Raw genomic sequence first — 135,651 nt, 5'->3', positions numbered from 1 at the left:
CGATCAGTGCTATAAACATGCACTAATTACAGTATAAATGTGACTGGCATTGAAGGGGTTAACACTAGGGGGCGAGGAAGGGGTTAAATATGTTTCCTATAAAGTGTTCTAACTGTAGGTGGAGGGGGGGGGTGACTGGGGGGGGGTGACCGATCTGTGTCTCTATGTACAAGAGACACAGATCGGTCTCCTCTCCAGAGACAGGACGCTGTCTCTGTGTAAAACGGCAATGAGAGATGATCTCATATGTTTACATATGAGATCATCTCTCATTGGCCGCACAGATCGCATCGCAAACGGCCACTCTGATTGGCCGTTCGCGGCGATCTGTAATTGGCTGTGTCCAAGGGACACGGCCAACACAGATTTTCCCCGCTGCGCGCTCTGGAGCGCGCGCGGGGACCGCCCAAAGGGGCGGACGTCAATTGACGTCCACTTGGATTTTGGGATCCGCGCTGTAGCCGTCAATTGACTATAGCGCGGGTCCCAAGTAGTTAAAAAGCTTTTTGCACATATGTTATGACTTTGCACTTTATATCCATATTTATATATATATTTATATTAATTCAGATCTGTTTGTTGGTAAACTAGTTGCACACAGTATCACGTATATATCTCATATGTTTAACAGAATGAAATTTTGATATTTATTTAGTCACATGCTTGTGAGATTTTTTACTGTTATTTATTTACTTATTTAAATCTTGTTTGGTGGCACAGTAGTTGCACTTAGCATTACGCAATAGTACACGCTTGTGACAGCTGGATATTGCAATTTATTTACTTATTTATTTATTTGTATAGTTATTTATTGTGTTTTATCACGCATATCACTGCACTGGATTCAGCACTTTATTGTATTAGATTTAATTTACCATTTTGTGTCATCGCGTATTTAGACCAGCGCAGTAACCACATTCTTCTGCTTTCACTCATAAACCTTTTTGGAGGTTTACACAGTACCGCAGCAGGTCAATATAATATAACCTGTTTTTTGCAACGGTGACAATCACATATATTTTTGACGTTTAACATGGGAGTCTATGGAAGGGGTGCCCAGCTTTGAAAAATCGATGCTCCCCGGCCGTAGGTCCCCCAGACCACAAACTTTGCACACTTGTAGAGGACGAGTGGGGCTACATGTGTGCCAAGTCCTGGGTCCCCAATGTCCAGGAGATCAGGCGCAAACAGGTGACATGAGTATAAGCTGAGGGGGGCATTTTCAGCACAAAAAAAGTGCTGAAAAACTCGCAGATTGCAGGCGTGTGCTATGTACAGGGTGCAGATTCCAGGTGTGTGCTATGTACAGGGTGCAGATTCCAGGTGTGTGCTATGTACAGGGTGCAGATTCCAGGTGTGTGCTATGTACAGGGTGCAGATTAAAGGCGTGTGCTATGTACAGGGTGCAGATTCCAGGAGTGTGCTATGTACAGGGTACATATTCCAGGCATGTGAATTGTGTAATGTACAGGGTGCAGAATGCAGGCGTGTGCTATGTACAGGGTGCAGATTCCAGGAGTGTGCTATGTACAGGGTGCAGATTACAGGCGTGTGCTATGTACAGGGTGTAGATTCCAGGCTTGTACTATGTACAGGGTGCAGATTCCAGGCGTGTACTATGTACAGGGTGCAGATTCCAGGAGTGTGCTATGTACAGGGTGCAGATTCCAGGAGTGTGCTATGTACAGGGTGCAGATTCCAGGCATGTGCTATGTACAGGGTGCAGATTCCAGGCTTGTGCTATGTACAGGGTGCAGATTCCAGGCATGTGCTATGTACAGGGTGCAGATTCCAGGCGTGTGCTATGTACAAGGTGCAGATTTCAGGCGTGTGCTATGTACAGGGTGCAGAGTCCAGGCGTGTGTTATGTACAGGGTGCAGATTCCAGGTGTGTGCTATGTACAGGGTGTAGATTCCAGGCGTGTACTATGTACAGGGTGCAGAATGCAGGCGTGTGCTATGTACAGGATGCAGATTCCAGGCTTGTGCTATGTACAGGGTGCAGATTCCAGCCGAGTGCTATGTACAAGGTGCAGATTTCAGGCATGTACAACCCATGCGCACGACTATGGCGGACACTTTGTTGATCCCTGATTTCAGGGGGGGCGCATGCCCCCCCTTGCCCCTACCTGCAGACGCCCATGTCCCAGAAGCAGACATTCCTCCATTTATGACCAGCTTTAGACAGTTGCCAATGAAACAGGTGTCCTCATTTAAAGATTTCCGCTTTAATACTGTCCTGGTGACAACTGTACATTTTTGGATTTCTGTCCCAGTAGCAATGCTCTCCAGGACAAATACAGAGGGTGAATCTCACAGCAAGGGCACAATGGCCATAAAAACCTCATGGAGATTTTAACTCTTCGGGCCAGATTCAGAAAGAATCGCCTATCTTTAGGCGGGCGTAGCGTATCTCAGATACACTACGCCGCCGTAACTTAGAGCGCCAGGTCCCGTATTCAGAAAGAACTTGCGCTCTAAGTTACGGCGGCGTAGTGTAAACTAGGCTGGTAGTGGGCGTGTTGTATGTAAATGATTCGTGACCCCGCGTAAATGACGTGCTTTACGAACTGCGCACGCGCGCATGCTCAGTATCATGTCGAATTTTCTCCGTAAATTACGCCCGCTCAATACTTAGTCAATGTGAACGTAACCTACGCCCAGCCCCATTCACGGACAACTTACGCAAACGACGTAAAACGTGTAAAATTCGGCGCTGTTCCGACGTCCATACTTAACATTGGCTGCGCCTCATATAGCAAGGGTAACTTTACGTCGGTCAGACGCCTTACGTAAACGACGTATATTGATACGCCGGGCGCAACTACATTCGTGAATCGGCGTATCTTACTCATTTGCATATTTTTTAATGGGAACGCGGCATGCGTCCAGCGTAACTATGCGCCCACGATACGCCGGCGTAGGCAAGGTACGTCGGACGGCTGAAGCCATGTTTTCAGGCGTATCTAGCTTTGTCAATCGGCGTAAAGATGCGACGGCGCACATTTGAAATTACGGCGGCGTATCTGGAGATACAGCGCCGTATCTCCTTTCTGAATCTGGCCCTTCATTCCAATCTAAGAAAAAAGGTTTTGGCTTCTGATTGATATTAGCGATGGACGAATGTGGCTTTCAGGCGGGGTCACCTTTCCCGCTTTCTAGGGAACGGTGGGATGATGTTCCTGGCAAACATTAAGCTACAACATTCAAAATGTAATACAAACTGAAAGATGAATTCATCCACTAACGTGAAGCAACATGTCGGGGCAAATATTAACCACCTGTGCCCACCCAGGAACTATGCCAACCAGCCTATGGGCTCAAACTTTCACATTCCAAATTGAAGTTGAAAGGACATGTTTGTAAATCAGCGTGTTCCTTCTCGTAGCCGGGAGCGGATCTTTTAGAAGCTGGAAATTTCCACAATCTCGCACAGTTGTCTGTAACTAAATAAAATTGTCTTCCTTGGTAAAGACCCATAAACAGGAATCCTTTGGTTATGCCAGGGGCTGACCTCCAAATACTTTTGATATATTGCTTTGGTTGGTAAGGACAACTTCTGTGTGGACTTCAATAGCAGTAAGATCAGACTACACAGACTGAAGATGACCTAAAGAGGAAGGCAGGGCCATCTTAATGCAAGGGCACTCCTGGGCACTGCCCAGGGGCCCCCAGGTACATGGGTGGCCCCACAATAATCTTGCATTACGTCATACTTGCCAACTGTCCCGATTTTGCTGGGACAGTCATGCTTTTTACTAAACTGTCCCGATGTGGTCGTGTCCCAGAACCTATACTGTGCCCTCCTGATCCCAGTGTTGTGTCCTCCTGATCCCAGTGTTGTGCCCTCCTGATCCCAGTGTTGTGCCCTGCTGATCCCATTGTTGTGCCCTCCTGATCCCAGTGTTATGCCCTCATGATTCCAGTGTTGTGCCCTCCTGATCCCACTGTTGTGCCCTCCTGATCCCAGTGTTCTGCCCTCCTGATCCCAGTGTTGTGCCCTCCTGATCCCAGTGTTGTGTCCTCCTGATCCCAGTGTTGTGCCCTCCTGATCCCAGTGTTGTGCCCTCCTGATCCCAGTGTTGTGCCCTCCTGATTCCAGTGCTGTGCCCTCCTGATTCCAGTGTTGTGCCCTCCTGATCCCAGTGTTGTGCCCTCCTGATTCCAGTGTTGTGCCCTCCTGATTCCAGTGTTGTGCCCTCCTGATCCCAGTGTTGTGCCCTCCTGATTCCAGTGTTGTGCCCTCCTGATTCCAGTGTTGTGCCCTCCTGATTCCAGTGTTGTGCCCTCCTGATTCCAGTGTTGTGCCCTCCTGATTCCAGTGTTGTGCCCTCCTGATCCCATTGTTGTGCCCTCCTGATCCCAGTGTTGTGCCATGCTGATCCCAGTGTTGTGCCCTCTTGATCCCATTGTTGTGCCCTCCTGATCCCAGTGTTGTGCCCTCCTGATTCCAGTGTTGTGCCCTCCTGATCCCAGTGTTGTGCCCTCATGATTCCAGTGTTGTGCCCTCCTGATCACAGTGTTGTGCCCTCCTGATCACAGTGTTGTGCCCTCCTGATTCCAGTGTTGTGCCCTCATGATTCCAGTGTTGTGCCCTCCTGATTCCAGTGTTGTGCCCTCCTGATTCCAGTGTTGTGCCCTCCTGATCCCATTGTTGTGCCCTCCTGATCCCAGTGTTGTGCCATGCTGATCCCAGTGTTGTGCCCTCTTGATCCCATTGTTGTGCCCTCCTGATCCCAGTGTTGTGCCCTCCTGATTCCAGTGTTGTGCCCTCCTGATTTCAGTGTTGTGCCCTCATGATTTCAGTGTTGTGCCCTCCTGATCACAGTGTTGTGCCCTCCTGATCACAGTGTTGTGCCCTCCTGATTCCAGTGTTGTGCCCTCATGATTCCAGTGTTGTGCCCTCCTGATCCCAATGTTGTGCCCTCCTGATTCCAGTGTTGTGCCCTCCTGATTCCAGTGTTGTGCCCTCCTGATTCCAGTGTTGTGACCTCCTGATCCTAGTGTTGTGCCCTCCTTATTCCAGTGTTGTGCCCTCCTGATTCCAGTGTTGTGCCCTCCTGATTCCAGTGTTGTGCCCTCCTGATCCTAGTGTTGTGCCCTCCTGATTCCAGTGTTGTGCCCTCCTGATTCCAGTGTTGTGCCCTCCTGATTCCAGTGTTGTGCCCTCCTGACCCCCCCCCCCCTCCCCTGTACTGTTCCCTTCTGCATCCCCCCCCTGTACTGTGCCCTTTGTGTTGACTAGTCTTTGATTTATGGAATTTTTTCCTTTTTGTAAAATCTATTTTATTGAACGTACTAATGAATACATGTTTAATTTTATCAACTATTTACACTTTATTTCTTGAAAGTAGGTGTGTTGATTGGGGAAAGCTAGTGGGGCCCCAGGGCATTCATTTGCCCAGGGGCCCATGATGCTATTAAGACGGCCCTGGAGGATAGGGCAAACCATCGCTCTTTCTCTCTCCTCCCAGATGCAGGACTGACTGGCTTAGTCAGTTATACACAGGGTGCTCCAAAGCATGCAGCCAGTGCTGGGTTTTCTCATTAGATAGCAGATATTTGTATTTAAACTGTATATTTCCCTGTTTGCCTGACGTTCAGCTTCAAAGTAGGTACTGTACGGGTTCGTAGATTTTTTTTTTTTTTAATAGCTTCCAATACTTCCTCTGAGCTAGTTACTGTTGCTAAACTGCTGATTAATGTCACCTTATCTTCTGTGTCATCTGGATACCAACAATAGGAAATAGATACAATGAACCACACTTCCTATTATTCATGTAGATATTTTTAGATGTTCTGTACAGACAATTGGGGTTCCAGTCCCTTTTTATTGTAAACAGCCATAATGTCTTACATTACAGACAGGCATTAAAAATAGCAACTGTTGGAAAAAAATAAATATTTAGAGCTAATTTATACATTCCTATTCCATTCCCATGTGGGAAGCACCCCTGCCTTGCAGGACCGGGGTCCTTGGTTCAAGTATGGGTCAGGACACAAGCTGCATGGAGTTTGCATGTTCTTCCTGTACTTGTGTGGGTTTCCTTCCGCACTCCAAAGACATGCTCTTAGGTTAGATGGCTCCTGTCTAAATTAAGTTGACCAGATTTTTAAAATGAAATCCGGGGACATATTTTTTTTTTTTTACTAGTAATGGTGACAATCAGCGACTCTCTGCCCGTTGCGGCCGCCGCCCGCCTCACAGCCTGTCAAGTCTCACTCTTCGGCCCCTCAGCTACTACTGGGTGGGGTGCGGAGGAAGATCCCTCCACCAGGGAAGGAAAGGAGATAGGCAGGCAAGCGGCTGGCCGGGACTTGAGCCAAGGCAGAAGAACATGCAAGTGGAGCTGAATGGGCATACACCCGAAACTGGAGAAATATTCCCTCCACTCCGACCAGCACATGATCATCATAAAGGGGCACAGATAATGGAAAAAAATACACCCCCCTAAGCTAGTAGGAGCGGCAGAGTGCTTTTGTTAAATTTCTAATTCTGTAATAAAATGTATATATTTTTTATATTCCCATCTTGCCTCCAAAATCTCACCATCAATTACCGTTTTTTTCGAGTAACTGTTCTTTTTTGTCTTATTGGCTGCTATGGCTACATTTTGCACTTATCTTATTGCTTCCCTGTTTAATGACCTCATATGAGTATTGTGTTGTCCACTAAAACTGAATTCTCCAGCCTAAGCTGTATGTCTCAGTACAATTTTTTATTCTCTCTTAGTCATCTTCAACACTTGGTTTAACCACTTAAGGACCACCTCCTGCACATATACGTCGGCTGAATGGCACGGCTGGGCACATCAACGTATATGTACATTGATCTTTAAGCCCAGCCGTGGGCCGCGGGCGCGCTCCCGCAACCTGGTCCGAAGCTCCGGGACCGCGGGACCCGCGGACCCGATCGCCGCTGGAATCCCGCGATCGGTCCCTGGAGCTGAAGAACGGGGAGAGCTGTGTGTAAACGCAGCTTCCCCGTTCTTCACTGTGGCGGTGTCATCGATCGTGTGATTTTTTTTTATAGGGATTCACAATCAATGACGTCACACCTACAGCCACACCCCCCTACAGTTGTAAACACACATTAGGTGACACATAACCCCTTCAGCGCCCCCTGTGGTTAACTCCCAAACTACAACTGTCATTTCCACAGTAGACAATGCATTTTAAATGCATTTTTTGCTGTAAAAATTACAATGGTCCCAAAAATGTGTCAAAATTGTCCGAAGTGTCCGCCATAATGTCACAGTCATGAAAAAAATCGCTGATCGCCGCCAGTAGTAGTAAAAAAAAAAAAATTGATAAAAATGCAATAAAACTATCCCCTATTTTGTAAACGCTATACATTTTGCGCAAACCAACCGATAAACGCTTATTGCGATTTTTTTTACCAAAAATAGGTAGAAGAATACGTATCGGCCTAAACTGAGGAAAAATATTTTTTTTTATATATTTTTGGGGCATAATTATTATAGCAAAAAGTAAGAAATATTGCATTTTTTTCAAAATTGTCGCTCTATTTTTGTTTATAGCGCAAAAAATAAAAACCGCAGAGGTGATCAAATACCACCAAAAGAAAGCTCTATTTGTGGGAAAAATGTTGTTTGGGAGCCACGTCGCACGACCGCGCAATTGTCAGTTAAAGGGACCCAGTCCCGATTTGCAAAAAGGGGCCTCGTCCTTTAGCTGCATTTTGGTCCGGGTCTTAAGCGGTTAAAAGAAGCATAATGTGATCATTTTTTTTAATTGCAGTTATACTCACATAAATGGTATACTGAGATCTGTGATGATTAGATCTAAATGCCGTGACCTGTTTTATTGTCGCAGTGAATCAGATGTTTTAACTAATGAAAGGATCTGCCTTTCATAATCCTCCCTGAACAACCATGAATGGAAAGTTACCTCTAAAAGTTTTATAAGAAATGTGTCCACACTTGTTAAATCTTTTTATCTTGCCCTTCCTCTGATGGCTTTTGTGGTAGACCAAAGACTAACAAATTCGTTATTTCTTTTGGCTGCATTTCCATCAAAATTTAAAATAAAGAGGATGACTTACTTTAATCTTGATTTAGTCACGTGTAGCCCAAGGTGGCGCCGTATAGCTTGGCATGTATTGCTATTAAAGGTAGGGCCATTTCACTGCTTTTTTATTCCATTTGATATAGTTTGATTTGGGCCCCTTTCACACTTGTGCGACTTCAAAGTCGTGTGACTTTGTCGCGACTTTGCGGCCACGATTTTGCCGCAATTTTGGATCAGTACTACTTTGCCACAACTTTGGCATTAACTAGGGTTGTCCCGATACCATTTTTTTAAGACCGAGTACAAGTACCGATACATTGTTTTTTTTAAGGCCGAAACCGATTACCGATACTTGTTTTTTAATCTCATGTGACAGTGTACAATTTTTTTTCCTTACAATGTTTTAAGGGCGTGTGGACAGTGTCAGTGTGTTTTTTATTTTTTATTATTTTTTACAATCATTTTTTTATTATTTATTGCAACTCTTTTTTTTTTTATCAGCCCTGTTGGGGGGCTTTGGTGAGATATCAGGGGTTATAACAGACCCCTGACATCTCCCCTTTGAGGCAGAGAAAGGCACTAAGGGCACAGATTCCCCAGTCCCTTTTTCAGCAGCCTCAGAGAAAAAAAAGAATGGAGAGAAGACAGCGGCTCCTCTCCATTTATAAACTGAAACATTGTAAACACAGTTTACGATGTTTTAGTTGTGTGAATGGACAGAGTCAGTGATCACTGACTCCGTACATTCGGAAAAGGTAGGAGCCGACTTTACCGGCTCCTACCTCCGCTCTCCATCCTGACAGATCGAGGGGAACAGCAGCCTGGTGGGGGAGAAGAGAGGGGGACACGGAGCAGAAGAGAGGGGGACACGGAGCAGAAGAGGGGGACACGGATCAGAAGAGGGGGGGACACGGAGCAGAAGAGAGGGGGACACGGAGCAGAAGAGAGGGGGACACGGAGCAGAAGAGAGTAGGACACGGAGCAGAAGAGGGGGACACGGAGCAGAAGAGGGGGACACGGAGCAGAAGAGGGGGACACGGATCAGAAGAGAGGGGGACACGGATAAGAAGAGAGGGGGACACGGATCAGAAGAGAGGGGGACACGGATCAGAAGAGAGGGGGACACGGATCAGCATGGAGGGGGACAGCAGCAGAACGGAGGGGGACTGGAGGAGGATGCAGGGACAATCAGCGGTGATCGTGTGTGGGAGTTACATGCACCGATCACTGCTGATTTCACTAAAGCAGCTGAAAGCCGGGGGTGGGGAGTGGAGAAACTCTCCCACCGCACTGATCACCCTGACTGCCCAAGTATCGGGTGAAGCATCGGAGCATTTGCCCAGAGTACAAGTACTCGGGCAAATGCTTGCTATCGGTACCGATACAGATACTAGTATCGGTATCGGGACAACCCTAGCATTAACCAATGAAAACATATGTAGTGGCCTGCTACTTTCTGGCCGGCGCTACTTTAAATTTAAGGGGTAGTCTGAGGGTTAGTTGACACAGACTGTATGCTTTTTTCAAAATTTGGGCCTCTGTTCCAGCCATGGCTGTACTGTGAGTGACCACTATTGGTGTCTGTGGTGTTGTTATCACTCCAGGCCAAGGGTGGCAGCAGTCAGGTCAAGGTGTTTTGGGTGTTCCCCTTCGACAGCCAATCAGAGAGAGTTGATCGTCCCGCTGTGCATGCTGGGGGAGAGTACTTAAGGAACAGACGTCATTAGCCCTGGGTCGTCGTCGACCATCCTGGCCGGGGGTGCGTGTTCAAGTGTTCCTGGTTCTGGGTCCACGTTGGTCCGAAACTGTGATCTACCAAGTAGGCCTGGTAGTCAGATTGGGTCTACGTTTGCAGAGTGGTCCTGTGCTGTCCGTCCCGAGGGAGGAAGCCACTCGATGAAGAACCTGTCTTGTGGACATTGAACTTTTTCCTAACTCTCATCTGATACCCTAGACGGCAAAGGATTAGAGGTAACATCCTGCCCAAAACAAACCAGCAGCTCCTTCAGGGGTAGTTCTACACATACATGGTGTGCGGTAATTCCTTTTCCTGCCATAGATGTTTCCAGTTCCTGTTTGTTTCCTGGTTGTTGTAGTGTGGTGTGTTGTGACAGAAAATGTTTGCTACTCAATACGGTAGTTCTCAAAAAATTAGCATATTGTGATAAAGTTCATTATTTTCTGTAATGTACTGATAAACATTAGACTTTCATATATTTTAGATTCATTACACACAACTGAAGTAGTTCAAGCCTTTTTATTGTTTTAATATTGATGATTTTGGCATACAGCTCATGAAAACCCAAAATTCCTATCTCAAAAAATTAGCATATCATGAAAAGGTTCTCTAAACGGGCTCTTAACCTAATCATCTGAATCAACTAATTAACTCTAAACACCTGCAAAAGATTCCTGAGGCTTTTAAAAACTCCCAGCCTGGTTCATTACTCCAAACTGCAATCATGGGTAAGACTGCCGACCTGACTGCTGTCCAGAAGGCCATCATTGACACCCTCAAGCAAGAGGGTAAGACACAGAAAGAAATTTCTGAACGAATAGGCTGTTCCCAGAGTGCTGTATCAAGGCACCTCAGTGGGAAGTCTGTGGGAAGGAAAAAGTGTGGCAGAAAACGCTGCACAACGAGAAGAGGTGACCGGACCCTGAGGAAGATTGTGGAGAAGGACTGATTCCAGACCTTGGGGGACCTGCGGAAGCAGTGGACTGAGTCTGGAGTAGAAACATCCAGAGCCACCGTGTACAGGCGTGTGCAGGAAATGGGCTACAGGTGCCGCATTCCCCAGGTCAAGCCACTTTTGAACCAGAAACAGCGGCAGAAGCGCCTGACCTGGGCTACAGAGAAGCAACACTGGACTGTTGCTCAGTGGTCCAAAGTACTTTTTTCGGATGAAAGCAAATTTTGCATGTCATTCGGTAATCAAGGTGCCAGAGTCTGGTGGAAAACTGGGGAGAGGGAAATGCCAAAATGCCTGAAGTCCAGTGTCAAGTACCCACAGTCAGTGATGGTCTAGGGTGCCATGTCAGCTGCTGGTGTTGGTCCACTGTGTTTTTATCAAGGGCAGGGTGAAGGCAGCTAGCTATCAGGAGATTTTGGAGCACTTCATGCTTCCATCTGCTGAAAAGCTTTATGGAGATGAAGATTTCATTTTTCAGCACGGCCTGGCACCTGCTCACAGTGCCAAAACCACTGGTAAATGGTTTACTGACCATGGTATTACTGTGCTCAATTGGCCTGCCAACTCTCCTGACCTGAACCCCATAGAGAATCTGTGGGATATTGGGAAGAGAAAGTTGAGAGACGCTAGACCCAACACTCTGGATGAGCTTAAGGCCGCTACCGAAGCATCCTGGGCCTCCATAACACCTCAGCAGTGCCACAGGCTGATTGCCTCCATGCCACGCTGCATTGAAGCAGTAATTTCTGCAAAAGGATTCCCGACCAATTATTGAGTGCATAACTGAACATAATTATTTGAAGGTTGACTTTTTTTTTTATTAAAAACACTTTTCTTTTATTGGTCGGATGAAATATGCAAATTTTTTGAGAATTTTGGGTTTTCATGAGCTGTATGCCAAAATCATCAATATTAAAAAAAATTAAAAAGGCTTGAACTACTTCAGTTGTGTGTAATGAATCTAAAATATATGAAAGTCTAATGTTTATCAGTACATTACAGAAAATAATGAACTTCATCACAATATGCTAATTTTTTGAGAACCACCTGTATATTGCCACAGCAGTTGTCATTGCTGCTGCAGCAGTAGCAGTCAGGGATGGACTGGGACAAAAATTTGGCCCTGGACTTCATCCATACCAGCCCACTTTTGTTTTTGCAAACACACACAAAAACAGTATATAAACTATACGCAATTGCGCAAAAAAAACATAAGTAAAACCCCCTGCCCCAACCTCTCACAAATAAAGAAATAAAATTGGCACTGTGTAGCGCTCCTCTTACCTTCACTGGGTACTGTAGCTGTGACTGGCTCCTGAGTCCTCTGTGGGTGGGTGGGTGGCTGGCTGGCTCCTGTTGGTGGCTGGCAGGCGCCCTGCTGTGGCTGGTTGGCTCCCTGGTGTGGGTGAGTCACCATGGGTGGCTGGCTGGCATCCTGCTGTGGAAGGTCACTGTGGCCGGTTGGCTTCTGTGAGTGGCTGGTTGACACCCTGTTGTGACTGTCTGGTTTCCTGGTGTGGGTGGGTCACCGTGGGTGGCTGGCTGGCACCCTGGCTCTGCTGTGGGTGGGTCACTATGGGTGGCTGTAACCCTGGCCCTGCTGTGGGTGGGTCGCCGTGAGTAGCTTGCTTCTGTGGGTGGCTGCTTGGCTCCCTGCTGTGGACCAGTGGGTGAGTAGCTGGCATGGTGCACTCTGCTATTGGTGGCTAGCCTGGCTCTCTGCTTTGGGTCAGTGGGTGGCTGGAATGGTGCACCCTGCTGTGGCTGACAGAGAGGGGGACTGACAGAGAGGGGTGGGCGGACAGAGAGGGGGGCTGACAGAGAGAGGTGGGCTAACAGAGGGGGGTGGGCTGACAGAGAAGGGGTGGGCTGACAGAGAGGGGGGCTGACAGAGAGGGGGGGCTGACAGAGAAGGGGTGGGCTGATGGGGGGACTGACAGAGGGTGGGCTGACAGAGGGGGGGGTGGGCTGACAGAGATGGGGTGGGCTGACAGGGGGGCTGACAGAGGAAGAGGGGGACAGAGAGGGGTGGGCTAACAGAGGGGGGTGGGCTGACAGAGAAGGGGTAGGCTTACAGAGGGTGACAGAGGGGGGACTGATAGAGGGGGGGTGGGCTGACAGAGATGGGGTGGGCTGACAGGGGGGCTGACAGAGGAAGAGGGGGGACAGAGAGGGGTGGGCTGACAGAGAAGGAGTAGGCTTACAGAGGGGGGCTGACAGAGGGTGACAGAGAGGGGGCTGACAGAGGGGGGACTGACAGGGGTGGGCTGACAGAGAAGAGGTGGGCTGACAGAGGGAGAGGGGGGACAGAGATGGGGCTTTCAGAGAGGGGTGGGCTGACAGAGAATGGGGGCTGACAGAGGAGGGCGGCAGAAAGGGGGGCTGATAGAGGGGGGACTGACAGAGGCGGTGGGCTGACAGAGATGGGGTGGGCTGACAGAGGAAGAGGGGGGACAGAGAGGGGTGGACTAACAGAGGGGGGTGGGCTGACAGAGAAGGGGTAGGCTTACAGAGGGGGGCTGACAGAGGGTGACAGAGAGGGGGCTGACAGAGGGGGGACTGACAGGGGTGGGCTGACAGAGAAGAGGTGGGGTGACAGAGGGAGAGGGGGGACAGAGATGGGGCTTTCAGAGAGGGGTGGGCTGACAGAGAATGGGGGCTGACAGAGGAGGGCGGCAGAAAGGGGGGCTGATAGAGGGGGGGACTGACAGAGGCGGTGGGCTGACAGAGATGGGGTGGGCTGACAGGGGGGCTGACAGAGGAAGAGGGGGGACAGAGAGGGGTGGGCTAACAGAGGGGGGTGGGCTGACAGAGAATGGGTAGGCTTACAGAGGGGGGCTGACAGAGGGTGACAGAGAGGGGGCTGACAGAGGGGGGACTGACAGGGGTGGGCTGACAGAGAAGAGGTGGGCTGACAGAGGGAGAGGGGGGACAGAGATGGGGCTTTCAGAGAGGGGTGGGCTGACAGAGAATGGGGGCTGACAGAGGAGGGCGGCAGAAAGGGGGGCTGATAGAGGGGGGACTGACAGAGGCGGTGGGCTGACAGAGGGGGGCTGACAGAGGGGGGCTGACCAAGGGGGCAGGGCTGACAGAGGGGGGCTGACCAAGGGGGCAGGGCTGACAGAGGGGGGCTGACAGGGGGGGGGGCTGACCAAGGGGGCAGGGCTGACAGAGGGGGGCTGACCAAGGGGGCAGGGCTGACAGAGGGGGGCTGACCAAGGGGGCAGGGCTGACAGAGGGGGGGCTGACCAAGGGGGCAGGGCTGCCAGGGGTGGGCTTACCAAGGGGGCAGGGCTGACAGAGGGGGGCTGACAGAGGGGGGGGCTGACCAAGGGGGCAGGGCTGCCAGGGGTGGGCTTACCAAGGGGGCAGGGCTGACAGAGGGGGGGCCTCCAAGGGGGCAGGGCTGACAGAGGGGGGCTGACAGAGGGGGGGCTGACCAAGGGGGCAGGGCTGCCAGGGGTGGGCTTACCAAGGGGGCAGGGCTGACAGAGGGGGGGCTGACCAAGGGGGCAGGGCTGACAGAGGGGGGCTGACCAAGGGGGCAGGGCTGACCAAGGGGGCAGGGCTGACAGAGGAGGTAGATGAGAGAGACCTCGGAAAATACACAGCGCACCAGGCAGAGAGGCGGAACTCCGGCAGCAAATGGTCACGATCACCACCAAAGACCAGCCCCGCACACACCATGTCACACCATGTCGACACTTCTCTCCTCCTAAATTTACAGCTCTGCCCCCGTCCTAGCGGCGTGACGTCACTCGCGGCCGTAGGCGGGAGGGGATTACTATGGGAGGAGGCGGCCTCCTCCCATAGTAATCCCCTCCTGCCTACGGCCGCGAGTGACGTCACGCCGCTAGGACGGGGGCAGGGCTGTAAATTTAGGAGGAGAGAAGTGTCGAGTGATGATGGCTATTGGCTGGCGCAGCCGCCGGGTGCAGGAGCATTAGCATAAATGTGACGAGGCGAGAGAGAGACACTGACAGTGACAGGCGGCCCACTGAGCCATCGGCCCACCGGGAAACTCCCGGTAGTCCCGATGGCCAGTCCATCCCTGGTAGCAGTGCATGAGGAAGAAGAGGAGGAGAAGCGGAGGACAAGGCCATCTCTTTTTTTGGGCTGTTTGGAGCACATTGTTGCTGAGGTAATAACCAGGAAGTGAATGTGTGCTAGAAAAATGTGCTTGGAAAGGGCTACTATGTTGAAAGGATTGGGTGGGACAAGGGTCAAAAAGCTGCTTGTGCTTACAAAGTTGTACTGAAATCGTACTGAAATCGTGTCTATATTATTCAGGTACGATTTGCATGCTACTTGAGGGTTTAACATTGAGGTCTATAGAAATCAACTCGCATGGAAGTTAGACCAAAGTAGTGCAGGGTCTACTTTGAAGTCGGCATGACTTAAAGTCGTGCCAATATGAATGGCAGTCATTGAAAATCATGGAGAATTACTTGTCATGCGATTTTGCAGTCCAAAATCATGGGACAAGTCGTATAAGTGTGAAAGGGGACTTAAAGTGGAGGTTCACCCTAAAAACGATTTTTTAACATTAGAGCCAGCATAGTAAGGGCATACTGTATACTTTTGGCAGGTTTTTTTTTTTTTTTTCTCCGTACCTATCCCTGCCTCAGGGTTCGGATGACTGCGGGACTGGGTGTTCCTATCCTTCGGTTTGATGATTGACGGCTTGTGAAACAGGTGACCTATCGCACAAGGCGCGTCACCAGATTTCCGGAAATAGCCGAGCTGCGAGCCGACTGCGCAGGCGCCGTATAGTGCCGACTTGCAGCTCGGCTATTTCCCGACATCTGGTGACGCGCGTTGTGCGACAGGTCACCTGTTACACAAGCCATCAATCATCCAACGGAAGGATAGGAACGCCCAGTCCCGCAGTCATCAGAACCCGGAAGCCCTGGACAAAAGCAGAATATAAAGGTATGTACAGAGAAGAAAAAAAAACGCCGAAAGTAAATGCCCTTACCATGCTGGCTCTAATGTGTGTAATATTAAAAAAATTTTTTTTGGGTGAACCCCCGCTTTAAGGCCCATACACATGATTGGACTTTTTGACAACAAATGTCCGACGGACCTGTTTGATTCGGGAATCCAACCGTGTGTATGCTCCACCGGACAATTGTTTTTGCTTTTTCTTCGGACAAATGTTCGCTGTGAATTACGGCTGCAACTAACGATCATTTTCATTATTGTTTTGATTAATCAATTAATCGGATACAGGCCTTAAAAAAAAAATAGCATTTTTTATTTTTTCTTGGGACAATTTGTTGTTGGGCAAAATACAAAACACAAATTGTTGCAAAAACACATTCCATGCTTTTCTGCAGCTTCTCCATTAAAACATATTGAACCAAAAAAAAACAGTCATATGATGACATATGACGTCCAGCAGGATAACAGCCACTGCGTTCTCGTGGGGGCGCGTATTGCGGCAATCGGTGGTGCGGTGTGTCAGTCTGACTCACCGCTACAACGATCTCGGTAAACAGCCTCCGACAGAGGCTCTTTATCACGTGATCAGCCATAATGTCAGGAAGGGCATGCCAACATCCAGGATGGCGGCCGTAGAAGACGGCCTGTGACTTCTGTTCCTGTTAGAGCACCTCTAGTGTGCATGCGCACGCCGTGCCCCCCATGACGGCCTGGGCGCCAGACAGGTCATTTAAACTGGGTCAGTACCCAGACTCAGGTGCTGTCCGTTCTACAGCGTGTGTGTATCCTGACCTTAGTATCTGATTCCTGTTCCTGTTATCTGACCCGGGTTGTCCCTGACGCTCCTGCTTTCCACCTGCACCTGATCCGGCTTGTTTGACATTGCACCTGCCCGCTCCTCCGGCTACCTCACTGCCAGCCCAATACTGACCCGGCCTGTACTTTGACTCCGCTCCAGCCTACGCTTCTGTTCCTGACCCGGCCTGCCTGCACCTGCTATCTCTCCAGCCCTTCCGAGTCCTGTTGAGCATTGGTCCATCCGCAGCTTCATCTGCTCTCCTGTCTGTGGTGTTCCTGCATCAAGCCAGTTCCTGCTATCCGCTGACTGCTGCTCCTGGTCTTCTTCTGTACCAGTGTTCCTCCACAGTCTCTTCAGGGGTTCCAGTCCAGCAACATTATCAGCGATCCTGCCAGGCACTCGTGCGACTCTGCACTCTTACACCTCCTGTCTGCTCTACCAGGGGTCTGGAGTCAGAGCTGTAAGAGAGGCCATCTTCTGTGTGATGGAGGTTACTAAAATGAATATTTTTGTGTTATGTTACTTTTCTCCTGAGCTACTCAAATGTTGGCTTTCTTTTATTTCTTGATCTATATATATATATATATATATATAGAGAGAGAGAGTTATAATACATATGTATGTATGGGTATATGTTACAATACTGTTATTATCTTTAAAAGAAGCTATGACAGATTATAATGTTTTAAGGTTGCAAGTACGTCTCAGCTTGAAGTGAAGACAGAGAGAACTAATAATAGCAAACAGCTGTCATCCTCCCCCTTCTTCCACCGAAGAACCAAATATGGCTCTGAGTGAATGAAGCCCCTGTGGACTTGGGTGAAGGACCCTGTGCTCTGAGAGTGCCTTGTGGCAAGAAGAACATGTAACAGGAGGAACCACCATATATGGACTGACCTATCAAATGTGCTCATGTGAATGATGTCATGTTATCTTTAAAAAGCCAATAAAAGTCTCGCCTCCTTCTCTTGGACGCTGGAACACAGAAAGAAGCAGTTTGTTCCTCAGCTCTCTGTATGCTTTCATAATTTGGGTCAACGGCAGAATGGGTTATGCCCTGAGGTTGTGTCAGGGGTTTAATCTTTATCATCTGCATATCAGACTCTACCGCCAGGTACGTGACACATGTCCAATCATGGCTGATCAGAATGTAAACAGGAAGAGCTGTTGATCGGCTTTTCCTCACTTGCGTCTAACAGACGCTAGTAGAGGAGAGTGTTGGTATGTATGATGTCGCGCTATGGAATTTTTATACTAACAGGAGATATATATATATATATATATATATATATATATATATATATATATATATCGTGCCAAGGGAAATAAAATAAAACTGCAGCCTCTACATGTTACTGCCACCTTAGTGAAGTAAAATTGTATGAGAAAAAGAAATGGTAGATGTGGCACTATTCTATTAAATTCCCATGAATAACCTCAAATGGCACATTTAAATGTAAATATAAAAATAAAAATATTTGCATTTGTGCTAGTGCAGCTTGTGCAATAGTGCAATATGTCAAATATCACAGTGAATGATCAATTTGTGCAATATAAAAAAAGTGCATATTTAGTGCTTGTGCAATCAGTTGTAAACAACTTGTGTAATCACATAAAAGTCCATGTTGGCAGGTAAAAATAAATCCAGAATTTTCCCACACGTGCTCAATGGTTTAATGCGTGCTTGGTGCCCAGTGAAAGTAAAGTTTTTTTCTTTCAGTAGGTGGTTACTGCAATCCGTTCCCCTGCAAAGCCCGCACTCACCGGATTTTCCACCCCCTCTTGGGGTATGAAGCCTTCGCAGTGTATGCCACTGTGTAGCACTCTGGCGATCAAAACGTCCCTTGTGCTGCTGGTGTTTTTTCAGTATGGCTCATGTACAGGAGAAAAAGCCACAGATAGTGTCTTATCGTTTTAAAAGATGTTTATTGATAAAACCTAAAAATAGGTACTCACAATTTGGCAAGTTAAAAAGGCATTAATGCTGGCAGGAAGTTCAGATGACGTCAGCAGACGAAACCGGTAGAGCTGAGATAGCCACAATACTTCCTGTATCCAGACCCACAGATTTTTTCTTTATTATTATTAATATTATTCTTTCATTTTATTGCAGCTTTTGACAAAGGGGAGTGAGCCCTTAGGAAAAAGGTGGACCTTGACTTGATAGACGCACTTTTAGTTCATGGTCATGTTAATGTTAGGAAGTAAGGGTAGGGGAGGTTAGTTTAAGGCCTCGTACACACGATAGGTTAAATAGAGGACAACGTTCTGACAACCAATCGTGTGAGCCCCATAGGTTATTTACCCATCGGTTAAAAAAAAGCAATCTTGCTTTAAATTTAACCGATGGATTCCTAACCGATGGGAAAAAAACGATCGTTAGTAGGCACAACCATCGGTTAAAAATCCACGCATGCTCAGAATCATGTCGACGCATGCTTGGAAGCATTGAACATCGTTTTTTTCAGCACGCCGTTGTGTTTTACGTCACCGCGTTTTGACACGATCGTATTTTTAACCGATGGTGTGTAGGCGTGAAGGACCATCAGTCAGCTTCATCAGTTAACCAATGAAAACGGTCCATCTGTCCGTTCTCTTCAGATGGACTGATCGTGTGTACGAGGCCTAACACAGAACTCCAAGTAGCTCCCAGGAGACATTGCGGCATCGAGGAAGTGACGGAATACTCGCACACTACCCGATGAATCCATATACAGGAAGCGGCCAGTAACATAAAGGCTTACTAAGGTACGGTGGATCTAAAAAAAAACATGCAGTTTAGTAATTATGCATATGAGCGTATCATTTTTTATTTATTTTTTGGTGGGAGAGTGGATCTTGGGTGGGAGTTCCCACACTTTTTCCCCAGGACTTGATCCCTGCATAGGACACACCCCTTGCCACACCCCCTTTTAAGGAGAATTGTACAAAAAACTTGTTAAACCCACAAGTGCTTTTTTTTTTACCACTACTATTCTTTTATATTGGCTTTTGGAATTTAGAAATGCAGCAATTTAGAAATCAGATGAAAGGTTTAGCGCTGGAAAACACTTTTTGATAGATAAAAAGTGGATTTTATATACAACTATATAGATCAGACCAAAATGAGGGACAAATGAGGAGGAATGAGGGACAGAGGGACATTGCTCCAAATCAGGGACAGTCCCTCGAAATCAGGGACAGTTGGGAGCTATGCTCTCCCTACTCTAGGCCAGGAGTCTCCAAACTATGGGCCTCCAGCTGTTGAGGAACTATGAGTTCTATTGTGAGGCATCTGCCTCTGGGAGCCATGTTTGTGACAGTCAAAGTCTTGCATTGCCTCATGGGACTTTCAGTTCCTCAACAGCTGGAGAGCCGTAGTTTGGAGTTCCATGCTCTATGTCAGTGATGGCGAACATTGGCACCCCAGATGTTTTGGAACTACATTTCCCATGATGCTCAACTGCACTACAGAGTACATGAGCATCATGGGAAATGTAGTTCCAAAACATCTGGCGTGCCAAGGTTCGCCATCACTGCTCTAGGTCATACAGTGAACGGACATTTGAGCGTGGTAACAATAACATATTTAATTTCAGGTTTTCAAAGCATTATTGTGAATGCAACGTGCTTGAGATCTCACAACAACATTGATTAGTTCTTTATTGAATTAAAAAAATGTGCAAAGAAGCAATTACATTTTATTTTCTACAAATAATCATGCTAAGTTTTCAGTGTTGTCCATGAGCTAAATATATGTACAGCATTAACTTCAGAAATATAAAACAAATTTAGTAAGCATTAGATAATTGGCTCGGGTCCTTCACACTGGATATACTAAAAAGGCATCATGTGATTGGTCACTTTTCAGACTGGACAAGTCATACTGAGCTGATCAATATTCAGCCTGGAATGAGCTGATTTACACACTTGGCAATTGGGGCGCTAATTATTGGGAGGCTTGAGTCTCCAGAACTGATTCATCTGCTGAAGCATACCTCCCAACCATCCCGGATTTCGCGGGATCCTCCCACAATTTAAAGTGTGTCCCGGGGTCCCGCGGACTAGACTAGAGTCCCGGAAAATAGGGCCCCCGGGCACGACATTTGATGGGGCGACATTCCGTGCCTCCATGTTTGTTTTGGTTTCCCGCCGCCATGTTTGAGTCCGGTGCCCTGTGATTGGGCGTATGGTTGTCTTGTGCGGCGTGGGGCTGGCCTGTCAGCGATCGTCTAGAAGTCCCGCCTCCGCACATGACTGCTACACGCCCAATCACAGTACGACGGTACAGTGCAGTCATACACCGAGGAGCGGGCTGCAGCAGGCGGATGGAGCAGACGGGGAGTCGGGACAGAGCGGTATTTGCACAGGTAGAAGAACTCCCCCCCGCTGAGCAACTTTGATCCCCCGCTCAACAACTTTAACTTTGATCCCCGGCCCCCCCCCCCCCCCGCTCAACAAGATGTCCCGCATTGGATTTTTTAAATGTTGGGAGGTATGCTGAATGCTATTCGCCCCCCTCGGAAAAACTTACAGGACAGGTAGAGAACAGACGAAGCTCATAATATAACCAGGGGCGGACTGACAACTCATGGGGCCCCTGGGCAATAGAAGAATATGGGGCCCCCGGGCAATAGAAGAATATGGGGCCCCCGGGCTTACACGCCAGGAGGCAGTGCAGAGGCGGGGCAGCTAAAATCTCTGGATTTTCACATCAAAAGCATGTCAGTTTCGGACATATCAGGGACAGATATAAAAAAAAACACAGATTTTTTACATACTGTCCCTGGTTTTACTGAGCCTGGCAACCCTGATGGGGCCCCCTAGTGGCATGGGGCCCTCGGGCAGTGCCCGAGCGACTCAATGGTCAGTCGGCCCCTGAATATAACCCATTAAAGGACCGCTACAGAGGAAAAAATTGTATTCTGGCATGTGGGCAATACCAGTAATGATAGTATTCAGCATATGAATTATTCTTTCTATTTCACATTTATATTTTCTCAGTGTTGTCACCCCGTTAAAAGGAATTGGAAAATACTGGATTGGCAAGATTAACAGGTAATAGGGTGACCAAGAAAAAAAAACTGCTGCCCTATGGTGACTTTTTTTGGAATTAACAGACCGGAAGAAAACATTATGGCCTGGATTCACATACAGCGGCACATAGTTATACCGGCGTAGCGTATCGAATATACGCTACGCCAACGTAGCGCAGAGCGGCGAGCACAGTATTCACAAAGCACTCGCTCCCAACGTTGCGTAACGTAAATTTGTTGGCGTAAGCCCGCCTAATTCAAAGTAGGTGGGCGTGATCCATTTAAATGAAGCGTGACCCCATGCAAATGATGGGCCGAACGAACGGCGTATGCGCCGCCCCGTGGACGCATCCCAGTGTGCATGCTCAGAATCACGTCAGAAATACTCCTTAAGATATGTCGAATCACTACCTACGCCCATCCCTATTCACGTACTACTACGTAAACGACGTAAAATACGACAGCTGTTCCCTGGTCCATACCTTAACATGACTTACCCCTGCTTTATGAGGCTTAACTTTACGCTGGATGTACGACTTATGTAAACCGCGTATATAAATGCGCCGGGCGCAAGTACGTTTGTGAATCGGTGTATCTTCCTCATTTGCATATTCGATTCAAAAATCAATGGAAGCGCCCCTTGCGGCCAGCGTAAATATGCTGACATCTCTATGCATCTCTATGGAGCGTCGGATGTCAGACGTATGGGGATACGTCCCCATCCGTCCATGGCGGATCGGATGAGATCTGATGAAAACGGACATGCTGTCTGTTTTCATCAGATCGCTCCATAGGAAACAGCGGCGCCCGACAATCCCCTCCCCGCTCAGTGAGCAGAGAGGAGCTTGTCATCCGCCAGCTCAGCGGAGATCAACGGACTGATCTCCCGCTGAGCTGGCGGGAGCAGGAAGACTCCGTAGTAATGGAGTCCGCCTCGTGTAGAAGGGGCCTTACAGTATATATAATAGCATCCCAATTTTCGGAGGCTTTTGAAATGTTTTTACATTCATTTGTGAATGTCGTTATTTTTTTTTTCAAATAATTGGATGCACATTTTCTTTACCTGATCTTTAATGGGATGTAACGGTCACTACATGTGTGTAAAATTAGACTTTAGTATAAGTGCTGCATGCAACCAAAAGTCTTCTTATCAATGGTTTTGTATTAATTGTTGTCATAGTTTTGGCAAAGTCCTGATAAAGTCTCACAGATACCCTCTATATCACAGCCATTCTCAACCAGGGTTGTGTGGAACCCTAGGGTTCCCCCAAAGGATTCTAGGGGTTCATTGAACTGGGACTGATTGACCTCCCATTTGATGGTGCCTGCATAGTTCCAAAACCAACACTACTTGTCAAAACCAGTGGCATGACCCAATTATCTTTTTGTGGCATTCTAACCTCCATCGTAAAAGTTGTGTTTCTTCCTATTGCGACATTTCCCCATTGACTCCCAATTGGTGGGTTTTGAAAGGGGCTCATGAAGACCTGACTTTTTTTTTTTTTTTAGGGGTTCCTCTGAAGTGAAAAGGTTGAGAAAGGCTGCTCTATATGCTGTCAGTGAAAAAATAGGCACAATATGGCTATCGCAGCCACCCAGACCAGGACATATGTATTGTGTCTCCATGATGATCCGCTGTTTCGGACAATAACAGAAGATCCTCGAAAAGCAGCTTTTCCTCCGGACTTCTTCATGCTCTCTGAAGCACAACCAGCCACACTGATTGGGGATCCTGCAATAGAATGTACACAGGTTGGACGTTAATGTCATTGGCAAAGCTAGAGGAGAGGCAAAGGCTGAACTTCTCCTAGACCAGTGATGGTGAACTTTGGCACCCCAGATGTTTTGGAACTACATTTCCCATGATGCTCAACTACACTGTAGAGTGCATGAGCATCATGGGAAATGTAGTTCCAAAACATCTGGGGTGCCAAGGTTCGCCATCACTGTCCTAAACCATTACTTATAGGGTTGCCTTTTCTAATGTGAAGAAGGTATCTCAAGTAAACACAATACAGTTACTTATAGCAGCCAATGGGTTTCCCATCCACAGAATTATTTTTTCTAACACATCAAGGTAGAAGAATTGCAAAGATCTCACATACAGTAACTGGTTATGAGTTATCTTTACCCTTTGACTCTATTATTTGGGTAAGAGAAGTACATGCAGTAAAACCTTGGATTGCGAGCATAATTTGTTCCGGAAACATGCTCAGGGTAGCCATCCCAAATTTTGGGGCCCCTTACAGGTGGAATGCAAAAAATAAATAAATGAAAAGAAAAAATAAAATGGGAGGGGGGCCTCTAAGGGGCCCTGGGGACCATCGGGCCCCTTACAGGTGTAATGCAAAAAAAAAACGAGAGGGGGCTAGCCGGGTCCCTGGGGACCATCGGGCCCCTTACAGATGTAATGCCTGTACCCCCCTGATGGCTGCCCTGAACATGCTTGTAATCCAAAGCACTCGTATATCAAAATGAATTTCCCCATAACAAATAATGGAAACACAGATGATTCGTTCCACAACCATTTATTCATAAGTCCTTCAGTTTATAGTTCATATAAAAAGATTATAGCGATGTGATAGGTTGTGTAACCATAAAATGTCCATCCACAAACGGTAGCCTCTACAAGGAGATTAGAAGCAAAATCTATCGTGAGCTACTGAGTATAGAAGAGAAGAGAGGCGCCTCTAAGTGTAGCAATATGGTTACATTTAATGAAGGTACAACTCACATGGTTGATGATTAAAAGAGGCACATCTAAGTATGGAGGCATCCAGGGTAAAGATGTCCACATAGACCGTCCTCCGCACCACCGGCTCTTACCGTTCTCAGTCTGCGAGGGTGACCGGGAAAACGACCCTGAAGTAGAGCGATCTGAAAGCGAGGCTTGAATCGCTCATGGAGCGCAGCGTGGAAGGGATAACATCGATGGCGGTGAGGAGGACGGTCTATGTGGACAGCTTTACCCCGGATGCCTGCATACTTGGATGTGCCTCTTTTAATCATCAACCATGGGAGTTTCTAAATGTTGTACCTTCATTAAAGGTAACCATATTGCTACACTTAGAGGCACCTCTCTTCTCTTTTATACTCAGTGGTGACATGACGCTACTTTAGGGTGACCACGTGTCCTGGATTGCCCGGGACAGTCCCGCATTTTGCAGGTCTGTCCCGGGCACATTCATTCCGGGACAATACAGTGTCCCGGAATGAAACTGACACAGCCACCCCCCAGGCCTATCTGATGCCCCCAAAAAAGGCCGCCACATCACTGCTTTACTCACTGACAGTACTTGTCCTGGCCGGGAATGCCTGGAGGAGCACAATCCCGCCCCCTGTTTGTGATTGGAGAAATCATAAATCCCGCCTCTTGTGTCCAATCACTGTGCTGTGATTCGTTACAGCACAAGCAGACTTTTGGGAAAGGAGGGTGTCCCTGAATGGTAGGGAAAGGGAGTCACCGCTCCAGATGTGTATGCTAAGCAATCAAGAACCTCTCAGGAAACCAAGGGTGCGGCAATGCACAAGGCAATAAAGTGGAAACTTCGGAAGGATGGACAGCCGCACTCCAAAAAAACTCTTGAGTTGTCTTTATTGTAAAATCAATGATAAAATGCACAACAAAAGGCAGAAAAAAATGGGGAATACAGCCTACGTGTTTCACACTGGATCAGTGCTTAATCAGTGCCATGATTAAGCACTGATCCAGTGTGAAACGCGTAGGCTGTATTCACCATTTTTTCCGGCTTTTTGTAGTGCATTTTATCATTGATTTTACAATAAAGACAACTCAAGAGTTTTTGTCCCTGAATGGTAGTTTGGAAATGTGGTCACCCTACCTGCTGATGGTCCTCACTTCTAAATAAGTACACATTAAGCAAGCCTGTTAATTATACTGTACAAAAGTCATATTAATTTCCCTCAAGTTAGACAATTATCAAGATGTATGAACAACCAGTAAGAGGTAGTTAAATGTGATGCAATCCTGTCTACTGTTCTTCTGAAGTTGCTGAATCACAGCAGCTAAAAAACATATTTCTTCATGTATTTCCTGTGAAACCTAACTTTGACGGGTGTTGTTATGACTAGCACAGTAGTCAAAAAAATTTTAAACCCTGTCTAGGTCGGTGACTCAAAGCGATGAAGCCAAAGCATCAGTAATGGAAGCCTACATGTTGCTCTCAAGACAGGTCTCCTATAAGTATATAATACAAATTAAATAATTAGCTTTTGTGGGAGAGCCACAAATCATGTATAATGGGAGTATTTCTCTGTACGGGAGCGAGGTTTGGCTCTTTCAGCCATGTACAGCCGGCCCATACAGCACAAGTCAACTGGCTGAAAGCCATAGTTGTATGGGTATATAGATATCCCATCGTTAATGACCCTCTTTCGACCATGTGCAAGTGGCCTTGGAAGGACCGTTTTCATCGGTCAAAACCGATCGTGTGTAGGCCCTATAGGTTATTTAACCATAGGTTAAAAAAAAGCCAACTTGCTTTAAATTTAACCGATGGATTCCTAACCGATAGGTCAAAACCGATCGTTAGTAGGCACAACCATCGGTTAAAAATCCACGCATGCTCAGAATCAAGTCGACGCATTCTTGGAAGCATTGAACTTTGTTTTTTCAGCACATCGTTGTGTTTTATGGTTACATTTAATGAAGGTACAACATTTAGCAACTTATTGCTACACTAAGGCCGCATACACACGGTCGGACAAAACCGATGAGAATGATCCGACGGACCGTTTTCATCGGTTCACCGCTGAAGTGGCCTGATGTGTGTACACACCATCGTTCCAAAAACCGTTCGGGTCAAGAGAACGCGGTGACGTCAAACACACGACGTGCTGAATAAAACGAATTTCAATGCTTCCAAGCATGTGTCGACTTGATTCTGAGCATGCGCGGGTTTTGAACCGATGCTTTTCTGTACTAACCATCGGTTTGGACCAATCGGGCAGCGGTCCATCGGTTCGGTTTTGAAGCATGTTTTAAAATTTTGGACCGAAGGAAAACAGACCGATGGGCTATACACACCGTCGGTTTGGACCGATGAAACTGAACCTCGGTCCATTCTGATCAGTTTTGTCCGACCGTGTGTACGGGGCCTTAGAGGTGCCTCTAATCTCTTTTATACCCTGTAAAAAAATGCTTTGATATACAAATGCTTTGGATTACAAGCATGTTTCTGGAACGAATTATGCTCCCAAACCAAGGCTTTACTGTATCTTAAAAGGACTTACTATCACAGCCTAAGCCTCGTACACGCGATCAGTCCATGAGAACGGTCTGAAGGACCGGTTAACCGATGAAGCTGACTGATGGTCCGTCGAGCCCACACACCATCGGTTAAATAACCGATCGTGTCAGAATGCGGTGACGTAAAACACAACGACGTGCTGAAAAAAACAAAATTTTCAATGCTTCCAAGCATGCGTCAACTTGATTTTGAGCATGCATGGATTTTAAACTGATGGTTAAATTTAAAGCAAGTTGGCTTTTTTTTTTTACCGATGGTTAATATACCTATGGGGCCACACACGATCGGTTTTGACCGATGAAAAAGGTCCATCAGACCGTTGTCCTCTGGTTAACCTATCGTGTGTATGAGGCCTGAGTGTATATTCTCTGCACAATTCTGCCGCCACTTCAATGTGAACTCTTTAGGAGTTGTGCCATCCCGGTCAATCAAAAAGGTCCAAGACTCCAAATATGGAAGAAGATCAGGCAAAAATGGAAGTGCTGACACCAGAGTGACTAGAGGGAGGGACTATGATAGTTGCATCAATGAAGAAGGGCCCTTTAGTAGCTATGTGTCCCATAATGTGAAAATTTCCTCAGCACACATTCATATTATATCACAAGCTCTCCAGAGGATTTAACATTTTGAAGGAGTTTAGCTGTACTTTAAAAACTTAAGTTCCAATTTAAGTAGAGCTTTTTGATGCACGAGACCGATGATCATTTATAAAGAAAATGATCTACTAGGCTGTCTCCAGTCAAGTATTTTAAAAGATTAGGAGTTTAACCTGCTTAAGTATAGCATGGGAACCAAAAGCTCACAATTCAAGAACCCAAAGCCGTCACCATCCCATGGAAGAGATATTGCACTTTCTGTTCTCAGTCCAAACAGTCTTGCTTTAGTGGGAAAGTAAAATACAGTATCAGATGATGTAATTAGGGTTTTGTTCTAACCTGTCCATTGTGGTATTATAATAGTTATCTCGAGACTTTAGCCACAATGGAGCTGCTTTTGCCATTAGCTGAACGTGCAAAGTCTCCATATAATGGAAGTATTCTGCTTTTTGTAAATGGCTTCATTATATCGCACTGCTCTCAATGTTTTACATCACTTGAGGTATTGTTATGTACACATAGTGCTTGATGTTAAATCATGCTTTGACATTTAGAGGTTATTGCAAAACACATAAAGGAAAAATGAAATCCCTCTGGTATAAGATACTGGGCAAGGTTTACCTTGAAAACTTTATTCTATCAGATCCACCATTTTTTTAAACTTTAACTAACATGAAAATGCTAAATTTGGGTGGTACATCATGGGATGTCACTATATGCCTTACATAACGACTGTAAGTACCGTATTTGCCGGTGTTTAAGACGACCCCCTATTTTTCCAGGAAAATGTTTTGGTTTTGGGATATACTCGCCGTATAAGACTACCCCCTTCTTACTAGTCTTTCTGAAAGCTGAGGGGTAGCCGGAAAACAACCACTGACAGGAACAACTGCTGACAGAAACATTTTTTTTCAAATCTCACCTTGCCATTACATTACATTACATGCCTCCACTGTGACATTACATTACATGCCTCCACTGTGACATTACATTACATTACATGCCTCCACTGTGCCATTACATTACATGCCTCCACTGTGCCATCACTTTCCCCCACTGTGCCATCACTTTCCCCCACTGTGCCATCACTTTCCCCCACTGTGCCGGCCAAGACGATCTCCCTACCTTATTTCGTTGCAGGTTCTGGCTTCTAGGCTGCGGGCATCCATGATTTAAAAGCCGCGCCTCCTCCTCAGACATTTCCGTGATAGGCGGAACACAAATTTTCCCAGCAGTGCCTCTGTTCAGTGTTCCGCCTAACACGGATGTCCGCTCGTCCGAGGATGAGAAGGCATCCGTGATTGGCGGAACACTGAACAGAGGCCCTGCTGGGAAAATTTGTGTTCCGCCTATCACGGAACTGTCTGAGGAGAAGGCGCGGCTTTTAAATCATGGATGCCCGCAGCCCGACGGAGACTGTCACCGGCGTATAAGACGACCCCTGACTTTGGATGCATTTTTTTGCATCCAAAAAGTCGTCCTCTACGCCGGAAAATACGGTAAATACACTATATAATCAACAGTTTATGGACACCTGACCGTCACACCTGTATGAGTTTTTGAACGTCCAATTCCAAAACCATAGGCATTAATTTGAAGTTGGCCCCCAACATTGTTGCCAGAAAAGCCACCACTCTTCTAAGAAAAGGAAGGCTTGTTAAATAAGATTTGAGTATTTCTGTGGGAATTTGTGCCTATTTGGCTAAAACAGAATTTATGAGGTATTGAGGAGGACCTGACTGAAGACCTCATTAATCCAATTCATCCCAAAGATGTCCAGTAGGGTTGAGGTCAGGTCATTTCGGTTCCTCCACACAAAACTGGTCATAGTATGTCTTTATAGAGATGGGTTGACTTGATTCGCAACTTCATCTCTATGTACAGCTCCCACGATCTGTTTTGTTCTTGTCTTTGAAACTAGATTTTATCTTTTTGTAAATTTAAATAAAATTTCTTACTTTTGATAAATAAAAAACATCTGGTTTCTATTCTGGCACCGCGATAATCCCCTACCCTCCTAATCCCGTCTTTAAAGAGATGTTGTTAGAGAAATTAGATGCAATTTTATAATCATTTATGCCTACTTGCAAAAGATTGCTTAAAAGTAGTTTTGTTTCATGTAACCCACAGAGTTTTTTCTTTTTTTTTTTTTCGATTTATTGAAGTGCATATAAATCACAGAGAGAACAGTTTCGTTTTCTGGAAATGTATGTAATCAGAAAACTTGATTAATTTCTTGTACTGCATATAAATCACAAGAAACAGTTTAGTTTTTGGAAAAATACGTAATCACAGCTAGATTCAGTTTTATCTCAGTTTGTAAGACTGAGCGCGCATACTTATAAGACATGAAAATAAAGGTCGAGCCCAGACACACATGTCAACCAATCATGTCCAGGGGAGGTGGCTAAGTCTAGGTTTGTAAAGGTATATTAATGCAAGTTTTTCATTTGCCAGTCAAACAAGTCCAGATAGGCGTCCAAAAGGCTGACTGTCTGTATATGCAGCCCATATTGCATGGGCTACAGGTGGTCAGAACCAGTGGGCAATTATCTGTTCAGATAGGTGTCTATCAGGCTGACTGTCGGTATATACAGCCCTATTGCACGGGTTACAGGCGGTTAGAACCAGTAGGCAATTATCTGTTCTTTTGTTGAATCTTGTCTCCTCATACGAGTCAAATAAATAACAATTCTTAACTTTTTTTTTTTTTTTTTAAAGTGTATTTTGTGCGTGTACTCGAGAGAGGAGCCGGACTGCAGGAGTTGGGAGTAGGCAGGCCTCCCCCAGAGGCATCCTGCCACCTTTCTCCATGGCCTGGGTGGCAATGGCGGGTGCCCATAGCCCACCCTACCTGCTCCGCTTTGAAGCCCAACGGAGCAGAGGGACTCCCTATAAGGGAGTGAGAGGATCTAGCCCGCTCAACCAGCCCCGTTAGTCCTTCGCCTCTCTTTTTTAGAGACCGCGTGGTCAAAGTGCGTGCATGTTAACCCAATTTCGAGTGCGTGTAAGTGTGGTGGTTTTTGTGGGAGGGGGGGTGGGCGTACTAAGCGCAGGCTTTACCTCGCATAGCACACCCACCAGGAGCCGGGCTGAGACCACCAAACTCAATTCACATTCACCGGGATCCAAACCCCTAGCTGCCGAGGTGAATGGCTTGTCAGCGCAGTGCCAATCGCGTTGAGCCACCGTAGCTCTCTTATAAAAATTCTTAACTTGATCCTGAGTGCGGTTTTAGGCGAATTTCCCTCACAGATGTTGGATGGGAAGACCTGGCTTCTTCCAATTCATGCCAAAAATGTTTCATAGAGTTTAGGTCAGGGCTCTGTGCAGGACACTCCTCCCCATTAAACTGGATAAACCATGTCTATGAAGATGTTAGATGAGAAAACCTGGCTTGTTTCAATTCACCCTAAAGGTGTTCAGTAGGGTTGAGGTTGGTGCTCTGTACAGGATATCCAACTTTTTCCCACCAAACTGGATAACCCATGCCTTTATGGAGATGTTGAATTAGAAAACCTGGCTCAATACAATTCATCCAGAAGGGGTTCAGTAGGGTTGAGGTTGGGGCTCTGTGCAGGACACTTGAAGTTCTCCACACCAAACTCATCAAACCATGTCCTTATGGAGCTGGCTTTGTACATAGGGACACAGTCTTGCTAGAACAGAAACTGGTTTTCCTCGAAAGTTTACAAGACTGGAATAGCACAATTGTCTAAAATGTCTTTGTATTCAGAATCAGGAACCAAATGAGTGTCTCAAAAGAATTTAAAGAGTTAAGGTGAGTCACAGTTAAAGAGTTCTTGCTTTCCTGGTTAAAAAGAGGTGTATTAGCTGTTAAGTTTCTCAAAACAAAATACCTAGATCCACCCTTACTTCCATTGTAAATTTCATTACAATGCCAGCAATCTTCTTTTCTATTCTGTTCTATTAACCGGTAAAGAATGTTCTTTGTTAAAACACAAGGCTTTGTTCCATTGAACACTGATCATTTGAGACCTGCTATTCCAATGTTATTCCTTTGAAGTGAACCTGCCCAGATTTAGAAGATTTCTCATGCCTCGTACACACGACCGGTTTTCACGGCAGGAAAACTGCCATGACAGGAAAAACAGCCGTGTGTATGCTAAATTGCAGTTTTCCCAGCAGAAAAACCGCCGGGAATCCCGGCAGGAAAAAAGAGAACATGTTCTCTATTTTCCCGCCGGGACTCCCGGCGTTTTTTTTCTCTACAGTTTTTTCGCTCAGCAGTGCCGATGGAGCATACTCACGGCCGGGATTCCCGACCAAAGCTCTCATGGCAGTTTTCCTGTCGGGAAAGACATGCTGGTAGGTTAATTGGATCCTGTCTAAAAAAAATGGCCCAGTATATATGTGTGTACAACTGTGTGTCCCAAGAGATGTCGAGATCCTACGGGTAAATGACCGCACCAGCCAGGAAGACACTGGCTGCAAAAAGCGCCTAGAGATGATTCAGTTCGCATGTGTAGCACTATACAAGTCATTCACTCACTCAAATCCAGCCGTGTGTAGGGCGATAAAGCTACCGTGCAGGTTCTCGGTTTTCCCGGCGGACTTTTTACCACGGGGAAAACCAATCATGTTTACAAGGCATCAGAAGGCACATGCGCATGGAAGGTATAGAGAGAGCTGTGTTCCCTACCACTTATAGTAGAACTAAAGAATTTTTTTTTCATTTTGGTTAGAGCAAGGGGAGGTTATAACCCATGTCAGTTTATTTTTGTTGCCATCTGTGTCCCATTGGGGGGGATTTCCTTTTACGTCCTTTCCATAGCCAAAACAGGAAGTAAGAGGAAATCTAAGTAAGGGACTCCCTGGTTGTTACCAGAACTAGTGTCCACATTGGAAGATGAACACTTTATCCTCATAGTAGTAGTGTAGTGACAACCCAACATTTGGGATTTTCTCTCATTTTCACACCCTAACGGGGACACAGATAGCAATAAAAACGTGACAGGTGTCCTAACCCATCGACACTCCGTCCAAAACGAAAGCCCATCAATTTAAAGGTGTATGCACATACTCTTGGTTATAAAGTATAAATAGACAAATGGCCAATAAATAGATACGAACAAAGGTAGATAGATAGATAGATAGATAGATAGATAGATAGATAGATAGATAGATAGATAGATTACTCATCTATCTATCTATCTATCTATCTATCTATCTATCTATCTATCTATCTATCTATCTATCTATCTATCAGCATTAGGCCAATTATGTGCAAGTGGAGATTTCCATAGATAGACAGATAGATAGGATGAGAGGGAAATAAAAGATAACATAAAAGATAGAAAGACAGATTGATTGATAGATAGATATGACAAGAAGAAAGGGAATTATATATAAAGAAACACAATAACTATATAGATATGAATGGATGGATAGGTGGATGAATGAAGTATTATATTATACATGTTATGTCCTGACTCCTGAGCATTAATTGTTTTTAATTATTTTGGAACAGAAAAACTAGAGGAAATGCTTCATCTTTGGGTGTTTCCAAATTCTGCTTTAATACCCTGCCAGACGTTTAGTGAGATGTTCTTAAGATGTTGTGTCAACGTCCTTCAACTTATTAAAAATCAGTACATTTTTTTGGACACAACAAAAAGGCAAAGTCAATAAACTATGTCTATGCCTCGAAATGGAATGTCCACCCTTCCTTTGAGACATCAACAGGACCTGCACCATGTATACAGACAGTTCCTCTTTCACATTGTTTAAAAATGTAAATTTTAATTGGAAGAAAACATAAGAGCTTAAAGTGATAGTAAATACTAAATTTTTAAGATAAAATAACAAACATGTTATACTTACCTTCTCTGTGCACAGAGCACCCTCAACCCTCCTCTTCTCCGGTCTCCGCCGGTGCTCCCCCCCCCCCGCCAAGTGCCCCCATGGCTAGCAGCTTGCTATAGGGGCACTCTTACGGGCTTCCTCCTGAGCCCCACTTTGTGTGATCGTTGACACACAGAGCACAGCTCAACCTCACCCCCCTCCTTCTTCACTGTCTGTGATTTACAGCAGCAGGAGCCAATGGCTGCTCCCGTGCACATCACTGGATCGAGATCCAGCTCTGGTAGGCATTATGCCTCGTACACACAACCGGTTTTCCTATGCTCATTTTTCTCGGCTCGCCGTGGTGTTCTACCTCACCGCGTTTTGGACGGTCGGAATTTGGTCTGACAGTGTGTATGCAAGACAGCTTGAACGGAATTCCGATGGAAAATTCCATCGGATTTTACCCCATTGGAAATTCCGATCGTGTGTACAGGCAGGGCTGGACTGGGACAGAAATTTGGCCCTGGACTTCATCCAGACTGGCCCACTTTGACAGGTCTCTTCCATGGTGGCCGGACAACTCCCGCACCCCGCCGGCCACCCAAGCCCCCTCTCCCCCTTCACTAGCCACTAGCCGTTCTACTTTATTAGAGTAGAACGGCTAGTACTGGTACTCTTATAGGCAGTACCAGTGGGGAAGTTAGATATTATTTCACCCGGGCCAAAGAATCAGTTCGGTGCCCCCCCTTATGGGACAAGAGTAGGCAGAAGTGAGAAACTCCCAGGCCATAGCTGTTGAGTCAGCTGTCTGTCCCCTCCCCCCATGCTCCTCTGTTGTCCCCCCTGCTCCTCTGGTCCTCTCTCTGCTTATTTGTTCCCCCCAGGTGAGCGCTGCGGGGAGGGAGAGACAGAGGAGCAGAGGGGGGCAGCAGTCCGCTGTCACTGAAGCCAGCCCACTGAGCCATCGGCCCACCGGGAAACTCCCTGTAGTCCCAATGGCCAGTCCATCCCTGATTACAGGGCATAAGACTAAAACTAAATTGAAATTTGATGCCAAAGTTAACACTGTGAACAGGGGAGCTGAGAAAACAGCAGCTTCTTTGGGGGTGAGTGCTACATGCGGTATGTTAATATGAGGTAGGGACCTTAGATTGTAAGCTCCTTGGGGCAGGGGTTGTTGTACTTTATATACAGTATATAAAGAGCAGTGTAAATTGTTGTCACGATATAGATGCCTGTAATAATAAAAAATATCACGCTAATGCTATTGACATAAGGTGAAAGCTCATCAATGTAAAAACCTGACAAAGGTTCTAAACCTTCTTTACTGTATCCAAACTAAAAAAGTTTTGGCTTGTCAGGCACTTTAAAGTGGAAGTAAACCCGCCTATCGTTTTTCAGCCAAGGGAGCTGCCATCTTGGCATCTGTTTAATCCACAACTGCCATGATGCTGCACATGTGATCAGTTATGACACCAGCCATTGGGTGATTTTACCATTTGGTTGAGAGCACAACCAATGGGAGTGTTACATTCGAGGCACGTGCCGGAAATGCAACTGTTTTTTGAAACTTAAATGGATGGGTTTACTTCCACAAGAAAGCCATAGGGCCAGATTCACAGAATAAGTACGCCGGAGTATCTGCTGATACTCCGGCGTACTTTCAAATTTGCCGCGTCGTATCTTTATTTGTAATTCACAAACAAAGATACGACGGCATTTGGCTAAGATCCGACAGGCGTATGGCTTCGTACGCCTTCGGATCTTAGGATGCAATACTTTGGCGGCCGCTGGGTGGAGATCGTGTTGTTTTCCGCGTCGGGTATGCTAATTAGCTGTTTACGGCGATCCACGATTGTACGCTCGTTTGTCGCATTCTCTTACGTCGTCGCTAGTCGGCTTTTCGCGTCGCAAAGTTACGGCTGCTATTTAGGTGGTGTAACAATAGACAGCCCATGTTAAAGTATGGGCGCCGTTCCCGCGTCGAATTTCAAATAGTTTTTTTTTTTTGCGTAAGTCGTCCGGGAATACGAAAGTACGTTATGCACGTCGCCGTTCAAAACCTTACGTCGGTGCGACGTCATTTCACGCAAAGCCCGGCGGGAAATTTCAAAACGGAGCATGCGCAGTACGTCCGGCGCGGGAACGCGCCTAATTTAAATGGTCCCCACCCCATTTGAATTAGGCGGGCTTGCGCCGGACGGCTTTACGCTACGCCGCCGCAAGTTTACACGCAAGTGCTTTGTGAATCAAGCACTTACGATGAAAACTTGCGGCGGAGTAACGTAAAGGACATGTTACGCCGCCGTAATTTTTCGTGAATCTGGCCCTTAGTTCTTCTAAGTAATGAACCATGCACTTTTTTTTTCTAATGCTGCGTATACACGATCAGGCTTTTGCCCGGCCAAATCTCTTTGGAATTCCATCGGAGAAAAATAGAGCATGTTCTATATCTAAACTCCGATGGAATTCACTGGAATTTCAGATGAAAAAACTCAGATAGGGCTACACACGATCGGAATATCCGATGGAAAAAGTCCGTCTGACTTTTTCCTTCGGAAATTCCGATCGTGTGTACGAGGCATAACTCTCATCTTGTAATGGTGTCTTGGAAACTCCAACAAAACGCTCTACCTGCCATAGTTCCCGAAAATGTTCTCTACTCTGTTTTTTGTCAACCTGTGGGTTTTGGGTGGGCTCATCCTTTAAGAAAGTACCATAGCTCTGCTCTTATACTCTTCTCTCTTCTCTCTTCTCTTCCCTCTCTTTTCTTTCTTCTTCCCTCCTTAACTCTGGAGCCCACTAGTGACTCCGACTGACATACTAATCAGATGTTAGGCTTATTGATCATTTTAGTCACAACACACAGGTAGTCCTTATGGACGAGGGCAAGTTTGCACCCCGCCACATTGGCGCTACCGTAACCGATAGATAAGCTGATATAGCGGATTACAGTAAGCAAAGATATTGAGCACTCCCTGTTTTAATGTTAATGTGCCTTCTTTCTATATTGTCTTTATTTGCTTCCTGTTTTGGATGACTGTAAGTTATGTACCGTATTTTCCGGCGTATAAGACGACTTTTTGCATCTAAAATCATGCCCCAAAAGTCGGGGGTCGTCTTATACGCCGGGTACCTGTCTGTCAGACGGTGGCCATTCATTATTCAAAAGCCGCGCCTCCTCCTCAGACTGTTCCGTGATAGGCGGAACACTAATTTTCCCAGCAGAGCCTCTGTTCAGTGTTCCGCCTATCACGGATGCCTTCTCATCCTCGGCCTCGGACGAGAGGACATCCGTGATAGGCAGAACACTGAACAGAGGCTCTGCTGGGAAAATTAGTGTTCCGGCGCGGCTTTTGAATAATGGACGCCCGCAGCCTGAGAAAGGAAGATCGTTGAGGCAGGCATACTGGCACAGTGAGACAGGCATACTGGCACAGTAAGGCAGGCATACTGGCACAGTGAGGCAGACATACTGGCACAGTGAGGCAGGCATACTGGCACAGTGAGGCAGGCATACTGGCACAGTGAGGCAGGCATACTGGCACAGTGAGGCAGGCATAATGGCACAGTGAGGCATGTATAATGGCACAGTGGGGCATGTATAATGGCACAGTGAGGGGTCGTCTTATACGGTGAGTATATCCCAAAACCAGCATTTTAGCTGGAAAATTATGGGGCCGTCTTATACGCCGGCAAATACGGTATGCACAAACTTTTGATCAATAAAATTGTTATTGGAAAAAATAGAAAGTACCATATCCAGGCAACTAGAATTTTCAGAAGACTACAGCAAATAAAACCTACATATGTCTCACAATGCAGATTTATTATTAACTCATAAGAGAAAACATCTCACCTCCATCCCTCTGTGCCAAATAATGGACACAGTGCGTCTCATCTCCGGTGCAGTTAATGGGTGTTTTTGTAGAACAAGAGTGAGAACCTCTTGAAAAACAGGATTCACAGGTCACCCCGTTAAATTTTGATTCCAGTATGTTCCCTGACAAAAAAAAAGAGGAAAGTTGAAGAATAATTCATGTTTCCTATGTACTTTCTTTTATTTATTTTCTTTTATACGGAACCGATGCTATACTCAGAAAAAAAGTCAAGAGTCACCATACTGACGTAAAAGGTTTTGTGGTAGGTTATGGTAGTAGCAAGAAATATCCAGTTAAATTATTTTTATTTGTTGACTATTCCTCTCATCGGGGAGCAGCGATCAGTGACGTGTCACTCGTAGCCACGCCCCCTAAGAGTTAGAATCACTCACCTTGGACACACTTAAAGCGGAGTTCCACCCAAAAATGGAACTTCCGCTTAATCCACTCCTCGCCCCCTTACATGCCACATTTGGCATGTAATTTTTTTGGGGAGGGAGTGGGGGCTTCAGGAGGAGTGGGACTTCCTGTCCCACTTCCTCCTTCAACCGAGGGGCTGCAAAGGTGAATAACCTAATCGCCTTTTGGCAGCCCCTTCCTGTAGGCGATCGCCTCAGACACATGACAGGTCCCAGGCGATCGCCTGTCCAATCGGATGGCGCAGCGCCGCTTGCGCATGCGCAGTGGCTGCCCGGCCGTGAAGCCGAAAGCTGTCACGGCCGGGTGCCCACAGTTGCAGTGGAGGCGCCGGCGGTGAAGGGGGGGACCGGAACGAAGCTCCCAGCGGCACGTCGCTGGACCGGGGAACAGGTGAGTGCATGTTTATTAAAAGCCAGCAGCTACACTTTTTGTAGCTGCTGACTTTTAATAAACATAAAAAAAAAGCCTGGAACACCCCTTTAACCCCTTCCTAGCCCCCTACTGGTTAACCCCTTCACTGCCAGTCACATTTATACAGTAATAAGTGCATATTTATAGAACTGATCGATGTATAAATGTGAATGGTCCCAAAATAGCGCCAAAAGTGTACGATGTGTCCGCCATAATGTCGCAGTCATGATAAAATTCGCAGATTGCTGCCATAACAAGTAGAAAAAAAAATTATAATAAAAATGCTGTAAAACTACCCCCTATTTTGTAGACGATTTTGTGCAAACCAATTAATTACACGCTTATTTCGATTTTTTTTTTTTTTTTTTTTTACCAAAAATATGTAGAAGAATACGTATCGGCCTAAACTGTAGGAAAAAAATGTTTTTTTGGGGATTTTTGTTATAGCAAAGAGTAAAAAATATTGGATTTTTTTCAAAATTGTCGCTCTATTTTTGTTTATAGCGCAAAAAATAAAAACCGCAGAGGTGATCAAATACCACCAAAAGAAAGCTCTATTTGTGGGGGAAAAGGACGCCAATTTTGTTCGGGAGCCACGTCGCACGACCGCGCAATTGTCAGTTAAAGCGACGCAGTGCCGAATCGCAAAATGTATCCTGATCATTTGGTAGCCAAATGGGCCGGGGGGCTTAAGTGGTTACTGGGGCTTGGCGTTTGCCTTTAAACTGAATTGGTGCGTTTGGAGAGGATCCGACTTTTAGTTTACGAAAAAAACTGTTCACACAAAAAATTCCATATTTGGACCGAAATCCAAACATGAAAATGTGTTTCTAATTTGGCTCCAATGAAAAAGATTGATTTCCCAGCCAGAGACATATTTTATGAGTTAGATATGAATATGTGTGGTACAGAGAAGATGTTTATAGACAATCAGTTACACCCGAGATTGTTAGGAATAGGGTTGTCCAGATACCGATACCAGTATCGGTATCGGGACCAATACCAAGTATTTGCGTGAGTACTCGTACTCGCGCAAATACCCCCGATACCTAAATAGAATACTTCCCCCCCGCCGCATCGCGCCGCCGCATCGAAAGCCGCCGCATCGAAAGCCGCCGCATTGGTTAAACGGCGTGCGGGAACATCACAACTTTCATTTGAATAGCTGTAGTGTTCCCGCGCGTATAGACACTCCCCCTTGCTCGGGATTGGATGGGTGATCGTGATCTGTCCAATGCCGAGCAAGGGGGAGTGTCTATACGCGCGGGCAAAACAGCTATTCAAATGAATGCTGTAATTTTCTCCATGCGGCGGCTTGGAATGGGAGAAATGGCTGGAGGGACATGGCTGCATATGTGAGGGACATGGCTAGAGGGACATGGCTGCATATGTGAGGTACATGGCTAGAGGGACATGGCTAGAGGGACATGGCTGCATATGTGAGGGACATGGCTAGAGGGACATGGCTGCATATGTGAGGGACATGGCTAGAGGGACATGGCTGCATATGTGAGGGACATGGCTAGAGGGACATGGCTGCATATGTGAGGGACATGGCTAGAGGGACATGGCTGCATATGTGAGGGACATGGCTAGAGGGACATGGCTGCATATGTGGGGGACATGGCTGGGGGGACATGGCTGCATATGTGGGGGACATGGCTGCATTTGGGGACACATTTAAAAAAAGTATCGGTATTCGGTATCGGCGACTACTTGAAAAAAAGTATCGGTACTTGTACTCGGTCCTAAAAAAGTGGTATCGGGACAACCCTAGTTAGGAATAAGTGTAAACTAGCAAAAGTGAATACTTAAGGGGTTGTAAAGGTTTGTTTTTTATTTTCTAAATAGGATCCTAAGGACCGCTCACTGTATATATACGTCATTTTTTTAAAGATGGATATCTCGGTAACGGCAGCAGCCGCTGCCACAACCAAGATATCCATCTTTTCAGTGAGCAGTCCTTTTACCACTTAAGATCCGGACCAAAATGCAGGTAAAGGAACCGGCCAGTTTTTGCGATTCGGCACTGCGTCGCTTTAACTGACAATTGCGCGGTCGTGCGGCGTGGCTCCCAAACAAAATTGGCGTCCTTTTTTTCCCACAAATAGAGCTTTCTTTTGGTGGTATTTGATCACCTCTACGGTTTTTATTTTTTGCGCTATAAACAAAAATATAGCGACATTTTTGAAAAGAAATGCAATGTTTTTTACTTTTTGCTATAATAAATATCCCCCAAAAATATATAAAAAAAACATTTTTTTTCCCTCAGTTTAGGCCGATACGTATTCTTCTACCTATTTTTGAAAAAAATCGCAATAAGCGTTTATTGATTGGTTTGCGCAAAATTGATAGCGTTTACAAAATAGGGGATAGTTTTATTGCATTTTTATAAAGAAAAAATGTTTTAGTACTACTGGCGGCGATCAGCGATTTTTTTCATGACTGCGACATTATGGCGGACACATCGGACAATTTTGACACATTTTTGGGACCATTGTCATTTTCACAGCAAAAAATGCTATAAAAATGCATTGTTTACTGTGAAAAAATGACAATTGCAGTTTGGGAGTTAACCACTAGGGGGCGCTGAAGGGGTTAAGTGTGACCTCATATGTGTTTCTAACTGGGGCGGGGCTGGACGTGTGACATCATTGATTGTGTCTCCCTATAAAAGGGAACACACGATCAATGACAGCGCCACAGTGAAGAACGGGGAAGGTGTGTTTACACACGCCTCTCCCCGTTCTTCAGCTCTGGGGACCAATTGCGGGACTCCAGCGGCGATCGGGTCCGCGGGTCCCGCGGCCGCGGTCACGGAGCTTTGGACCGGGTCGCTTCCGCCCATGCTTCTTAAAGGCATATTTTATTGTTGTCATTTTTTCCAAATGACAAATTTTATTTTTTGCATTTTAGTCTAAATATGAGATGTGAGGTCTTTTTGACCCCAGATCTCATATTTAAGAGGACCTGTCATGCTTTTTTCTTTTTTCTGTTACAAGGGATGTTTACATTCCTTGTAATAGGAATAAAAGTGACCCATTTTATTTTTTTGTGTAAAAATTTATAAAATAAATACATAAGAAAATTATTATTATTTTTTTTAAAGCACCCCGTCTCGACGAGCTCGCACGCAGAAGCGAACGCATAAATGAGTAGCGCCCGCATATGAAAACGGTGTTCAAACCACACATGTGAGCTATCACCGCGATCATTAGAACGAGAGCAAAAATTCTAGCACTAGACCTCCTCTGTTACTCAAAAGATGCAACCTATAGATCTTTTTAAACGTCGCCTATGAAAATTTTTAAGGGTAAAAGTTTCACGCCATTCCACGAGCGGGCGCAATTTTGAAGCGTGACATGTTGGGTATCATTTTACTCGGCGTAACCTTATCTTTCACAATATAAAAAAAAATTGGGCTAACTTTACTGTTGTCTTATTTTTTTATTAAAAAAAGTGATTTTTTTCCAAAAAAAGTGTGCTTGTAAGACCGCTGCGCAAATACAGTGTGACAAAACGTATTGCCATGACCGCCATTTTATTCTTTAGGGTGTTAGAAAAAATATATATATAATGTTTGGGGTTTTTAGGTAATTTTCTAGCAAAAAAAAAAAAACTGTTTTAATCTTGTAAACACCAAATCTGAAAAAACAGGCAAGGTCCTTAAGTGGTTAAGCTAGTGCATTGTTGGTTCACTTACCTTTTCCTTTCATTTCCCTTCTAAATGTTTTTATTCTTTGTCTGAATTTCTCACTTCCTGTTTATCCTCAGTAAGCTTGCCCCCATCATCTGGCTGGGGGTTTGTCAGCCAGAACAGCTTACTGAGGAGGAACAGGAAGTGAGAGATTCAGACAAAGAATAAAAACATTTACAAAGGAAATTGAAGGAAAAGGTAAGAGAACAAACAATGCACTAGCTTAACCACTTGCCGACCTCCTCATGTAAATATACGTCAGCAGAATGGCATGTACAGGCACATGCACGTACCTATACATCCTCTGCTTGACGTGGGTCGGGGGTCCGATCCCGGTACATGCGGCGGTCGGTAAGCCTCGGGGAGCGATCCGGGACGACGGATTATAGCCGCCCCGTCGCGATCGCTCCCCGGAGCTGAAGAACGGGGAGAGCCGTATGTAAACACGGCTTTCCCCTTGCTTCACTATGGCGGTGCATCGATCGAGTGATCCCTTTTATTAGGGAGACTCTATCGATGATGTCAGTCCTACAGCCACACCCCCCTACAGTTGTAAACACACACAAAGTGAACACTAAATGTTACAGCGCCCCCTGTGTTTAACTCCCAAACTGCAACTGTCATTTTCACAATAAAGAATGCAATTTAAATGCATTTTCTGCTGTGAAAATGACAATGGTCCCAAAAATGTGTCAAAATTGTCCGATGTGTCCGCCATAATGTCGCAGTCACGAAAAAAATCGCGTATCGCCGGCATTAGTAGTAAAAAAAATTTTTTTTATAAAAATGCAATAAAACTATCCCCTATTTTGTAAACGCTATAAATTTTGCACAAACCAACCGATAAACGCTTATTGCGATTTTTTTTACCAAAAATAGGTAGAAGAATACGTATCGGCCTAAACTGAGGAAAATATATTTTTTTATATATTTTTGGGGGATATTTATTATAGCAAAAAGTAAAAAATATTGAATTTTTTTCAAAATTGTCGCTCTATTTTTGTTTATAGCGCAAAAAATAAAAACCGCAGAGGTGATCAAATACCACCAAAAGAAAGCTCTATTTGTGGGGGAAAAAGGACGCCAATTTTGTTTGGGAGCCACGTCGCACGACCGCGCAATTGTCAGTTAAAGCAACGTAGTACCGAATCGCAAAAAGTGCTCTGGTCTTTGGGCAGCAATATGGTTAAGTGGTTAAAGAAACCTATTTAGAAAAAAATAAAAAATAAAACGAACCTTTACAACCCCTTTGAATGCAAATACAGAATGAAGGATGCATTGAGACTTTAGATATATATACCTCCAACAATAGAATATACAGACACCAAAGGATTTAAATAAAATGATGTAGCTTTATTGTAACACCTTTAAAATATGCAGGTTTAAGAACCTTAAAAGCTCAATAATTTCAATATGAAGTCCATGTCTGGAAACAATATAGAGCTTTAAATTAATGTTAATGGGTCCCAAGGGATCACCAGCTAAAGTTCAACGTGTTTCGCAGGGTCCCCCCCGCTTCCTCAGGACCATGGGTCTCAATTAAATGAACATTAATTCGTTGTGCTATGATCATATAGAATGTGGAAAGATATATCCAAACTAGTCCTACCGTCCCAACCGCCAATCAGATATGGAGTTACGATACAAAAACACAGCTCCTGCTGCATATGTTGCACATAGATGTTATAGATTAGGGGCTAGATTCAGCATTGATTTACGCCGGCGTATCTATAGATACGCCGCGTAAATTCAAAGCTGCGCCGGCGTAACTTCTTTCTGTATTCAGAAAGCAAGATACGCCGAAATTAGGCTAAGATGCGACTGATGTAAGTCTCATACGCCGTCGTATCTTAGGGTGCATAGTTATGCTGGCTGCTAGGTGGCGCTTCCGTCGTTTTCGGCGTAGAATATGCAAATGACCTAGATACGCCGATTCACAAACGTACGTGCGCCCGGCGGAATTGTTTTACGTCGTTTGCGTAAGGCTTTTCCGGCGTAACGTTGCTCCTGCTTCTATGAGGCGTACGCAATGTTAAGAATGGACGTCGTTCCCGCGTCAAATTTTGAATTTTTTACGTCGTTTGCGTAAGTCGTTCGCGAATAGGGCTGGACGTAATTTACGTTCACGTCGAAACCAATACGTCCTTGCAGCGTACTTTGGAGCAATGCACACTGGGATATGTACACGGACGGCGCATGCGCCGTTCGTAAAAAACGTCAATCATGTCGGGTCACCATCCATTGACATAAAACACGCCCCCCTCATACTCATTTGAATTAGGCGCGCTTACGCCAGCCCCATTTAAGCTACGCTGCCGTAACTTAGGAGGCAAGTGCTTTGTGAATACAGCACTTGCCTCTCTGATTTATGGCGGCGTAGCGTAAATACGATACGCTACGACGCCGTAACAATGAGCCCGGCTACCTGAATCTAGCCCTGTGTATCTTCAATACTGCCAAAATGTGGTAAAGTATGCACAACCACACAACAAATGTCTGACACAGACCCATGCCACCTGGCGCATGGATGGAGGATAGCGTCCAGCTGTAAATGCAAATACTATCAGGTTCTATGCACTCAGTCATTGCACATTACAGCTGTACAGGGGCCCCGCAGATCAAGGCATTCTGTACCTCGGGGGAGGGGTCACTGATGGATAGAACACATAGCATGCATTAAAATAAACACAGCTGCTCAAATGAGATGTTTGCAAGATTTTAACATTTATAAAATAATAAAAGTCATATAAATTGTATCTAGAGAACGACTTACAGGTGATAGTGTCGTTGTTGCAGAAATCCTTATCGCAGCATTTTCTTGTCACTCTTACTTTGAAGTCTTTGGCGTTTAAGGTAGCCGGGTGTGTGCAGTCATAGGAGCTGGCACAAGACTTTTCCAGCTCGGCACTTTTGTAAGTGTCTGCAAAAAACAACACAAACTGTTAAAGTGGAACTATAAGCCCATTATGAAGTGGTCCCACCATCCCTGTGCCGAGTTCCCAGGTCTGTACACCTGCTGTGCCCATTATGAGGGGTCCCACCATCCCTGCACTGAGTTCCCAGGTCTGTACACCTGCTGTGCCCATTATGAGGGGTCCCACTATCCCTGCACTGAGTTCCCAGGTCTGAACACCTGGTGTGCCCATTATGAGGAGTCCCACCATCCCTGCACTGAGTTCCCAGGTCTGAACACCTGGTGTGCCCATTATGAGGGGTCCCATCATCCCTGCTCTGAGTTCCCAGGTCTGTACACCTGGTGTGCCCATTATGAGGGGTCCCAGCATCCCTGCACTGAGTTCTCAGGTCTGTACACCTGCTGAGACCATTTTGAGGGGTTCCCACCATCCCTGTGTTAAGTTCCCAGGTCTGTACACCTGCTGAGCCCATTATGAGGAATCCCACCATCCCTACACTGAGTTCCCAGGTCTGTACACCTGGTGTGCCCATTATGAGGGATCCCACCATCCCTGCACTGAGTTCCCAGGTCTGAACACCTGGTGTGCCCATTATGAGGGGTCCCATCATCCCTGCTCTGAGTTCCCAGGACTGTACACCTGCTGTGCCCATTATGAGGTGGTCTCACTATCCCTGTGCTGAGTTCCCAGGTCTGTATACCTGCTGTGCCAATTATGTTGTGGTCCCACCATCCCTGCATTGAGTTTCCGGGTCTGTACACCTGCTGTGCCCATTAAGAGGGATCCCACTTTCCCTGTGCTACGTTTTTGGGTCTGCACACCTGTTGTGCCCGCTATGTGGCCTTCTCACCATCCCTGTGTTAAATTCTCAGGTGCCCATTAGGAGAGTTTTCCACCATCCCTGTGCTAAGTTCTTGGGTCTGCATACTTGCTGTGTCCATTATTGGGGGGTGTGGGAGAGGAGTTTCACCATCCATGTGGGTCTGCACACCCGCTGTGCTCATTACGAGGGGTTCCCACCATCTATCTGCTGAGTTCCCAGGTCTGCATACCTGTTGTGCCCACTTTGAGGAGTTTCCACCACCCCTGTGCTAAGTTCTTGGTTATGCACACCAGCTGTGTTCATTATTCACCATCACCCTAGGGGTTTTTTCTATATGGAGAATGTAACAGGAAGAGCAGGGGCACACAAAGGTGCACAGGAGCGCCCACAACTTCCAGTTGAACAGGAACAGAGTTGGGAACTATGGCAGGGAGATCTCACTTTTGGAGTATTTAAGACATATAAGAAGTCATGGACTGGATGTGCAAGGAGTAAAGGGCCAGATTCACGTAGCCCGGACGCAACTTAACTTTTCCGATTTAAGTTACACCGCCGCAATTTTTCCAAGTAAGTGCCCGATCCACAAAGCACTTACCTGGAAATTTGCGGCGGTGTATCCTAAATCCGGCCGGCGCAAGGCGGGCCAATTCAAATGGGGCGAGTCCCATTTAAATTAGGCGCGCTCCCGCGCCGGACGTACTGCGCATGCTCCCGACGCAAATTTCCTGACGTGCTTTGCGCGAAGTTATGATGCGCCAAGGTTTTGTGAATCGCGACGGGTAAAAAAAAGTTGCGTCGGGAAAAAAAGAGTTGCGCCGGGAAATTTAAAAAAAAATAAAAAATTGGACAGCGACGCGGGAAAGACGGGTACACTTTTACATGGTGTACTAACTTTACACTTTGTAAAAGGTACCCTATCTTTGCGAAAGGCAAACTAACACTTACGGCGACTTAACGAAGGGAAAAAGCTTTGTGGATCTCCGTAAGTGCTAATTTGCATACCTGACGCTGGTTTACGACGAGAACTCCCCCCAGCGGCGGCCGCGGTACTGCATCCCAAGATCCGACAGTGTAAAACTATTACACCTGTCGGATCTTCTGCCTATCTATGCGTAACTGATACTGTGGATCAGTCGCATAGATAGAAACAGGGATACGACGGCGTATCAGCAGATACGCCGTCGTATCCCTTTTGTGGATCTGGCCCAAAGTGCCTAAAACAAAGTGTAAAATACAGATTTTGTTTTAATCAGACTCGTGTATAATTAAAAATCCGATGCTTTTTAAGGGTCCCCCTTTTTTGGGGCTTGGAACTGTCGAACTGGTTAAGGCTTGATGGGCATTATCTTTTAGGGCCCATCCAACTTAATCAGTCCAGTACATGCTTCATTTAGCAGTACCAAGCCCTGATGAATGGAGATCCTCTGAGCCTTCGAAATCTGTTGGACTTTTATAATACCAGAATCTGAAGTTTAAATCTGGACTTTTTACGTTCTGCTTTTGGCGCTTTCCTCCTTGTAGTCCCTACACGAGCAAAGGGCCAACCTTGTGCCACCACTCTTGGGAGAGCTGCATAAGGAGGATCATTCTAAAGTCTCATACACACGATCGGACGTCCAACTGACTTTTACGTGGATTTTCCTCCGAAAGGGCGTTGTCCGTGAACTTGGTATGCATACACACGGCAGGACTTTTTCAGCCAACATACACTAACGTAGTAATGTAATAGACATACTACGTGATTTTTCTGCTCTTTACCGCCACCCTTTGGGCAACTTCTGCTATTGTTGTCTGATCTGTAGCATTGGTTCTGAGCATATGTGTTTGTACTTTGGACTTTAGTCCGATGGACTTGTGTACACACGATAGAACTTTGCACCATCACACATTTGTTGCCGGAACGTTTGTCCGTTCACACAGTGAACATTTGTCCAATGAAAAAGCAAAATAATTTGTCCGATGGAGTGTACACACGGCCGGATTGTTTGCAAAAACAGGTCTGTCGGAGGTTTGTTGTCAAAAAGTCAGATCATGTGTATGGGCCTTAACTCTACTATTCCTCTACACTGCTTCAGACCCGATGAAGAACATCTACTGGTTGAAGAGATCCATCACTCCACACCTTTCCCCTACCCTACGATATAAGAAGCTGACTCACCCTGCCAGGCCCAACCTATTACTAACATTTCCCAATTTGGTGGACTAATGCTTTAAGGCCTTGTACACACGATAGGATAGCCAGAGGACAACGGTCTGAAGGAGCGTTGTCTTAGGTTAACCGATGAAGCTGACTGATGGTCCGTCGTGCCTACACACCATCAGTTAAAAAAACGATCGCGTCAGAACACGGTGACGTAAAACACAACGACGTGCTGAAAAAAACAAAGTTCAATGCTTCCAAGCATGCGTCGACTTGATTCAGAGCATGCGCGGGTTTTTAACCGATGGTTTTGCGTACTAACGATAGGTTTTGACCTATCGGTTATTCGTCCATCGGTTAAATTTTAAAGCAAGTTCTCATTTTTTTGACCGAAGGTTAAAGAACCTATGGGGCCTACAAACGATCGGTTTAGATTGATGAAAACGGTCCTTCAGACCGTTCTCCTCTGGCGATCCTATCATGTGTACGAGGCCTAAGTCTGAGGGATAGAGCTGTCCTATCATGACTTTTACCTCCTGCGTTTTTTCTTTTATACTAAGACAATCCCATCTCCCACTCTACTATTCCTCTACACTGCTTCAGACCTGATGAAGAACATCTACTGGTTGAAGAGATCCATCACTCCACACCTTTCCCCTACCCTATGATATAAGAATCCGACTCACCCTGCCAGGCCCAACCTATTACTAACATTTCACAATTTGGTGGACTAATCCTTTAAGTCTGAGGGATAGAGCTGTCCTATTATGACTTTTACCTCCTCCGTTTTTTTTTTATACTAAGACAATCCCATCTCCCACTCTACTATTCCTCTACACTGCTTCAGACCTGATGAAGAACATCTACTGGTTGAAGAGATCCATCACTCCACACCTTTCCCCTACCCTATGATATAAGAATCCGACTCACCCTGCCAGGCCCAACCTATTACTAACATTTCACAATTTGGTGGACTAATCCTTTAAGTCTGAGGGATAGAGCTGTCCTATTATGACTTTTACCTCCTCCGTTTTTTTTTTTATACTAAGACAATCCCATCTCCCACTCTATTATTCCTCTACACTGCTTCAGACCTGATGAAGAACATCTACTGGTTGAAGAGATCCATCACTTCACACCTTTCCCCTACCCTACGATATAAGAATCTGACTCACCCTGCTAGGCCCAACCTATTATTGACATTTCACAATTTGGTGGACTAATCCTTTAAGTCTGAGGGATAGAGCTGTCCTATCATGACTTTTACCTCCTCCATTTTTCTTTTTTATACGGAGACAATCCCAACTCCCACTTAATAAAAGAATGAATTACTTTCACCGTCAGTCATCGACATCTCTGTGAGAGTCACAATACATCGGTCCTGGTCAGATTTGCAGGTCTCGTAGTGGCCGCTACAGGTGTTGGAATTTATTCCGAAACACACTTCACACTCCAGGGCGAAACCTGCGAGGACACAGAACAACTTCAATCAAATATTTTTTCAACAAGAAGTTCTATCTTGTGGTATGACATGAAGGCAAGATAAACAGACATGAATTTATTGCAGAACTACAGGCTAGACATAAAAATGTGAAATAAAAATGTCTAATGTGAAAGCTATTTATGGCCATTTTTTTTAATTCATTTTGGACGCAGTGTTTGAAGAAAGAAAGAAAAAAAGAAAAGAAAAACCTTGTGAAGCTGCCACTGGGGTCGTCATCCTAGTTCTAGTCTCAAAATATAATGCAAAGTTTCTCAGCCTTTTTTTTCCATTGCACCCTTTGGTATAATGATGTCCTCAGTCGCCCCGGTTCATCTCAGAGTCTTCAATCCCCCCCCTTTGACATCAGAGTCCTCAGTCCCTTCCCCTTTCACATCAGAGTCCTCTATCCCCTCTTTCACATCAGAGTACTCAGTCATCCAATCCGCCCCTTTCACATCAGAGTCCTTAGTTCACCAGTCCACCCCCTTCCCCTTCCTTTTCACAAGAGAAACCTCAACCCCCACCTCACCTTTTACATAGTAAGTCAGGTTGAAAAAAGACACAAGCCCATCCAGTTCGACCATAAAGTAAATAAAATAAAAAATATCGTATAATCCAACATACCCAATTCTATACCCACAGTTGATCCAGAGGAAGGCGAAAAACCCCAGCAGAGCATGATCCAATTTTCTACAGCAGGGGAAAAAATTCCTTCCTGATCCCCCGAGAGGCAATCGGATTTCCCCCGGATCAACTTTACCTATAAATGTTAGTACCCAGTTATATTATGTACACCTAGGAAAGTATCCAGACCTTTCCACCTCTGCAGGGAGTCTATTCCACATTTTCACAGCTCTTACTGTGAAGAAACCTTTCCGTATTTGGAGATAAAATCTTTTTTCCTCTAGACATAAAGAGTGCCCCCTTGTCCTCTGTAATGACCGTGAACAACTCGCCACCAAGTTCACTATATGGACCTCATATATTTGTACATGTTGACTGTATCCCCCCTTATTCTCCTCAAGAGAGAATAGATTCATTTCCTCTAATCTTTTCTCATAGCTGAGCTCCTCCATGCCTCTTATCAGTTTGGTTGCTCTTCGCTGCCCTTTCTCCAGTTCCCCGATATCCTTTTTGAGAACTGGTGCCCAAAACTGAGCTGCATATTCCAGATGAGGTCTTACTAATGATTCAGGGCCAGATTCACAAGGGAGATACGACGGAGTATCTCAGATACTCCGTCGTATCTCTCAGAGTATCTATGCGACTGATTCATAGATAGCCCTAAGATCTGACAGGTGTAATTGTTTTACACTGTCGGATCTTAGGATGCAATACCGCGGCCGCCGCTGGGGGGAGTTTGCGTCGTAAACCAGCGTCGGGTATGCAAATTAGGAGTTTTAGGAGTTTTTTTCTTGGTTACCCTTTCAATTGGTGGCGGACAGGGACACAGATGGCGTATACAGATGGACAGAGTGGTAAAATCCCCAATGTTTGTGAACAACAAAATAGTTTTTTTTTTTTAAAAGTGAATTTTTTCTCAGTTTAAGCCTATATATATTCTTCTACTTATTTTTGGTAATAAAAATATGCGTATATTGATAAGTTTGAGCAAAAGTTATAGCGTCTACAAAATAGGAGATAGATTTATAGAATTGTTATTATTATAATTTTTTACTAGTAATGGCGGCGATCTGCAATTTTTATTGGGACTGCGACATTATGGTGGACACATCGGACACTTTTCACACATTTTTGGGACCATTGTCATTTATACAGCGACCAGTGCTATAAAAATGTCACTGGCAGAGATGGGGTTAACACTAGGGGGCGATCAAGGGGTCAATTGTTTTTCCGTAGTGTGTGTTCTAACTGAGGGGTGGCTGGGACTGACTAGAGGAAATTACAGATTGTGGGTTCCTAGCTATTAGGAACTCACGATCTGCATTTCCTCACTGAACAGAACAGGGATGTGTGTGTTTACACACACACGTCCCTGTTCTGCCTCTCGTGCCTCGCGGGCGGCGGTCATCACAAGCGCTGGTCACGAGCATTGGCATCCCCGCGATGCAGCGGACGTACGCGCGCCTGCTAGCCCGCTTAAAGCGACCGACGTACAGCTACGAGGGTTCGTGCAGTGGAGCCAGCCTGCCGCAGTATAACTGCGGTGGCTGGTCCGTAAGCGGTTAAAGTAATGCAGTGCTGAATAGCAAACAATGGCCTGGTCAAGGGGTTAAATAATGTAGCCAAAAAACTTTCTTCGGTACCTAAAAAGTCCAAAATATATTTTGCTGCCGAAAATTACATTGAGAGCCATCTCACCTCCTCTTCCCTCTGTTTTCTCTCCTCTCTCCATCCGTGACATGACAGGGGGGAACTCCGGAAATTAAAGTGAAAGTGTCCTCTCCTCTCAGCCGCAATGCCGCCCCTGCACCCACTGCCGCCCCGAGGCCTGGCCTTGTTGGCCTTGTCTGGAATGCGGCCCTGCTTGCACTACTATCTCATCTTCTGGAATCTTTACCCTTTAAATTGCTACCAAGTAAACAGAGGCGAGTACTGTATTTCACACCCCATTTTAAATTCTTGGAAGAGGCCCAAGGTTGACTTAAATCAGGTAAAGGTATCCTAAGACTCCGGATTTTCATTCCAAAATAAATATACTTAATCCAGACAATCTGGATAGGATCGGTTTTTGTGGCTTTTTCAAACATTGTTTCAAAAGTGTATACAAAACAAGAACCTCCAGGGAAAAAGACGAGAGCCGTCACACACGGAACTCAGAGGATGAATGGTAATCCTAGTTATATTATGTTTTAGGTGACACATGTAGATACCATTCATAGCCAAACGCAATGTTCCTTTAAACAGGTTTTGACATCCCATACCTCTGTGTTATTTGTTGGATCCAGATGGAGCTTGTTGAGATTGGTAGTTCAGCTGCATCTGGTGAGAAATAGCTTGACTACAACGTGTGTACAGTAGAAGACAGAGCTTTATTGAATGTTGACCCTAAGTCTACATGAGTCACGCCATGAAGTATCATAAGAAATGTATCTTTTATCAGCAGAAAGCCCTCCTTGTGTTCCCGCCCAGTGACCGTGCCTAGGCCGAGATGATCGGTCTTAGCTAGAGTAAGCATTTCCTCAGCCTCCTTCCTATCACTGAAACTGTACTCAGGAATCTGGACTCTGTCTGAATGTCCCCAGTGATGACATCTATGTGAGACGAAATGTACGTTGTGAGGTTGACGCGCTGACGTCATCGCTAGTGGACGGGCGTCTGCATGCTGCCTGGCTTTTATATATTTTCTATGGCCATGCTTTTATCCTTCTTCCTGTAAGTGCATAGTTTATTTTTAATAAACCTCTATGTTTTACTGTATCACACCTTTGTAAAAGCACTAAAGTAAAAAAGCCTCGGAGTTATCTTTGACTCAGACATGTCTTTGGACGCACAAATAGGATTGGTGGTCAGTGGTTCCCCAGATTAAGACACGTGACTGTGTCGTAACGCGTAGGGATTGGCCGTGGACAGACGTACACCTGGAGTGACGTAAGCAGGCGCTGAGGACGCCGCTGGCTGTTTTTTTCCTTAAATAAACGTCCTCCTGCTTTTTACATACTACACCATTGGAGGCTCTGTTTTCTCTCTCATCCCTCTCCCCTGAAACAGAGTTTCTATTAGGGATTGATCGAGGAGGTGTGCATTAGCACCATAGAGAGAAGGCTGTGGACAGCTGGAGAGGTTGGAGAAGCACCAGTGGAGTGTGACAGGTGGAACAAAATTTTTTGGCTGCAAGGAGTTGGAGGATGCAAGGAGATCGTGGATGCTTTTGACACTTGGTATTGAGGTGAGAGTTCTGGGAGCCCATTTACAGTACGGATGTGATCAAATCTTTCATTGCTACCTACATACATCTCTCATAGTGGACATTCAGCCCCATTTCTGTTCTCTCCTTTGACCGTTTTTACTGCAATTTAATATACGGGACACTTACCACCATTTATTTAATTCTTTATTGATCAACTTGCTTATGTTTTTTGATTGATCATCACCCATCACTTTTTGTCTGATGGTGTTTAGTTTTTGCGCAAAACCCTTCTTTTAACAGCGGATCTCATATATCTTCTCCGCTTGCTGTGGAGACTCATCCCCTTCATCCCGGAAGAAGACACAGCAGTAGTAGTTGGAACACTAATCAATTCCAGACTCGACTACGCAAATTCCCTTTACCTAGGACTACCCAAATACCAGATTTCTCGTTTACAAGTCGTCCAGAACATGGCTGCCAGACTGATAACGGGTAAAAAACCATGGGAACCAATCTCCCTGGTTATGAGGACCCTCCACTGGCTAGCCATAAAGGATCGGGTGACATTCAAGACCCTCTGCCTCACCCACAAATGCACACAAGGAAACGCGCCACAATACTTATGCAAGAAAATAAAACACTACACCCAAAATCAGGCCCTCCGATCAACTAATCAGAACCTCCTCCACATCCCCAAGTTTCTCTACATATCTAAAGGAGAACGAAGATTCGCAGTCCAAGGACCACAGTTATGGAACGCTCTACGTACAGACATTCGGATGGAAGAAAACCATCGGACCTTCAGAAAAAAACCCATCTATTCTGAAGCATGGCTAGACAACTACATTGGATATAGCGCCTTGAGGCGATTTAGTTTGCATTTGTAGCACTATACAAGTGTATGACCTCGGCTTGCCTTCTGACCTGTTCCAGTCACGTAGGGAGGGCTACCACGGAAGTAGTAGATGAGGTGGACTGGCAGGAAACCCAGGGGCGGAGTCAGGAGCCAAGCCGGTAGTCATACACAGGAAGCAGGAAGTGACTGGAACAGGTCAGAAGGCAAGCCGAGGTCATACACTGGATCCAGCAGACAGGAACAGGACAAGGATAAGCCGAGAGACAAGCCAGGGGTCTTGCACGGAGAAGTCCGGTCAGGCAAGCCGGGTCGTCAACAGGAATACAAGGAGAACAGGAACAAGAACTCAGGATCACATCGAGGGCTGAAGATCATGCAGCAGTTGGTGACTGCTGCAACAAGCTTTAAATAGGGCACTGACGCCAGGAGTCCCGTTTGCATTGCGTGCGCAGTAAAGAACAATGTATTTATGGTGTTGTTGCCCGTATGCGCGCGCATGCGCCTTGTGCTTGTATGCGCGGGCATTGTGCTCGTATGCGCGGGCACTGTGCTCGTAGGTCCGTGCAAGACAGGTCTGCCAGTTCTTCCACGGTTGGTTCTCTGACAAGGGGTCAGGAGTAAGCAATGCAAAGAGTGCAGGGGTCAGGTGCAAGTAGCATGTATAGAGCAGGGGTCAGGAGTGCATAACTTATGCAGGTATTTGCTTTTTAAATGGCAACTGCATAGTTAAGGTTGGACCATTGACTTCCTCGCCGAGCATGTTAACAAGGAAACTTGTTTGCTAGACCCTTCAAAATGGGAACTGTTCCCAGCAAAAAGGGATGAATGGTAACCATAAGAAAACAGGTTTCCACAGGTGTTAGGTCCTCTAACTACAGTTGAACCTCGGATTATGAGCATAATCTGTTCCAGGAGAATGCTCGTAATCCAAAGTACTCACATATCAAAGTGAGTTTCCCCATAGAAGTCAATGGAAACAAAAATAATTTGTTCCGCATTGACTTCAAAGGCATGCAATACCGCAAGTGGCCAAAGGCAGGGGGGTGCCAGAGAGCCTCGGAAACAGCTGGAAAGGCCCAAGGACACCTCGACTGACCTTGGCTAACCTCGGAAAGGCTCGGGAACGTAGTATTTCCAAGTCTTTCCGAATGGCTACGATCGGCGCCGTTCGGCCCTGCCACCCCCCCACCTCAGGCCAAACGCAGTACTGCACACCGCTTTGACCTGAATCCTGCTCGTTTTGCGAGACAACACTCGCAAACCGAGTTAGGATTTTTCAAAATACATTGCGAAACGCTCGTTAACCGCGTTACTCGCGATCCAAGGTTCCACTGTATTCTGCTTTATTACTTTGGGTACATGGCAGGAATCCTCAAGGTCAGAAAAGTAACATTGGTGTGTGTCCCCTGCAGTTTTCCTTTTGCATGCTTGGTATCAGCATAAGTACATCACTTATTAAAAATGACTTAAGACTTAACTCACAAAGCTTTAAAAATAAGTCATCGCCAACTTATATATTTGCGGGTAAAAGCACAGAAATATTAAGTATTTTACATACTGTACTTACTTGCAGTGTTTTTTCCGTTCCATAAATAATTTTTATTAGCTTGCAATATGTATTTTGATATATTGCAAACTGTGCAATATATTAGATTGTTAGGTAGATTCAGGTACGGGCGCGCAAATGTAAGGCGGCGTAGCCTAGCGTGTTTACGCTACGCCGCTTTAAGTAAGAGAGGCAAGTACTGTATTCTCAAAGTACTTGCCTCCTTACTTAGGGCGGCGTAGCGTAAATGCGGCAGGCGCAAGGGCAGCTAAGTCAAATGTGTTGGAGGGGGGCGTGTTTAATGGTAATAAGGCTTGACCTCACGTTTTTGATGTTTTTTTGCTACTGCGCATGCGCCGGGCGCCTACATTTCCCAGTGTGCATTGCGGCTAAGTACGCCGTACGGGCCTATTGATTTAGACGTGGGCGTAAACGACGTAAATCCGGATTCGCGGACGACTTACGCAAACGACGTAAAAAATTTGAATCTCGCGGCGGGAAGGGCGGCCATACTTTAACATAGGTGGAATAGGTGGAATAACTTTAGGCCTGCTAAAGCCTTACGTAAACGGCGTAAATCGACTGCGGCGACCGGGCGTACGTTCGTGAATCGGCGTATCACCTCATTTACATATTCTACGCCGACCGCAATGGAAGCGCCACCTAGCGGCCATCCGAAAAATTGCAACCTAAGATAGGACGGCGCAAGCCGTCGTATCTTAGATATGTTTAAGCGTATCTCTGTTTGAGCATACGCTTAAACATAGGTCGGCGTAGATTCTGAGTTAGGCCGACTTATCTACTGATAAGCCGGCCTAACTCTTACTGAATCTACCTATGTGTATACAAATTAAATTGGATCACTTCCCTAAGGCTATATAGCAAAACAACATGACTTCAGCATGTGTTGCTATAATCAGTGGCAGTTACCAAATGCTGTATAGCAAAACAGGGTGACTTCACCCAGCTATACAACATTGGAGAACTGCCATTGATTTTTATTGGTCCTATATTTGTTGACACAATCTGGAATAATATGCAATTAGAGTAAAGTACCTGTGCTTAGGGCCAAGGATTAAACATAAAACTTTTCACTTAAACTCACCAAGTTGCTCCCTGTGTTTTGGACATTAGGGCCCCGGATTCACAAAGCACTTACGCCGACGTATCTCGAGATACGCCGCGTAAGTGCTTGACCTTACGTTTTTGATGTTTTTTTTTACTGCGCATGTGCCGGGCGCCTACATTTCCCAGTGTGCATTGCGGCTAAGTACGCCGCACGGGCCTATTGATTTTGACGTGGACGTAAACGACGTAAATCCCGATTCGTGGACGACTTACGCAAACGACGTAAAAATTTCGAATTTCGGCGCGGGAACGGCGGCCATACTTAACATTACTATTCCATGTAGGGCTAAGCTCTAACTTTAGGCGGCCTATCTCTAACGTAAACGGCGTAAAAGTACTGCGTCGGCCGGGCGTACGTTTGTGAATCGGCGTATCTACTCATTTACATATTCTACGCCGACCGCAATGGAAGCGCCACCTAGCGGCCATCCAAAATATTGCAATCTAAGATAGGACGACGCAAGCCGTCGTATCTTAGATATGTTTAAGCGTATCTCTGTTTGAGCATACACTTAAACATAGGTCGGCGTAGATTCTGAGTTAGGTCGGCTTATCTACTAATAAGTCGGCCTAACTCTTACTGAATCTACCTATTTGTACGGAATTCTGCATTTTGTCATCTCTTTTCACACTGGACCTATTAAAAAGCTCTTATCCGGCCTAAACCAAAGCACTGAAATCAGGACATTCAAGTCAAGCTAAATTTACTTGCAACTGTCATTACCACATCTTTGTCTTTCACACAAACGTAATGTCGGAAAGTAACAACACAGAAACGGAAATGTGTGTTAAATTAATCTATTCTAAGGGCTCTTTCACACGTCCGTTCAGTTTTTCAGATCAGTTTTTTTTTCATCAGTTGATCCGTTTTTCCATCAGTTTTTCGTCAGTTTTTCATCAGTTTTTCATCAGTTTTTCATCAGTTTTTCCATCAGTTTTTGCATCAGTTTTTCCATCCGTTTTTTCATCCATTTTTTTTTGGGGGCTTTTTACATAGAAAAACGGATGTTAGCGGAACAGATGATAAACGGATCATCCGTTAACGTCCGTTTTTTGTCCGTTCCGTTTTTTAGACGGAAGAAAAATAGGGTTTTCTTCCGTCCAAAAAAACGGAACTGAACGCAGACGGATGCTAACGGACGTTAGCGGATGCTCATCCGCTAACGGACGCTAGCCCATAGGGAAGCATTGCGGTCCGTTAACGGACGTCCAAAAAACGGACGAACGGAACGGACGTGTGAAAGAGCCCGGCATTTCACTTTCTAAGCAAAGGCAAAGAGGAAACAGTGGCCCAGATTCAGCATAGCTTGTGCTTTATTTGCGCGGGCACAGGGCAACGATTTTGCCCTGCGCCCGCGCAAATATTTTGCGCTGCCCTCGATTCACGGAGAAGTAGCTCCGTGAACTGCGAGGGCGCGCCGGCAAATTTGCCCGGAGTAAGCGCGCGGGAATCATTTAAATTAGGCGCGCTCCCGCGCCGAGCGTACAGCGCATGCTCCGTCGGGAAACTTTCCCGACGTGCATTGCGGCAAATGACGTCGCAAGGACGTCATTTGCTTCAAAGTGAACGTGAATGGCGTCCAGCACCATTCGCGAATCACTTACGCAAACGCCGTGAAATTCAAATTTCACGGCGCGGGAGCGGCGGATATACTTTAGCATTGGCTGCCCCTACTATTAGAAGGGGCAGCCTTGCGCTAAAAGTAGCCGTACGGAAACTCCGTACCTGGCTTGCGCGGGGCCCGCGCAAGCTTGTGAATCAGTGGTAGTATGCAATTTGCATACTACACGCTGATACACAATGGGAGCGCCCCCTAGCGGCCCCCGCAAAAATGCAGCCTAAAATCTGCGAGGCATAAGAGCCTTATGCCGCGCAGATTTTAGGCTGCAGCCGGTGTAACGAGGTTCCTGAATCAGGAGCACTCGTTACACCGGAGCAAGTCAGCAATTGCGCCGTGTAACCTATGGTTACACGGGCGCAATTGCTTTCTGAATCTGGGCCAAAGGCTTTTTGTGCTATGAGTCAGGATTCTATTACAGCAGCTAATGATGGTGGGACATGTACCACAAAAACCACAAAAACCACAGGGGGAGATTTGTATGCTCTATTTGTGCATAGTAGCCAATCCTGTTCCATGTTTTATTGTCAAAGCTTATTTTAAGTTAGAAGCTGATTAGTTGCTTTGCACAGGTGCACCAGAATCTGGCCCAGATTTTTTTTTAGCCGCTAGGTGTCGCCTCCGTCGTTTTCCCAGTCGAGTATGCAAATTAGCTAGATACGCGAATTCCCGAACGTACGCGCGGTCGACGCAGTGAAGTTACGACGTTTACGTTTGGTTTGCGCGGCGTAAAGTTGCAACCAATGTTGAGTATGGCCGTCGTTCCCGCGTCGAAATTTTAAAATTTACGCCGTTTGCGTAAGTCGTCCGTAAATGGGGCTGGACGCCCATTTACGTTCAAGTCGAAACCAATGACGTCCTTGAGACGTCATTTGGAGCAATGCACCCTGGGATATTTTCCGGAACAACGCATGCGCAGTACGTTCGGTGCGGGAACGCGCTTAATTTAAATGCTCCACGCCCCCTACCCGGCTAATTTGAATTAGGCGGGCTTGCGCCGGGTGATTTACGCTACGCCGCCGCAACTTTACAGGCAAGTTCTTTGTGAATAAAGCCCTTGTCTGTAAAACTTGCGGCGGCGTAACGTAAATCAGATACGTTACGCCCGCCGAGTTTTACGCCAATCTACGAGAATCTGGATTCAAGTTGGATTCAAAATGGCGCTATGGTCACCACCCATCTTGAAACGTTTCCCCCCTCACATATACTAATGTGCCACAAACAGGAAGTTAATATCACCAACCATTCCCATTTTATTAAGGTTGTATCCATATAAATGGCCCACCCTGTATAGTTGTTTTCATACAAAATGTGAAGCTGTGATTTGGAATGTTCTAGCACGATGAGCTACAGGCAGTTATTGCTAAACCTTTCTTTGTAACCCTTCCAATAGATGGATCCAACCTTAGACATCAGAATTAATGTCCTGTTCCTGCCAGATATGTACTTGTAAGCAGCCAAGGTACTGTAGCAGATGTAAGGTTTTAGTAAAAACAAAGATAGCTGATTTTTTGGAAATTAATGGCCAGATTCAGAGAGAGTTACGCCGGCGTATCAGTAGATACGCCGACGTAACTTAACTCGGAATCTGCACCGTCGTAAATTTAAGTGTATTCTCAAACTGAGATACACTTAAACCTAGCAAAGATACGACAGCCTGCGCCGTCGTATCTTAGGGTGCAATATTTAGGCTGGCCGCTAGGTGGCGCTTCCGTTGAGTTCGGCGTAGAATATGTAAATGACTAGATACGCCTATTCACGAAAGTACGTGCGCCCGTCGCAGTAAAGATATGCCGTTTACGTAAGGCGTTTTCAGGCGTAAAGTTATTCCATCAAATAGCTGGACTAGTCAATGTTAAGTATGGCCGTCGTCCCGCGTCGAAATTTGAAAATTTTACGTCGTTTGCGTAAGTCGTCCGTGAATAGGGCTGGACGTAATTTCCGTTCACTTTGAAACCAATATGTCCTTGCGGCGTACTTTGGAGCAATGCACACTGGGATATGTACACGGACGGCGCATGCGCCGTTCGTAAAAAAACGTCAATCACGTTGGGTCACCCTCCATTAACATAAAACACGCCCCCTCATTCTAATTTGAATTAGGGGCGCTTACGCCGGCTCCATTTACGCTACACCGCCGTAAGTTAGGAGGCAAGTGCTTTGTGAATACAGTACTTGCCTCTCTGACTTACGACGGCGTAGCGTAAATAGGATACGCTGCGCCGCCGTAACAATGCACGCCCCTACCTGAATCCGGCCCTAAGAGTAAAACCTGAGAAACGTTTTTGCACTGTTAGCTGGTCACAAAAATACAAATTTTGGTGGATTGAAAACAATGGGTACCAATAATGTTGTCTCTAAAGTCGAAGAAGGGATATGCAGCTCACATTTTGCACACTGTATTGTAAAATGACGGCCGCAAGGTGGCTTTGCCATCCTGGGCGGCTGTCATATGACGTCCTCGGGCCTCCCAGCCGCTAGGGGGCTTGCGCACGCCCGCCATGTCACTCGGGTGCCGATGCGCGTGTCTGGCGGCCGCAAAGTCCGCCAGGCACCCGCGATCGGCAGTTACACAGCCAAGGACGTGAATCTCTGCGTGTAAACACAGAGATCCACGTCCTGTCAGGAAGAGGAGACCGATGGTGTGTCCCTTGTATATAGGGACACCGATCGGTCACCTCCCTCCACAGTTAGAATCACTCCCTAGGACACACCTTGATTGCCCCCTAGTGTTAACCCCTTCCCTGCCAGTCCCATTTACACAGTAATCAATACATTTTTATAGCACTGATCGCTGTATAAATGTGAATGGTCCCAAAAATGTCAAAAGTGTCCCATGTGTCCGTCGCAATGTCGCAGTCACAATAAAAATCGCAGAGCGCCGCCATTACTAAAAATAAAAATAAAAATGCCATAAAACTATCCCCTATTTTGTAGACGCTATAACTTTTGCGCAAACCAATCAATAAACGCTTATTGCGATTTTTTTACCAAAAATATGTAGAAGAATACGTATCGGCCTAAACTCCCAAGGGGGCTACCTTGCAGGCATGCTTCTGAGTCATACACTCGGCGTTTCCGAACCTTTCCGACATTTGCCGAGGTCAGCTGACGTGTCCTTTGGGCCTTTCCGGACGTTTCCTTGGCTCTCCGGTGCCGCCCCCCCCACCTCTGGCCGCATGCGGTATTGCATCCTATTGAAGTCAATGAAGAACAAATTATTTTCGTTTTCATTGACTTCAATGGGGAAACTGGCTTTGATATGCAAGTTTATTGGATTACGAGCATTCTCCTGGAACGGATTATGCTCGTAATCCGAGGTTCAACTGTATAACATCGATGTAATAAAGTTAAAACGGACAGCGAGCTGTTAAAATTTAGTTCTTCCCTAGGCAATGATATTTCACTCAATTTGCTGGCATTCCCTTAAATTCAAACCCAGGGCTCATGGACTGGCATTGCTCCAGAACAAACAAATTATACTCACATGCATATCTTGTTGCTTCTTTATTTGTTCGTTTTTTTTTTTCTTTAGAACTTGAATGTTTGCTTCTCGATCCAAAGTTCTGTAACCAACTGTTTAAGTATGTCTTTAAAAGGACCATGATTTTTTTGGGTGTGGCAACGGAAAGGTGCAAGACTTTGTGGGTGTGGTTTAAAAGTGGGGGGGGGTGGTCAGTAGAGTGTCCCCAGATTTGATTTTTAAAATCTGGCACCCTTACTGTAGTAATAGCAACTGCAACAGTGATTGTCCGCTTCCCCAGCTTCCCATCAGGTAGGAGATACTTACAATGTACCAAAATGAAGATCATACCTGGAGTTGAGATTTAAAGAGGAAGTAAACCGGAAAAAAAATGTCCTTAAAAAAAAAAACCTGCAAGAAAAAGGCGTAATGAGCTAGTATGCATAGCATACTAGCTCATTATGTGGACCTTACCTGAGATCCAAGCCTCTGAAGCACCCCTCGTTCCCCTCCGCTATGTCCCCTCAGAGCGTCTTCCTTGTATCGCCACTCCGGCGCTGTGACTGGCCGGAGGGGCATTGACGTCACTCTTGCGCATGTGCGGGAATATGCTATTAACCCACATGATCTCATTCACAAAAATGGCACGCTCAGTGCGCCCTTCGCCGTTGTCTATGGCGCACATGCTTTTCAGTGTTTTTCAGTGGTGCAGTGTTTTCAGCAAAAATCTCCTTAATCGTGTAGGTTAGGGAGACATTTCTTGCACCTACAGGTAAGCCTTAAAGGGGTTGTACAGGAATTTTTTTTCCCTAAATATCTTCCTTTCCCTTAGTGCAGTCCTCCTTCACTTACCTCATCCTTCCATTTTGCTTTTAAATGTCCTTATTTCTTCTGAGAAATCCTCACTTCCTGTTCTTCTGTCTGTAACTCAACACTAGGGATGAGCTTCGTATTCGAGTCGAACTCATGTTCGACTCGAACATCGTATGTTCGATCGTTCGTCGAATTACAAAGGTTTTGGGCCGTTCGCGACAAATTCGAGTTACGTTTCACAGCCCATAATTCACTGCGGCATCGCAGTACATTGCTGGCTGATGATTGGCCAAGCATGCACTATGACCCGCATGCTTGGCCAATCACAGCTTGCAAAAAACGGAGAGCCATAATTGGCCAAAGCCAGGGTGGCTTTGGCCAATTATGGCTCAGGGGGTTTAGTACACGCCCCGCACTATAAAAGGCCGCCTACAGGTCGGCCTTGTGTAGTGTGTTGCGGTGGTTAAGAGAGGACAGAGAGAGAGACAGAGAGAGAGAGAGAGAGTCATTTTTTGTAGGTAGATAGAGCAGGCAGGCTAGTCAGTTAATGTTACAGTGTGTAGAGGATATATATACATCCCAGGTGTTGTACATATATTTATACACTGTATAGTTTAGCTAGATCAGTTCTTCCTAATTTTCTGGCAGGCAGGTGATTGTGCTAGCTGCAGTATTCTTACGTGGTGTATTGCCTGTGTCCTCTGCAATTTGCACCAAAAGCTACATGGTGTGTACTGCCTGTGTCCTCTGCAGTTTGCACCAAAGGCTACGTGGTGTGTGTACTGCCTGTGTCCTCTGCAGTGTGCACCTAAAGCTACGTGGTGTGTACTGCCCGTGTGCCCTGTAGTTTGCACCTAAAGCTACGTGGTGTGTACTGCCGTGTCCTCTGCAGTGTGCACCTAAAGCTACGTGATGTGTGTACTGTCTGTGCCTGTGCTATTTTTTCTCAATGATTTTTATCCATATTGCAGGGACCAGACATTACATTAAAGCCGCAAGCAGTTTTAAATTACTTTTTTCTTATAGTAATCTCATTTTGTGCAGGGACAGTTCTAAACACGTGCCACTTCACAGGCATACTATAGACACCCAGCAGGTACGATATTTAAAGGAATTTTTCATTTTTTTATTTTTTTATTTAAGCATCATTAAAATCACTGCTCCAGAAAAAAAGACAGTTTTTAAAACTTTTTTTCCATTGATACATGTTCCCTGGGGCAAGACCCGGGTCCTCAAAGAGGTTTTACGGCAATAACTTGCATATTAGGCTTTAAAATGAGCACTTTTGAATTCGAACGTTCGAGTCCCATAGACGTCAATGGGGTTCTAAATGTTCGCGCGAACGTTCGGTCCATTCGAAGGTTCTGGTGTGAACCGAACGGGGGGGGTGTTCGGCACATCCCTACTCAACACCGTAATGCAAGACTTTCTCCCTGGTGTGGAGAAAGCCTCTTCAGGGGGGAGGGGGCAAGCAGGAGTGTCAGGACGCCCACTAACACACAGCTCCTTTCTCTATCTGCAAAGTAGAGAGTGTCCTGACTTGCCTGCTTGCCCCCTCAAGAGGCTTTCTCCACACCAGGGAGAAAGCCTTGCATTACTGTGTGGAGTTACAGACAGAAGAACAGGAAGTGAGGATTTCTCAGAAGAAATAAGGACATTTAAAAGCAAAATGGAAGGATGAGGTAAGTGGAGGAGGACTGCACTAAGGTAAAGGAAGCTATTTAGGGAAAAAAATTCATTTACAACCCCTTTAATCTAGGCTTACCCGTAGGTGCAAGTTGTGTGGTTGGGTTTACAACCGCTTTAAGCTTTCATTATTGCATAATTTGCATACATAGTAAACAGGTTTAGCATGACCTAAAACCCTGAATATTGAAAGTAGAGAAACTGTGCTAAGCGTTTTGTCTGTGCGGTGTCATAGCCACGTGCGGCACACCCCTCTGGAGCTTGTTGGGCTTCCCCTCCCGATGTTGTTACAGTTCTGAGTGTGGCAGCTGGAAAATTCATTTCAGATGTGTCTACAATGTGCAGGGAAGTCTCTGGGATGCCAGAACTTCGTCATCGTGGAAAGCTCTGCGCAGCTACAGGAGTTCGGTCACGTAGTACTAACATCTACGAGGGGAGGCCATTAAGTCCTAACCCTCACCATGATCTAGATATGCTAGGGATCTGAAATGTTGTAGGTTTATAGATGGATATCTTAGTAATATGCATTTTTTTTTTTTTTTTTTTTTTGTAGGTTGTGGTGAATTACCTCATCCTTCCGTTTTGCTTTTAAATGTCCTTATTTCTTCTGAGAAATCCTCACTTCCTGTTCTTCTGTCTGTAACTCCACACAGTAATGCAAGGCTTTCTCCCTGGTGTGGAGAACGCCTCTTGATGGGGGAGGGGGCGAGCAGGCAAGTCAGGACACTCTCTACTTTGGGCGTCCTGACACTCCTGCTCGCCCCCTCCCCCCTCAAGAGGCTCCACACCAGGGAGAAAGCCTTGCATTACTGTGTGGAGTTACAGACAGAAGAACAGGAAGTGAGGATTTCTCAGAAGAAATAAGGACATTTAAAAGTAAAATGGAAGGATGAGGTAAGTGAAGGAGGACTGCACTAAGGAAAAGGAAGATATTTAGGAAAAAAATAATTGTACCTTTACATCCCCTTTAAAACTGAAAAAAAGTGTATTTTTTTCCTCAAAAATACCATGTGACATAGCAAAATTGCAAACTCCACCAATTTATTCTCTAGGGCCTCTGCTTTAAAAAAATAAAAAAAAAGCGCGTGTCATTCAAATGATGATAAGGGGGGCGTGTTTTATTTAAATTAAGGTTGACCCCGCGTATGCGCCGTTCGTGAAAGAATCCCAGTGCGCATGCTCGAAATTCCAACGCAAATCGCCATTGCTTTCGACGTGAACGTAAATTACGTCCAGCCCTATTCGCGAACGACTTACGCAAACGGCGTAAAAAATTAAAAAATCGAAGCGGGAACGACGTCCATACTTAACATTGCGTGCGCCTCATAGAAGCAGGAGCAACGTTACGCCGAAAAAACCTTTACGCAAACGACGTAAAAAACTACCGCCGGGCGCACGTACGTTTGTGAATCGGCGTAACTAGGTAATTTGCATAGTCTACGCCGAAAACGACGGAAGCGCCACCTAGCGGCCAGCGTGAGAATCCACCCTAAGATACGACGGCGTAAGAGACTTACGCCACTCGGATCTTAGGCTAATGTCGGCGTATCTTGCTTTATGAGTACAGAAAGAAGATACGCCGGCGCAGCTTTGAATTTACGCGGCGTATCTATGGATACGCCAGCGTAAATCAATGCTGAATCTAGCCCATAGATATCTATCTATCTATCTATCTATCTATCTATCTATCTATCTATCTATCTATCTATCTATCTATCTATGTATATATATATATATATATTTTTTTTTAAAGCAGAGGCCCTAGAGAATAAATTGGTGAAGTTTGCAATTTCACAGGGTATTTTTGAGAAAAAAATACACTTTTTTCAGTTTTAATTTTTATTTTTTTTTGCTAGAAAATTGCTTAGAACCCCCAAACATCAAATATATATATATATGATGTGTGTGTGTATATATATATATATATATATATATATATATATATATATATATATATATATATATATATATATATATTAGTGCTGTCAAGCGATTAAAATTTCTAATCGCGATTAATCGCATTAATGTCATAGTTAACTCACGATTAATCGCGCGATTAAGGAGGTTCACCCTTTAAAACATTTTTTTTTTGTTTTCTTTTTTATTTTTATTTTTTTATAATATTAAATTGTGTTTTTTTTTTTTTTACATTTTGATCACTTTTATTGCTGTCACAAGGAATGTAAATATCCCTTGTGACAGTAATAGGTGGTGACAGGTACTCTTTATGGAGGGATCGGGGGTCTAAAAGACCTCCGAGCCCTCCTTTGCACTTCAAAGTATTCAGATCGCCGAAAACGGCGATTCTGAATACTGTGTACTTTTTTAAATCCGGCGCCATTGGCAGCCGAGAAACCCGGAAGTGACGTCATGACGCCGCTTCCGTGATTTCAATGCGGAGACTGAATCAAAGCCGTTTACGGCTTAGTGTCAGTCTCCGCCTGAACACAGAAGGCGCCGGATGGAGGATCGGGTCTCCCGGTGGGACGGGAGGCCCGGTCAGAGCGGCGAAAGGCGGCGGGAGGGGGGGGTGTCCCCTCCCGCTCCTCCGGCATAACAACCGAGCGGCTTTTAGCCGCATCGGTTGTTATGTTTGGATAGCCGATCGCCCACTCTAAACAACGGTACCGGGATGATGCCTGCGGCTGCAGGCGTCATCCCGGTATAACCCCCGAACGCCGCCTCGTTAATCGCGCGATAAAAATTTTTACGGCGTTAACATGGGTTTGCGTTAACGCCGTTAATAACGCGTTTAACTGACAGCACTAATATATATATATATATATATATATATATATATATGTATATATATATATATATATATATAGATAGCTAGATAGATATAGATAGATATAGATATATATATATATATCTATCTATATCTAGATACACACATCATATATATATATTTGATGTTTGATGTTTGGGGGTTCTAAGTAATTTTCTAGCAAAAAAATAAAAAAAATTAAAACTGAAAAAAGTGTATTTTTTTCTCAAAAATACCCTGTGAAATTGCAAACTTCACCAATTTATTCTCTAGGGCCTCTGCTTTAAAAAATAAATATATATATATATATATATATATATATATATATATATATATATATATATATATATATATATATATATATATATATGATGTTTGGGGGTTCTAAGTAATTTTCTAGCAAAAAAAATTGTACGGAGATATTATGGAAAAGTCGACCTCATCCCAACTTAAAGGGTTTTTAGGACCAAAACATTATTATTTTTTTGGATAGAATAAGGAAGGGTTACATCATCTGTCACAATGTATCGCCGCCTGTCGCATTAACCTGCCTGGCGGTATTCCCGAGTCTGACTCGGGGTTAGATTTTCCTGCTACGATCGGTAACCCTGAGTCAGACTCGGGCTTGCCTCGCTAGATCCACAGGCACTTTTTACTTACCTTGTCCCTGGATCCAGCGATGCCACCGCGCTGTGTGAGTGAGCGGGACCTCGCTCGATTCACACAGTGCCTCTGTGTGCCGCCGATCTCCGTTCCCTGCGACGTTACGACGCACGGGGACGGAGAACGGCGCCAAATTCAAAAACGTAAACAAACACATTACATACAGTATACTGTAATCTTATAGATTACAGTACTGTATGTAAAAAATACACACCTCCCTTGTCCCTAGTGGTCTGCCCAGTGTCCTACATGTTCTTTTATATAATAAAAACTATTCTTTCTGACTGCAAACTGTAGATTGTCCATAGCAACCAAAAGTGTCCCTTTATGTCAAAAATAGTTTTAGATCAGCTAAAAAACAGCGATAATAAATTATAATCACTTGCAGAATTGTGCGATAGCGATTTGTGGGGAAATTCGTCATAAAAAAAAAAAAATAATGACAGCAACAATTCTGCAACTGAGCAAATTTCAGTGATTTTAATTTGATTACATTATTGAATAATTTTTATTATAATTATATTATTATTTGTTATAATTATTTATAATTATTTATTATATTATAATTTATAATTTTGTTTTTAAAAAAATGTCATACCCGGGATGCCTATTAGACCCTTGTTTGGTCAGATTTAAGTGAGTTATTCCTAAGAATTACAGGCCTACAGTATAAAACGCCAAATTTCCTTGCAAATAATGGTACCGCTTTCAGCATGTTTTTTCTGAAAGAATCATACCGCCAGGGAGGTTAATGGGATTGATATCATAAATACAGTTGTAACATTTGACTTTCATATAAGCAATCCTGTAATGATTGTATAGAAGGTTTACATAGCTCCACATGTATTTATGTGATATTGTTTATCTCTTGGATGGAAGTGCCAAAGCCGTTTATATAAAGGACACATAGTGCTTCTATGTATGTAACTCTGTAATTACAGACTTCCTCCTGGCTTCCTTCCAGATTTCTGCCCAAAAAGGTTCCTCTGACGGCCGACCGGCTGGCAAATACCAAGGATGGAAATATCTCACAGATACAATTCAAAAACCACTTCAACCAATGTTCAACAAGTGCTTGTAGGAAGTGGTAAAAAAGGAAATGATACTTATAAAGAGCAATTAATAGCATTTTATAGAGATGGAGAAAAAGGCTTTTAACGTTTTTTTTAAAACAAAGTTAAAGAAACCTGGTCATCAGACTGTTCATGCCAACAAAATACTGCTATAAAATTATATGTGCATTTAATTTTTTTTTTATTACCTATAGAAGCAAATGATCCAAACGCAATATTCCCCGCGGACACACTCCTGAAAATGGCTATTAACCCCTTAAGGACCGAGCCTCTTTTTCAGATTTTCAGTGTTGTTTAAAAGTTAAAAACAAGTTTTTATTTTATTTTGTATTGAATAGCATTTAATCTGCAAAGGAAATAGCCTGAGAACATTCGATTTTTTTCCCCATTCTCACCAAACAAATTAACATGCAGTTGTGATGGATGAACAGCTATGTGAATATTCTTATACCTACACCCATAAAAGGTAATGCTTTAGGCTCTAGTTATATTACAAATGGTAATTTTTGGTTTGGTCTCTGTTGGTTAGTGCAGGAAAACTGCGCCGATATTTAATTTGCTGTATCTTCTAAGATATTGGGGGTTATTTACTAAAGGCAAATCCACTTTGCACTACAAGTGCAAAGTGCTTTTTGAAATTGCACTGAAAGTACACTTGGAAGTGAAGTCGCTGTAAATCTGAGGGGAAGATCTGAAAGGAGGGGAAGCTCTGCTGATTTTATCATCCAATCATGTGCAAGCTAAAATGCTGTTTTTTATTTTTCTTGCATGTCCCCCTCGGATCTACAGCGACTGCATTTTCAAGTGCACTTTGCATTTGTAGTTTGCACTTGTAGTGCAAAGTGGATTTGCCTTTAGTAAATAACCCCCATTGCACAATATTTTTTATTTCACTTACTTTATGGTTGAATTAGATGGACTTGTGTCTGTTTCAACCTAACTATGTAACTACCGTATATACTCGAGTATAAGCCGAGTTTTTCAGCACATTTTTTTGTGCTGAAAATGCCCCCCTCGGCTTATACTCGAGTCACCTTTTTGCGCCTGATCCCCCAGACTTTGGTGAGGCGGTGCCAGCCGTAGGTCCCCTGGACCCCACACTTGGAACACATGTAGCCACACTCTTCCTCTCCAAGTGTTTAACGTTTGTTGTCCGGGGGACCTACCGCCGGGGAGCACCGTTTTTTCAAATCCGGGCACCCTTTCCATGGACTCCCATGTTAAATGGTAATTTCTCCGGTGAATTTGGGGACCCGGTAACAGCCAGTCGTAGGTCCCCTGGACCCGGAACTTGGCACACATGTAGCCCCATTTCTCCTCTACAAGTGTGCAAAGTTTGTTGTCTGGGGGACCTACGGCTGGGGAGCACCGATTTTTCAAATCCGGGCACCCCTTCCATAGACTCCCATGTTAAACGTCAGTCTAGTCATGGGCACAGTGAGGCATGCAGATGGACACCCTAGGCTTATACTCGACTCAATAAGTTTTCCCAGTTTTTTGTGTTAAACTTAGGTGCTTCGGCTTATATTTTCGGGTCGGCTTATACTCGAGTATATACAGTATGTAACTTCTGTAAGTTTTCTAAAAGAGTCATTATGCAATGTTACCAGTGTTAATTTTGGCAACAAATTTAAATTTAGTTTTAGTCTTATGCCGCGTACACACAGTCGGATTTTCCGATGGAAATTGCGACAGACTTAGAAAAATAACATGTTCTCTATTTTTCCAACGGAAAAAAATCCTATTGGAAAATCCATTCGTCTGTATGGAATTCCGACGGGAAAAAAAAACACGCGTGCTCGAAAAAAATTTGACGCATGCTCTAAAGCATTGAACTTAATTTTTCTCGGCTCGGCGTAGTGTTGTACATCACTGCGTTCTTGACGGTCGGAATTCGGTGTGACTGTGTGTATGCAAGCCAAGCTTGAGCGGAATTCCGTCGGAAAAAACAACGGAAAAAACAACGGAAAAACAACGGAAATCCGTCCGTGTGTACGCGGCATTAGTCTTAGGACTTAAATGGCATTTTAGTTTTAGTCCCATTGTAGTCTTTTGACTAAAATGGCATTTTAATTTTATGCGTATTTTAGTCATCTCAATTGTTTTAGTCGACTAAAATAGTATTCATTTAGTCAACTAAAATGAGAGAGAGGAAGAGAGATGAGAGAGAGAGAGGGGGGAATGAGAGGGGAATGGAGATGAGAGAGAAAGAGGAAGAAAGATGAGAGAAAGAAGAAGAGATATAACAGAGAGAGAGAAAAAAAAAAGAGACAGACAGAGAGAGAGAGAGAGAGAGAGAGAGAGAGAGAGGGGGAGAGAGAGAGGGGGGGAAGAGAGGGGGAGAGGGGGAGAGAGGGGGAGAGAGAGAGAGAGAGAGAGAGAGAGAGAGAGGGAGAGAGAGAGAGAGAGAGAGGGAGAGAGAGATGGAGAGATGAGAGAGAGAGGGGAATACAGATGAGAGAGAGAGAGAGAGAGAGAGAGAGGGGAATAGAGATGAGAGAGAGGGGGGAATAGAGATGAGAGAGAGAGAGAGAGAGAGAGAGAGAGAGAGAGGGGAATAGAGATGAGAGAGAGAGAGGGGGGAATAGAGATAAGAGAGAGAGAGAGAGAGGGGGGGGGAATAGAGATGAGAGAGAAAGAGGAAGAAAGATGAGATAGAGAAGAAGAGAGAGAGAGAAAAAAAAGAGAGAGGGGGGGGAAGAGAAATGAGAGGGGCATTTTTCTCATCATGAAAAACGGTCCTGTATACGCGGCATTAGTCTTTTGACTAAAGTGTTATTTTAGTTTTAGTCCCATTGTAGTCTTTTGACTAAAATGGCATTTTTATTTTAGTCGTATTTTAGTCATCTCAATTGTTTTAGTCGTATTTTAGTCAACTAAAAGAGTATTCATAAAAGTTTTAGTCGATGAAATTAAAACTGAATGTTAATCCCACCAAGTCTTGTTAGTTCGAAGAATAAAGCAAACACAAGGATTGCCAATCATTACCTGCTGAAAGAAGAGCGGAGCAGATAACGATGAGGAACATTGCTGAGCCTTGGGTTAGGACTCGGAGATATGTGCTTGTCAGCAGATGAAGGGTCCTGATTTGACTTCCAGAGATCCTCAGACTAAAATTTCCATATGTCAGCCAGTTTCCCCGTCTCCCTGACCTTGTGTGAGCTTTCCAGTCCTGTGCCTTGTGGATGAGGCTGGTCCTTGAGGTTGTAGATGGTCCCGGTGACTCTAGATGACCCAACACCCCCAGTGGTGCCTCCAGGCTGTTGGTCTTGGGTGACTAAATGAATGTCAGACCGTGCAGGTAGCTCATTCTAAAAACAGGTGTGTCGAGTCGGCTCTCCCTCCCAAGTCAGACAGTTTTTAAAATGTAAATATGATTCACAGAGTAAAAAAATCAAGTTAAAAAAGTTAAGCTCAAGCCGTAATTTGGTGTCCCGAAATTGGAGATGACACTTGTCTGGTCTATGACCATTGAGGAGCGAGGAGCGAGGAAGCCTTGAGTAGTAGTTGAGGGCTTTCTCTCTGCGTAGGAGATAATAAGCGAGGAGCTCTATTCTCAGTGTAAGGAAACTCACTCCCCTCCGTCTGAGCCAAGAACATGCACGTCTGGGCAAGCTACTGGATTATGTTGCATTACTTTAACCTTTTACAATGAGTAACCACAGAGGAGGGCCGGCCCGGGGCTCGGGGACTGACACAAAGTAACCACAAAGACAAATTAGAACTTCAGATGTACCAATGTACACAACACAACACAACGAAATAAACAGATGAGGGTTTGTGCTGCTGAAAGTTATTGAGTAATAAGAGAGAGAAGGAAAAAAAATGAGAGACTGAAGGAGAGCGATATACGGGGTGGGGGGTGTTAAGAATATACTCAAAATGAGAACAAACACCAATCAGAGTTCACATTTAATTGATTCAAAAAATACAAGGCAACACCTGGCTGATAGCTGCTGGCAACAGTTTACATTTTGTGCTTAATTTCCTTTATTAAACTTTTATTACATCAAGGAAAGAGAGAGGAAAAAAGAGAGAGAAAAAGATAGAGAGAAGAGAGAGGGAGAAGAAGAGAGATAGAGATAGAGAGAGAGGAAGAGAGATGAGAGAGAGGAAGAGGGACGAGAGGGACAGAGAGAGAGGAAGAGAGATGAGAGGGATAGAAAGAGAGGAAGAGAGATGAGAGGGATAGAGAGAGAGGAAGAGAGATGAGAGGGATAGAGAGAGAGGAAGAGGGACGAGAAGGATTGAGAGAGAGGAAGAGAGATGAGAGGGATAGAAAGAGAGGAAGAGAGATGAGAGGGACAGAGAGAGAGAGGAAGAGAGATGAGAGGGATAGAGAGAGAGGAAGAGAGATGAGAGGGATAGAAAGAGAGGAAGAGAGATGAGAGGGATAGAGAGAGAGGAAGAGAGATGAGAGGGATAGAGAGAGAGGAAGAGAGATGAGAGGGATAGAGAGAGAGAGAGAGGATGAGAGGGATAGAGAGAGAGGAAGAGGGACGAGAAGGATAGAGAGAGAGGAAGAGAGATGAGAGGGATAGAGAGAGAGGAAGAGGGACGAGAAGGATAGAGAGAGAGAGAGAGAGAGAGAGAGGAAGAGAGATGAGAGGGATAGAGAGAGAGGAAGAGAGATGAGAGGGATAGAGAGAGAGGAAGAGGGACGAGAAGGATAGAGAGAGAGGAAGAGAGATGAGAGGGATAGAGAGAGAGGAAGAGGGACGAGAAGAATAGAGAGAGAGGAAGAGAGATGAGAGGGATAGAGAGAGAGAGAGAGAGAGAGAGAGAGAGAGAGAGAGAGAGAGAGGAAGAGAGACGAGAGGGATAGAGAGAGAGGAAGAGAGATGAGAGGGATAGAGAGAGAGGAAGAGAGATGAGAGAGAGGAAGAGGGACGAGAGGGATAAAGAGAGAGGAAGAGAGATGAGAGAGAGGAAGATAAATGAGAGAGAGACCAAGAGAGAGGAGAGAGAGAAGAAGAGAGATGAGAGAGAGAGAGAGGAAGAGAGATGAGAGAAGAAGAGAGATGAGAGAGATTGATGATAGAGAGAGAGGAAGAGAGATATGAGAGAGAGAGAGAGAGAGAGAGAGAGAGAGAGAGAGAGAGGAAGAGAGATGAGAGAGAGAAGAAGAGAGATGAGAGAGAGAGATGATAGTGTGAGAGGATAAGAGAGAGAGAGGGGACGAGAGATGAGAGAGAAAGAGGAAGAGAGATGAAAGAGGAAGAGAGATGAGAGAAGAAGAGAGATGAGCGAGAAGAAGAGAGATGAAAGAGAGAAGATGAGAGAGAAGAAGAGAGATGAGAGAGAAGAAGAGAGATGAGAGAGAGGAGAAGAGAAATTAGAGAATAAGAGAGACAAGTGAGAAGAATAAATGAGAGAGAGGAGATAAGAGAGAAGAAGAGAGATGAGAGAGAGAAGAGAGAAGAAGAGAGATGAGAGATGAGAGAGATGAGAAAGAGAAGAAGAGAAATGAGAGAGAAGAAGAGAGATGAGAGAGAGAGAGAGAGAAGAAAAGAGATGAAAGAAAAGAAGAGAGATAAGAGAGAAGAAGAGAGATGAGAGAGAGGAGAAGAGAAGAGAAGAGAGATGAGAGAGAGAAGAAGAGAGATGAGAGAGAGAAGAAGAAGAGAGATGAGAGAAGAGAGAGAGAGAGAAACAGAGATACAAGAGAGAGAGAGAGAAGAGATGAGAGAGAAACAGAGATGAGAGAGAGATGAGAGGAGAGAGAGAGAGAGAGAAACAGAGACGAAAGAGAGAGAGAGAGAAGAAGAAGAAGAGAGAACGTGATGAAAGAGGAGAGAGCGAAAGAGAGAGAAAGAAAGAAAGAAAGAAAGAAAGAAAGAAAGAAAGAGGGAGAGAGAGATGAAAGAGAGATACAGAGAGAGAGAGAGAGAGAGAGGGAGAATGAGGAGATAAAACAAGAGCGAAAGAGACAGTGAAAGAGAGAGGGGGAGAGAGAGAGTATAATAGAGAAATAATACAGAGGGGGGAATAAAAAAGAGAGAGAGAAAGAAAGAAAGAAAGAGAGAAAGGAAAAATAGAGAGATGAGAAGAGAGAAAAAGAGAGAAAGATGAGAGAGTGAGAGAGAAAAGGAGAGAAAGAGACGCACAGAAAAAATGATAGAGAGGAGATAGAGGCAGAGAGAGAGAGAGGAGATAGAGGTAGAGAGAGAGAGAGAGAGAGAGAGAGAGAGAGAGAGAGAGAGAGCGATAGAGAGATAAAGTAAGAGACAGAGAAATGAGAGAGAGAGAAAAAGAGGGATAAGTGATGGAAAATAAAGTTTCTCTCTCGCTCTCTTTTGTTCCGCTGGACCGTATTCGCGGATAAATTCTCTCGTGTGTATGGGGCCTAATGCTAAAACAAGCATTTAGAAAGGAAAAGTCAAAGTTCTGTTGGATGGTAGTTTGTGGTACATACAGTATACCATTCCATGCACTGACATACTGGGCTGGATTCAGATACGAGATACAATGGCGTATCTCCAGATACGCCGTCGTATCTCTGAGTACAGGCCGTCGTATCTATGTGCCTGATTTACGAATAGATTTCCCTAAGATCCGACCGGCGTAAGTGTCTAACACCGTCGTATCTTAGGCTACATATTTATGCTGGCTGCTAGGTGGCGCTTCCGTATAGTTACACAAGGAATATGCTAATTAGGTATTTACGCCGATTCAGAAACGTACGTCCGTCCGGCGCATTGTTTTACGTCATTTACGTTAGGCTTTTTCCGGCGTAAAGTTACCCCTGCTATATGAGGCGCAGCTAATGTTAAGTATGGACATCGTTCCTGCGCCGAGTTTTGAAAATTTTACGTCGTTTGCGTAAGTCGTCCGCGAATAGGGCTTTGTGTAAGTTACGTTCACGTCTAAACCAATGAGGCTTTGCGGCGTAATTTCGAGCATGCGCACTGGGATTCTTTCACGAACGGCGCATGCGCCGTTCACAAAAAACGTAAAAAATATACGCGGGGTCATCTTAAATTTAAATAAAACACGCCCACAACATCCCCATTTGAATTAGGCGGGCTTACGCCGCCACACATACGTTACGCCGCCGTAACTAAGGGCGCAAGTTCTTTCTGCATACGGAACTTGCGCCCAAATTTACGACGGCGTAACGTATCTGAGATACGTTACGCCGGCACATAGATACACAATTGTATCTGAATCTAGCCCACTGTTTCTACCTGAAACACCTTTTTTGTTTCTTTTGGTGAGTTAAAATCCCTGAAAAATTTATGTTAACCTGCGGCATTTTATACAATGATGATATTTTAGATGGAAGGGGCACTTTTATAGCTACATTTACTCATTAGTCTTATGCAAAATGCTATCTTTATGTAATGCTTAGGGCTTTACTCTAGGGTAGATCCAAAGGAATGGAATTTTCCAATACATGGTTAAGCATTGTTTACATGACTATGGTATTAACTACGGCTTATCCTGCTATGGCAATAACCCCATCCCCCCCTCTAATGACCGCACAACACTTGGATGGAGTGAAATGGCCATAGCAGCCATTTTATTAACCAAATATATAAATCTCAATAATTAACATAATAACCGTTTTAATATATATATCCAGTTTTATCACAACAATGGGGCACAAGGTCCAATACGCATAACTCATAACTGTACCTGCTAGTCACTTCTCAGGCCTCCAGTCACTAAAACCTCAGACTCAGAGACAACTAGCAGGTACTATAGGGTGACCACATTTCCAAACTGCCATTCAGGGACACACCCCCCTCTCCCCTCCCCTCTCTGCCATTCAGGGACACACCCCCCTCTCTGCCATTCAGGGACACACCCCCCTCCCCCCCTCTCTGCCATTCAGGGACACACCCCCCACTCCCCCCCCCTCTCTGCCATTCAGGGACACACCCCCCTCTCCCCCCCTCTCTGCCATTCAGGGACACACCCCCCTCTCTCACTGTAGTCTCGGGGTTGATGGGGAATTTGGCGGCAGGTTTTTTGTCAGGTGAATGTGCCACTTGCCACTAGATGCAGTGCCGCTTGCCACCCATAGCCTGCCACCAGATGCAGTGCCGCTCGTCACCCATAGCCTGCCACCAGATGCAGTACCCCTTGCCACCCATAGCCTGCCACCAGATGCAGTGCCGCTTGTCACCCATAGCCTGCCACCAGATGCAGTGCCGCTTGTCACCCATAGCCTGCCACCTGATGCAGTGCCGCTTGCCACCCATAGCCTGCCACCAGATGCAGTGCTGCTGTCACTCCCTTTGCATGAGCCGCGTGCCTAGAAGGAAAGGAGTGGCGTCACTATCTGGAGAGTGAAGATCACACCAGTCCCTGTTGCTTGCCGCTGGGTGCCAGAGAAGGAGGAGGTGCCGAGGTGGGTGGGGACAGCAGTGCTGCACTCGGCGCAGGCCTCGCTCCCGCTCTCACTTTCTGAGAGTAAATTGTCACTGGTTACAAGATGCCAGGCAGCGCCGGCCCTAGCAACCAGTTCCGGAAATGTAGTTACTAGTTAGTAGGGGGTGTCTCCTATTTCATTACGGGACACTGTATTGTCCGGGAATGAAGGTGCTCGGGACCAGAACAGACATATCAATTGCGGGACAGTCCCGGGCAACGTGGGCACCCTAGCAGGTAACCATATACCAACTAGGAGCCGTACCTCAGACGGCTCCCTAAGCCATGCCTTTTAGGTGCTCATATGACCTAACAAGGACCTTGCACCCTGCCAAATGTCCACTAACCCTGTGGTCGTGCAACCCCACCATACCAGCACACAAAGCTCCCCCAAACGTAGGGCAGGTGGGTGGGAAGCTCCTTACCCTCACGGCTCCTCGTGACGACTGGCCCCTCCTCTTCCTGCCCAAACCTCTTCAGCTCCACCCCATCCCCACGAAGCTGCCAGCCCCAAGCTCCCTTACTTCTCCCCCGTTAACCCCTGTCATGCTGGCCCTCCGCTGATACCTGCGCCATTACTCCGGGCCTCTCTTTTTAAAACCCAACTGAAGTCACACATAGACACGACTGACTGACTGATGTTAGATAGACATTTTACTGGCAACCTGCATTTCCATTGTTGAATCTGCACTGTCCTTTTGAAAGCAGTCAACAGGGTGTGTCCTAATATGAATTATATGTTAGACCAGTGGCGCCCGTCCATTAGGGGTACCACCCCCCTAATCCATACCCCCTGGCCTCTAATCTACACGCATTGTACAATTCTCCTTTAAAGAGGTGTGGCAAGGGGTGTGTCCTATGCCTGCATACTTTTGCTGATAGGTGTCCCTTTTTGGCTTGAAAAAATGATGGACTCGGGGCGCAGAGCACTGTGCCCTGAGTCCGCCCAGTTGTGTGACAATAGCAAATTAATATAAGCTATTGGGGGAGATTCAGGTAGCAATTACGCCTGCGTATCCATAGATACGCAGCGTAATTGCTAAGTAGCGCCGGCGTATCGACTTTCTGTATTCAGAAAGCTCGATATGCCGACTGCAGCCTAAGATATGACTGGCATAAGGCTCTTATGCCGTCGTATCGTAGGCTGCATTCTTACGCTGGCCGCTAGGTGGCGTTCCTGTAGTGGTCAGCGTAGAGTATGCAAATTGCATACTCACGCCGATTCACAACCGTACGCGCGCCCGGCGTTCGAATTTTACGTCGTTTGCGTTCGACGGTTTCTGCGTAAGGCTGCTCCTGCTATTAGCAGGCGCAGCCAATGCTAAGTATACCCGTTATTCCCGCGTCGCGATTTTTGAAAATTACATCGTTTGCGTAAATGAATCGTGAATGGCGCTGGACGCCATTTACGTTCACGTTGAAGCAAATGACGTCCTTGCAACGTCATTTACCGCAATGCACGTCGGGAAAGTTTCCCGACGGAGCATGTGCACTACGTTCGGCGCGGGAACGCACCTAATTTAAATGATCCACGCCCCCTACGGGATCATTTAAATTACGCGCGCTTACGCCGGCCACTTTTACGGAACGCCCCCGCAAATTACGAAGCTACTGCTTCGTGAATGAAGCGTAGCGCAAGTAATTTACGGAGGCGTAGCGTAAAAACGGAACGCTGCGCCTCCGTAAGAGTGCGCAGCCCTACCTGAATCTACCCCAGTGTCTTCATGATTCTACTCCCGGCCAAACAGAAAGCCGTTCCTGAGACCCGTCACCCAATTGGTCAGGAGGAGGATAGGCAAAGGGGAAGAAAGGAAAGGGAATGCTGACTGATCAGAGGCCGTCCTGCTCCCAGGCTACTTATGGACTTCACCCGGAGCCTCCAGCCGCCGCTCTTACTGGATGGTGTTCGGAATGTAGCTGGAGAAGGACCTGTCACTGGCAGAAGATTGAGGTTAGTGCATGCAGCCGGCCCTCTTTGTCGGGGACATCACTAGGTATACTGTGGGCTGCTGGGGAGGGAATCCATGTCCCGCATCTGGCCATCAGAGATGGAAGTCCCAGCATCATGTGTGTGTCACTCGTCAGCTGGCACCAGGCTGAATAGATGCCCAGTGTAATTAGCAATCTGCTGGTGACAGAGGAGCTGTGCCTTTCATCTGGGACCCAACCGCCGCCTTTCCGTCCATCTCCTTGGGGAAGGGTGTCTGGCGTTAGTTTGCCCCCCGATATATTTAGCATCAGCCACCACTGTGTTAGACCCTGTGCACGTAGTAATTAGCTCTCAGTAATAGACGTGGTCAGACACACTCCTTCCCCTAATACAAGTCTGTGCTAAGGTTCTTGTGCTAAGGGGTGTGGCTGCCGCTCAGCTCCGCCAGCACAGGAAACTGTAGTGTGAGAATCAGTATTTCACAGAGAAAAGGGTATTTTAAAGCATAACTAAACTCTCTTAATCAACATTGCCTATTGTAATCCTTGTACTGCTAGCCTTAGTAAATAAATATGAAGGTGGATTATATTTACCGTATTTATCGGGGTATAGCGCGCTCCCGCATATAGCGCGCACCCCTAAAGTTGCCCGAATTCCTGTGGGAATTTTTTTTTGTACTTACAGTTTTGGTGTCTTGCGCGGCGTCCATCGGCGGCCTCGTCGGGTCCGGCGTCCGTCTGCGGCTTCGGGTGTCCTCTTCGTCGGGTCCGGTGTCCTCCCCGCTCGTTTCCCGCGCCGAGTTTGAATACTGCGCCGACATATACCGAGCGCAGTACACTCGTGTATCGTCGGGCAGGCTCGGCAACTCTCGCGCTGACGTCCTGTACGCTCAGGACGTCAGCGCGAGAGGCGCTGAGACTGCCCGAAGATACACGAGTGTACTGCGCTCGGTATATGCCGGCGCAGTATTCAAACTCGGCGCGGGAAAGCGGGTATTGGCGTATACCGCGCACCCACGATGTTGCCCTGATTTTCAGGGCAAAATAGTGCGCGGTATATGCCGATAAATACGGTACTTGTTTTAAACTTTTGTTTTTTACCTTTTTTCAGTTGTTTCCTGGTTTCCCGCCTAGGCCAAAATAATGTCGTACATCTCAGGATCCTTCACCTGGAAGAGACGAGGAGGGATTTTCTCAGCAAAGCTCATTCTCCTTGTCCACATGCCTGAGCTAAGAGCAGATGGATTCCAAAAAGTAAATGCTACATGAATCACTTGCCCTTATTAAAGATGGCCACGGCTGGAAATGCTAGAGACATGGGCGTAGCATAAGGGGTTGCAGGGGTCACAATCGCAACCCTGCCCCTATCTCCAGCCTCCTTCATATTATCAAATTCTCTACAAAGTCCAGCTCTGATCTGCCCTAGAGCCCCACAGCCATGCTCCAGTACTGGGCTTCCACTTTACCTTCCACAGTCCACACCCCTCCAATCTCATTGGCGGGGGGAAGCTGTGAGCCATTTTCTGAATGAAGAGAAGCACGGGGTGAGAACAGCCCAGGATGGGGAAGTGTCTGTGCTGTGTGCTGGCAACATGGAATGGTAACCAAGCTCAGAGTACCGTCCTGTAGCCACTATGGTGAGGTAAAACACCGCTCAGTGTCTCCTGGTCACCAGCTGGGATTCTCTTTACCCACCCGGAGATGTCTGCTTACCCCTTACTTCCCTGACAACTGGGGAATAGACACAGGCCACTGTGATTGGCCCTTTACCTTCATCAGCTGTGTCCAATGGATACAACTAGGGCTTTTTTTCAGGGGGAACTTGGGGGAACTCAGTTCCACCACCTCTGGCTCAGACCCTTCGGTGCCTGCTCAACACAATCACTTGTAAACACAGAGGTCTGGTTTCTGTGTTTACAAGTGACAGCTTTGTAACCCCCTGAACTCTGCACTCTGTATGTAATGCAATTCTGGTATTTAATGCCCCTTTAACCTGAATGGGTTGTGGTTGAGTTCCTGCACCTATTTTCTGAGAAAAAAAGCTCTGGATACAACAATCAAAGAGTGTGCCTGATGCTCGCCCCGAGGGTGCACAGGGGGGGCAGGGTTTTGGGAGGACATCAATAGACACACTCCTAGAACTTGATCGGCTAAAGCGTAGTCAGCAAGTACCGTATTTATCGGCGTATACCGCGCACTATTTTGCCCTGAAAATCAGGGCAAAATCATGGGTGCGCGATATACGCCGATACCCGCTTTCCCGCCACAAGTTTGAATACTGCGCCGGCATATACCGAGCGTAGTACACTCGTGTATCTTCGGGCAGTCTCGGCGCCTCTCGCACTGACGTCCTGAGCGTACAGGACGTCAGCGCGACAGTTGCCGAGCCTGCCCGAAGATACACGAGTGTACTGCGCTCGGTATATGCCGGCGCAGTATTCAAACTCGTGGCGGGAAACGAGCTGGGAGGACGCCGCAGAAGGACGCCGGACCCGCCGAAGAGGACACCCGACCTGCCGAAGAGGACACCCGACCCGCCGAAGAGGACACCCGACCCGCCGAAGTCGGACGCCGGACCCGCCGAAGAGGACACCCGAAGCCGCAGAAGGACGCCGGACCCGATGAGGCCGCCGATGGACGCCGCGCAAGACACCAAAACTGTAAGTACAAAAAAACAAAAAAACTTTTTTTCCACAGGATTGGGGGCCACTTTAGGGGTGCGCGGTATACGCAGGAGCGCGTTATACCGCGATAAATACGGTAGTTAAAAAACATTGGATGAGTGCTAGTTGGGTTGGAAAGGATTTCTTTCTTTTGGACATGGGCCTTAAATGTCTATGCACTCATTTCATTTCAGAAACTCTATACCCTTTATATAGGGGGAATGTCTGGAAATGTAGAGAAGCTCTAAATGTCCAGACTATGGCCTCCAACTCTGTTGAATTCTATATATTTTTGAAATATAATAAATATTATATGTTTAGGTGTGGGTCAAAGTACAGGTTCACTTTAAATTCTGTTATGTAGAAGCTTTTACATATTATTGCTGTTTGATTATTGTTTTGCCATATGGTGTTTATGTGTATTTTATTGTATAAGCCCACAGGGCATGACAGCCCTTGCTTTTGTTTTCCTTCCATTTTATATTCACACTTTAGATTGGATGTCACCTGTCGCTTTCCATGCTGACATTTCATAGAAAATTAGTCCAGTGAGTCTGTGAAGGTTCTATGTACAAGGTACTTTATATTGGGTATGTGTCTTTGAAGGTTCTCATTTATTTAGGTCATGGTACAAGTGGAACTTCGGATTACGAGCATAATCCGCTCCAGGAGAACGCTCGTAATCCAAAGTACTCGCATATCAAGCGAGTTTCACTATTGAAGTCAATGGAAACGAAAATAATTTGTTCCACATTGACTTCAATGGCATGCAACACCGCATGCGGCCAGAGGTGGGGGGGACGCCAGAGAGCCTCGGAAACAGCCAGAAAGGTCCGAGGACACCTCAGCAAACCTCGGCAAGACTTTGCCGAGGTCAGCCGAAATGTCCTCTGGCCTTGCCCTTAACGAAGAGGACCTGCATGGCCTTGAAACGTTGCACTTTTTGTAATGCCTTCTTTGTATTAAAACTTTTTGATCGTTATTTATGATCCATGGTGTGCTGGCGAATATTCTTATTTGTTTGATGGTTCCAGTGCCCAGCTGGTGATCGTTTCAGCACCCACTTTTTTTCCACGAGCCATTTTCAAAGTTCAGGTACGTGTGCGTTTGGAATATTGACTAGAATGTCCTCGGGCCTTTCCGTGCATTTTAGAAAGGCGCCCCCCCTCCACTTCAGGCCAAACGCGGTACTGCACATCACTTTGGCCTGAATAGTGCTCGTTTTGCGACAACACTCGCAAACCGAGTTAAGATTTTTAAAAATATAGTGCTCGAATTGCGAAACGCTCATTAACCGCGGTTCCAATGTATATCTAGTAGTAGTTAGTCATATTTAACTAGACTTGTTTTGTAACTTTGAAGACTTTTCATAGCTTCTCCATGTCACTTCTTCAAATCTAATGAGTGTCAGGAACATACTCAAACGTTTATATCAACGCATCTCCTTGATCCAATCACCATGGAAGGGACGAATGTTATTGTCTAAGGAGATTTCAAAATTGTGGTACCCATTGTGTACTAGTTACTATACTATAATCCCATCCTTGGTGCCAGGAAAGCTTTATAAATGTTAATCCTTTGATTACTTGGCAGGAGGCATAAAAGAGGTCATCTACGTCAAATTGGAAAAAACATCATTGAACAGCGGTGGAGGCCTTCAAACTATCTGTCTTCCGCATATAAGGTTGTCTTAACATCTTTACTCCGGTGTTTTGACAACAATTCACGCCTTTGACCATGAAAATCCATGGGAATACCATTTATGAAGCCTTTCTGACACCAAGGGTTGGACTTTGTAATTAGAACACGGGGATTCTACAACTTTCAAACCTCCCATCCTGTTCTTCAACAATGCCGGGGGCATAGATTGGGGGAGGGGGCAGTGCCCCTTGCACCACTGATGAGCGGGCCCCCACTGCATACACTCCTTGCCAGGGCCGCCATCAGGGGGGTGCAGGCAGTACACCTGTAAGGGCCCCGGAGGTCCCCAGGGGCCCGGATGGCAACCCCCTTTTTTTTCCAATTTTTTTTAGAATTTTTTTTATTAATTTTTTTACATATTTTTTTTTTTATGAAAGGGCCCAGAGGTCCCCAGGTTCCCAGGGGCCCAGATGGCATCCCCCCCTTTTTATATAAAACAAATATATTTTTTTTATATTTTTATATATATATATATATATATATATATATATATATATATATATATATATATATATATATATATTATTAAAGGGCCCAGAGGTCCTCAGGGCCCCAGATTGCAACCCCCGTTTTTTTTTATAATTTTATATATATTTATATATATATATATATATATATATATATATATATATATATACTGTGTATATATATATATATATATATTTTTTTTTTTTATTAAAGGGCCCAGAGATCCCCAGGGCCCCGGATGGCAACCCCCCTTTTTTTTATATATTTTTTCCTTTTTCTTTTTATTAAAGGGCCCAGAGGTCCCCAGGGCCCCCCTTTTTTCTTTTTTTGTAAAGGGCCCCCCTGCTTTTCAATTAGCGGCGGCACCCCCCCTCTGCTTCTCAATTAGCGGCAGCCCCCCCCGCATCTCAATTTGAGGAAGCAGCACCCCCCTCCTCCTCGGTTCTCTGCTCCAGGGGGCCCATGCCTGAAGCTGTGTATGGGGCCCCATAATTCCTGATGGCAGCCCTGCTCCTTGCATTTAAAAGTATTAATTTGAAGCTCAACTCCTGGACTCTATCAAATTGTCCCTTGCAGTGGGGCTGCACCGGCATACCTCTCAACTTTTCAACTTCAGAATGAGGGACAAATGAGCATACCTCCCAACGAGGTTGTTGAGTGGGGGGGGGGGTCCGCGGATCAGAGTTGTTGAGCGGGGGGGTCCGTGGATCAAAGTTGTTGAGCGGGGGAGAGAATCCATGGATCAGAGTTGTTGAGCGGGGGGGTTCTGCTGATCTAAGTTGTTGAGCGGGGGCAGGTATGCACCGGCACTGCAAGGAAATTATTTGCTCAGGGACTCAGAAAAGCAGACTTACTTACCCGATCTCTTGCACCTTCCCATTGCTAGACCAGTCCCTGCAGGGTCTTCTCCCTCACATTTCATCGGTCTAAGGTCCCGACATCGCGTGGACCAATAGCCCTGCACTGGACGTGATTAAAAGTATTAATTTGAAGCTCAACTCCTGGACTCTATCAAATTGTCCCTTGCAGTGGGGCTGCACCGGCATACCTCCCAACTTTTCAACTTCAGAATGAGGGACAAATGAGCATACCTCCCAACGAGGTTGTTGAGCGGGGGGGGGGGGGGGGCCCGCGGATCAGAGTGGTTGAGCGGGGGGGGGGGGGAAATTCCGTGGATCGGAGTTGTTGAGCGGGGGGAGGTATGCACTGCAAGGATTATTTGCTCGGGGACTCAGAAAAGCGGACTTACTTACCCGATCTCTTGCACCTTCCCATTGCTAGACCAGTCCCTGCAGGGTCTTCTCCCTCACATTTCATCGGTCTAAGGTCCCGACATCGTGTGGACCAATAGCCCTGCACTGGACGTGATGACGCAAAGGGGCAGTCCACCGCTGTCTATGGGGGAGCGCCATCTGCTGGGGGAGCAGAGGATCAGGTAAGTAAAGAGGTTTCTCCTCCCTCCCAGACAAATCAAGAAGTTAACCCCCCGCAGTGTGGGTGCGGCCTCAATGCAAGGGATAATTATTATAGTTTCCCGGAGTAGGTCCTTAATGTTTTAAACAGGACAGATTTGCATTTATTTGTGTCTTTTATTTCTGCTTGAAGATCAACTTTTTAAAAAAAAGTTAACTTTTTAAAAATCCATAAATATTCCATCCAGTGGATTTTATTGATCCAGCTGATCAGGCGGATTACCAGCAGAGCACTAATAAACTGGGTACTTACTGAGAACACATTATACCTTCCCTATAATGGAACCATTCACACCGTGTCCATAAAAAACTTTCTTTTGAGGTTACAGAAACACGGCGCTGATGGTGAGACTTTCCGGACAATGAATGCCTGTACAACCGGTCTATCCAGAATCATTGTAGTCTACCTCTAGCCTGACATTCACACCTGGCCTAATACTGGAGGTTTTCAGTATTTCACAGTTTCCATACAAGCATGCAGGAAGTGAAAGCAGAGATCATTGGCAAAGCTAGACATTTTTTCACACTGGGCAAAGACTTAGGCCCCGTTCACACCTAGGCGTATATACGCCTGTAGTGTGAATGCCGCTGCCACCCCGATACGCCAGAGGGATGCTTTAGCATTGCCCTCTATGGAGATGGTTCACATCTCCACGCCGAACGCCGCACGCCTGACGCCTGCCGCCTGAAAAAAGGTCCCGGACGTTCGGCTATGAGATGTGAACCATCTCCATAGAGGGGGTCACAGGCTGCATTCACAATCGCTGCGTTTTGTCGCCGCGAATCGCGGTACAAAACGCCGCTATTTGCCACCGCAATTTGCGGGACAAAACGCAGCGATTCAGTACGCTATAGTGTGAATGCAGCCTTAGGGCCAGATCCACAGCCAGCCGCCGTAACTTAAATATTCCCATTTAAGTTACACTGCCGCAAAATTTCTACCTAAGTGCCCGATCCACAAAGCATTTACCTAGAAATTTTCAGCTGTGTAACTTAAATCCGGCCGGCGCAAGGCGTTCCTATTCAAATGGGGCGAGTCCCATTTAAATTAGGCGCGCTCTTGCGCCGTATGTACTGCGCATGCTCACGACGTCATTTTCCCCGACGTGCTTTGCACGGTTTTACGTTGCGCCGGGTTTTGAGAATCGCGACGGGCGTAAAAAAAAAATACGAGTTGCGGCGGGAAAAAAAAAAATTGAAAAAAAAAAGACGGCGACGCAGGATAGAAGGGTCTACTTTTACAAGGCCTAAACAGTTTAGGCCTTGTAAAAGCAGCCCTAATTTTGCGTTTGCAAACTAATACTTACGGAGAAAAAACGAATCGTGGATCTCCGTAAGTGCTAATTTGCATACCCGAAGCGGCATTTCAACTCGAAATGCCCCCAGCGGCGGCCGAGGTACTGCATCCTAAGATCCGGTATCAGATGTCAGATCTTCTGCTTATCTATTGGAAACTGATTCTGTGGATCAGTTCCATAGATAGAAACAGGGATACGACGGCGTATCAGTAGATACGCCGTCGTATCCCTTTTGTGGATCTGGCCCTTAGTTCGCCCCTTCCCTCCCAAGTTCCCTAAAGAGAATGGTGTCAGTAGGGAAGAGGTTGGTGACAGTAGTTTTTTTTTTTTTCATTTTTTTAAGAGCCCTGTTGGGGGGTTTTGGTGAAATATTAGGGGTCTAAACAGACCTCTGATGTCTCAATTTGAAACAGAGACTAGGAATGACAACAGGTTCCCCAACCCCTTTCTCTGTAGCCTCAGCTGCACTGGACAATGAATAAATGGGAGGTACTCTGTGCTTGCTGAGTGACATCTTCATTCATAAACTGAAGCATATTAAAAAAAGTTTACTATGATTCAGTTGTGAATGCACTGGTAGTAGGGGAGGGGCACTGGTGCTCAGTGGGGGCAGGTGGGGGCACTGTTCTCAGTGGGGGACAAGGGGGTTACTGGTGCTCAGTGGGAAAACAAGGGGAGCACTGGTGCTCAGTGGGGGAACAAGGGGGGCACTGGTGCTCAGTGGGGGCAGATGGGGGTACTGTGCTCAGTGGTGTAACACTGGTACTTAGTTCAGGGACCAAGCGAGCACTGGTGCTCAGTGGGGGAACAAGGGGGGGGGGGGCACAGGAGATCAGTGGGAAGACAAGGGGGCACTGGTGCTCAGTGGTGGGACAAAAGGGTGCACTGGTTCTCAGGGGAGATGGGGGTTCTAGTACTCAGTCAGGGGTCCTAGGTGGTCCTAGTACTCTATGAGGGGAGGGGGCAAGGGGGCTCTGGTGCTCAGTGGGGCAATAAGGGGGAGCACTGGAGCTCAGTAGGAGGAGATGGGGGTACTGGTTCTCAGTGGTGAGACAAAGGGCGCACTGGTTCTCGGGGGAGATGGGGGGTTCTAGTGCTCAGTCAGGGGAAGTAGGGGGACCCAGTGCTCAGTGGGAAGGAGGACAAGGGGGCCCTAACACTTAGTCAGGGGAGAAGGGGGGTCCTAGTGCTCAGTGGGGGGGACAATTGGGCACTGGTGCTTAGTTGGGGGAAATAGGGGTTCTAGTGCTCAGCGGGGAAACAAGGGAGCACTGGTGCTCAGTTGGGGGAAATGAGGGGGCCTAGTGCTCAGTGGGGAGTGTGAGGGGCACTGGTATTCAGTCAGGGGAGATGGGGGGGACCTAGTTCTCAGTGGGTGGGACAATTGGGCACTGGTGCTCAGTCAAAGGAGATGGGGGCACTGGTACTCAATTGGGGAAGATGGGGGTTCTAGTGCTCAGTGGGGAAGATGGGGGGACCTGGTGCTCAGTGGGGAGACATGGGGGTCCTGATGCTCAGTGGGGAGAGATGGGGGTCCTGGTGCTCAGTGGGGAGAGATGGGGGTTCTAGTGCTCAGGGGGGAGATAGGGGGTCCTGGTGCTCAGTGGGGAGAGATGGGGGATCCTGGTGCTCAGTGGGGAGAGATGGGGGTCCCGGTGCTCAGTGGGGAGAGATGGAGTTCCTGGTGCTCAGTGGGGAGAGATGGGGGGTCCTAGTGCTCAGTGGGGGGAGATGGGGGGTTCTAGTGTTCCATGGGGGGAGATGGGGGGTCCTGGTGCTCAGTGGGGGAGATGGGGGGTCCTGGTGCTCAGTGGGGAGAGATGGAAGTCCTGGTGCTCAGTGGGGGGAGATGGGGGGTCCTGGTGCTCAGTGGGGAGAGATGGAGGTGTCCTGATACTCAGTGGGGAGAGATGGGGGGTCCTGGTGCTCAGTGGGGAGAGATGGGGGGTTCTGGTGTTCAGTGGGGGGAGATGGGGGGTTCTAGTGCTCAGTGGGGGATATTGGGGGTCCTGGTGCTCAGTGGGGAGAGATGGGGGGTTCTGGTGTTCAGTGGGGGGAGATGGGGGGTTCTAGTGCTTAGTGGGGGATATTGGGGGTCCAGGTGCTCAGTGGGGGGAGATGGGGGGGTCCTGTTGCTTTAGTCCCTGGTAGGGGTTCCTTAAAAAGACAACTTCCACTTTCCCTGCACCAAAACAATCAGCACCATGCAATCCAGTGCTGGAAAACACATTACATTTGCAATCTTTGTTTGGGGTGCTTTTAGGGATCTACTGACACCCCCAGCAGACAGCACACCCAGTGCGGGAAATGTGCACAGAACGGGGTTTCCAAAATGAACGAGCCCTAAAAGTAGACTGTGTAGAGATTGTAAAATCAGATTGCATAGTATATGGCCAATTTTAGGAGTCCCTGACCTGGCCCGGGTGCATGCCTATACATACTGACCCATGCAGGTCTCCGGTCTAGAAGCGGGTGATGAATTATCATTCACAGTATTCCTCACACCTTGCTATCAACCTTCCCTGACTTGGGTAACACATTTCTCCCCGTCCTCCTCTGATTACTGGTCTGGGATTTCTTTTGAAATTGGAAACTTTATTCCCAGAACAAACGACCTCATTTCCCCTCCGGCAGGCTGAAGGCTAAAACCTGACTCTGCTTTCCGTGGCACACAATGTGCCCATTGACATTCACCAGGCCCCTTCACCAGCGAGTCCCCGGAGACTTCCAACGTTTTAGTAGGTGTTGTGTATGTCTACGTGCGATTCACAAATCTCACAGATACCTATTTTTGGTAAAAAAAAATCGCAATAAGGGTTTATCGATTGGTTTGCGCAAAATTTATAGCGTTTACAAAATAGGTTTTATGGCATTTTTATTAATAATTTTTTTTTTACTACTAATGGCGGCGATCAGCGATTTTTTTTGTGACTGCGACATTATGACGGGCACATCGGACAATTTTGACACATTTTTGGGACCATTGGCCCAGATTCAGGTAGCAATTGCGCCTGCGTAACCATAGTTACGCAGCGCAATTGCTGATTTTGCGCCGGCGTAACGAGTTCTCCTGATTCAGAGAACTCATTACGCCGACTGCAGCCTAAAATCTGTGTGGCATAAGGCTCTTATGCCACGCAGATTTTAGGCTGCATTCTTGACCGCTAGGGGGCGCTCCCATTGTGGTCAGCGTACAGTATGCAAATTGCATACTTACGCCGATTCACAATGTTGAGCGCCCCCTGCGTACGCAAGTTACGTCGGTTGCGTACGGCGTCTTTAGCGTAAGGCTGCCCATGCTAAAAGCAGGGGCAGCCAATGCTAAAGGATACCCGGCGTTCCCGCGTTGCGACGTTCGAATTTTACGTCATTTGCGTAAGTGAATCGTGAATGGCGCTGGACGCCATTCACGTTCACTTTGAAGCAAATGACGTCCTTGCGACGTCATTTGCCGCAATGCATTTTGGGAAAGTTTCCCGACGGAGCATGCGCTGTACGCTCGGCGCGGGAGCGCGCCTAATTTAAATGATTCGGGATCATTTACATTGCGCACGCTTTCACCGGGCAATTTTGCTGACGCGCCCTCGCAATTTACGGAGCTACTGCTCCGTGAACCGAGGGCAGCGCAAATTATTTGCGGGGGCGTAGGGAAAAATCGTTGCCATGTGCCTCCGCAAATAATGCGCAAATCGTACCTGAATCCGGGCCATTGTCATTTTCACAGCAAAAAATGCTATAAAAATGCATTGTTTACTGTGAAAATGACAATTGCAGTTTGGGAGATAACCACTAGGGGGCGATGTAGGGGTTAAGTGTGACCTCATCTGTGTTTCTTACTGTAGGGGGGGCGTGGCTGGACGTGTGACGTCATTGATCGTCTTTCCCTATATCAGGAAACAGACGATCACTGACACTGCCACAATGAAGAACGGGGAAGGTGTGTTTACACTCAGCTCTCCCCGTTCTTCAGCTCCTGAGACCGATCGCGGGGTCACGGAGCTTTGGACCGAGTCGCGTGCGTGCCGCCGCCGGTGCGCTCGCGACCCCCACGGCGTATATTGGCGTGAAGGGGTCCTTAAGTGGTTAAATGGTAGAACTGACGAGTTTTATATTTTCTTGTACACACCATCACTTTCTGCGATGAAAAAAAACGACGTTTTGAAAAACGTCAATTTAATTGATCGTGTGTGGGCAAAAACGTCGTTTTATGTCTTCTAAAAAACGACCCAAAAAAATTGAAGCATGCTTCAATTCCATGTGTCGTTTTTGGCCGACGTCGCTTTCTGTGTTCTAAACATTGACCGTGTGTACGTAAAAATGTCGTTTTAAGCACGCGCATGCTCAGAAGCAAGTTAGGAGACGGCAGCGCTCATTCATGTAAAACGACTGTTCAGAATGGAATAAGCACATTCGTTAGGTCTTTTTCAGCTTATATACAAGAAAAGAAAGCGCTTCTTTAACCCCTGCTTTTAACTGCTACCCAAAAATGGACGTTTGTTGCGGCTGATCTTGTTACATAGTTATGACAAGCTTTTAAGTAGTTTCTTTCTTGTTTGCTAATGTTTATGTTTGTGTTCTGTTATTTAGTTGTATCTTCCATCTTCAAAATTTGAAATATATATATTGGGCAACCTTTTTTTTTTTTGATTTTTATTTTGTCACCAATTTAATTGGAAATCTCTATTTTGTGTTGGTTTGGGAGTGTGTGAAGTGGCTGCAACAACATTATTTTTGTGTGGAACTCACCCACAAGCATGTTTTTTGACCTTGTTAATGTTTCCAAGAACTTTTCGGGAATGGGTCTGCCCATTCACTAATGATCTCTCAAATCTACAAAAAAGAAACATGGTCAAATTTGGCTGAAAACTTAAAAGTGCATTTATTCTGCCCAAAAATTAACAAAAAAAATGGTGACAACCCAAAAACACAACATAATAAAAACAAAGATGCCAAGGAAGGCAGCACTTTAGAGCGTGCTTGAACTTTGCTGAAAACAAGGGTCCCCGAAGCCACCAATTCAGCCTGTGAGTCAACATAAAATTCCATCAGGGGCACCGTTTTATTTTTTGGGCTTTTTCTTCCCAGCAGCCTTCCCAGCAGCCTTCCCTGCAGTCTTCCCTGCAGCCTTACCTGTAGCCCGAGTCCTTGGGGGCTGGGTTCCTGGAGGCGATGTAGTGCCAGGAGCCAGAGCAGCCTCATGAAGAGGAGGAGAAGGAGCAGGAGCAGGTGGAGCAGCAAGGACAGGAGGAGCAATCCGCACAATGTCGGTGTCGTCATCGAGCTGCCCCAGGGATGCCATGCTTATGGCTTTGAAGATGAGTTGTTCGCAGCGCACACGCTGGCTCTGCTCCAGATTGTGGAGCTTGGCTGCAATGAGCGCTGCGAACCCCTCAACTTCACTGGGTGGCTCTCGGATGGCCGCAGTAGCTTGGCGAAGCAGGGCCTGGGTCTCCTCCTCCATTTGGCGCAGACTCCTGACCCGTTTAGCGGGATTGCGGAATGGAGGGATCCGGGAGATGGTATCCCGCCGGCGTGCCTCCTGGGTCCCACTGGGGCCTGCCACCTCCTGGCTCCCAGTGGGTTCTGCCACCTCCTGCCTTGCAGTTGGCCCTGGCTCCTCCTGGCTCCCTGTGGGCCCTGGCTCCCCCTGGCTCCCTGTGGGCCCTGGCTCTTCCTGGCTCACTGTGGGCCCTGGCTCTTCCTGGCTTTGGTCTGCCTGTGTATCAAAAAAAGGAACATAGTTTATTTGTGTTTGTCATTAATCACACACATTTTTAAAATCATGAGTGATGCAAATTGAATGTCAATATATATTACACACAGGGTCGCCATCCCTAATTATGTGGCCCCTTACACACCTTCAGACATGGTCCCCCTGGAATTATGTGGGTTGTTGCAGGCCTAATTTTGGAAATAAGTGGCCTTTTCCCCCAAAAATTAAGTAGTAAATTTCGTGTCAACTAGATAGTACTCAAAAAGGGTGATTTCCATCTGGGACCCCTTGCAGGTGTATTGCGTTCCCCCCCCCCCCCCCCTACTGGCCTCTCCGAAAATGCCACCCACTCCTTCAGAAACATTATTAATTGCCCAATTTTGGCCCCATCCTGTTTTGCCACTACTGACTATTGATCTTATCCCAAAACTTTGGAGATTCACTTCGAATTTCGAACAATAGTAACAGAAATTTAACATTATTACTAGACTTGTCATATACTAACTAAATTCATACAAAAAACACATTGGGGACCCTTGTTTTCAGAAATTCAAGCATGCTCTCTTTTGCTTTTTCCCTGGCATCTTTGTTTTTATTGATGGTATTTTTGGTTTGCCACAGAACAGGATGTTCCTTCCATTTTTGGATAAATTCTGTCAGGAACTCCGCATCCTTGAAGGGATCCATTCTTTCTGCACATGAAACAGAAGCCAAAACCTAATGTAATTAAAGCCACTAGCTTACTTCCCCTAACTAGCCCACAAACTCATTCCCTCTTCACTATAATAAAGTCGTAAAAAATAACTTACGTATCGTCGTTAGCAAAGATCGTGACTTCCGCCTTCTTCAACAGACTATGCACGCCGTTTACAAACACGTCCGATCCCTTTTTACACTACGCACGCGTGACGCTCCGCACAACACCCCGCCCCTGATGTTCGGTATCGTCCTTTCCACGCCCCTTCTCTGTCATTTGGTGAGGGAGAAAAGATGGACAACATGGAGGTTTATTCCAGCTCAAGCCAGGAGGCAGGCCAGGCCCAACCACGCAGTAGATTCCGATGCCGAGCCTCCAACATGTCATTCAATGAAATGGTGGAGATGGTCACCATAATGAGGAGGGAGGACTATGATGCCAAGCATGGCCCCTACATGCATCCAAATAAAGTTAAGGCAAAAATAATGGAGAAGGTTATCCGTAGGCTCCAGCGGAAGTTTGGAAGACGCATAAGCAGAGAGCACCTGCGCAAAAGGTGGTCAGATTTAAAGAAGAGGGAACCCCACCAACTTGCCAAAATAAATCGGGTGATTCGAAGAAGAAGTAAGTTTTTTCCATGTGTATTAATTATTTGGGTGTGTTCTTTGTGCCATGTGTTGTTTTTTTGCAGGTTGACCAGAATTAATATTATGAATGTGGACGCATGATTCAGTCGTCGTAGTCGTCGTTCATTCGCTGACTTTCAATAATCCAAGACCAGATTATTGCGAAATGGCATCATGCCTAGTTTGCATGTGCAAAGGGGAGTTGAAGCACTGTATCATAAATAAAAACGTAATTGTAGGAATTGTGGGAAAATGAACGACGACTCCTAGGACCAATTATTCGACACAAACATGAAAGTTGTGACATTTTTTGGGCTTAAAGGTGTCTTCAATTCTGGTATTGATGTAAATGTGTTTCTGCTTATTTTTGCACAAACTTAAATACCTTGAGATTCCCAAAAAGGAGCGTTTGCTCCTCATTTTTTTATTTAACATGTGTACTCAGTAGCACAATTGTTTGTCACAATCACAACCTATGTTGGGTGACACACAGGGGTGAGCAGATCCAGGGGATACTTGGTTAGCTTACATATATAAAAATACACCAATTGTACCCAGATTTTAAATTACTTTGTGAATGGATTAAATACTGGTCTATCTTGTTTGAACGTTTTTTAAAAACAACAATATTGCCCTCTTTTATTTTCTTTAAAATATTTTTGGGTCCTTTCAGGCCGCTCTAATGTTTTAACCTCCTGTTTTCCCTTTCTTCAATCTTGTAGGGCACAATTAAGCAGCAAGGCAGGAGGCACAAGCCAACCAAGCCACACCCCCGAGGGATGTAGATGAAGGGGAACCTGCCACAACATCCGGTAAAGTAACATATACTACATTTTCAGGGAATATAGATATAGGCATACAATCTTTTAACACATGTTTTGGTTCCACATTTCAGGAGGAAATCGGGCTGGTCAGGGACTGGACACGTATAGTGCCCAGCTCCTCATCGCCGAAGTTCTGACATGCAGGGCCCAAGTCGAGGACATACGTCTGGCCTGCCGGGAAATTCGCCACAAAGCGAAGACGCTGGAACGTCAGCTCAAAAATTTGATTAATGTTTTGGGGAGGGTTTAATTTTTGGTGGTCCTTTTATTTTGTTTCTGAAAAAAAGGCTTTTAGATGTTAAAAAAAGAAACAAATTCTATTTTGTAATAATTAAAAAAAAGACAAAAAAATAATAAAAAGAATCTATTTTGTAATAATTAAAAAAAAGACAAAAAAATAATAACAAGATTCTATTTTGTACAAATTAAAAAAAAGACAAAAAAATAAAAAAAAGAATCTATTTTCTAATAATTAAAAAAAAGACAAAAAAATAAAAAAAAGATTCTATTTTGTACTAATTAAAAAAAATAAAAAAATTTGTAAGCCAAAAAATGTGTGTGTAGTTATTGGTATCAATGCTGACTCATTAAATTACTCAGGCATATTTGTAGAGTTATTAAGATTTACACTCATGTGAATTTAGGACATCACAAACACATGGCTGGATGAGAACCTAGGAAAAAGAAACAATACACTAAAAAACAAAAAAAACAAAAAACAAAATACATTTACACTGTTTAATCAAGAAAAAAGAATATTTTATTATTTAATGAAGATCGGGCATTGCAATGGCCCCCCTCCCCATAAAATAGTCCACATAGGATTGACGCACCGCACGTGCGGTTTGGGGGGCCAAGCCTCTATGGCTAGCCTCACGTCCCGGCTCCGGAGCCACAACATCTGCCTCATCAGGCAATACCGTGAGGTAATTGTGGGAATGTCTTTTTAAAAAATTGTGGAGAATGCAACAACATAAAATAACGTGATTCCACTTGTATTCCGCAAGGTTGATTGCTGTTAAAAACAATCTGAATCGGCTGGCCATGATTCCAAAGGCATTCTCTACCACACGTCTTGCTCTGGCCAGCCGATAATTATAAACCCTCCTCTCATGGGTGAGGGTGCGTAGGGGAAATGGCCTCATGAGGTGGGGACCCAAAGCAAAAGCCTCATCTGCAACAAACACGAAGGGCAGACCCTCTTCGTTCTCCTCCGCAGGTGGCAAGGCAAGGTCCTCCGACTGAAGCCGTTGGGCGAACTCCGTCTCCGCAAAGACACCGCCGTCCGACATCCGGTCATTTTTCCCAACATCCACATACATAAACTCATAGTTGGCAGAGACCACCGCCATCAAAACAACGCTGTGGAACCCCTTGTAGTTGTAGAAATGGGATCCACTATGGGGTGGGGGCACAATGCGGATGTGCTTGCCATCAATGGCTCCTCCGCAGTTCGGAAAGTTCCAACGCTGGGAGAAGTCCGCTGCCACAGTCTGCCATTCCTGTGGCGTGGTGGGGAACTGGATAGAAAGATAAGAAAAAATCCATTCAAACAAACATTGTGAACAGAATATATCTACAATTTCAAGGGATCCCCCCAAAAAATTTAGAAAAAAGGTTAAGATTAAAAAATAACATGTGAACACTAAGCATATTAATCACCCCCTCTGATGTTCAAAAACTATAATTAGGGGGAGGGGGCCCCAAGATGAGTTTGTCACCTGAGAAACCACCCCCAAAAAAAAAAAAAAATATATAATACAACTAAATATTATTATGTAGTCAAACAATCTGGGGGGGGGGGGGGGGGGGGGGGGTTTGGACAATGGAGGCCACAAATAAACGGGGATATAGGGACACACAAAATGCAGCACTACAATGGAGGCCACAAATAAAGGGGGATATAGGGACTATGCTAGGTGGGTTTGGCCACAAAATAGAATGATGGACAGGTTGGCTAAATACAATAAACATGTAGGGCTTTACAAATTGTGTAGAACAGCATACATGGAGACAAAGTGAACATTCTGAGCATATTAGAAACAGGTAATTTTTTGTTTTTAGGGCCATAGTTTGACTATTGAAAGAACACCACTTACCTTAACATAGTCCTCCTGAAGAACCTGAATGATGGCCGAACAGGTATCCGGGATTATGAGGCCCAGAGCCTGGGGGGAGATACCCGTCGAGAACTTCAAGTCCTGCAGCCTTCTCCCTGTTGCAAGGTAGCGCAACGTAGCAACTAGCCTCTGCTCAGCAGTGATGGCTTCCCGCATAACGGTGTCCTGCCTGGTGATATATGGCGACACCGAAGCCAAAAGCTGCTGAAATACGGGGTCAGACATCCTAAGAAAATTCCTGAAATCATCAGGGTTATTTTCTCGGATCTCCCGCAGCAGAGGCATATGAGAGAACTGGTCCCTGCATAGCAACCAGTTCTTGGTCCACAACCTCCTCCTCACCCTGTTCATGGACCGTCGCCGGGATGCAGCACACATCCTAACAACAAGCACAGCACGATCTCGGCGACGAGTTCGTACCCGCAACATGGCTAGAAAACGGTCGTCAAATCAGATCAGACTAAAAATTACGCCCTGAAGTACAGAATGGCATCTGAAGAACGACCTGCTAAACAGCACCGTGCACACAAAACGTAATGCCAAAACAAATACGTCCTTAGTACAAGCACTGTATCACAGATCCGACGACAAATACACAAACTGTATGACAGAAAACGAAATTTAAAGCACAAACACTGAAAATCACGAATCGTCTCTCACCAAACTTTTACTAACACGCAGCAACACGATATCAGCAAAAGAGGCCGTCTTCCGCATGGAAACAACCCTTTATAGTGACGTCGTGCGTGATTGACGGAACTGCGCTTTGCTAGAGCGTTGTGAAAAAGTGATGGTGTGTATGCTACGTCGTTGTTCAAATTGAAGTTTGAAAAACGTCGTTTTTTTACATCACATAAACCGTCGCATTTTTTAATCGCAGAAAGTGATGGTGTGTACGCGGCATTAGATAACCGAACGATCGTTCGGAACAGTTCTGACCATTTTCTAACAATATCTTACAAGCGTAAGGCCAGCTTAAGGGACGCCACCTGACTTGGATCCGCGATCAGCATGGCCAAAATAGAACAGGAAGCTCCACATTGTGGAGAGGCCTGGCAGGATATTGTGTCTATCTCTTACTACAAGAATACATAAAAGCCTATGTGTTGTGTATTTCTTCCAGATCTGTGCAGTAATCCAGCATCCATCTTTGCCTTTGTGTAGGAACTTCCTGTAAAAAAAAAAACAGGCCAGTCCCTCTCCTTGTTAAAATGGAACTTCAGTCATCTTTTCAACTTTCAATCTATTAAATCTTCTGCCCTTGTTGTTGGATAGTAAAACAGTAAATCCCTTATACGGCCCACTTCCTGTTTCCTGTCTGGTCATTGGCCTAGGATTATGACATCATGCACAGCTCTCTCTCTCTCTCTCTCTCCCTCTGCCTCCAATCTCACCCTGCCTCCAATCTCCCCCCGCCTCTATCGTCCCCTGCCTCCATCCCCCTCTGTGGTGCCACCATCAACCCCTGTCTCCATCCCCCACCCTCTGTGGTGCCACCATCTTCCTCTGCGGTGCCACCAACTCCTCCTGCCTCCAATCACCCCCTGCCTCCATCCCCCTCTGTGGTGCCACCAACAACCCCTGTCTCCATCCCCCACCCTCTGCGGTGTCACCAACACCGCCTGCCTCCAATCACCAACTGCCAATAACACCCCCTGCCTCCAATCACCCCCTGCCACTAACACCCCCTGCCAACAATCTCCCCCTGCCTTCATTGCCCCCTGCCTCCATCCCCCTCTGCGGTGCCACCGCAGCCACCATCACCCCCTGCCTCCAATCAGGGATTTGTGTCATTGTGTACACTGTATACTAGAACATGTCCCAACACTCTTCATATAGTCACTTTAATGTTCACAATATTGGGGCAGATTCAGGAAGCTTTTACGGCGGCGTATCTCCAGATACGCCGCCGTAATTTCAAATCTGCGCCGGCGTATCGCTACGCCGATTCTCAAAGGCAGATATGCTAAAAAAATAGGCTTCCTCCACCGTCGTAACTTGAATGAGGCGGCGTAGAATTGTGTGCAATATTACGTTGGCCGCTAGGGGCGCTTCCGTTGTTTTCGGCGTCGAATATGCAAATGACCTAGGTACGCCGATTCACAAACGTACGTACGTACGGCCGGCGCAATTTATTTACGTCGTTTACGTTAGGCTTTTTCGGCGTAACGTTGCTCCTGCTATTAGGTGGCGCAGCCAATGTTAAGTATGGACGTCGTTCCCGCTTCGAAATTAGAATTTATTACGTCGTTTGCGTATGTCGTTCGCGAATAGGGCTGGACGTAATTTACGTTCACGTCAAAAGCAATGACGATTTGCATCGGAATTTCTAGCATGCGCACTGGGATTTTTTCAGGAACGGCGCATGCGCCGTTCGTAAAAAAACGTAAAATACACGGGGTCAACCTAATTTAAATAAAACACGCCCCCCTCAACATCATTTGAATGACGCGCGCTTACGCCGGCCCCATTTACGCTACGCCGCCGTAAGTTAGGAGGCAAGTGCTTTGTGAATACAGCACTCGCCTCTCAAACTTACGGCGGCGCAGCGAAAATACGATACGCTGCGCCGCCGTAAGAAGGGGCGCAGCTACCTGAATCCAGCCCATTATTCTTTGCATTCCTTCAGACATTCATGATATTTTTTCTTCTAAAGTAGAAATAGTATGGGGTATTTATTTAAAAAAATTAAAATTAATTGCAGAGCTATTCCTACTGTACATTTGTTTTGTGTGAATGCCACAATGGCCCGGATTCAGAGAGCAATTGCGCCTGCGTAACCATAGTTACGCAGCGCAATTGCTGACTTGCTCCGGCGTTACGAATGCTCCTGATTCAGGAACATCGTAACGCCGACTGCAGCCTAAAATCTGCGTGGTATAAGGCTCTTATGCCACGCAGATTTTAGGCTGCATTCTTGCGATGACCGCTAGGGGGCGCTCCCATTGTGCTCAGTGTATAGTATGCAAATTGCCTACTAACACCGATTCACAATGTTGCGCGGGCCCTGCGTACGCAAGTTACGGAGTTTCCATACGGCGTCTTTAGCGTAAGGCTGCCCCTTCTAATAGTAGGGGCAGCCAATGCTAAAGTATACCCGTCGTTCCCGCGTCGTGAAATTTGAATTTCACGTCGTTTGCGTAAGTGATTAGTGAATGGTGCTGGACGCCATTCACGTTCACTTTGAAGCATATGACGTCCTTGCGACGTCATTTGCCGCAATGCACGTCGGGAAAGTTTCCAGACGGAGCATGCGCCCTACGCTCTGCGCGGGAGCGTGCCTAATTTAAATGATTCCCGCCCCCTACGGGATCATTTACATTAGGCGCCCTTATGCAGGGCAAGTTTACACAGCGCCCCCACAATTTACGGAGCTACTGCTCCGTGAATCGCGGGTAGCGCAGTAAATTTGCGGGGGCGCAGGGCAAAAACGCTGCCCTGTGCCTCCGTAAGAAAGGGGCAAATTCTACCTGAATCTGGGCCAATGTTACTATTTTCTCTGCAGGTTGGTTGTTCCTAATTCGTAAGAATAGCATCAATCAGCGAAATACTTTTATGGCCACTAGATGGAGCTGACAACTTTAGTAAATTATTATCATCAGCTCCATCTAGTGGCCATAATGCAGTATTTCGCTGATTGACGCTATTCTTACGAATTAGGAACAACCAACCTGCAGAGAAAAGAGTAACATTGTGACATTCACACAAAACAAATGTACAGGAGGAATAGTTCCGCAATTTTTTTTTTTTTTTTTAATGAATACACCTCATACAATTTCTACTTTAGAAGAAAAAATGTCATGAATGTCTAAAGGAATGCAAAGAATAATATTGTGAGAGTAAACATTAAAGTGACTATATGAAGAGTGTTGGGACATGTTCTAGTATACAGTGTACACAATGATACAAATCCCTTTCTGTGTATCAAACAAATATACCTCTCCAAGTCAGTTCAGTCTAAACATGAGCCATGTGGATTGGGTGAAGATTCGGTATTATTTGGCGGGTGGGGAGAGGGGAGGGGGGTTAGTGGATTGTCCTTGAATGCATGCCTCATATAAAGTCCCACTCTTCTTCCTTTTTGCTGAAGTATCGGGGATGGAGGCGTTTGGCTATATATGCCTTGCGCTCTCATATAAAGTCCCAACCTTTGTTTTTAATTAAATCTGACACTTTTCAGGGACCAGTGACAACAATACAGTGACCAGTGCTAAAAAATATGCACTGTCACTGTACTAATGACACTGGCAGGGAAGGGGTGATCAAAGGGTTAAATGTGTTCCCTGGTAGTGCTTTGTAACTATGGGGGGGGGGAGGTGCTTTGACTGGGGTAAGACAGAGATCTGTGTTCTTGCTTAGCAGAAACACAAGGGCCCAGATTCAGAAAGAAGTTACGCTGGCGTATCTATTGATACGCCGCGTAACTTCTAGGATGCTCCGGCGTATCTTTTTTCTGTATTCAGAAAACAAGATACGCCAAAATTTTGCTAAGATCCGACTGGCGTAAGCCTATTACGCCGTCGTATCTTAGTTGCATATTTACGCTGGCCGCTAGGTGGCGCTTCCGTATATTTTCGCGTAGAATATGCAAATTAGGTAGATACGCCGATTCAGAAACGTACGTCCTGCCTGGCGCATTTTTTTACGTCGTTTACGTAAGGCTTTTTCCGGCGTAAAGTTACCCCTCATAAAACAGGGGTAAGTCATGTTAGGTATGGATGTTGGAAACGTACGAACAGCGTCGTGTTTTACGTCGTTTGCGTAAGTCGTCCGTGAATGGGGCTGGGCGTAAGTTACGTTCACGTCGAAAGCATTGACTATTTGCGGCGTAATTGGGAGCATGCGCACTGGGATACGTCCACGGACGGTGCATGCGCCGTTCGAAAACAGCGTAAATTATGTGGGGTCATGTTAGTTTAACATAAAACACGCCCACTACCAGCCAAATTTGAGTTAGGCGTGCTTACGCCAACACATTTACACTACGCCGCCGTAACTTAGGGTGCAAGTTCTTTCTGAATACGGAACTTGCGCCCTAAGTTACGGCGGCGTAGAGTATCTGAATCTGCCCCAAGATCTCCATCCTGCCCTCTAACAGAATGGCGATCTGCCTTGTTTACACGCCTCCCCCGGGAACGATTGGTGGGTCCCGGTGGACCCGCTGATTGGCTCCCGCTGTGTCCAATCACAGCAGGAGCAGAACACTTTAACTTTTGTGCAAGCCAATCAATATCCGCTTATTAGGATTTTTTTAAACAAAAATATGTAGCTACAGTAAATACAGTATAAGGTAAGAAAAAAAAAATCCCATAAAGAATATACCATAGTTTGTAGACGTAAAAACTTTTGGACAAACCAATAAATAAACACTTATTGGGATTTTTTTTTACCAAAAACTTGTAGCAGAATACATATTGGCTTAAATTGACGAATAAATTAATTATTTTTTTATTGGCTATGTATTATAGCAAAAAAGTAAAAAAAAAAATTTTTTTATTTTTTTTTAATTGTCGGTAATTTTTTGTTTATAGCTCAAAAAAGTGATCAAAGTTAAGAATCAAATAACACCAAAAGAAAGCTCTATTTGTGGGAAAAAAAGGACGTCAATTTTGTTTGGCTACAATGTCGCACGACCGCGCAATTCTCAAATAAAGTAATGCAGTGCCGAATCGCAAAAAAAAACAGCCCGGTCATTGAGCAGCCAAATCTTCCGGGGCTGAAGTGGTTAAAGGAGGGTTCAGATTATTTCATGGTTTGTATATATATATATACATTTACTGGTCATTGGGCAGCCAAATCTTCCAGGGCTGAAGCAGTTAAAGGAGGGCTCTGATTATTTCATTGTGTGTATATATATATATATACACATTTACTGGTCACAAAGGGGGGTAAATCCTTCCGGGGATGAAGTAGTTAAAGGATTTGTGTATTTTCAATGTTGCTCTGAAAGCCGCATAAAAAGATCCTTCTCTTCTTGTACGGTATTTTTCATTTTATTTTTTTCTGCATTGGTACTGGTGCCAGCTCCCTATGCCCTTTTGTTGACCATAGGCTGCTGCCTATTAGCCCTAAAAAAGGCCAGAATCTATTAAAAGGAGACCCCTCTCTGCGGGCCCGTCGCTACAGGACAGGCAAAACAAACAATTGCTTGGGGCCCCGAGCTGGCCTGGGGCCCCCAACTTCCCCTTCCCATGATGTAGCCGAGCTCCTCTTCCTTCTACCTGGAGTCCTGTCAGTCCGGCCGGGTACCGCGCGTGGTACAGAAGATTCAGTTTCCTGTTGCCGGACTGACAGGAAGTGCACTATCAGATAGGGGACTGGGGAAGAGGCAGGGGGAAGAGGAGCTCGGCCACGCTACAGCGGCAGCCTACAGGGAAGAAGGGGAGGTAAGAATATAATTTTTTTTTAGTGTAGCGATAACGTAGGCTTTGCATGTGGGGGGGGGGGGTGCTTGGGGGCCCCCATTTTGCTTGGGGCCCCCAAATTCATTCAAACGGCCCTGCCTCTCTGTAGAGTACAGTGCAAGTTTGGGACCACCGAAATTCAAACAGGATTTATAGAATTTAAAAAAACACAAATAGCCCAACTTTGAAATCCAGTCTTGATGCTGCCACCTAGTGTCAGTTTTTGATACTTCACTTTAAAATTGAGATTGAGAAAACGTTCTCAGGCTTGTCAAGAAGAAGCCGCAACTGATTTGGTGCAACCGCTAAATCAATCAATGACAAGGATTATTGCCAAGTAGGAGAATGGAATTCTCCTAAGAACCGATCAAGCATGTGTGGGAAAACTTGATAGTAATTATTTTGTGTTGTATTTGGAAAAAAAAAAAAAATTTTTTTTCATGTGAGTTTTCTTTTTAACTAAATATATTACTAAAGTGACTTTACTCCAGTGTGTGAACTGATGTTTTTTTTTGCAAATTTGTTGCAGATCAATTATCAATTTTTATGGGGGGTAGAAATTTTTATTAGTAAAACCCAGTTAATAAGAAATGGCCCCTTTCCATTGGAGTTGGTGTGAACACTGGAGTGCTCAATCGCCAGTCCCAGGGCTGCAAACGGTAACATGCATGATTCTCCTCTGCACATCTGCTTTATAAATAATTCAACAGCCCAAAAAAAAAGAGAGCTAGATTCAGGTAGCTCGGCGCATAGTTTTGCCGGCGTAGCGTATCGAATATACGCTACGCCGACGGCGCGCACAGAGCCCAGAGCAGTATTCACAAACCACTCGACACGTACGTTGCCGCGGCATAGCGTAATATGGTCGGCGTAAGCCCGCCTAATTCAAAGTAGGCAGGTAGTGAGCGTGCTACATTTAAATTAACCGTGACCCCATGTACATGAAGGGCGGATCGAACGGCGCATGCGCGCGCATGCTCAGAATCACGTCGCATATACTCCCTAAGGCCTCGTACACACGGACGGACTGTCCGCGGACCGTTTTTAGCGGACATGTCCGCCCAGGGATTTCTGTCTGATGGTTGTACACACCATCAGACAGAAATCCGCGCGTACACGATACGCGGTGATGTGGCCGCGACGATTACGCGGCGACGTGCACGGCCCTGGAAGGTCAATGGGCGATGTCCGCAGACCGTTTTCAGCGGACATGTCCGCCCGGAGATTTGTGTCTGATGGTTGTACACACCATCAGACAGAAATCCGCGCGTACACGATACGCGGTGACGTGGCCGCGCCGCCGCCGTGACGATTACGCGGCGACGTGCGCGGCCCTGGAAGGTCAATGCTTCCACGCACGCTTCGAATCACTTCGACGCATGCGAGGGCTTTCGGCCGAGCGGACATGTACGGTGAGTCTGTACAGACGACCGAACATGTCCGACGGACAGGCTTCCAGCGGACATGTTTCTTAGCATGCTAAGAAACATTTGTCCGCTGGAAAACGGTCGGCTGGACAAATGTCCGCTGGAAACCTGTCCGGTCGGCCGTACACACGACCGAACATGTCTGCTGAAACTGGTCCGCGGACCAGTTTCAGCAGACATGTTCGGTCGTGTGAACGGGGCCTAAGATACGTCGGCTCAATGCTTTCGCCGTGAACGTAACCTACGCCCAGCCCCATTCCCGTACGACTTACGTAAACGACGTAAAATTTGACGGCTGTTCCGACGTCCATACCTTAGCATTGGCTGTGCCTCATATAGCAGGGGTAACTTTACGCCTGACGTACGCCTTACGTAAACGGCGTAGCTTACTACGACGGGCGCAAGTATGTTCGTGAATCGGCGTATCTAGGTCATTTACATATTCAACGCGTTAATCAACGGAAGCGCCCCTTGCGGCCAGCGTAAATATGCACCCAAGATCCGACGGCGTAGGAGACTTACGTCGGTCGGATGAGGCCAGAATTCAGGTGTATCTAGTAGGGTTGTCCCGATACCACTTTTTTAGGACCGAGTACAAGTACCGATACTTTTTTTCAAGTAGTCGCCGATACCGAATACCGATACTTTTTTTAAATGTGTCCCCAAATGCAGCCATGTCCCCCCCATATTCAGCCATGTCCCTCACATATGCAGCCATGTCCCTCTAGCCATGTCCCTCACATATGCAGCCATGTCCCTCTAGCCATGTCCCTCACATATGCAGCCATGTCCCTCTAGCCATGTCCCTCACATATGCAGCCATGTCCCTCTAGCCATGTCCCTCACATATGCAGCCATGTCCCTCACATATGCAGCAATGTCCCTCTAGCCATGTCCCTCACATATGCAGCAATGTCCCTCCAGCCATGTCCCTCGATGCGGCGGCGCGATGCAGCGGCGGGGGGGGAAAGGGGGGGGGGAGTATTCTATTTAGGTATCGGGGGTATTTGCGCGGGTACGAGTACTCCCGCAAATACTCGGTATCGGTCCCGATACCGATACTGGTATCGGTATCTGGACAACCCTAGTATCTAGTATAGAGAATAGGGCGCATAGATACGATGGCGCATCTGTTCACTTACACTGCGTATCTGTAGATACGCCAGCGTAAGTGTTCTGTGAATCTAGAAAATGTTTATTGCAGTCCCTTTTTAAAAAAAAAAAAATAATAATATTGTTTACTTTTTTTTTTACTTATATTAATATATAAATGTAACTGTTGTATGTTTTTCCTCTGACTGTTAAAATCACAAGAAAACACAAGAAAAAAAGGATAAATAAATGGTATGCTAAAACATAATAATATAAATAACACATGTGCTTGCGTACTAAGTAACAATGTTCTGTTGTCTTTAGAGAGTACAAGTAGGACAAGCAAAATTCTTACTGATTAGACTATCAAGGGACAATGTTTGTTTTGCAATTCCCATGTGAAATTACCTAAAATATGTTTATATTTATTATTTTATTTTACTCGCTTACTAAAATATACTTCTAATTGTGTTGCTCATAAAATATAGATCAGGAGCTCCCTCTAGTGGCTCCTTGTATGACAGCACTCTTCGCATCAATGCTGCCTAACAAGAACTGCAGTCTGCTCACATAGGGGTGGATTCACAAAGGAGATACGACGGCGTATTTCCAGATACGCCGTCGTATCTCTGAGTCTGGCCGGTCGTATCTATGCGCCTGATTCATAGAATCAGTTACGCATAGATTTCCCTTATATCCGACAGGTGTAAGTTTCTTACGCCGTCGGATCTTAACTGCATATTTACGCTGGCCGCTAGGGGCGTGTACGCTGATTTACGTTTAGAAATATGTAAATCAGCTAGATACCCAAAAAAACGAACGTACGCGCGGCCGATGCAGTACAGTTACGCCGTTTACGTTAAGCTTTTCCCGGCGTAAAGTTACCCCTGCTATATGGTGGCGTACATGCGGCGTATCCTATGTTAAGTATGGACGTCGTTCCCGCGTCGAATTTTGAAAAATTTACGTTGTTTGCGTAAGTCCTCCGTGAATGGGTCTGGACGTCATTTACGTTCACGTCGAAACCAATACGTCCTTGCGGCGTACTTTGGAGCAATGCCCACTGGGATATTCCACGGACGGCGCATGCGCAGTTCGTGAAAAACATCAATCACGTCGGGTCATGGTTAATTTACATAACACATGCCCACCTCTTCACAATTTGAATTAGGGGGGCTTACGCCGGCCTATTTACGTTACGCCGCCGCAACTTTCTTTTGAGAATACGGCACTTGCCTGTAAAAGTTGCGGAGGCATAACATAAATAGGATACGTTACGCCCGCACAAAGATACGCCATTCTACGTGAATCTACCCCAAAATTTGTAATAAAAACATCTTTTGCCATTCTAAAGCTTCCCTCCAACTACTTTTCATATTATTTTATATATTCTGTGATACTTGCCAAATATGCTGCATCCCTCCACTGAGTCTGGCTGCATCCATTTTAACTGTGGGCAGCTGAAGCTGCTGCCTGTTCACTTCCTGGATTTACACAGACACACAGAGGTATACACCTTCAGCTCTGGAGCTCTCATTGGCCCTCTTATGACTCACCCCCCCCCCTTTTTTTCCTGTCAAACTCTCACGGAAGTGAGAGAGAGAGCTGTGCATGATGTCATAATCCTAGGCATATGACCAGACAGGAAACAGGAAGTGGGCTGTATAAGGGATTTACTGGCAGAAAAATAAATGTTTTACTATCCAAAGTTAAAACAACAACAAGGGCAGAAGATTTATTAGATGGAAAGATGACTGAAGTTCCACTTTACCCAGGAGAGGGACTGGCCTTTTTTTTTTTTACAGGAAGTTCCTACACAAAGGCAAAGATTTATGCTGGATTACTGCACAGATCTGGAAGATCTGCCGGCGTACTTCGTCTGTGGATCTGGCCCTATAACTTTTGTGCAAACCAATCAATATACACTTATTAGGATTTTATTTACCAAAAATATGTAGCAGAATACATTTTGACCTAAATTGATGGATAAATTTAAATTGTTACATTTTTTATTGGATATGTATATATAGCAGAAAGTAAAAAAAAAAAAAAAAAATCCAAAATTATTTTTGTTTATAGCACAAAAAAAAGAAAAACGCCAAATACCACCAAAAAAAAAAAGCTTTTTTTTGTGGGGAAAAAAAGGACATATTAGGATTGTATTTACCAAAAATATGTAGCAGAATACATAATGGCCTAAATTCATAAAGAAATTTGATTTTTTACATTTTTTTATTGCATATGTTTTATAGCAGAAATTAAAAAAAAACTTTTCAAAATATAAATTTGTGTTTAACGCAAAAAATTTAACTTGCCAAATACCACCAAAAGAATGTTTTTTTTTGTGGGAAAAAAGGAAATATTAGGATTTTAGGGGGTAATCCACAAAGATCCGGCGTAACTTAATTTTTCCCATTTAAGTTACACTGCCTTAAAATTTCTACCTAAGTGCCCGATCCACAAAGCACTTACCTAGAAATTTTGGGCTGTGTAACTTAAATTCCGCCGGCGCAAGGCGTTCCTATTTTCATGGGGGCGATTCCCATTTAAATTAGGCGCGCTCCCGCGCCGGCCGTACTGCGCATGCTCGTGACGTCATTTTCCCGACGTGCATAGCGCGAAATTACGTTACGCCGAGCTTTGTGGATTGCGACGGGTCAATAATGTTGCGTCGGGAAAAAAAAAAGATACGGCGCGAAAAAAAAAAATTTAAATTAAAAAAAAAAATCGCGTCGCTGGACAGACAGGTCTGTTTTTACATGGTGTACTAACTTTACACTTTGTAAAAGCAGCCCTAATTTTGCGTTTGCAAACTAAAACTTACGGAGAAAAAACGAAGCTGAAAAGCTATGTGGATCTCCGTAAGTGCTAATTTGCATACCCGAGGCGGCATTTCGACACGAAATGCCCCCAGCGGCGGATGCGGTACTGCATCCTAAGATCCGGCAGTGTAAGTCCCTTACACATGCCGGATCTTCTGCCTAACTATGGGAAACTGATTCTGTGGATCAGTTCCATAGTTAGGAACAGGGATACGACGGCGTAACAGCACTTATGCCGTCGTATCCCTTTTGTGGATTTGGCCCTTATTTACCAAAAATATGTAGCAGAATACGTATTGGACTAAATTGATAAATACATTTTTTTTTTTTTTTTTTATATATATGTTTTATAGCAGAAAATAAAAAAAAATATATATATATATTTTCTTTCAAAATTAAAATGTGTCTATAGCGCATAAAATTAAAATGCCAAATACCACCAAAAGAACGTTTTTTTTCCGTGGGGAAAAAAAAGGACATCAGTTTTATTTGGGTACAACGTCGCACGGATGCGCCATTGTCAAAGTAACACAAAAAATGGCCTGGTTATAAAGGGGGGTAAATCTTCCGGGGGGGGTGGGGAAGTGGTTAAGGTCAAACTAAAGACTGTGGAATTCTTGAACGATTTTTCTTTTGTTACTTTTTTTAGTTTTGATGACATGTAAGTGAATGATGACAGTGGTACTAAACACCTACAACCTGCAGCCCAGGCACAGATGCAAATCGTCTCCCATACCTTTCCATGAATTGTATACATTGTTCTACTAGTGGAATATATGTAAACAACGGAGTATATGACTGCGTGTTTTATGGTTCAGGCTAAGCACATTTCAATATTTTAATGTTACCAGCATGCTACAGAGGCTCTGAAAATATTTGATCTTCATGCTTTGACCTGGGACTTGCCATATACATGAAGTTGTATACAGAGCTGAGACCAGCCCGGCGAGTGGAGTGGAGTGGAGTGGAGTGTGTATTACAACTATGATGACCCCCGGGCACCTATGGCTTCTACTGTCCGCTGTTGCTGGAATAAGTAAGTAAATGATTTAGGTCAGATGAGATCTCATACTTTGTCTGTCCATTCGTTGCTCTATATGTGCTCTATAAGGGAAACATCTTGTAGATATTTGGCCATCACACCTATATGTGCTTCTTGGATGCGCCATCCAAAAACCATGAGAATTATTATGAAGTTAGCCTTGCTTTGCCTTGCTCTGCCTTGCTTTGCCTTGCTCTGCCTTGCCCTGCCTTGCTCTGCCTTGCTTTGCCTTGCTCTGCCTTGCTCTGCTTTGCTTTGCCTTGCTCTGCCTTGCTCTGCCTTGCTTTGCCTTGCTTTGCTCTGCCTTGCCTTGCCTTGCTCTGCCTTGCTTTGCCTTGCTCTGCCTTGCTTTGCCTTGCTCTGCCTTGCTTTGCCTTGCCTTGCTTTGCCTTGCTCTGCCTTGCTCTTCCTTGCTTTGCCTTGCCCTGCCCTGCCTTGCCCTGCCTTGCCCTGCCTTGCCTTGCTCTGCCTTGCTCTGCCTTGCTCTGCCTTGCTTTGCCTTGCTCTGCCTTGCTTTGCTTTGCTCTGCCTTGCTTTGCCTTGCTCTGCCTTGTTCTGCCTTGTTCTCCCTTGCTCTGCCTTGCTCTGCCTTGCCTTGCTCTGCCTTGCTTTGCCTTGCTCTGCCTTGCTTTGCTTTGCTCTGCCTTGCTTTGCCTTGCTCTGCCTTGCCTTGCCTTGCTCTGCCTTGCTTTGTCTTGCTCAGCCTTGCTTTGTCTTGCTCTGCCTTGCCTTGCCTTGCTTTGCCTTGCTCTGCCTTGCCTTGCTTTACCTTGCCTTGTCTTGCCTTGCCTTGCTCTGCCTTGCCTTGCTTTGTCTTGCTCTGCCTTGCCTTGGTTTGCCTTGCTCTGCCTTGCCTTGCTTTACCTTGCCTTGCTTTGCTTTGCTTTGCTTTGCTTTGCCTTGCTCTGCCTTGCCTTGCTTTACCTTGCCTTGCTCTGCCTTGCCTTGCTTTGTCTTGCTCTGCCTTGCCTTGCTTTGCCTTGCTCTGCCTTGCCTTGCTTTGCCTTGCTCTGCCTTGCCTTGCCTTGCTTTACCTTGCTTTGCTTTGCTTTGCTTTGCCTTGCTCTGCCTTGCCTTGCTTTGCCTTGCTCTATGGTTTCAACTAAAGTCTTCACTCTTCTGTGCCCATTTGGCTAAAAGGAGATTCGTGAGGTCATGTACTGATGTTGGATGAGAAGACCTGTCAAGTAATTTCCATTCCAATTCATTCAAAGGGTGTTCAGTAGGGTTGAGGTCATGGCTTTGTGAAGGACACTTAAGTTGCTCCATGCCAAGTTGGTCAAACCATGTCTTTATGGAGCTGGCTTTCTACACAGTGGCAGAGTCATGGCGAACACCAAAGGGTCTTCACCAAACCGTTACCACAAGGTTGGAAGAGTTAAATTGTCTAAATGTCATTAATATTTAACCTTAATTATGGGTGGGGGTCCATATATCTGTGTTTTTTATTGTATAGTTATTGGGTTATTGGAATTCTATCTATCTATCTATCTACCTCTATCTATCTATCTATCTACTGTATCTATCTCTATCTATCTATCTATCTATCTATCTATCTATCTATCTATCTATCTATCTATCTATCTATCTATCTATCTATCTATCTATCTATCTATCTATCTCTATCTATCTATCCTTATATCTCTATCTATCTATCCTTATATCTCTATCTATCTATCTATCTATCTATCTATCTATCTATCTATCTATCTCTCTATAATGTATCTTTTGTACCCAATCGTATAATTTTTCCTATTTTCTTGTTCCAGGTCACGCCCTAATATGCACTTATGATTCGATCTTTGATAACCATACGAATTCGAATATTAGCTGTCCATCTGACAATTATTGTTCCAGTACAGTCTTAGAATTCTTCTCAGGTACATTTCATTCCACAGAAAAATCTTTACTCAGATCCTTTGTGCGTTTTCAGACAGGTTAAAAAGTTGCCCTTCAGTAACTGCTGTCAAGTTGTTCCTCCGGGTGGATTCTAATCCACATTCCAGAATCCTTCCAAGTTCCATTCTGTGTTGAGCCCAGATGAAGGGGGACTGGGTTGCCCCCCGAAATGCGTTTATCCAACAGTTAGACCTCTTGCACATGGCCAGTTGCCAACGCGTTTCGGGGGCAACCCAATTCCTCTTCATCAGGGCTCAACACAAGATAAAACTTTGGTGGACTATCAGCCTGTCATTAGTTTAACCACTTACTGCCCAGCCAGGGGCAGACTGACCATTCGGGCTCTCGGGCGCTGCCCGAGGGCCCCATGCCATTAGGGGGCCCCATCAAGGTTGCCAGCCAGTACGTAAAAATCTGTGTTTTTTTACATCTGTCCCTGAAATGTCTCTTACCGACATCCTTTTGGTCTAAAAATCCCAGGGTTATAGCTGCCCCGCCTCTCCAGTACCTTTTCAGTGTCTGTATGTGTATTCTGTGTGTGTGTATGCTGTGTGTGTATACTGTATGTGTGTGTGTGTATATACTGTGTGGCCCCATAATCTATTGCCTGGGGGCCCCATAATCTCCCATTGCCTGAGGGCCCCATAATCTCCTATTGCCTGAGGGCCCCATAATCTCCTATTGCCTGAGGGCCCCATAATCTCGTATTGCCTGAGGGCCCCATAATCTCCTATTGCCTGGGGGCCCCATAATCTCCTATTGCCTGGGGGCCCCATAATCTCCTATTGCCTGGGGGCCCCATAATCTCCTATTGCCTGTGGGCCCCATAATCTCCTATTGCCTGGGGGCCCCATAATCTCCTATTGTCTGAGGGCCCCATAATCTCCTATTGCCTGAGGGCCCCATAATCTCCTATTGCCTGAGGGCCCCATAAACTCCTATTGCCTGGGGGCCCCATAATCTCCTATTGCCTGAGGGCCCCATAATCCCCTTTTGCCTGGGGGCCCCATAATCTCCTATTGCCTAAGGGCCCCAAAATCCCCTTTTGCCTGGGGGCCCCATAAACTCCTATTGCCAGGGGGCCCCATGAGTTGTCAGTCCGCCCCTGCGCCCGGCCTATAGCAGAATGACGGCTGGGTGGTGGTTGCGTTATCCTTATTAGACGTCATATGACTTCCAGCGGGATAAGCCGCTATCGCGTGCCCCCAGGGACGTGCAGCGCGGCGATCGGTGGTGGCGGAGGGCGGAGCTGTTGCATTTTTATTTTCGGTCCGTCGGGTGGCGTCAGATGGATCTACATTGCGGGACATTTTTTTTTTTTTTTTAAATAAAGGACTTTATTTTTTACACTTGCCCTTACCAATTCACATGGGGGGACGGGATCTGGGGGTCCCCTTGTTAAGGGGGGCCTCCAGATTCCGAAAATGCTGCTCCCCTGCAAAGTGCTGCCCTAGGCCTAGGCCAGGATACAGCACTGCCACAACCACCGGCAAGGGTTGTGGGGATGAGGCCCTTGTCTCCATCAACATAGGGACATGGTGCTTTGGGGGGGCAACTCCAAAGCATCCTCCCCATGTTGAGGGCATGTGGCCTGGTACGGTTGGTGCTCTCTCATCCCCCTTTTTTCCTGTGGCCTGTGGAGGAAACAAATGAACGGAAGTTCCACTTTTGGGTGGAACTCTGCTTTAAGAACAGCCCTGTCTGGATAGACAGACCTGTTTTATACACTGCTACCCACCGCCAGCCTGTGAATGGACAGAAAAAGGAGACGCAACGTATTCACCTCTCCATCGCCCTGCTCTCTCCTTCTGTCTAAACACTAAACAATATGGCCCGGATTCTCAGAGGACTTACGACGGCGTAGCGCCATATACGCCGTCGTAGGCCCGAATCCGACCCCTCATATCTATGCGCCTGATTCTAAGAATCAGTTACGCATAGATATCCATTAGATCAGACAGGCGTAAGTCTCTTACGCCGTCGGATCTTAACTGCATTTTTTTTTACCGCTAGGTGGCGCTCCCGTCGAATTCCGCGTCGAGTATGCAAATTAGCTAGATACGCGAATTTCCAAACGTACGCGCGGCCGACGCAGTAAAGTTACAACGTTTACGTAAGGCTTTTCCCGGCGTAAAGTTGCCCCTGCTATATGAGGCGCAGCCAATGTTAAGTATGGCCGTCATTCCCGCGTCAAAATTTAAAAAAGTTACGTCGTTTGCGTAAGTCGTCCGTAAATGGGTCTGGACGTCATTTACGTTCACGTCGAAACCAATGGAGCCTTTGGAGCAATGCACACTGGGAAATTCCACGGACGGCGCATGCGTGGTTCCGCAAAAACGTCAATCACGTCGGGTCACAGTAGTTTAACATAAAACACGCCCCCCTGATACAAATTTGAATTAGGCGGGCTTACGCCAGCCGATTTAGGCTACGCCGCCGCAACTTACGGAGCAAGTGCTTTGACCGTCTAAGTTGCGGCGGCGTAACGTAAATCGGATACGTTACGCCGCCGCAGAGATACGCCGCTGGACGTGAATCTGGGCCTATGTTCCTTTAGTGCAGCACAACTGACTGGCTCCTGCTGCTGCTTCTCCCTCCCCAAATATAAGCTCTGCTCTCCAGCAACTGCAAGAAGCTGATTCCAAGTCTAAATCAAATGATGTATTAATGATTACAGAGCTACATTTGTTTGTGTTTTTTTCCCTATCTGCTTGGAGTTCAGCTTTAATAAGAGTTATAAAACGTAATAATATGTCTTTAGTTGTCGAATCAGATTATTATTACCTCACTGAACGTACCTGTGTGCAACGAGACTGGTGTCACTTTGATGGGAGTTTCACTGCGGAGCGGCAAAAAGCAAGGATAGCCATCAGCTGTTGTGACACCAACTACTGTACTCCTACAATGCCTAGTGGTAAGTTCTATTTATTATGTTTAGAAATATGTTTGCCAAGTATTGTGCACACAGCAGAATATACTGTATATTATATATGTAGCACCCTCTTCCATAGGTAGGTGCTAGAATAGGATTGTTTGCTAGGGACACTGTCAGCACAGGTAAATTTAGGCAGGCCTATGCTTCAGGCTAGGCCTGTTTGTTTTGATCTAGGGGGCAGGGAGTGGTTAGTGTAGCAGTGGGTGTGGCCACCTGTGCTCTGGTTATGAGGTGCCTCAAGGAGTCTCCTGAGGTCTCATCTGCTCTGTCAGCTTACGCCCCTCTTCTGTGTCACCCCCCCCCCTTCCTCTGTGTCACCCCCTCCTCTGTGTCACCCCCCTCCTCTGTGTCACCCCTTCCTCTGTGTCACCCCCTCCTCTGTGTCACCCCCTCCTCTGTGTCATACCCCTCCTCTGTGTCAGCCCCTTATCTCTGTGTCACCCCCTACTCTCTGTCACCCCCCTCCTCTGTGTCATACCCCCCTCCTCTGTGTCACCCCCCTCCTCTGTGTCAGCCCCTTTCCTCTGTGTCGCCCCCTCATCTGTGTCGCCCCCTCCTCTCTGTCAGCCCCCTCCTCTCTGTCAGCCCCTCCTCTTCTGTGATAGCCCCCCTCCTCTGTGTCAGCCCCCCTCCTCTGTGTCAGCCCCCTTCCTCTGTGTCTGCCCCCCTCCTCTGTGTCAGCCCCCCTCCTCTTTGTCACCCCCCTCCTCTCTGTCATCCCTTCTCTCTGTCACCCCCCTCTCTTTCACCCCCCTTCCTCTGTGTCAGCCCCCCCTCCTCTGTGTCAGCCCCCCTATCCTCTGTGCCACCCCCCTCCTCAGTGTCAGCCCCCTTCCTCTGTGTCAGCCCCCCTCCTGTGTTAGCCCCCTTGCTCTGTGTCAGCCCCCTTCCTCTGTGTCAGCCCCCTTCCTCTGCGTCAACCCCCCTCCTCTGTGCCACCCCCCTTCCTCTGTGTCAGCCCCCCCTCCTCTGTGTCAGCCCCCCTATCCTCTGTGCCACCCCCCTCCTCAGTGTCAGCCCCCTTCCTCTGTTTCAGCCCCCCTCCTGTGTCAGCCCGCTTCCTCTGTGTCAGCCCCCTTCCTCTGTGTCAGCCCCCTTCCTCTGCGTCAGCCCCCCTCCTCTGTGTCAGCTCCCTTCCTCTGTGTCAGGTGGGGGCCCCAAGAGGATGGTTGTATGGGGCCCCAAGCCGTCCCCACCGGGAGAACACAGAAATCATTGCTAGCGGCCTAAATAGCCACTAGCAATAGTCACATGTTAAAATCCAACAGGCTGATCGATCAATCGACTTGGGTACACTAATTTAATCTCGGCTAGTTCCTGCTGAATTGACTGAGATTCGAACTGTCTATGGCCAACTTAACTTTGTGAAGATGAACGGAATGTGCTATTTAACTAGTGATTATAGTACTCATTTTTCTTCTCTAGCAAGCAAAATAAGTCCACCTCCACTCAATGGTGCGACGTGCCCAACATGTCATGATTTTAACAAAACCACCTGTGACAAGGGAGACTTCATGTTCTGCAGAGGCAATGAGACGAGATGTTCAACTGAAATAACCAATAGTAAGCAACACTGAAGATAAACGTACTGTACTTTACAAACATAAGACTCAAGTCCATCTATTTCCATAGCTTGCTATGGCATGTGGCCTGGTATGGTTTTGGGGAGGGGCGCTCATTGACTTCCCCCTTTTTTGGCCTGCTGAGCTGCATACTTGGATAAGGGTCTGGCATGGATTTTGGGTGGGGGACTCCACACCATTTAAAAAAAAAAAAAAATTGGGGTGGGGTTCTCCTCAAAATGCATTCCAGATCCAAAGGACCTGGTATGGATTGGGGAGGAACCCTACGCTGTTTTTGGTGGCTCTTCTTTTGTTTACATTCTGATGTCAGTGGGGAACCCTTCTGACACCCAATTATTGTTAAGGACGTGGCGGCCAACTGCTCCTTAACAACCAGCTATTCACAAGTCAATTTGGATGCTTTAACCACTTCGGCCCCGGAAGAATTTACCCCCTTCCTGCCCAGAGCACTTTTTGCGATACGGCACTGCGTTGCTTTAGCTGACAATTGTGCGGTCGTGCGACGTTGCACCCAAACAAAATTGACGTCCTTTTTTCCCCATAAATAGAGCTTTCTTTTGGTGGTATTTGATCACCTCTACGATTTTATTTTTTTTTGCTATAAAAAGAAGAAGAGCGACAATTTAGAAAAAAAAGCAATACTTCTTACTTCTGTCTATAATAAATATCCCCCAAAAATATATAAAAAAACAGTTTTTTTTCAGTTTAGGCCAATACGTATTTTTCTACATATTTCTGGTAAAATAAATTGCAATAAGCGTATATTTATTGCTTTGTGCAAAAGTTATAGGCCTAGATTCACGTAGGGCGGCTTTACGTTGTGCGAGCGTAGCGTATCTTATTTACGCTACGCCGCCGCTACTTAGAGAGGCAAGTGCTGTATTCACAAAGCACTTGCATCCTAAGTTACGGCGGCGTAGCGTAAATCGGCCGGCGTAAGCGCGTGTAATTCAAAGTAGGCAGGTCGTGGGCGTGTTGTATTTAAATTAAGCGTGACCCCATGTAGATGCATGGCCGAACGAACGGCGCATGCGCACGCATGCTCAGTATCACGTCGTATTTACGCCCAAAGATACGCTGGCTCAATGCCTGTGACGTGAACGTAACCTACGCACAGCCCCATTCACGTACGACTTACATAAACAACGTAAAAAGATACGCTTGTTCCGACGTCCATACCATACATGGGCTGCGCCACCTAGAGACCTGCTTTATCTTTACGCCGGCGTATGTCTTAAGTAAACGGCGTAACTAATTGCGACGGGCGTACGTACGTTTGTTAATCGGCGTATCTTGCTCATTTACATATTCAACGCGGAAATCAACGGAAGCGCCCCAAGATACGACGGCGTAGGAGACTTACGCCGCTGGTATCTTGGCCAAATCTATGCGTAACTGATTCTATGATTTAAGCGCATAGATACGACGGCGGCCATTCGGACTTACGGCGGCATATCTGGAGATACGCCGTCGTAAGTCTTTGAGAATCTGGGCCATAGAGTCCACAAAATAGGGGATAGTTTTATGGCTTTTTTATTATTATTTTTTTTACTAGTAATGGCGGCGATCTGCGATTTTTTTATCATGACTGCAACATAATGGTGGACACATCGGACACTTTTGACGCTATTTTGGGACCATTGTCATTCATACAGCGATCAGTGCTTTAAAAATGCACTGATTACTGTGTAAATGACACTGGCAGGAAAGGGGTTAAACACTAGGGGGCGAGGAAGGGGTTAAGTGTGTCCTAGGGATTGTTTCTAACTGTAGGGGGGATGGGCTACGAGTGACACGACAGTGATCCCTGCTCCCGATGACAGGAAGCAGAAGATCAGTGTCCTGTCACTAGGCAGAACAGGGAAATGCCTTGTTTACATAGACATCTCCCTGTTCTGCCTCCCCGTGACACGATCGCGGGCCGCAGGTGAACATTGAGTTTGCGGGGCACGCCAGCATGGCTTCTTAAAGGGGACGTACCTGTACGCCCATTTGCCCACCGCTGCCATTCTGCCGACGTATATCGGCGTACAGCGGTCGGCAAGTGGTTAAACATCTGAATGAAACACATTTATTTAATTGTTTTATTATAATAAACTTTGGATTTGTTGAAATTAGTTATTGTTGTTGGTGTATTCGAATCTCAGAATAATGGGAATTTCATCCGTATTTTCGATTCATAATGAAATGAGCTGCATGTATATAAACTTAATGAAGTCATCCAATCTAAGGATTTATAAGCTGCAATATATATAAAAATAAAATAAAAATCTTGGGCCAGATTCACAAAGAGATACGACGGTGTATCTACAGATATCTCCTGATACACCATCGTATCTCTGACTTACACTGGTCCTATCTATGCGCCTGGTTCATAGAATCAGATACGCATAGATAGGACTAAGATCCGACGGTGTTACAATGTGTTACACTGTCGGATCTATTTTTAAATAAAAAAATGGCGCCGGGGGCGTTTCCGCTGATTAACGATAAATAATATGTAAATCAGCAAGATACGCAAATTCACAAACGTACGCGGACCCGTCGCAGTGTTCTTACGTCGTTTCCGTAGCGGTTTTCCGTCGTATACTTACCCCTTCTTTTATCAGGCGCAGCCAATGTTAAGTATAGCCGGCGTTCCCGCGTCAAATTTGAATTTTCCTACGTCGTTTGCGTACGCCGATTCACGAACACGCGCGTGTCGCAAGTCCCGCTCACGTCGCAACCACTGACGTCCTAGTGACGTCAGTGGGAGCAATGCACGCCGGGAAATTCCCCGGACGGCGCCTGCGCATTTAAATCGGCGCGGGAACGCGCCTGATTTAAATAGTACACTCCCCTAGCCGCGGAATTTGAATTCCGCCGGGGGATTTAGGATCCGCCGTCGCAAGTTTGGAGGTAAGTGGTTTGTGAATTAGCCACTTGCCTCCTAAACTTGCGGGAGCGGATCTTAAATCACGTAGATCGAGCGGATCTATAGATCCGCTGCGCTACGTGAATCTGGCCCAAATCTTGGGTTTAAATATGATTTAAATTACGTTTGTTTGTTCTTTGTTACCTATTTATATCATTTATATCATTATTATATTATTTTTTAAATATAATTGATATCATTTAAATCATTTTTAATCTTTAATTATAATTTATATCATTTAAATAATTGTATTTTTACAGATACAGCTGTCTACACCCGTCGAGGATGTGCCACTGACAGTTTTTGTAACTTTTCTACAAATATTTACTTTAACAGTTTCATATTCAATGCAACATCATATATGTGTGACCCCGTTAAAAACAGAAGTCCCCCTCTACACAATGATTTTACCATCGTTTTCACTTTGGCAATCGTTCATATTCTTTTTCATGTCTTTTGGGTTTAGGAAAGTCAAGTTTATTTCATGAATCATTCCATAGTGGATTTGTTTATTTCTGTTTAAAGCCTGGCAGTATTTTATGTTGTTATTAATATTTACCTTTTTGGAAGTCTCCAGGCCTTTTCCTCTTTGCCTTTTTTTCTATATTTTGCTGTTCTTAATGGTGTAAAGACAGGTGTAAATCAGTGCCACTCTGCACCAGAAAACTGTGAATAATGACCCCTGTAATGATGTCTCCTCAGGGGCAGGGCTATGATGCACTTATAACATGTTATCCCACTGAGGACATCTTATGGTGGAGAAGAGGTACTGCAGGGGACAAGAGAGTAACCACTTAAAGTGGTGTTCCACCCAAAAAAATAAAAACATTTACACTAGCAGCTACAGATACTTACCTGTCCTGGAGTCCAAGCAATGTGGATGTTGGCAGCTGATGTTTCCATCAGCTGCCGCCTTTTGGCTTCACGCCGGGAACCCTGCTGCGCAAGCGCGAGGCCTGCTCCTCTCTCCTACTGGCCCGGCCGCCGCGGGCCCGCCACGATCGCGCGGACGGACGAGGTGGGGGCGCACGGAGGCACAGGATCCTGGGCCAGATTCACAAAAGAGATACGACGGCGTATCTCCTGATACGCCGTCGTATCTCTGTTTTAGGGGCTTCCTAACTATGCGACTGATTCATAGAACCGCATAGTTTGCCCTAAGATCCGACAGGTGTAATTGTTTTACACTGTCGGATCTTAGGATGCAATACCGCGGCCGCCGCTGGGGGGAGTTTGCGTCGTAAACCAGCGTTGGGTATGCAAATTAGTACTTACGGCGATCCACAACGGTTTTTCGCGTTCGCTACGTCGCTGCTAGTCTAGTTTCCCGTCGCAAAGTTAGTCGTCCTTTTAGCTGCCCTAACTTTACACAGACCATGTTAAAGTATGGCCGTCGTTCCCGCGTCGAAATTCAAAAAATGTTTTTCTTGCGTAAGACGTCCGGGAATACGAAAGTACGCTACGCACGTCGCCGTTCGAAAAAATTACGTCACTTCGCGCAAAGCACGGCGGGAAATTCAAAAGTGAGCATGCGCAGTTGGTCCGGCGCGGGAGCGAGCCTAATTTAAATGGCACACGCCCCTTTGAATTACGCGGGCTTACGCCGGAGGCCGCCGGCGTAGGTTTTCATTGCAAGTGCTTTGTGAATCAGGCACTTGCGATGAAAACTTGCGGCGGTGTAACGTAACTACAATACGTTACACCGCTGCACTTCTACGTGAATCTGGCCCCCTGTGTCTCCGTGCACCTCCTGTACAGTGCCGCAATGTCATCTGGGACTTCGCCCATATGATTGACGTGCCTGAGAAAAACTCCCCCCGGCGGATAAGGCGCGTCCCAACTTTCCGAAAGGAGCCGAACCGCGAGTCGGCTCTATACGGCGCCTGGGCAGTCATCTCTACACGGCTCCTAGTCGGTGCGCAGGCGCCGTATAGAGCCGACTCGCGGTTCGGCTACTTTCGGAAAGTCGTGACGCGCCTCATCCGCCGGGGGAAGTTTTTCTCAGGCGCGTCAATCATAAGGGCGAAGTCCCAGATGACATTGCGGCACTGCACAGGAACGCCCACTCCCGCGGGAGCGAGTACCCGGAAGCCGGGAGGAAAATACCGATAATACTGTATGTACACCCCCCCAAAAAAAACAAAAAACGCATACTGTACATGTTTGAGGTATACTGAATGTAATGTTATATACTTGTTTTTTGGGTGAACCTCCGCTTTAAGGTTTGTCCCGCTTTTGTCTTTTCTTCTTTTTATTTTTTTATTCTGTTGGGAAACAAATACAGTTCAGCTCAGGGCTGAATTTTTACGAAATTGATTATTTTATTTTTTTTCAGTCGTTTTTCATTGAAATCTTTGTTATGGAAAAAACACTGGGCTAGATTCAGTAAGGGCAGCGTATCTTTGTGCGGGCGTAGCGTATGTTATTTACGCTATGCCTCCGCAACTTAGACGGGCAAGTGCATTATTCACAAAGCACTTGCTCCGTAAATTGCGGCGGCGTAGCGTAAATGGGCCGGCGTAAGCGCGCCTTATTCAAATGTGGAAGGGGGGCGTGTTTTATGTTAATGTATGATGACCTGACGTGATTGGCGTTTTTTACCAACGGCGCATGCGCCGTCCGTGTACACATCCCAGTGTGCATTGCTCCCAAGTACGCCGCAAGGACGTATTGGTTTCGGCGTGAACGTAAATTACGTCCAGCCCTATTCGCGAACGACTTACGCAAACTACGTAAAAAATTCTAAATTCGAAGCGGGATCGACGTCCATACGTGCGCCTCATAGAAGCAGGAGCAACGTTACGCCGAAAAAGCCTTACGCAAACTACGTAAAAAAATACCGCCGGGCGCGCGTACGTTTGTGAATCGGCGTATCTAGGTCATTTGCATATTCTACACTGAAAACGACGGAAGCGCCACCTAGCGGCCAGCGTAAATATGCACCCTAAGATACGACGGCGTAAGAGACTTACGCCGCTCGTATCTTAGCCTAATTTAAGCGTATATGGTTTCCAGAATACGCTTACATTTACGACGGCGTAAATTCAGAGTTACGACGGCGTATCGACTGATACGCCGGAGTTACTCTTACTGAATCTAGCCCACTATTTTCTATTAAAATTCATGTAACTTTCCAATTAGCGATGGACCTGTTGGCCATCCTTGATAAGCCTCACTGTTAAATGTTTTATACCTGTTATAGCCTCTTGTTATCTTCAACTCTGTATGTAGAGGTTACAACATATGTTATCATGTATGTACTATTTCTACCTGTTCTAAGATATATTTGTTTTCTTTATTCCTAATAAAACTTTTATGAAAGAAAAAAAAGAAAAAAAAAAAACACAATTGTTTTGTATTGTATATGCAGCAAATACAGATTAACTTGGATTAGGAATTATTGGGCTTGTTGATTAGAATCCAGCTAAAATTATATTAATTATAAGTCGCAAGTCGTTCGGAATAGGGCTGGGCGTCATTTACGTTCACGTCGAAAGCATTGGCTTTTTGCGGGTTAATTTGGAGCATGCGCACTGGGATACTTTCACGGACGGCGCATGCGCCGTTCGTAAAAAGCGTCATTTACGTGGGTTCACAATAAATTAACATAACACACGCCCACATCTTCCACATTTGAATTAGGCGGGCTTACACCGGCCTATTTACACTACGCCCCTGCAACTTTGCTTTGAGAATACAGCACTTGCCTGTCAAAGTTGCGGAGGCGTAACGTAAAAAGGATACGTTTCACTCGCACAAATATGCGCGCTCCTACGTGAATCCGGGCGCATGTGCTATAGAAAAGGGGGTATAACAAGACGCTTTTCCCAACTTGTTCATTCCCCGACGTGTTTATTCCCCGACTTAGTTGGGGTAGGCGGTACACTTTGGTGGGGGTGGGTCAGCCACGCCCTGTGACCTTTGACCTCTGGGGACCCGCCTTCTGACCTTTGGCCTTTGGGGGAGGTCCCCTTTCCAATTCCTGAGTCCTAGCCATATTCTTCAAAGGGAAACCCTAACCCTAACCCAAAGCCCTAACCCTAACCCCTAACCCTAACCCCTAACCCTAACCCTAACCCTAACCATAACCATAACCCCTAACCCTAACCCTAACCCCTAACCCTAACCATAACCCCTAACCCTAACCCTAACCCCTAACCCCTAACCCTAACCCCTAACCCTAAATCCTAACCCTAACAAATTATACTCTTTATGGTGGAGTTTTTATAACTATCATACCACTGTCTTTGAACTGTGAAAACAGTAAATTGAAAATTAAAAAAAAAAAAAAAAAAAAGTATTGATCGTTCAAATTGTCTAAATATAATTATTCATTGGTAGGATATGCCTCATAAAAAAAAAGAGAGAAATAAGTATCCCTATATTATAAATATCATATAGGGAAAAAGCCCTATTGTATGTTTTATGCTTTGGATCCCATTGTGGGTACCCACCAGAAGGGAGCCTGGTTTAACATGAGCAGTCTCACCAAAGTATGTTTGGATAATGTTTGGGTTGAGGTCCAGATGGATTTTGCAATGGCAATAGTGATGATGATAGTGAAGTTTAAATACAGGCATACATGTATTACTATGACACTAAACCCAACACACTAGACATGTGCACAGAATTTTTTTTCGTTTTTTTTTTGTTCTGTTTCGTATCGTTCCGTAGGTTCGTTCCCGTTAGTTTTTCGTAAGACGCCCGTTTTCCTGTTCCTTCCCATTCGTTTTTCGTACGACGCGATTTTTTCGTATTCCGATCGTTTCGTATTTTGGTTACCGTTTTATTTTCGTACATGCGGGATGGTTCGTTATTCTGTTTAATTCATGTTCGTTACTTGTTAGACAATAATTTTCGTGAATTTTCGTCATTTTGTACTTTCGTAAATATATCGCGGGATTCTCGGCACTTTCAACACGCGGCTCATCCATATTAACTATTGTTAAGCCCCATACACTTGGTCAGACTTTTTTAACAACAAACATAAAAACGATCGTTTTACCGAACGTTCGTTCGTTTTTAAACTCCATCAGAAAACCATTTTTGGGTTCCAGGTTCAAAAGTCTAGCCAACTGATCCTTCAGACGAAAATCCACAGAAAAGTTTATTTGGCTTTACTGTACTACTCAGCACAAAAGAGAAGCTGCTTCACTAACTACACTCACTGCCCATTCAAAAAAACGAAAATGACATCTTATAACAAAAGATTTGCATTCTGTATTTTGAAACCAAATTACGAACAGAAAAAAGGAATTCAGAATGCAGAATACAAATCTTTTGTTATAAGATGTCATATGAACATACAAACAGAAAAGGGAATCAAACAAAATACAGAATGAAAATCTTTTGTTATAGATGTCATATGAACATACAAACAGAAAAAGGATTCAAACAAAATACAGAATGAAAATCTTTTGTTAGATGTCATATGAACATACGACTGAAAATCAAAATACGAACAGAACAAGGATTCAAACAAAATAAAGAATGCAAGTCTTTTGTTATAGATGTCATATTCGTTCTTTTGCCGTTTTCGTTTTGTCGTATTTTCGTCAGATCGTTCGTTCGTATTTGCGGTTGTTCGTTATGCGGCTCATTCGTAATCCCGTCGTTTTCGTATTTTGGTGCTTAAATTTTTTCGTATGTACACATTATTCTGCGGGTACGAAAATGAACATTTTCGTACGAAAATAACATTCGTACGAACGGGAATGCACATATCTACAACGCACCCACAGTCTAGGTACAAATTCAAATAGGCCCCAAAACCTTTCCAAAAATTGTACGCACATTGTTCTACTGCCTGTATATATGTAAATAGATAGATTAAGTGAATTTGTATTTTACGTTTATTGTAAGACACATTTTAATATTTACATTTTATTACTGGCATGCTACATACAGCGAAGTGTTGATGTTTTCACATCTCCATGGTGTGACTTTCCATATATATAAAGGTCCAACGGCAAGTCTATTTATTGTCTGTTTGTCTATTAATTAATTAAGGTATGATATTAACAAACCCAAACATGCTCACTAAGCATAGGTTTAGGTGGAGTATTAATGTATTCAAATTTCTCTAGTATACAATGCTTTGAAAAAGTATACATACCCCTTGAAATTTTCCACATTTTGTCATCTTACAACCAAAAACGTAAATGTATTTTATAGGGATTTTCTGTGATAGACCAACACAAAGTGGCATATAATTGTGAAGTGGAAGGAAAATGATAAATGGTTTTCAACATTTTTTACAAATAAATTCGGGGGCATTTGTATTCAGTCAGTACTTTGTAGAACCACCTTTCACTGAAATTACAGATGCAGATCTTTTTGGGGATGTCTCTGCCAGCTCTGCACATCTAGAGAGGAACATTTCTGCCCATTCTTCTTTGTAAAATATCTCAAGCTCTGTCAGATTGGATGGAGAGCGTCTGTGATCAGCAATTTTCAAGTCTTGCCACAGATTCTCAATTGGATATAGGTCTGGACTTTGACTGGGTCATTCTAACACATAAATATGCTTTGATTTTGCTCTGGCTGTATGTTTAGGGTTGTTGTCCTGCTGGAAATTGAACCTCCGCCCCGGTCTCAAGACTTTTGCAGACTCTAAAAGGTTTTCTTCTAAGATTTCCCTGTATTTGGTGCCATCCATCTTCCCATCAACTCTGATCAGCTTCCCTGTCCCTGCTGAAGAAAAGCATCCCCACAACATGATACTGCCGCCACCATGTTTCACGGTGGGAATGGTGTGTCCAGGGTGATGTGCAGTGATAGTTTTCCACCACACATAGCGTTTTAGGCCATAAGGTTGACCAGAGCACTTTCTTCCACACATGGCTTTTCGCAAAATACAAACAGAACTTCTTATGGCTTTCTTTCATCAATGGCTTTCTTCTTGCCACTCTTCCATAAAGGCCAGATTTGTGGAGAGCACGACTAATTGATTCTCCCACCTGGGCTGTGGATCTCTGCAGCTCCTCCAGAGTTACCATGGGCCTCTTGGCTGCTTCTCTGATGAATGCTCTCCTTGCCCGGCCTGGTCAGTTTAGGTGGACGGCCATGTCTTGGTAGGTTTGCAGTTGTGCCATATTCTTTCCATTTTCAGATGATGGATTGAACAGAGCTCTGTGAGATGTTCAAAGCTTAGTATATTTATACTCACCGTATAAGACGACCCCTCACTGTGCCATTGCCTCACCTCACTGTGCCATTGCCTCACCTCACTGTGCCATTGCCTCACTGTGCCATTGCCTCACTGTGCAATTGCCTCACCTGAGTCACCGTGCTATTGCTTCACCTGAGTCACCGTGCTATTGCTTCACCTGAGTCACCGTGCCATTGCCTCACCTGAGTCGCCTCACATCGTCGATCTTCATTACCGTACTTGCCTGGTGTGAGTCAGACTGCGGGTGTCCTTTTTTTTTAAAAGCCGCGCCTCCTCCTCGTGCTGTTCCGTGATAGGTGGAACACTCATTTTCCCAGCAGAGCCTGTGTTCAGTGTTCCGCCTATCATGGACGTCCTTTCGTCCGAGGCTGAGGACGAGACGACGTCCGTGATAGGCGGATCACTGAGCCTATCATGGAACAGCACAAGGAGGAGGCACGGCTTTTAAAAAATGGACGTCCGCAGTCTGCATCCGGTGTATGAGACGACCCCCGATTTCTGAGCCAAAATTTGAGGTACAAATTATATGATCCCTTCATTCAGGAGATTCATTCAAAAGTGTATTTGATTGAGGAATTGAATTACTCATTCAAACCCAATTTTTTTTTTAAATTTAGATTAATTAAACATTTTTAATAGACTTCAGCAATTAACATAAATTATGTAATTTTGTTTAGTTGTTTGTTTAGAATCGTGATCTCTATTTTTATTCTCAGTTTATCCAGAATTGTGTATGTATCATTTTGTTCTATTTAAATAATGTATAGAAGGTAGGGCCCGAAAGTGACTCAAGCCCAGGGGTCCCCACCACCCTAAGTCCTGCCCTGCGTATGGCAAAAAATAGCCTGGTCATGAAGGGGAAGGGGGAGTACATTTTTCAGAGCTCAAGTGGTTAGAGAAGAATAAAAATGGTTGCAATGCCTTATGCCGCGTACACACGACCATTTTTCACGATGTGAAAAATTACTTATTTTTTTATTTTTATGTCATTAAAAACGATTGTGTGTGGGCTCCAGAGTATTTTTCGCGACGTTAAAAATGGGCAATAAAAATTTAGAACATGCTCTAAATGTTCGCGTTGTCGTTTTTAACGTCGTAAATAACAGTCGTGTGTGGGCTTTAAAGCGGAGGTTCACCGGTAAAATGCTGTTTTTACCCTTAGATGGATGCTCATTTAGTCTAGGGGAATCGGCTAGTTGTTTTAAAATCCGAGCATTACTTACCGTTGTAGAGGGCGATCTTCTCCGCCACTTCCGGGTATGGGCTGCAGGACTGGGCGTTCCTTCTTGATTGACAGTCTTCCAACAGGTCTTCCGAAAGGCTTCCGATGGTCGCATCCATCGCATCACGATTTTCCGAAAGTAGCCGAACGTCGGTGCGCAGGCACAGTATAGAGCCGCACCGACGTTCGGCTTCTTTCGGCTACTCGTGACGCGATGGATGCGACCGTCGGAAGCCTGTGGGAAGACTGCCAATCAAGAAGGAACGCCCAGTCCCGAAGACCATACCCGGAAGTGGCGGAGAAGATCGCCCTCTACAACGGTAAGTAATACTTGGATTTTAAAACAACTAGCCGATTCCCCTAGACTAAATGAGCATCCATCTAAGGGTAAAAACAGCATTTATGGGTGAACTCCCGCTTTAATGACGTGAAAAAACTGTGCATGCTCAGAAGCAAGTTGTGAGACGGAAGCGCTTGTTCTGGTAAAACTAGCGTTTGTAATAGAGATAGCACATTCGTCACGCTGTAACAGACTGAAAAGCATGAAGACTGAAAAGCGCGAATCGTCTCTCACCAAACTTTTACTAACACGAAATCAGCAAAAGCAGCCCTAAGGGTGGCGCCATCCGAATGGAACTTCCCCTTTATAGTGCCGTCGTACGTCACCGAGCTTTGCTCAAGCTTTTTTTTTTCACGATCATGAGGCTTAATAATAATAATTGGGTTGAAAAATACTTTTTTTCTTTCTAGACCATTAAAAATGGCTGTGTGTACGCGGCATTATCCTGATTCTTGATATATTGGGATGCCAGCAAATGGATGGGCAGAGCATTGGCATTTTTGTCACTTATGCCATGGCCTGTATGGTTCTTGCAGGAACCCAAGCATGGTCACACATTTTAAAAACAAAATGAAATACAACATGGAAATATTTATTGCTATAAGACGTTGGAGCTCATAGACAAATATTGTTTAAATTTGAATACAGCCAACTTTATTACATCCCGCTGACAAGACCGTGGTACCCAAGGTGAATCTCCGGATGCAAATAAGAGCTTAACTCTCTAAATTAGTACTACCATACTTCATGCAATTATGAAAATCACACACTAATATGACAAGCATTTCATGTCCCTTTCTCCACCCCATGACTTATTTTCTATAAAGGTTGTAGACAACCAGTAAGGTTTACATTGGTAATCATCATACATGCAGTGGAGTCATTACAGAGATGTCTGTACTACAGCTATATGTTCTACTATCAGTTCTTGAAGGAACAAGTAAGTAAATGTTTTTCTTCTGTCTAGACTAGTGTTGAGCAGAATACGCCATATTCGATTTCGCGATATATCTCGAATATATAGTCGAATATTCTAGATATATTCGCTAAATTCGAATATTCGTGATATTTTATCGAAATGAAATGATTGCGAAATTTCGCTATTGCGAATGCGAACATAATTGCGAAATTTCGACAACTGCGGTAGGAGCACTCTGATTGGCTCAGAATATTCGTGATATTTTATCGAAATTTCGCAAAATGCGAATGCGATATTTATTGCGGAATTTCGACAACTGCGGTAGGAGCCCTCTGATTGGCTCAGAATATTTGTGATATTTTATCGAAATTTCGCAAAATGCGAATGCGATATTTATTGCGGAATTTCGACAACTGCGGTAGGAGCCCTCTGATTGGCTCAGAATATTCGTGATATTTTATCGAAATTTCGCAAAATGCGAATGCGATATTTATTGCGGAATTTCGACAACTGCGGTAGGAGCCCTCTGATTGGCTCAGAATATTCGTGATATTTTATCGAAATTTCGCAAAATGTGAATGCGATATTTATTGCGGAATTTCGACAACTGCGGTAGGAGCACTCTGATTGGCTCAGAATATTTGTGATATTTTATCGAAATTTCGCAAAATGCGAATGCGATATTTATTGCGGAATTCCGACAACTGTGGTAGGAAAACTCTGATTGGCTCTGATGCAAAAGAAGGGCGGAGAAAATAATCGCGCGATATTCCGATTGCCGAATAATTGCATTGCGATTTTTCGGCAAGATAAAATGAACGCTTCAGCTACACGGCCCAGGGTCTCTAATCATACCAGCAATGCTTTTAGACGTCGATGGAGATCACTAGGATGTGATCTGTTCTAAAAATAAAATTGAAAAAATTCGAATATTCGGAATAGCGAATATTCACCGCGAAATTCGAAATATATCGCAAATACTCGAATATGCCATATTCGAGCCGAATATTCGCAATACGAATATTCGTGAGCAACACTAGTCTAGACTAGAGCTCTCTCGTTTCTTTTATTTTTTTCCTACTGTTTTCTTGTTTTTCTTTTCTTCTCTTTTTTACATTTATTTTCTTAATTTTCTACACTCTCTGGGCCAGATTCTCAGAAGAGTTACGACGGTGTATCTCAGGAAACACCGTCGTATCTCTGTTTCTGAGCCCGGGTATCTATGCGTATGATTCATAGAATCATTTTCGCATAGATACGGCCTAGATCCGACAGGTGTAAGTCACTTACACCGTCGGATCTTAGATGTAATTCGATGCCGGGCCGCTAGGTGGCGTTTACGTTCAGTTCTCATTTGACTATGCAAATGTGCCTGATACGCCGATTCCCGAAAGAATTTGCGCTGCGTCGTCGTCGTTTACGTAGTTTCCGTAAGCGTAAGGTTACCCCTGCTATATGAGGGGTAACCTTACGGCAGTCCGCCGTATGCCATGTTAAGTATGGCGTCGGGTTCGCGACGTCTTTTTCCGTCGGTTACGTCGTTTTACTAAGTCGTCCGCGAATACGACTTTACGTCAATGACGCTCACGTCGGCGTCATTGACGTTTTCCGTTGTGAGCTGGAGCATGCGCACTGGGCTATTTTTCCGCCCGGCGCATGCGCAGTTCGATTGGCGCGGGGGCGCGCTTAATTTGAATACAAGCCGCCCCCTGTGAATTACGCGGCCATATGCCGGGCCATTCACACTACGCAGCCGCAAATTACAGTTCAAGTGCTTGGAGAATACGGCACTTGCTCCAGTAAGTTGTGGCGGCGTAGTGTAAATGGCTTACACTACGCCAACGTGGATTCTATGTGAATCTGCCCTTCTATTCTTAAATTTCGATTTCTTGAATCCACCTTTTTTTTATTTTACTTCTCTTTTTTTTTTTTAACCACTTCAGACTTAACCATAGCAAGAGACTTGCTCATTCATTAATATCATCTCTACTTCAATTTCACATGATTTGTGGTTTTCCAGATACCATTTTCTTTGTCTTTTTTTCTTTTTCCTCTTTTATTTATCTATTACGTTATTATTTTGTTATTTGTTCTTTTTACCTATCATTCTTTCGCTGCTTTTTCGTTATTTATTTCTATAGTTCTTATCTTGTCCTATTCTTCTTTTCTTTTTTTTTTACCCTAACTTTTCCTTTTTTTTTCTCCTTCTATTTTTGACTTTTTTTTCCATTTGCTTTCTTTTCTTTTCCCCGTAATTCCAATTGAATATTTTTCTTCCCTGCTTCTTATCTTCTACCTTTCTTTTCTTTCTTTCTTTTTTTCCTTTCTTTTCTTTTGCCTTGTACACAAAACCGTTTTTTTCGTCAGGAAAACACAATTTTTCCCGACGGGATTCCTCTCAAGCCTGCCTTGCATACACAGGTTCAGGCCAAATACCGCCCGTCCAAAGCGGGGTGACGTACATCACGTACGACTGGACTTTAAAGGGAAAGTTCCATTCAAACGGCGCCACCCTTTGGGCTGCTTTTGCTGATTCTCATGTTAGTAAAAGTTTGGTGAGAGACGATTCACGCTTTTCAGCCTCGTGCTTTTCAGTCCGACTAAGGTGCTATCTCCATTACGAACGCTAGTTTTACCAGAACGAGCGCTCCTTTCTCATACTTGATTCTGGGCATGAGCGTTTTTTTTTTCCCCTCGGAAAAGCCTACACACGACCGGTTTTCCCGACAGGAAAAAGTTCGCCGGTGACTTGTCGGTATGGTTCCCCTATCCAGATGGTTCTTGTAAGGACTGCGCAGGCGCAATCCTTGCCGACGGAAATCTCCGAACCTCGGCCGGCATCCAGGCTCATTCCTTAACATCCCCGTGGATTGGAGGGTGTTAAAAAAAGAGCCAGAAGGCCGAGCGAGCGGAGCAAGCCGTCCGAGTGAAGCGAGGGCGTGAGGCCGACTGGCCACTTTCCTCAAATTCCACGTCACCCTGGATGTCGGCCGAGGTTCGGAGATTTCCGTTGGCAAGGATTGTGCCTGTGCAGTCCTTACAGGAACCATCTGGATAGCCGGAACCATATTGGCAGATCACCGGGAATCCCGACGGGAAAAAAGAAAGCTGGTTCTCTTTTTTTTCCGTCAGTTTTCTCGTCGGGAAAACTGCGATGGAGCATACACATTTTCCCAGGCCAAAAGCTCTCATGGCTGTTTTGCCGATGGGAAAACTGGTCGTGTGTACGAGGCATAAGTCTTCTTCTTCAATTTTCTCTTCATTTTATTTACTGTAATTTTTTTTTACTTTTTATCGTATTTAACTCCACCCCCCTGCCTGTCTTTTATTATAAATGTTTTGCTTTCCTTTGAATTCATTTTAAATTAATAGCTATTCTTATGTTACAGGTTACGCTAAATCTTGTTATTTTTGTTGGGCATATGCAAATCAGGACAACATCTGCAGATCGGGACAAATAAACTGCCCATCTGACTATCTTTGCTCAAGCACAATCTTTGAATACTACAAAGGTAAGTTTATAATTTCTGCAAAATTACAATCAGATTGCATGTGGTCTTATGTTATTCACTTCATAAAATGTATTTTTTCATCAATACATGATTTACTTTGTTAACTTACTAAAGGAGTTGTAAAGTCTCAAGGTTTTTCACCTTAAAGCGGGAGTTCACCCACAAATGCTGTTTTTTGCTCTTTTACCCTTAGATTGATGCTCATTTAGTCTAGGGGAATCGGCTAGTTGTTTTAAAATCCGAGCATTACTTACCTTTTTAGAGAGCGATCTTCTCCGCCACTTCCAGGTATGGGTCTTCGGGACTGGGCGTTCCTTTTTGATTGACAGTCTTCCGACAGGCTTCCGACGGTCGCATCCGTCGCGTCACAAGTAGCCGAAAGAAGCCGAACATCGGTGCGGCTCTATACTGCGCCTGCGCACCGACGTTCGGCTACTTTCGGAAAATCTTGACGCGATGGATGCGACCGTCGGAAGCCTGTCGGAAGACTGTCAATCAAGAAGGAACGCCCAGTCCCGCAGCCCATACCCGGAAGTGGCGGAGAAGATCGCTCTCTAAAAAGGTAAGTAATGCTCGGATTTTAAAACAACTAGCCGATTCCCCTAGACTAAATGAGCATCCATCTAAGGGTAAAAACAGCATTTTACCGGTGAACCTCCGTTTTTAATGCATCGTCCCCCCAGAGCCCCCCTTTTTTTTACCTAAACCCAATCGTTCCAGCACCGAGCATGAGCCCAGCGGCTCCGGCCGCTGTCTCGGGTCCTCATTGGATAGATTGATAGCAGCAGGAGCCATTGTAAACGGCATGCACATTGGGTCTCGAGTGATGCGGCGCGCGCTCTCTTCAATGCCGGAAAGCTGAGGAAGTCTAATGACGGCCGCCCAGAGGGACAGAGGGTTCCTGCTGCCATCATATTACAATGGCTCGGATGGCAAGTGGTTAAACGTGCGCCGTTTAGGAGGTATTTACAGTATACTGCACCTTTGATGTCATTGGAGTATGCGATCTAAAGAAAAGGGCACTGTTTCTTCAGTAGCCGAGTGCCCTGATTGGCGGGAGTGATGTCACGTGGCTCCGCCCAGTCACAGAGCCGGAGTCTGTGGCCCCAGAAGGAAGAGGGGTGAAGATGGATGCGGCCTGCAGCAGGGACAACATGGGCTTCGTTTGCAGGTAAGTGTTACATAATGTGCTCAGTATGCAATGCATAATAGCACATTTGGGGCCAGATCCACATACATGTAGATCGGCGCAGCGTATCAGAGATACGCTACGCCGCCGTACCTTACCTGGCGCATTTTCAAATCCTCAGCGATTTCACGCCGTAAGTTACGACGGCGTAGTGTATTTCTGGCGGCGGATTTCAAATTGGGCGGGTTGGGGGCGGGTTTCATTTAAATGAAGCGCGTCCCCGCGCCGAATGAAAGGCGCATGCGTCGTCCAGAAATTTCCCACCGTGCTTTGCGCGAAATGACATCGCAACAACGTCATTTTTTTAACTTAGACTTGAGTTACGTCCATCCCTATTTACGGACGACTTGCGCAAAAAAAAAAATTCAAATTTCGACGCGGGAACGACGGCCATACTTAACATGACAATTCTATCGATACGCCGCAAAATACCAGCTTTAACTATACGCCGGAAAAAGCCGACTACAGACAACGTTAGAAAATGCGACGGCCGCGCGTACGTTCGCGGATCGTCGTAAATCGCTAATTTGCATACCCGACACGGAAAACGCCACCCAGCGGACGCCAAAGTATTGCATCTTAGATCCGAAGGCGTACAAAGACGTACACCTGTCGGATCTAACCCAGAAGCCGTCGTATCTTGTTTTGAGAATTCAAAACAAAGATATGACGCAGGAATTTTGAAATTACGCGGCGTATCAATAGATACGCCGGCGTAATTTCTTTGTGGATCTAGCCCTATGTCTTCACTTTGCAGGGGAGGGAGAATTGTTTTTCTTTTTAGCAAGGGTTTACTTCCTTTTTAAAGTATGCAGTAACTAACGGCAAAACTTTAATTTTTTTTCCAGTTTTGGATGGAGTAGAAAGGGATTAGGGCCCCTCTCAGTTTTTATTGCTGTCCGTGCACAACGAACAAACCAAAAAAAAGGTTTAAATTACTATAAAATAGAAGTTAACAAAAAAAAATAAAAAATCAGGGAAATAATGATTAATGGAGAATAAGGGGTTAATTAGAGTAAATTAAGGGCTAATAAGGGGTCAAAACAGAGGAACATTTAGTAGAAAGAAAAAAAAGTTTATTACTTGACAGGTTGCTTTAAACTGACTTATTCTGCCAGTCGAAGCTCATCCCTTTGATCAGTAGATGAAGAAACAGAAAGATACAAAAAGAAACAATGTTTCTTCTTACCTTTCTGTTTCAGGGGCTGCTTTCATTTTACATTCCCAATTGCCAGGACTTTATTTACACTTCAGCTGTCTGCACCGACAGCTGAATGAGCCATCGATTGTTAAAGTGATTGTTAAGCTCTGTTTTTTTTTTAAATAACAAACATGTCATACTTACCTCCACTTTGCAGCTTGTTTTGCACAGAGTGGCCCCCAATCCACCTGTTCTGGGGTCCCCTCGGCGCCTCACGTGGCTCCTCCCCGCTTCAGACAACCCCTAGGATAAGCACTCTCCCCAGGGCTTATCCTAGCGGGCGCGCTCCCGAGTCCATGATTGCCGGACTCTGAACCCCACCCAGGCCCCCCCCTGGCGCCCACGCATCATTGGATTTGAATGACAGTAGCATCGTGAAAATGCTTAATATTGGCACCGATACCGGTATCAGTATCGGCGCAACCCTAATTTGTATACTCTATGGGCCAGATCCACATAGAACTGCGGCGGCGTAACGTTACACCGCCGCAAGTTTTCATCGCAAGTGCCTGATTCACCAAGCACTTGCATGAAAACTTACGCCGGTGGCCTCCGGCGTAAGCCCGCGTAATTCAAAGGGGCATGTGCCATTTAAATTAGGCGCACTCCCGCGCCGGACCTACTGCGCATGCTCCGTTTTGAAATTCCCGCCGTGCTTTGCGCGAAGTGACGTCATTTTTTCGAACGGCGACGTGCGTAGCGTACTTTCGTATTCCTGGACGTCTTACGCAAGAAACATTTTTTTTAAATTTCGACGCGGGAACGACAGCCATACTTTACACAGCACATACATGGGCTGTGTAAAGTTAGGGCAGGTAAAACGACGACTAAAATTGAGACGGGAAACTAGACTAGCGACGACATACCGAACGCGAAAAACCATCGTGGATCGCCGTAAAAACCTCATTTGCATACCCGACGCTGCAATACGACGCGAACTCCACCCAGCGGCGGCCGCGGTATTGCATCCTAAGATCCGACAGTGTAAGACAATTACACCTGTCGGATCTAAGGGCTATCTATGCGTAACTGATTCTATGAATCAGCCGCATAGATACTCTGAGAGATACGACGGAGTATCTGGAATCTGAGATACTCCGTCGTATCTCGGCTGTGAATCTGGCCCTATAACTTTAACTTTGGTTAAACAAATGACAGTGATACTTAAAGGAGTTGTAAAGGAAAACATGTTTTGCCTAAAATTAATGTCTGCAAATGACAGACAAATACGAGTAAATACCTATTAAATTCCTTCATCTATATCACCTCCGGCGGTCTAGTTTTTGTTCTCTCATTCACTTCCTGGTTTGCGGCGCTCGTTCATGTAAGAACTACATTTCCCAGTATGCATTGCGGCACGTCCAGTAATTCACACCTCCTTGAAGTCTCTAACATGTAGAGAGCGTCCTGCCACACAGATGTAGTTCCCAGGAGGGGGCGAGCACGTCACTGACCACCGCAGTAAAGCCTCCCTTCATGGTGGTCAGTAACAATCAGACAAGCAGGAAGTCAACAGAACAGAACTCCTCCTGAAGCCCCCACTCCCCCCTCAACAAATTACATGCCAAATGTGGCATGTAAGGGGGCGAGGAGTGAATTAAGCGGAAGTTCCACTTTTGGGTGGAACTCCGCTTTAACCTCCCTGGCGGTATGATTCTGTCTGGAATTACGTACCAAAAGCGGTACAATTATTTGCAAGGAAATTTGGTGTTTTATACTGTAGGCCTGCAATTTTTAGAAA

At 45.6% G+C, this 135,651-nt stretch overlaps 2 protein-coding genes across 2 annotated transcripts; one reads left to right on the top strand and one right to left on the bottom strand.

Moving 5' to 3' along the window:
- Nucleotides 1–22,535: 22,535 nt before the first annotated feature.
- On the bottom strand, nt 22,536–71,980 carry LOC120916333 (phospholipase A2 inhibitor and Ly6/PLAUR domain-containing protein-like). The gene is made up of 5 exons (XM_040327240.1): nt 71,340–71,980; nt 48,776–48,907; nt 44,339–44,485; nt 37,016–37,159; nt 22,536–23,214 (listed from the first exon to the last, which is right to left on the bottom strand). The coding sequence occupies exons 1-5, from the start codon at nt 71,377–71,379 to the stop codon at nt 23,039–23,041; spliced, it is 639 nt and encodes a 212-aa protein (XP_040183174.1). The 5' UTR covers nt 71,380–71,980; the 3' UTR covers nt 22,536–23,038.
- Nucleotides 71,981–108,813: 36,833 nt separating this feature from the next.
- On the top strand, nt 108,814–119,215 carry LOC120916331. The gene is made up of 5 exons (XM_040327238.1): nt 108,814–109,019; nt 110,795–110,905; nt 113,686–113,838; nt 115,285–115,422; nt 118,617–119,215. Exons 1-5 carry the CDS (start codon nt 108,968–108,970, stop codon nt 118,820–118,822), a joined length of 660 nt encoding a protein of 219 aa, XP_040183172.1. The 5' UTR covers nt 108,814–108,967; the 3' UTR covers nt 118,823–119,215.
- Nucleotides 119,216–135,651: the final 16,436 nt, after the last annotated feature.

The sequence above is a fragment of the Rana temporaria genome, chromosome 10 (genome assembly GCF_905171775.1).
Source record: "Rana temporaria chromosome 10, aRanTem1.1, whole genome shotgun sequence".
Lineage (NCBI taxonomy): Eukaryota > Metazoa > Chordata > Amphibia > Anura > Ranidae > Rana > Rana temporaria.
Note: the sequence above shows the minus strand (reverse complement) of the source record. Positions and strands in the feature narration are given on the sequence as shown.

Excerpts from the sequence above, each read along its gene's own strand:
- LOC120916333 (XM_040327240.1), bottom strand. The coding sequence starts at position 71,379 with ATGTTCCTCATCGTTATCTGCTCCGCTCTTCTTTCAGCAG. Across the intron at positions 48,908-71,339 it reads CTCCGCTCTTCTTTCAGCAG|GTTTCGCCCTGGAGTGTGAA; the intron begins GTAATGATTGGC and ends GTGTCCTCGCAG. Across the intron at positions 23,215-37,015 it reads TTTGGCACAGAGGGATGGAG|GATCCCCAATCAGTGTGGCT; the intron begins GTGAGATGTTTT and ends ATTCTATTGCAG.
- LOC120916331 (XM_040327238.1), top strand. The coding sequence starts at position 108,968 with ATGATGACCCCCGGGCACCTATGGCTTCTACTGTCCGCTGTTGCTGGA. Across the intron at positions 109,020-110,794 it reads GTCCGCTGTTGCTGGAATAA|GTCACGCCCTAATATGCACT; the intron begins GTAAGTAAATGA and ends TTCTTGTTCCAG. Across the intron at positions 110,906-113,685 it reads AGTCTTAGAATTCTTCTCAG|TTGTCGAATCAGATTATTAT; the intron begins GTACATTTCATT and ends ATATGTCTTTAG.